Here is a 144179-nt window from a genome sequence, read left to right on the forward strand (position 1 = left end):
TATGGTCTTGAATGTTGTCTTCCATTCATCTCCCTCCTTAATCCCAATTTGGTGGTATCCACTCTTCAAGTCCAATTTGGTGAAGTACATTGCTCCTCCAAGACAATCCATGAGATCTGCAATTTGTATGGAAAACCTATACCTGATTATGACTCTATTTATGGCTCTTGAGTGTGTAAATAATCTCCATTTTCCTTCTTTCTTGGATGCTAGCACAATAGGGACTACACATGGGCTTATGCTCTTTTGAATTATACCTTGGTCATTCAACTCTTGCACTTGTCTTGCCACCTCCAAGTTTTGATCTGGAGTGAGCTTGTATGTTGCTTTGTTAGGTAGGGATGCACCTGGAACAAAGTCTATTTGGTAGCTTATGACTCTTCTAGGAGGTAAGGTAGCAGGAGTTCCATCACTTACTATGTCCTTGTATTTCTCAAGAAATGCCTACACCTCCTTTGGTAATGGCTCTTTGATTGTATTCTCCTCTCCTTTGGACTTCAGTACTACTTCATAACCTTGGCTCTCCTCATCCTTGAGCTCCTTGAAAAATTCATTCCCAATACACAACAAGACACTTGGCACTTTGGACTGTAATGCATCTTCTTCCAATAGGGATTGGATCTTAAAGGTTCTGCCATCCTTCTTAAATGAGATGGAATTTTCCTTTCCATCATATACTACTTCTCTATCAAATTGCTCAAGTCTGCCTAATAGCACATGGCAAGCATCTATGGGCAAGATGTCACACAATAATCTATCCTTATACCCTGCTATAGAAAAATCCACCCAAGTCTATTCATTGACCAGTATACTCTGTCCTTTATTGAGCAAAGTCACTTTATAGGGATTCACATATGGCACCTTAGGTAGTTTGATTTTTTCCAGTGCCTCTTCTAATATTATATTATCAGTAGATCTAGAGTCTATACCACTTTGCATACCTTCCCTAGGATCTTACATCTGATCCTAAATAGTGCCTTCCTATTCTTAGGTTAATCAGGAGTTGGTTGCTTATTCAGTACCCTCCTAAACATAAGGTTTTCAGCCTTCTCTGACTCTATGTGGTCCATTTTAGAGTCCTTGTTGTATTTTTCTTCTTGGACATATGCTATCCTCTTTTCATGGTTAGAAGAAGAGGGTTTATTAGGGCATTTATATGTAGGGTGGTCTAATTGACCACAGTTGTAACACTTCATAGTAGCAAAGTATGAGTTACTTCTACCTGATCCTCTACCCCTATTAGAGCCTCCTTGGTTACCTCTCCCTCTTCCATAACCTCCTCTAGGAGTTCCTTTATTGGTTTTCTCAGTGAGTTTAGTCTCACCTTGGTTTCTATGCTCATTGCCTCTACTTTGGTATCCTCCTCCTTTTCCTCTCTGATTTCTACCTTTTCCTCTATCTTTGAAGTTGGAGTCTCCTTTCTTCTTGTTATTTTCCTCCACCTTTAGAGCTGGCTGATGGCACCTTTGAACAGTGGTAGGTTCCCACAAACTAAGTTCGTTTTGGATATTCCACATCAAACCACCCAAATACCTACCACCTTTGTTGGCTCCTTTTCTTGCTTCTTGGATCTAAGGCATAACCTCTAAAACTCCTCTGTATAAGAGGTCACATCTAAATCTTTTTGTTTTAGTCCTTGTCTTCTTTTATGAAGTTAATTTTCAAAATCTTTTTCTAGGAAGTTCTCCTTCAACTTGGTAACCATGGAATTCTAGTTGGCTATAGGATTCTTGCCCGTATTGATCCTCCAATTATGTACATACTTTCACCATGTTAAGGTTGAGCCTCTGAGTCTTGACTTAGCCACTTTGACTTTTTGTGCCTCTAATACCCTTTCACACTCAAAATGGTTCTCCATGCCATCCAACCAATCCATAACTTCATCTATATCTATATTTCCATTGAATAGTGGAACACCTTCCAAAGATTGCCCTCTCAGGGATTTAATGTCTTTCAAGAAAGGTTCCTCATTCAAGATAGGTTCTAGTTCAAGTACAACATCCTCTTTTGCTACCTCCTTACCCTTATTATTCTCTTATTGTTCCTTCTTTTTAGCTACATTAGCAACTTCATCCAACTTTTTCTTTACCTCTTCCAAGGATACTTCAAGGAGTTTATTTTTCTCCTTCTACTCATCAACTTCCTTAGCTACCTCTACATTACTCACCATTCTTGACTCACCCACTAAATCTCTAGTAGTTGTAGACATACACCACTTCCCAGGTCCTCAACTTGCTCTAATACCACTCTGATGTGAAACCCAATTGTTCTCCTTCCCTAACTTCCTCTATGGTTTCCTTAGGTCTCTCACTTGACCTAATAGTTGTTGAGATAATGGGTGTTGCACACATTGCATAATATTGTTATTTTATTATTTTATTATGTAATGTTGTGCCTAGATGGATGTGCAACATGTAAAGATTCCCATGGAATATTCTTGATGAGTTGTATTGTAACATTGTGAAAATATTTCATGTAATTATTTAATATTGGGAAAAAGAATTAAATGCCCAATATTAAATGTGGGGTCAGCGGGTTAGGTAGCACATGGTTTATGTAATACCACTTAGTGGTTTTGTGGGACTTGCTACTATGTAAGCAGCCACAAGGGTAGTTGTTGGAGTAAGATAGAGAGTGACAAGAAGAAGACAAAAGGCAAGAGTTGAGCGGGACAAGGCTTGACAGGTTAGCCAAGGGAGCATTTGTGAAGGTTGAAAGCATGGCATGGGATGTGTGCATTCATGCTTGTTCACATAGTTTGCTCGGTTGTGGCTATGGCCATGAAGGCTTCCATGGTTGTATGGCAATGGTTATTTTGCTGAATAATACATGGTGATGGATGCTTTTGGAGGCTGGTTTTTTCCCTCAATGAGGGTTTCCCAGGGTATATCTTGTAACACATTTTATGGATATGTTGTCTATTCTCTTGCATGTGGATTTTAATTCCGTATTTATTTCAGATCTATTATGGGTTATGTGGAAACGTTTATATTCTTTATTGCCAAGTTTCCTTACAATAGCATCGCTAACTTCCCTTAGTTTCCTTAGGAACCTAACAATGTGGTCCTAGGCAATTCAACTAGGTGCACATCAATGTAAGATCAATTACTTTCCTCATTTCAACTAAATCCAAATCCTCAAAAGAAACCACAAAGGGATGGATGGCTCCTAAAAAGGCATTTGGATTATCCACATAGTCCACAAGCACTAACAATCTTGAAATCCTACTCGAGTTCCAAAGTTCATGCAAGATTTTCTCAAATTGCATTTAAAAGGGCTATAAGTAATTAGCCCTCCATATGAAGTAAAACTCAATTAACTTGAAAAAGTTATTAATAAGAGGTCAAAAAATCACTAATCTGACACCCTTTTCAGAGAACTTAAGGATTTTGGGGGTCTAGGATTCCCAACTTGTATGTATAGTACGACCATAATTTTATCCTAAAACTAAGGGTTTTAAGGGTTTTACTGATTGTCTACAAACAAGAAGGCTTTTACCTCCATAGAATTCTTTCCAAAGGCTCCCATTGAAGTTAGGTCTTCACCACTCCTTCCTTCAACACTTTCTATGCTTTGGTTGAAGTATTACACACATTCAACCACTCCTATCACTTATGCAACAGACTGTGATCCCTAGCCATGCAACTCTGGCTTGCCTAGGGCATCACCATAAAAACCATTTCGTTTATTCCTAAGGGACCTCCTTTTCTATAAAATATGTACAAGGAGTCACCTTCCATATCCCAAGCGTATAGATCCTATAGTGGGAGAGGGATTTATGACCCCATCTTGCTCCAAGACTAGATTTAGAACAACAAATGCACAAAAACCAAAACAATTTCTACAATCAACTAGAACTTCACAAGACCACAAACTAGAAATGAATAGAATCTCACATTTATCTCTACTAACACTTTAAGAAACTATAGTTCTTAATCTAATCTGTTAAAGTGCCAAAAAGCTTAAAAGCATAAAACTATAACTATTAACTTGTTGATAGTCCGTACACACCAGAATTCCTCCAAACTTCCAACCCAGAAAAAAGGTCAAGGATGGTCTTATAAACACATCCAAAATCCTATCCCAAATTATTTAGATAGTTACAATACTCCAACTAAAAAATTTCTCAATTATAAGAACAGTTGTCAATGTTGTCAATGACAACATTGACAATTTTTGAGCAATTTTTGCAATTCTGAGCATTTGAGTCTCAAACTTGCTCCAAATGATATCAAACCTTTCCAAAGGCCTTATATGGTTAGAAAACATGTAATCATTACCTTCAAACCCTATTTGATATTTTTTCCCTTCATAACACAAAAAAGCCTGAAAAGCCTAATTGAGCAATTAAGAGCAACTTAGACCTTTTGACACTTACCCATCTTAGCTAACCTCAACCTATGACTAGGTTAGGTCTCTTATTCACCTAGTGGTGTGGCTAACACCACTACAAGACAAAATCAAAAAGGGATCCCTAGGTCTTCCTTATCCCACCTAGGTGCCCCTAAACCACTTGCCCAAGATAATCAAGCCTACTAATGTTATTTGCAAAGAATATATTTTGGATAAGCAGAAGAAGATATCTTTTCCTAGCAAGAAGTTCACAACTACAGAGAAGCTAGAGATTGTTCACATAGATTTAAGTAGCCCCTCTAGAACAAGAGGATTCTATGGTGAAAGGTATTTCATGATTTTTTTTGATGATTTCACTAGAATGATATGGGTAGAATTTATTAAAGAGAAGTATGATGCATTTGAGAAGTTGAAGATATTTAAGAATAGAGTTGAGAATGAATCTGGTGTTAAGATAAAATGTTTGAGATCAGATAGAGGAGGAGAATTCACCTCTAGAGAGTTCAACATGTTTTGTGAAGAGAATGGAATAAAGAGATAGTTATCTTCACCTAGGACACTTTAACGGAATGGGATTGTAGAAAGAAGAAATAGACCAGTAGAAGAGGCAGCAAGAGCAATATTGTTTGAGAATGATGTTTCCAAGACATTTTGGAGAGAAGCAGTCAATACAATAGTATACACTATGAACAAAGTATAGATCAAAAAAGGTATGAATAAGACACCTTATGAATTATGATTTGGTCATTCACCATCAGTTAAGTATTTTAGAATATTTAGGAGCAATGTTACATTAAGAGAGATGATGATATTGGTAAGTTTGATCCAAGAAGTGATGAAGGTATGTTTCTTGGCTATTCATTGAAAAAAAAGGCATTAAAATGTTTTAATCATAGAACTAAGACAATATTTGAAAGCACAAATTTAAAGATTGATGAAAAGTTTGGAACTAAGGAAAAAATGTTAGATTACAACTCAGATGAAGAAGAAGATATTATTGGAATTGGTAGACAGAATGTAGAAATTTTCTTTCAAACTAATAATGATATATAGAATGATGTACACACTATTGAGCAAAGAGGAGAGTAGAGATCTAAACCAAGAGACAAGATAAGCGTTGGGTTACCAACTCCTACCTCTAATAGAAACATGACAAAGAATCACCCTCCAGAGCAGATAATTGGAAGTAAAGAAAAAGGTGTGATAACAAGAAACAGAGTTATTGAGAAATTATGTCTAATTTCTCAAATTGAACCTAAGAGTGCAAATAAAGCATGTAAACATGATCATTGGATTCAAGAAATGAAGGAAGAACTAGATCAAATTGTGAAGAATGAAACGTGGGAATTAGTTCCTAGACCTAAAGACAAGAATGTTATAGGAACCAAATGGGTATTCAGAAACAAGATTTATGAGCAAGGTGAAATTATAAGAAACAAGGATAGACTTGTGTGAAAAGGAAATTAATAGCAATAAATAATAGACTATGAGGATACATATGCTCTTGTAGCTAGAATGGAAGTAGTAAGAACGTTCTTGGCTTATGCAGCAAATAAGAAGTTCAAAGTATATCAGATGGATGTTAAACTAGCTATCTTGAATGGAGAACTTGAAGAAGAGGTATACATTGAGAAGCCTGATAGTTTCCCTCTGACATAAGAAAAAGATATGGTATTTAGATTGAATAAAGCTCTATATGGACTAAGGCAAGCACCTAGAACCTGTTATGCAAGGTTGGACAACTATTTGGGAAAACTTGGATTTGCTAAAAGTACGATAGATAGTAACTTGTACTTGAAATAAATTGAGAATGGTTTGTTGATAATAGTAATATTTTTTGATGACATAATATTTGGAGGTAATGATGAGGCAAGTGATAAGTTTGTTGAAGAAATGAAGAATGAGTTTGAGATGAGCATTATAGGAGAAATGAGTTTCCCTCTGACATAAGAAAAAGACATGGTTTTTAAATTGAATAAAGCTCTATATGGACTAATGCAAGCACCTAGAACCTGTTATGCAAGGTTGGACAACTATTTGGCAAAACTTGGATTTACTAAAGGTACGATAGATAGTAACTTGTACTTGAAATAAATTGAGAATGGTTTGTTAATAATAGTAATATTTTTTGATGACATAATATTTAGAGGTGATGATGAGGCAAGTGATAAGTGTGTTGAAGAAATGAAGAATGAGTTTGAGATGAGCATGATAGGAGAAATGAACTTTTTCCTAGGGTTGAAGATTGTGCAGAATAGTGATAGCATTTTTATTTCACAAGCTAAGTACTCGAAAGATTTGTTGAAGAGATTTGGATTGGAGAGTTGTAAACCTATTGATACACCTATGATAATAGGTCACAAGTTATCTAGCAAGGATGAGACACCTGTAGTTGAGAAAAAGAAGCATAGATCCATGATTGGAGGTTTGTAGTATCTGACTCACACCAGACCAGATATAGCAAACATAGTTGGGATTGTAGCTAGATTTCAAGATGATCCTAAGGAGTATCATTATGCAGAAGTAAAGAGGATATTCAAATATTTGAAAGGAACATCTGATTATGGAATATGGTATGATAGATTGAGTGATTTTACTCTATGTGCATATACTGATGAGGATTGGGAAGGCAATATGGATGAAAGAAAGAGCACTAGTGGTGGAGCATTTTTTCTTGGAGGAAGATTCATTTCTTGGCTGAGAAAGAAACAAGATTGTATTTCATAGAGTATAGATGAGGTAGAGTATGTAGCAGTAGCTAATAATTGTAATCAAATTATGTGGATGAAACAGATGCTAAAGGATATTGGGATTGAGTTTACAAAACATGTTATCATATACTGTGATAACACAAGTATAGTAAGTATGTCTAAGAATCTTGTGTTGCATTCTAAGACTAAGCATATATCTATTAAGTATCATGCCTTGAGAGAGAAGGCAATAGAAACAGAGATTAGATTGGAATATGTGAGTACCAAAGATCAGATTGCAGATATCTTTATGAAGCCCTTACCTAAAGATACATTTGAGTACTTGAGAGGTATGCTTGGAGTTATGCCCTTGCCTACTTCAGAATAGATGATGCAAAGATTGCATCATTCCACTCGTATAGAACACTATTGTTAGACTGGACTAAATGTTGATGCTTCCTATATGGGGGAGTATTTGTTATGAGCTAATTCATTGAGGACTCTTGTTATTTGGTCTTGAACAGTGTCTTTGGACACTTGAGCTGGTTGAAGACTTGGAGTAGTAGATTTACACAATGAAGCCTTTGCCATTGATATAAATGGGGGAGAAAAGTGCATGAAAAACATAACATCTTCTAAGTGTGTATGGGGGAGAAGAGTGCATGGAAATATCTACTTTATTAGGGAGATTTAGAAAGTTTCATGTAAGAAAGAAGGAGGAATATATCTATGGGGGAGATATGAAGCATGAGGAATTATGATGAATGGTGAGTTTTTTAATGTGAACAATTTTTGCTGATCCTAAAGAAGATATAGAACATAGCAATGTTCCAAAGAATTCAAATTTGATTGATGAAGAGGATTTGAAAAGATGATCAGTTCAAAAGCAACAACGGTAGAGTATTGTTTGGTGTTCTTAGAACTTAGATGTTTTTCATCTATGTTTCCACCAATACCAAAGGGGGAGATTGTTAGCATGAATGCTAATGGTATTCATTTAGGGGAGCATCCTAAGCATTGGAGAGTATTGATATGTTGCATTTATGGTTGTGTTTGTCATTGATGACAACAGAGCGGTAAGTCTGCAAAGACTAATAGAGTAGCAGATAGAGAACTTAGTTATACGGATGATATTTTGATTGTCTAGTAATGTGCATTCATGGACATGTTTGATACAATGTCCTGATGTTAAGGTTCAATAGGCAATACTTGATTCAAAGATGTATGGAAGATATGCCCGATCTACAAAGAGCAGTATAAAGACATAGTGCCCTAAGAAGTGACTTTTGATGTTTGTATTATATCTTCTAATAGAGATATAATCTAGAGATGTGCAATCAACCAGTGACATCAGATACTCTGATGATGACATAAGAAAATGCCAAAGCCCTAATATCGCACGTGTGAGAAGTTGTATAGACTATGAGCCAACAGTGTTATTGTAATTATGAATTAATTAATTATCTTATTCTAACTAATTGGGAAAGCCTCAAGGCTGACTCAAGGAATTGTTTTGAAGAAATGGTATAAAGGAAAGATGTTTTCCTTGTTTGTATGGAGGAGAAATCATTATATTGAATGCAAAGTAAGAAAAGGAGTAGAGTGTTTGGTAAATGTGTGTAAGTGATCTAAGGGATTATTGGATGTGATTTTTGTGATCTGGTTATAAGATCAAAAGGAGTAGAAGTTCGGTTGACAAGACAGAGAAAGAGGAAGGAAGTAATATTAGTTTCTATTATTCTGCAAGGAATAATACAGAGATCATTTGGACAGTGGGTTCATTAGTCTTGCCCTAAAGCTATTTCAATAGTGTGTCCATCTGTCTTCTACAACTCCTAATAGGGTTGGCACAACTCCTAACAGGGTTGGAATATCCTAACAAGGATTCAAAGTCTCCTAACAGGGATTAATATGTACTGAATGTTGTTATAGACTTCTAACAAGGTCTATCCTCTAACAAGGAATAGTTATATTAGTACATCATCTTGTGGGAATCATCCCCACAAGGATTTTCCCTTTGATCAAGGGTTTCCCTAGTTAACATATCTAGTGTTATTGTGCATGAGTATCTTGCAGTGGTTTCTAATTATATTTTTCATATGGTTAACATTTAATAAGGTTGATATTTGTGTTATTAGTTGGATAACTGATTCACCCCACACCACCCCCCCCCCCCCCCACTGTCAGTTATATTGGTGGACTAAATATTCTAATAGAAGGGAGGGCCCAAGGGACACTTATAAATGCACAATCCATGCAAGTTTACTCAAATCATTTTTGGCTAAAATTTCAAAAGAAACTTTCATCCTTCCCAAAGTGGTTGGAATTGAGACACGTGGCAAACTCTATATTATATCATTAAAAAAAAAATGCAAATGAATAATATCGCCACATAATCCAATAAGGAAAAATTTAAATTTAGAACATGTGTCGAGACTCAAACAATGAATTGAAGACATGTCAAATTAGTCTAATCAAAGTAATACTGTGAAACTATGAAATGTTAATGCTTGTCAAATAAAAAATCCTTTAAATTGTATTGATTACAAAACTACTAAATGAGGACTTGCGGAAATTAAATAAACCATTTTCAGCAAATAATTGTAGAGGAAATTTCTCTCCTCTCAAAGTGGTCGAAATGGAGACATGTGGTAGCCTCTTTTTTTTTTTATGTTGTTTTTCAGAAAAAAAGTAAATGACTAGTACTACCTAGCGATGTTGCATGCAAGTTGCAAATGGTGAAATTGCGAATTGAGAACACATATCAGAACTCAAATTTGTCAAAATTAAATAAATGACATGTACTAGCATGATACAAAAAATTGATTTCATATGAATTAATAATAGTACTACGAAACTACAAAATGGTACATTTATCAATTAAAATTTCCTTTAACTCCAAATATTGGGAAACCACCAAATGTGAATTCATGACTAGAGTCACATCAAATGAATTAATAGTACTATGAAACTATGAAATGGTAGATTTATTAATTAAAATTTTGTTTAACTCCAAATATGAGGAAAATGCCAAATGTGAATGCATGAATGGAGTCACATCAAAGTACCATATCATCATGTAAACTTATTTGTTTAAAATTTGATATGTATTAACATCATTGACCTGGGTTAAGGTCAGATCATTTGAATTAAATTTGATTTGTATTAACATCATTGGACTAGCATAAGGTATGATCAAATGGAATCAACACTATTAATTATTTATTTATAGTGCAATGCTTGAGTGTTTCATTAACACAAGGACATGGTGGTTTGGCTCTTAAAGAGAGTAACAAAGCCCTCTTTCTCCTTAACATGCATAAATCAACAAAATCCATTTTCATGTACATGCAAAAAAATAAAGATGGGATCAACTATTCAATTTCCAGCATGAACATCTTTGAGAAGTAATTGAATTGTTGCTAGGAAAGATGTCTTTAAAGTGAAAAATCAACACATGACAAACACATATATCTATTCAATGATTATGGTGTGGGGTTTACATTTGAGAGATTTCAAGCCCAGAGTAAGATTAATCATGGAAAGGTTGGTTCCAATACAATCAAGGATGGCCATGGAGAAAATACTCATTTTTTCCACTCCAAAGTTGGGTGTGTGACTTTGAGATGAGGATACATGCATTGAAATAGTAGCACTGACTATGCTAACACCTATTGTATGGAGGTTACCTAAGTACCAACACCATGAGAGGTTTAAACAAGCTTGACTTGGCTGATATCTACTTAAATTACTTTTTATGGTGCATGTTTATGAAATGGACATCAACAAAATGAATGCTTTAGCAAATTGGGGCCCAACTGATGAAGCGAATTTGATACTTTGCATGCTTAACAGGGTTCAAAACCCTCGAACCTATAGGCAGGAGGATGAGTGACAGAATGAAGGATCAATACATTTATGGATGAGAATATTTATGACATCACGTCGAGGTCCCTTAAAGAAGAAATGTAATTGTGGAAGCTTTCCCAGTTCTTTGGTTTGCTGAAGTTGATTAACATCTCGTTACTATGAAATGACAACATCAAAGAGTGCAACATTGGGCAATTTTTTTTGGGTTTTTCTTTCTACTCTACATTTTTTTGAAAGTGGGGAAAGAGATTTTTAGATGTAAAATCTGTAGTTTAAGGAAGAAACAACCTTGTGTCTAGAGTAAGAGAAAGTTCAAGTTGGTTTGTGGGATTTGTTTCCAAGTTGCTCTATAAGTGGGATTGTCTAGCTCTAAGTTGTGTCTCCTATAATTGTGCTCTCAAGCTTTTTGGGTGGTGTTTTGTAAAATTTTCTTTGGTTCGGGTTGATTTCGCCACAAGTTAGGTAACTGATGTAAGCAAGATCATAGACTCTAAGTTTTGTGGAGAGACTTTAGAAAGTTGTTGTTTGTAAAAGGAAAAATGAACATCAGCTAATTATTATAAGGTGATGTAATGTAATCTCATTTAAAAAAAAAACTTAATAAAATAGAAAGTTATTACAAAAAAATTTATTTGTAAACTAAATTTAATAGATTAAATATTCAATACAATTCACCATTTTTTTGCATATTCTTGTGCAAACCAAGGGAAAATCCCCAATACTTTTCCATATTTTTGTGTGAACCAAGGAAAAATCACCCATTTTTTTATTTTCATTTTGTGCATTGGAAAAAATCGTCCAAAAATACTAGCAAAGGGGACCAACAATTAAAACATTGTGGCTGAAATCAGTATTTTTTTCTCATTTTTATTTGAATTTTTGGCAACATTGCCAATTATTTTGCATTAATTTTGGCTGATTGCTAATGATTCGTCTGCCAAAATATTTTTTCCTTTGCATGGAAATAATATTTTTTGCCACTATAACTGCATACAATTTTTATAGGTATCAAAAAATTCACCAAGGCGATGCGATTATTTCTGAGAAGGGCTCGTCTTACAGTTATCACTGGTACCATCACAAATGTGAGATTTTAGTTGGAGGAGTTTGAAATTTAGCTTAATTATTTGAAGGAGATCAATCAAGGTATGGTCTTTGAATTGATTGGGGTGTTCTAGAAAGTTTAGGATGAAATCAAGTAGTGAGATTCCTCTTCCTATCACCCAAGCCATAGTGTAGCAGCCTCGAGGTAATTGGTAAATCCATAACTTTGAGCCTAAGGATAAAGTATAATTCTATTCTTTTTTTATCTATGATGATACATTGGGAACTTTTGCTATGACCAACCATTTGTTACCATATGGCACTGTCAAAAGTATATATAGCTACCTACCTTAATGAAAATATTGACAAACTTTTCCATGCTCTCACCTTTCTCAAAATACTCACATAGAATTTAATGTTTCTAGTTCTTAAGGGATAGAGTGTGGTAGAGGTAATGGCCAAGTGGGTTAAAAGGTGGATGGAGAAAGACCTGCTAAAGGGACACGTAGATGTCACCTTGAGATCAAAAAGATATATCTAATTTTGTTACCCTTTTCTTCTCCACTACGTCTTTCCTACTTTGTAATAGGGTTAAGTGTAGTAGGGAGGTTAGGGTTTTTCTTTTTAAGAAACAATTGTAGATCTTTTGTAGATATTTGTGAATACTATAAATATTTTTGTATAAATATGTAGTTTAAGGACTCTTGAAATGGTTAGTTGAATCATAGATTTTTCCTTCCAATGTTTATTGCTACATCTTTTCACTAGCCATACACATTGTAATACCGTTTGAGAATCAATACAATCTATCTTCCTAGAAGCATTCTCTAGTCTCACCTAATGTTAGTTGGTATTTTAAATATCTGTTTTGATTAAATGGATATTGGAATGCTTTCTATGAGATTCATTTATCTTCAAAAATAATGAGATCTTTATGTTTTGTTACTATTATCTTCCTTGACATGGATAAAACTAAATTCTTTTGTTTACTTTGGTATTACTTTCGTTTGCAACACTTATTGCATAAGATTGATTGATTGAACATAAGTTTAAGTACTCCCACCATCCAAGTATGTATTGCTGATAATAATGGTAGAAAAAGTATATTAAATCTCTAACTTTATAAGCTCTTTGAATTTATGTTCTTTGTTTTCCTTATTTTCCTTGGTTCTCTCCTAAGATACTCACCTAACCATGTTCAGTGACCCAATGCTTAACCAAACACAAAGGGAAATTATTTATCGACAACACACCTTATTATAAATAAGTCACCTCCTCATCAAACTTTGCCCATTCTTACACAAATGAGACCTAGTCTACAAGGAGCTTAGGAGTGGAAATTTTTTGCTTACTATTCTTTCAAGTGATATTGGTCAAACATTCTAGTGTAGTGGCAACTATTACTCTGTTGGTTGGACAAGAAACAAAGTCTCATCAACTAATTGAAGTATTGAAATAATTGAAGTATCTGTTAGAGTAAAAGGTTAATTTAATTTAATTTATTAAATTACCTTTACTCCCTTCTTAAGATTTCCCTTTATGCACTTGCATTTCCATTTAATAATTAATTAGTAATTATTAAATGTCATTTACCTCTTAGGGTTTACCTTTTAGTTTCTTGATCTCTTTCTATAAGGATTGATCAATTATAAATTTCATTTTATCTTTTCAATCTGATAATATAGTTTTTATATTCTCAGAGCCAAACCTTGCCTCTTATTTGTCTTTTCTTCTTTGTGACAGGTTCTTAGATGCAAGTGTTCTTTGGGTTTTGTGGATTTGTATTGCTCAAATCCTTCATGGTATTAGAGCCTGACCTATTGTTGCTTGTTCTTATTTGGAGAAAAAGAGAAACGAGGGTTTGAAAAAATAGATCTAGCTTTTTCTACTATTTTTTTTTGTGAAAATAGGGAAGTCTCTAAATGTTGGATCACTTTGAGGCCAAATAGACCTCACGGTTGGATTTAAAAGATGTCAAAATCCCTATTTTCATATAAAATTTGTCAATTTTGGACAATGTTGATTGGGGAGGCAAATTTTGTTTGCATATTAGAATCATACAACCTCTGGCACACATCCTGAGGCAGAACAAATCCAAAAATCACAAAAAAAAATAAAAAAGTAATTTTTTTATAAAAATCGCGTGGTGTTTGCCAACCATGAAGGTTTAACTTGCACTTGCAGTCTCCTCCCGTGCTTGTCATTGTGTCACCCACCTGCCCTAGTTGTGCCACTTAGCCACCACCCACTGGCCTTCAACCTACCGCTTGTGTTAGTTGTGCACCACTTGTGTCAGTTGTGCACCACCTACATGTTGCCTAGCCTCCACTACTAGCCTTTGGTCATATGGATAGGCTAGGGGCCCAAAATTTAGCCCCTTTTCAATTTGTGTGGGGGTTTATTTTTTTAAAAAAATTTCTATGGAGGCCCTGCCAATCTTTTGGTGATATCTTGAGTATCGAGAGGCATTTTTTTGGATCTGGAAGAAGCACCAGAAAGTTGATTTAGAGACATATATGATGGTGAAGGTATTTTTTGGATTTTTTTCCAGTTTTGTACCTATTATTTCGTTCGAAGTCAGATGATAATATCTATCTTTCGAGGGGCATAAATTGCTTGTTTTAGCTTTGTTTTCCAATCTAAAAGAAGCGCAAGAAATATCTTCTCAAGCACTATCTAGATTCTTTGTATCTTCATCAATATTTCTTAAAGGTACATGTGATTCTCAAACTGAAACTTTTTTACTCCTTTCTTGTTTACACATTCCTTCTAGCAGACAAGGTTCAATTTTTTGTATAATGGGGGGTGCTTTGTATTATTATTCCTATTACTTACATTAGTAAACTAGAAATTTTTCAAAAAATAATCCAACACCTTCTAAAACAATGGCCGAGACCCCTTCTTGTCTAAAACTTTTGATCCCTTATAATTATCACACATGGAAGTCCCTGATGACATGACTTCTCCAGTCAAAAGGGTTGTGGTCTTGTTTAGACGCAGTGCAACCAATTTTACAAAGGTCTTTTGAGGTCATGCAACATAGGAACAAGATGGATGAGGCAATGGGCTTGATTGTATTACTGGTATTTGACAGCCTATAGATTCATCTTGATGGGTACAATACCCCTCTAGCTATGTGGACCAATCTTGATGACTTGATTGGTATTGTGAATGAGTTCAAGGCACTTCAGATTAAGGAAAAGCTTACCTCTCTTGTACTAGATTATTTTCATTCCATTGAGAACTTCTTGATGAAGTTCAAACAACATAGATCTTTATTGCAAGGTTATGGGAAAACCAAGACTGACACTAAGCGCATTTACCTAATTCTTTCTAAGCTTCATGGAAACTTTTAGATTTGTGTTTCTACCTTCTATTCCACCAAGGATGCTTTGGGTACTAGATTTACCATGCCATCCTTTGAGGTTTTTTGTGATCATTTGACTCGAGATAAAGCTAAGCTCTCTCAATTGGATTCTCTCATAGGCTCACAAACTTATGCATTGGTAGCTCAGCCATCTTTTGTTATAAGCTAGAGTTTTCATTCCACCAAAAGATCGACGTGTCAATGCCCGATACAACCACTAGACTTATAGAACACAAGAGGTGATTAAGCCATGTCACAAATCCTGAAGGGGAACATTGGCGGTTAGTCCAACAATCCCCCCCTCAGTGTTACCCAAGAAGATTTGAACCTGTGACCAAGATTTGATACAACTTGTTACAAGCTAAAGTTGTCATTGCACCAAAAGATTGACCTGTCAATGATTGATACAATCACTAGACTTATAGAACATAGGAGGAAGTTAAGCCATGTCACAAATTCTAAAGGGGAACGTTGGTAGTTAGTCCAACATCTTTTGGGATGAAGGAGAAGAAACATAAATCACATCCTACAGAGTCTCAAATTGATTCTACCCTCACATCACATCAAGCCCACCTCCTCCTAAGGGAGGCAAACCAAAGCCAAAATGGCTGAAATGTTCTTATTGTAATAATCCCAATCATGATGAGTTATGTTGCTATGAGAAGAAGTTAGATGATTATGCCAGATAGGTTTCAAATTTGACGGCTCTCCTTCAGAAGAGCAAAATTGATATTCCTTCTATTTCTCACAGATCTTCATCATCATCATCATTTTAGTCAGATGGTAAAGATATAGGGAAAGGTCATGCACTATGTGCAACTACTACTCCACATTCTTCTAGATGGTTACTAGATTTAGGTGCTTCACACGATATGGCATCTTCTCAAGATTTGTTCTCTTCTTTTAAGGCTTCTCCTACTCCACACATTTTGGTGGGGAACAACATTGTTATGACTCTATGTGGAAAATATTCTATTAACATTGATGATGGTACATTTCATGATGTACTATGTGTTCCATCTTTATCCTCTAACCTTCTCTCTATTTACCAGATTACACAAAGTGGGACAGGGAAGATAGTTGAGTTTGCACAAGATTTAGTGCACATCAAAGATAGTGTGACATGCAATATTGTTTCTATAGGGATTGTTGATCATTCTTCCTACTTATACTCTTTCTCTCATTTTGGTCCACCATCTCCACTATCAGAGACTCACTCTCCTTCATGAGAGACTACTAAGGTGAAGTTAGGTCACTTGAACCTATGTGTTGTTCCTGAGACTGGTGTTGTGACTTCTACACCTCCACTTCTTGTTTAGATTCCAAATATTGTACATGATTACTCTTCAACATTTCCTACCATTGTAGCTCCAGTCATTGAACCACCTACTATAGTTTTTGAGGATATATCAGAGGACACACATCTCCTCTTAGATGACAGATTCACCACACTTGTTATCCCAGCTCTACTAGAGATTCCATTTTAGGATTTTCATGCATTCTCCGTTGAGCATCAACTAGGACTTTTAGCTTCACCTTACATTTAGGGGTTTCATCCTCCTTGTGCACTATCTTTGTTTCTTTTAGATTGGAGCCACATTGGTACATGAGAGTTCTGCCATTTTTTTTTTTTGGGGGGGGGGGGGGGGGGTTATGGAGTCTCAAACCTTTATCATGGACATTTTCATTGTACTTGTGATCTTGAGAGAGTCTCTCTCGATATTTCATTTGTGCATTGTTTTCTATCTCTTTTTGGAGTAGGGTTTTTTTCCACTGGGTTTTCTCTATTTCTCTATTGCATAGAGATTTGATTGTGATTGGGTACCTCATCAAACCTTGTTGCTAGGACCCAAGTTTTTCTTTTAGCATTTTAGTTTCCTTTCTTCTTTCATGCATTGTTGTGTTGCTCATCTCAAGGGAGTGTTAGAGTAAAGGGTTGATTTAATTTCATTTATTAAATTACCTTTACTCCCTTCTTAAGATTTCCCTTTATGCACTTGCATTTCTATTTAATAACTAATTAGTAATTATTAAATGTCATTTACCTCTTAGGGTTTCCTTTTTAGGTTTTCAATCTCTTTCTATACGGATTGATCAATTGTAAATTTCATTTTATCTTTTCAGTTTGATAATAATATTTTCATATTCTCAGAGCCAAACCCTTGCCTCTTCTTTTTCTTTTCTTCTTTGTGACAGGTTCTTGCATGAATACATTCTTTGGATTTTGTGGATTTGTATCGTTCAAATCCTTTAGTATCAACCAATACAAGAAACAAAACTAGTGAGACAAGGAAAGACATAGTGCATCCTAGTCATAGGACTAGGGTATGGTGAAAATAGATAGGTGAAGATAAATGATCTTCACAACATACTTAGAAAATATGGGTTATGTACAAGTTGAAAATGAGAAAAAGTTTGGATAGATGGATAGGTAACAAAGCCTGGTTGTCGAACAAACAATATGAAAAGGAAATGACCAATATGATCAACACAACATCAAGCTAGACTAACATGATGAAAGATGAGAGAATTCACAAAAAATAGAAGTCACAAAAAACCCATGACTTTCCATTTTGGGATAGTTTGTCTGGCACATGGTGCCTACAAAAATGATGCATGATAGAGACATGAGAATTCAAAATTTGAATTATTAGATTAGGGTTTGAAGGTGATCGAGTAATAATCATATAAAGCCATTCATTTTTGTATGAACAAATGGATTGCACATTTGAGAAGATGGAATGCCAAAGTGCTAGGTTGTTGCAACCACAAAAGAAACAAAGAGAAATGTGAAGGTGTCAGGAGTTGAAGTGAAGTGTGTTGAATGAAGCCAAGGGAGCCTAACACACAATGAGAAGAAGTGTTGAGCATAGGAGTAGTAAATTCTAAGTTGCAGAGTCAAGGAGAGCCAAGTAAGTCACAGTCCAATGTATGAGCATCGAAGAGATCAAAGTCAAGCTAAGTAACTAGCTTTCATAGGCCAATCTTCCTATTATTCTCTTGCATTACAACAACAAATCCCATTGTAGACACTCTAGCAAGTCCTTTGTATTAAATCCTTGAACTAGATAACACATTCACTTGTGTTCTAAGTCCTCTAACCAGACTACCTTTAACTAGGTAAAGACTTTAATAAGTCTCTCTCAAATCCCTTAATCAGTGACACTTGGAAGTTTCATTGTAATCTTCTAACAAGAATACGTTCTTGACTAAGCACACTCTAGAAGGGTGCAAATTTTGTGAGCATAATCTCACACTATGGTCTTCGCCCAAATTAGGTTTCGACGAGATATATTGGTTTTAAGTGTGAATGCCTTTTTGCCTTGCATGATTACATTGTTTATTTGAATAATTGGTAAGAATATCACAAATTGGTGAAAGATAGAAGTGTGAATTGATCGATATTATATCGATTCACCCCCCTCTTAGTATAATCAACACTGTGTGGACCAACAAGGTGAAACTTCAAAACAAACACAATTTCAAAAGTTGTTAAAGAATATTTGAGAAGTCGAACCAAGGCATGAAGATTGGGAAGTCTTGATGACATACACATACACACAAATGACATCAAATGAAAAGAAGGATTTGATAGGTAAATGCACCCATTTTCTACCAATGATTTGGTCAAACTACATAATATGAAAATATTGAAATTGTTAAATTGTCTAGTTGCAATAAGTTTTGCAACACGCATCAAAAGCATAAAGAAAATGTCACCACTGATGAATAGTTTGAGAAGCAAATCCTACTTTGCGAAGGCCAATACATCATGCTGACAATGAACACATGGACACATGTAGGGCTAGTAAATGGACCTCTTGGTGAAATAGTTCATATTATTTACAACTCTGGATCTAACCCACCAAATGTTCTAGCATACACTGCAATGAGGATTTTTAATTATTGTGGTCCACCATAGAATGATGATGACCACAAAATTGTATTGATTATTCTCATGCCACTAGGAAATCAAAGACATACCACTTGCCATGGCACGAGCTATAACAATCTATAAATCTCAAGGTCTATCATTATAGAAAACACCAATTGACATTAGTAGAATCGAGATACAAGATTTGACATTTAGAACTCAAAAATGTAAGAGAAGAATATTGATTGAAGTATCTTTCTTTGAAATAAAACAAAGATTGAAAATTCAAATCAAACACCTCACCAAATAATTGGATTCACCCATTGTTCAACATGTCCATCAAATGAGTTGTGTAAGTTGCAAATAGATTGTGGATGCAACTCCTAGTATAAACTACTATGAATAAACTATAAACAATCTTCATAGTAGAAAGCAAAAATGGGATAAGCTAATCTCTAGACAAAATGCACTAAAAACAAAACAAAGTCAAATCTTTTTTTTTTTAAATTTTAAAAATGTAGGAATTTTCTTCCAATTTTTTTGTTGTTTTCGATAACAAACTATGCAGATCATGAAGATCAAATGCTGAAATTTTTAAAAAAATCCATAATGTTTTCAATTTTTTGAAAATTGGTCATCTGTATCGTATCCAACAAAAATTGGCCTTAACTAAAAATAAACCATTGAGGAATAATAATAATAAATATAAATAAAGATACCATTCATTCTCTTCTTTTTTAATCCTGTTTCGTCCCGTCGCAAACAGCTATATATAGGGATAATACAGGTGTACGCTTTGAACGAACGTGGTCCTTACCTTGTCTGTGTCTGTGTTCACAGGTTTTCAAGTTGCCGATAGTTCTTGTTAATGTTTTTCCTAAATTCGTGTTCATTTCTGTTGAAATAGTTTTTCCCGGTATTGATTGATAGAATTATTAGAATTCTGTCTAGATTTTAAGGGCATCCTCATCAAGAATTTAATGTTTTGGAGTGCAATTCAGAGATGATATTTACAGCTCTTTAAGTAAACATTCAATGAGCAATTTCGCATACTATTGCCATAAACTTAGTTTAGCATGATTTGTTATAACAAGCATGTTATAATTAGCTATGTCCTAAACAAGCTGATTGTATTTTGTCGACGGAGTTCACATGCATTGAAGTTTTGAAAGGTTAGAAACTTGTTTTTCTTTCATTAAGGGAGCCAATTTTTTGTTGTTGGCTATGGTTCTTTTAAATTCTTTTCTACTCCCTATTCCTTGCTTTTGAGTTCATGCTGGCTGTGGTTACTGTAAAATGCTTTTCTTCTCGTGGAATTAAAATGGCTATTGCTTAAAATTGGACCGGTGATTGTGTGGATGTGGGCTTCCATCCCATCACACTTGTCAATCTTTGACGTGTAGATTATTCCTCTTCAGGTAAGGAGCCACTGATCTCTGTCATACCGGTTTCAAGTCGAGGATCTGTTGACAGCCTACACCTCTGCCATATCGCCAAGTAGCATTAATATGCGAATTGAGACTTAGCCATCATTGCCCTAGTTGTCCAATTTGCCACCAAACTACAATCTTTCTGTTTCGAGTGGTTGATTTGTCGACTTTAGTTATTATTTATTCAGAGTTCACAGTGTTTTAGGCTCTGGCCTTGGTGGTATGCTATCTCAAACTGATGCAATTGCCAAACCTAGCCCAGGTTGTGTCTATCTGGTTTCCAGTTGAGTCGGTACATTTAATTGTCAATTAATTCAGTACATTTAGTTTACAAGAGCCATCATAAATGAATCACACTTGCTTAATCACTCTGTGAGTTGATCTGAATGTTATCTTCAAAATTAGAACGTTGCTCATTTCTGTTCTAGTGCTGCACCTTGCTCTGGTTTCCTAGTATTCGTATTCTATATGTGATGATCTTTTCAAATGCCTATTTTTGGCTAGAATTAAATAATGTGATTGATACTGTTTTCAGTGTTTTGATGTGAATGTGTAGTTGGAGCACGTGATGGCGTCTTTATTGAAACTGTGCAGGAAAAGCTTACATTAAATGCATTCATGTCGTCTAAGAAGATGGAACTTTTTCATGAGGATTCACCCTTGGAGAATGGGAATGATTTACTTCGGCAAATAGGTGCAGATAACGCAAGAAATGTGCTCCGATATTTGGAGACACCTGCTGATCTTGCTCGCATTGCTGCCGTCTCACGGGTTTGGAGGCACTTTGGTATGTTGCATCTCCTTAAGCGTGATAGCATTTGTGAAGCATCTGTTCTGAAAAAATCCACACAGAAAGGATAGCAGTTTCCTTGTTTTTTTTGGTTTTTATACAAATTAACTTGGTACAGAAAACTATTCGGAGCCTGATTACTTTGACCAAGTGACATACCTCAACTCTTGAGCAGCTACGATTGAGTATCACTGCAGGTAAGAGCAAAAGGGAGAGCAATTAGTATACAATCAGAGAGATCATACAGATTTGTTTAGACCTTTTTATATGTTCCACTAGTTTTATGCAATCCTTATCTCCAGTATATCAGAGACTAAAATAAAAGAATGCTTTACAGCTCTCGCAAGTCAGAAACAAAATGATTTGCAGACTCGACCCAACACGACCAAGTTATATGCAGAAAGCAGGTTAACATAATGCAGATTAAAGATTTCCTTTCACAGAAAGATAAATCAATGAGAACATAGTCCTGCTCTATAAAGCCTTGGGCTGATCATTACAGAGGTCTAATACATACTCTTACAATATACTGCCCAAAGTTCTAATGCCCCACCAAGGAATCCTTGGGAACAAGAGGAAAACATAGCAAAGTTCACACGTAACAGCTTTTTATTTTGAAACAGGACATGGGAGCATAATGACCTCAAGCTTCAAGCTAGATCATCAGTCGCACTAGTGGAAGTCGAATGTCCTCGAGATATGATCAACGAGGAAAGATTCTATAATCCGAGGACAAGGTACATGGGGTACATAGCTTCACTCAAAGGTTTCTCTGGAGGTGTGATGCAGAGCATATACATAAACCAACCAATAAGTAGGATCCATGCTGATCCCTGCAACATCCATTCAACAATTTCATTATTTAGAGGCATCCCATGAGACAAACAAAAGATGTTTCAATACAAATTCATCAATATTTTTCCATTCACACAGTCTGATTTCTAGTTCCGATTCCATTGTTCATAACTTTTGTTCCTGTCATCTTCTTTTAAAGCCTTTGGTGAAATTGTTTCAAACTAGGTGTATTAAAACATTTCCAAAGCTGAGCCCAATCCATCAATTCATTTTCAAGTTATGGTCTTTGCACTAAGAGCCATTTTTACTGTCATAAACAAACAAGGATACATGTAACCCTGCCGAGGGCATCGAATATCTTTCTCAAAACAAATGATCCCAAACCAATTTCATATTAAACCTTTTTGAGTCTAGTTTCCAAATATGTAAGCCATTCAGTTTTACAATCTATAAATCATTATATGAGCACAAATATTTGCCTGCAACTCCATTGAAAATATTGAAAAACCAGTTTTCACTACAAGATCCATAACTTTCACTCATCTGTGTAAAAATGACTCAAACCAAAAGGAAATGAAATATTATTCACATATCTTTCCAGTGAGTCTATTTAGAGGTCATAAATCTTTCACATGTGTCTGTACCAAGCACTGAAACATGACTATTGTCAGGGAATCTCAAATCTGCAAACAACAGCTTTCACCAAAATGCTCATAACTCCCTCAAAACTGAATGAATTTACTCCAAACCAAAGAGAGAAGGAAGATAATTTGTTAAGATATCAAAATATATAAATTATATAGGGTTTCCAGGCCGTACAAGGCTTGGAAACAACATAAAAACAGTTAACAGCAATTAAAATAGCAAGAAATGAATGCACAAACTTGTACCAAAATGTTCTCCTTTTCTCATCCTGATTTGGAACAACCATACATTGGTTTTTATAACCTTTAAACCTCTATGTGGGAGTTGCAACTTCTCAACTTCCTCTTATGATCATACAACTTCCCATTTTATGTTCTTACAACTTCTGAAAAGTTGCATTTTACAACTTTTACAATATTTGACTCAAATGACTTTAAAACTTCACAAGAACCTTCCAAACATATTACAATCGAATCATAATGTCTTTTATCAACATTTTACCCCTTCATGGGTATTTTATACAAACTTTACCAAATGACTAATTCTAGACCATATTAAGACAACTTGGACAATTCATTACAATAGGCTCTTTTAGCCTTACATATTGATTCATTTTGACTGAAAATGAAATCACAAATGCAAATGTAATTCAATTTACATATGAATTGAGTTTTATTCTCCTATGGACTCCTTTTATGCCTTTGATAGGTGCTCCCGCACCAAGGTGCCGTACTACAAGTCAACTCAAGCACCTCTAGATTCATTTAGAAGCCACCAAGGGAAGGGTTTTCGATGAAGCACTGAGATACCAACCTTAAGAGCTTAATAGGCTAGCAAAATTGGAGAACAAGCACATGTACAGGTATAAAAACCCTGCAACCTTAAATATGTCAAATTCCAAGGCATTTGGACTAAACTAGGCACAGACGCTAAAGGACAGCTACATGCATCAAAGTATGATGCAGATTCCTAAAATCCTATGCTGTGATTCACAGGCATAGAGGTTGATCTGCAGGAAATGCGAACAATTCTAAGTCCAAAAACTTGCATGTGCCAATTAGTAGGCAAAGATGCTAATCAATGTAGACACTAATGGATAGCCTCAGAGGCCAGTTCACAAAACTTGTCTAGAATGCTAAGTTAAGGCCCACGACAAGAATGCCAACTAAAACATAAGTGAAGCAAGGATTTCTTTCCTACCTAGGGTCACTTTACAAGGTATACCAAGCTTCCTAAATAAGCTCACGATGGGCATATGCTTAGAAATCCATTTTGGATTCACTTGCATTCCTTTAAATTAACAAGGCAACACTGAGAGGGGTAAGAGGCACCCTCTCAAGCCACTAGATGACTCAAACGACAACTATGTTCATTTTAAGCACCAAATCGTTCTTCTAAAAGGAAACACGATACAACCATAAGCACAATACCAACACTGACACATGCAACTCAATATGAATACAAATTTCCTCCTCAAGGAACATCCATTAATGCCACTCAATGATACATAGCTTTAATATACAATACATTGTTTATTTCATAATATCAAAAAAGAGAACATGAAGTAAAAGATGAGAGGATAGAAGCACTCTTGGAACCAATCCACGCATCCAAGTCCACAGGTCTCAAATGGTGGTTTGCAACACTACTTGACCATGTGGATGTTGAAGGTCCACCCCTTTGTGGTTGTGGATATAGTATCATGACCCAAACAAAGGAGGCTTACACATACGCCATACAAGTCCATTCACAACTAGAAATAAAATATCATAGTGTATTACAACACCAATGTAATATTAATGCGGAAGGATGACACCAAGTCATAAAACTACAAAGGCCATTGCTCAATAATACACAAGCATTCTCTCATACAGAGGAGAATGACAAGCATGCAAGAATTGGTGCCACATGTATGGGGGGAGATATTAGAAAGTAAAGTCCACCAAGATAACTGAGAGGGGGGGAGGGAGGAGTGGGGGGTGGTGAATCAGTTATGCAATTAGAACATCTCCCAATACCTTTAAAATCTGAAACATGTAAATAGTAAATGCAACAACCATAGAAAGATAACCTTGCACAATAACACTAGATATGTCAACTAGGGAAAGCCTTGATTAGAGGGAGAACCCCGGTGGAAATGATGCCCACAAGATGATGTACTAATATAAAAGTTCCTTTTAAAAGGATAGGCCCTGTTTGGAGTCAATGAAATACAATCAATGCATAGAGTCCTTGTTAGGAGCCTTTGAATCCCTGTTAGGAGATTCTAACTCTGTTAGGAGTTGTGCTAACCCTGTTAGGAGTTGGAAGGAGGACAACTGAACTCACTATCCAAATAACCTCAAAACTGTCTTCACTACACAATATTCTGGATAAGCATATCAAAGATCTTTGAACTGACTAAACAACAACTCCTTTGCCAATATAGCTTCTTTGAAGCTCACACTACATCCTCAACATCAATCTCTGCTTTGATCATAGCCAAATTTTCATTCAAGTTCGCATACACAATAACCATCCACACTAGATACTAATCGACAAGGAAATGGCTTTTTCTTTATACCAAGTCCTAATACAAGTATTGACTCGGCCTTGAGAAGCTTTTCCAATTTACAATAATAATATAGGACATCATTAAGATATTACATTACATGTTACATTACAATTACACATTTTCTTGAAAAATATTATCCATAGTCGGCTCACAATAAACATCTTTTGAACAGTCTTCACCAAACCTCAAAGAATGAACATCTATTTTCGCCATCAGGAACATAGCATCTTGAACATGTCTCTGACTATCCTCTAATATCGCTTAACCAAATTTCATCTTTGGTGAAAGATATAATCAATTTACCACTACCCGCTTTTCCAAAAACTCTCTCTAAAAGCTATCTCCAAAAAACATCGCATAACTCTATCATATCTTCATATTTCTTTCTACTCTCATAACTGTAGCATTTGTATACATCACTGAATATTCTCTTGACCGTGCATAACCAAATTCGTTGACCGTTGACTGCGCCAAATGAATCTTCCTCTGCAACTCTGACAATCTTCACAAAATAACACATGTTGACATCAATGAAAAACGCTGTCATGAATGCAACACATAAGTGCTAAATCATGTCTCTAGCAATGCTAACATACTCCCCCATAGGAATATCATCAGCATTCATGCTAACAACAAACTTCTCTGAGTAAGAATCAACACCTACATATGCAGTTATGCAAGAAATAAATCCAAATAGGGTCTCTACTCAAGTATACAAGGCACTCAATGCTAGAGTGCATGGCAGTGTCATCATATGTGCTCATACCATAGTTGCATCAATGTCAGGGATGGGGGGACAAAGGGGCCTCATTTTTTGAATGATGGGGGAATGATGGTATGAAGGGGTGTGTGTGTATATTCTATATACTATACATACGGTACTCAAAATGCTAGTTATGAAAAGATGTATAAGACATAAAGATGTTAAATAGTAAATTACTAAATACTTTAACATTGCATTCAACAATAAACATTAAACATTAAACATTGAAGTTTCAATATTGAATTACTAATTAGAAATTAGAATACTCAATACAACATAATGATAAACTTTTAAATTGTCAAATCAACAAATGGAAGAGTTCTATTGTATTATATAATACTAGAAGTATCTAATAATAAAGATGATTGCAATAGATGGGCCCCATTTACCCCTAGGGTTTGAATAGAACCAAAGAATGCATTAAAAAATGTATTTTTTCAATATCATTGTATATTGTTGTCGTAACATTGGACTGTAGGGCATCCTCAAAATAATCGACAAACGCAATTGCATCCCTCTTAGTGTTTTGAAAATGCAGGAATGTCCCCATGTTTTCAACAACAGGTTGAGATTGCAATGACACTCCTGGGGATGCCAAAACACTGTTCTCACATCTTCAGTGCGTTCTCATTCAAGGAGTGTTGAGGAATTTTAGGTCAGAAGCGTCCCTGAGGTTCATGGGCTCATACATATGCACCATATGAAATTGAGCATTGTCTTATACAAATGAGAATGACAATCAAGCAAGACCTATTGCTACATGGGTGGGCATGTCGCTAAACAAATCCTATCACTCCATGGTGGTACGCATTCCCAAGTCACCCATAGCCTCATGATAGTGCTTCTGGGGTGCTCGAGGAATACCATGATTATGAAATTCAAATTGCTAGATGTGTGGGCATTTCCCCCAGACAAGTCCCATTGCTCCATGGCGAACATGCCACCCGGACAAGTCCTATTGCTCCATGGCAGGCATGCAATACTTTATTATCTTATTATTATTATGTTTTTCCCATTATTTTATTTATGTTATTGCTTACATTTGTCAATTCTCCAATGTATTACCTTGGTGGCCTCTTTCGGCATCGACCCCCATTGAGAGCCACTCCCTAATTCTGACTAGGACTTCACCCTAGGCTCAATGATTCCAAAACATGAAACCAATAACCAAGGTATCAACTTTCAACATAAGTTTAATTATCAATTTGAGCCCAAAACATCAAATAAGCACAATTGCTTAAATGATGAGAATGCCATAAAATGGATCCAGTACGATCCTTGACGAAAATCTCATATATAAACATATTATTTCACATTATGATATCAATTTATGATAAAACATCCAAATTTTATGAAATGTCTAATTTGACCAAAACCAGTCATGGAGCCCATCCTCCATTAATAGACCTCCTAAATATTAAAAAATTCAAACTCGACTAAATGAAAATTTCGGAAGACGCATTGGTTCCATATACAAAGCAACTCATAAATGCAAGAAAATTGACTTTTTGTCCATCCATAAACAAATGGGCAGCATAACCTCAAATACCCTCACATTTTCCCAAGTTTCGATGTAAAACTCCAATAACACATTAATTCCAATTCTACAAGTAGGGAATATTGTTAAATCCACCCCACCATCCATTTGCAACTTTCACAACTCATTATAATTGAGAAACAAAAGAGAAATCACTATTCCTTACCTCAAATTTAAAGAAAATCATAAACTGGAAAAGAAATGCAAACTTATAATGAGAAGATGCAAAATCGGAGAAACTAGTAGTGAATGGCAACACAAATTGTCTGAACAAATACCCACATAAATCTTTCCACAAAATCTCCCAATCCAAGCAATTTATTTTTCCCACGAGGTTTTGAAGAGCAAAGTGAAGTGCAAAATTACCCAGTGTTCAAAATGAACTCAAATTCCCAATCAAAAAGCACTTTTCCAAAGCCAATTAAATAATATAAAAATCCACTTGAACCAAATAAAAATTTAAACTTTCAAAAGCTCCCAAATGATAAAATTATCTAAAATCTGTCAAATCAAATTCTCATAAGGCATATTTGCCAGTAAATATTAAATTGCTAGTAATAATAAAATATCACTGAATTTAGTTAATTCAACAAGGACAAATTATAGACAACCTGTTGTGCACATACACTTGTCATTGGTCTTTCACAATAATGCAAGAGGGTAACTAAACATTACCTGAATGGTATCCGAAGGTATAAACATATGCAATAAAAGATTATTATCCATATTAGGAATGATAACTAGTCTATGCAAAAGAGAATGGCCAATGTGACTATCTTGTGTAACCATTGTTAGGGATATGAGCATGCTCAAAGTGAAGTGGAGTCTATGCTCAGTACTTGTCATCACTAAAACAATTCACACATCAATTGTACCTGCTCATATGTGTATAAATAGTCGGAGTGCATATATTATTAATCGAAGTAATGAAATGTTAACATTGTATGCATTCTCATGTATTTGTATGATACAATATCATCCCTTTAAATTTTAATTATCATTCAAAGCATATTAATAATAATCTCATCTAATTTCCATATTAAATATTATTTCAATGCAACAATGAGCATACAAATATTCCCCGAACGAGGTCAACATCTAAACATGATTAGTGTTTTGTTCCACCACAATGTCTAGAGTCAAAAACTTAGTTTTCCAAGATGAATCACCAAATCTTGAACTCTCTCTTGAATAAGAATGCTCATATGCTAAATAAAATAGATAGATTGTGTGATCAAATGAGACAACCTCAAGGTTCCTTCCTACATGGACTTCACTCAGTTTTATGATGTGATATGTTGGTTATCAGAAAGGCAGTTACACTATTCATTCAATGGATATCAAGTCGACTTCAATTACTTCAGTCACTTCCAACCAACAAACTACAAAGATATGGGTTTAGACTCAAGAATGTAAGACAATGTTAATGACGAGGTGAGCCTATAACCAATGCTTGCTTTTCCGTATCAACCAGTGTTAAGATTATAGCTTTAGTTGGATTGAATTGACACGAAGATAATTCTTTTATGGTTATTGGGAGATCTTCAGTTAGACAAATATATCTACTTATATATATATATTATTGTTAATATATTATCCAAAGATGATTAACCATAGAGATATGTCTCTTCATGAGACATGTCTCCTCTCATAGTTATAAGTCAAATCTGCAATTTGGAATACACCCAATAATAATGGCGTGTTATTACATTTGCAGAAAATGATCCATGTTACTCAACATGGTATCAGAGCAAGGTTCCTTCTATAAAGCCTAACAGCTTGAAGGTAGAACTTCAAATTATAAGAAGAGATGAATCTCATATAAAGGAACAATATCTGTAATTATCACTTGTCACCATCAACATATATTGAAAGATGTGGATTTTGGTTGAATTTTCAGTCTGTGGTTTTATTTTTAAGTGTCAATATGGATCAGATACCCAGTGGAATGATCACAGAGCCTGTAGCGGCTCGAAATGGATACTGCAACATAACCCCTCATGCTGAAGAATGGCTTGAGTTATGCTTAAAGGAAGTAAATTGTTGATTGGAATGTACGCTTAATTTTAATTGTGTATGACCTCTGAATGCCTATGAATACGACCTCCATATATACCAATCTATAAGTATGATACACAAAGAAAATATGTGCTCTTTGATATGTGATGTGCTCTGCATAACTGGCTGTGTATGATGATCCAATGTTGTGTGTTTGCAAAAGATGTTCGTTGTCAAGGAACAAAGGTTACAATGGTAATGGAAATACATATTATATATTTGGTTGGCCCATGGTATGTGGTGTAGTGTTGAGCTCCGTGGAATATCCTCATGGTGGAGGAAACCACCAACATATAGGACCTTCCTGCAGCAACTTGTATCAGGAAGGATGGTAACTTGCATTTGCTCGCAAATAATGAGAGTTAAACAAGATATTAAGCAATGCACACATGTACATTGGCTGTCAGAATCAGTAATTAGAAAATGAAGAACAAATGGTGATTTTTTCAGCAATATTAATTCTTACTATATATTTCAAAAGTAAAATAACACAAAGATGGAAGTGACAGACTCAACCTAGTTGGTGATTGAAGAGGCGGTTTGTGATCAGAAGTTTCATATTAATAGGAAGTTGGCGGATTTTATTAAGTTGAGCAATTTTGATTAAGAGAGAAACAAATAGAAAACCAATAGGAGTCCATAAGACACAAGCAATGATTAGTAATAAACAATTTATGGAAGAGATAACTAGTTATCGGTGATGATTGTCAAGCATCTCACTTTGACTAATCAATGATTAGTAACAATAAAACTAATTGCTGTTGTGCGCAGCATATATGATGAAGAGGCATGATTAGCCAATCTGGCTATTAGCGATTAGGAATTATTATGAAGGATGATTTTAAAGAGACTGAAGATGTGTCCTTTTTTAATGTGACTCCTTATTTTCAATTTGTCAAAGAGGACATTGGATTATTGTGTCAATTTTGCCATACCGTGGGCTTTACAAAGCTCTCTCAAGACAAACCAACGAGATGAGAATTTTGCATGCTTGGGATCTTATATACTATTTTATCTCTTGATATACCAGAGTTATCTGTGGCAGAAGGTTAATGGCATCGAAAGACAAACTTGTCACCAATGAAAAATAAATTCAAGACACTCGGCCAGTGTTTCAATTAACCTGCACAAATACTTAAATGGAACTACAGAAGCAATAGTGGCAGCATCGTTTGGTTATACATCGACAATACACTTCCTGATCAAGCTAACATAATTCAGATGCCCAATGTCCTTAGTAGGGTTGAAAGTTGGAATACGGGAGTGCGTATATGAACTTAATCAAGATTATTCTATCCTGGTCAGCATAGCGAAAGGATATTGAAGAAGCTTTGACCAAACTCAGTGATCAACATAGATTATATTGGAGCCGCCGAAGGAAGGAATAAATGAATAGTAAGAAAGGGCTTGGTGACTATAGGAGTGGTCAAAGCCATATTCGATGAATATGTATGGAGACAAGATGAACTACGTAAACACGTATGTTAATTATCACTGTTAGCAGAATATCAAACAATGATGGGAACATTAAGATGTGTAAAGACAAGGCTTATTGATAAATATGTTGATGCAATAGCTATGTATTTGCATGCGATTTAATTATTCATAATGATTGTGGATGAAGATATAATCATTACTGAGGTCAAGTCAGATCCCTTAATGCAGTAAAGCTGACGATGCTAAGTCTGACAAGCAAGGTCATGCAAACACAAAAGGAACGTCTCAAAAGGCCATGTTTTTTTGAGCCTATCAGAGGAAACACGGAATTTTATTGAGAGTAAAATATACTTTAGAAAGGGAAATGGATAGTACTTCTTGTGATAAGAAAAAGGTCCCTCACAATGCTGATTTGCTTCAGAATAATCAGGAATTTATTGAGATGATCACAAACTATCATATTATCATGGTAATAGTGGAAGTTCTCTATGACCTTCAATATATTGAGGTTGTAATCCTGGTATTTCTATTGGACCATCACCCACTGTTGCTCAAACTAATGAGAGTAGTTCTGATGGCTACCCCTCAACATTTGGTTACAGTAATATAAATTGGGTAGGATCATCATTTTATGAATCAACATAAATTAATTATGAAGGAAATCAGCTGAAAAATAAATGTGGGAGGTGCCCTAAATCTAACATCTTAACTCTTGATAGTGACTCAAAACTCAAAACTATAAGAATGAGTGGGAATTTTACATTGTGGGGGAATAATAGTCAATGTTCAACTCCCACTTGAATCTTCTTTAGAGGGAGATGTTACATTACCAAATAATCTAAGACGGAATATCACTAATTTGATGTCTATGGAATCTCAAGAGCAGATAAGTATTCTTATTCTTAAGTATTACATTTTTCTACTCATTATAGTCTCTCTTATTTGTAATTTTATACATACTATAAAAGTTATTCGAAGATTTTCTTGCTGGAAAAGAAGGTTGGTCCTTTACCAAATATTGTGTAGACTCAATCTTATGGCAGCAGCTCTAAAGAAGTTGTGATATAGAATTCATTAGTCTTCTAGAAGTGAATAATCTTGATGATTGAGATTATGAGTATCCTTCTATTAAGAGGGAGTTTGACACTTCTTCAAAGGAAATGTAGGAGTTCAAAAGATTGATATTCAGAGGGAGCCTAAAAATACATGTGCGTGACTGTATGATTTTGATGGGCCTACCTTTGTGTACATCATGAGAAAATAACGACTTATCACTAGAAAGTTGGAAGATTTATATTAGATTCAGAGGGAATTCGATAGGCATCCTTGGGCGAAGAGAGCTTTTAATGGAGTAACTAGAGGACCTGACTTCCCAGGATCATTGTTAAGAGGGAGAATTTTGAGGTGCGATCCCTTGTTAATGATATTTTCTCTATAAGGGAGGAGTTCGAAGTGAAATTCTTTGTAATGTACTCTACCCTGTGAGAGAGAAGTCTGAGCTGAAAACCCTTGTTCCACCCTCTAGGAGCAGCTATGGTGGGTCCACCCTTTGACTTGGTTCATGGTGGAAATCATGTGAGTTACTACTTGATGTTGTGATTTATGTCATGAAAGGTGATGATCTTTCATTTGATATATGTGTCAGGTCGTTATTGTAAGGTGACAATCTTAGCAATAGCTTGACCATGTTATCATGATAGACTTCATTAAGTTGTTGTCTTGGAATGTACCAGTAATCATGTTTACAAAATGTATCATGATCGACTACATTAAATTGTTGTCTCGGAATGAGCTGGAAATCATGATATTGTGGTTGCTATGTTGTATTCTTGATCCATTGTCATGATAGACTACATTAAATTGTTGTCCCGGACTGTGCCAGAAGTCATGACAATAAGTAAATCATGATAGTCCTGAATTGAGCTGGAAATCATCAGATCAAGACTTTGATCAAATATGTTCATGTCCCGGAATGTGCCGAAAATAAGATAGTATATGTTCTCTAAGTGATATAATTGTGTATAAGCGTTTTTTTGATGCAAACTCGAATATGAGATTATTGAGATTAAGAAATTGATCATATCCTCCCTCACTAAGAGGGACTGTTAAAGTAATAGCTTCGGTTGGATCTGATATCAGTATATGGAATATACATATATGTATGTATATGTATATACATGCATATGTAAATACATATACATACATATATGTATATGTTTGACTTACTTCAGATATTGATATCTCATGCTATTCGATACTTTATGATCATGCCCTAATCAGGCTGTATATATTAATATATATACTATAATAGTTCATCTCATGCATCAAGCATCGATTCATGACATTAATAATACTGTATTTGTTGTTCTTGTTCTGCTATCTGATAGACTACATTCAGTTGGAGTGCCGGAGATCAGGTAACACACATCTTTCTAAGATATAACATATTCTTTTAGTAGGCATCAAGGATTTGATGCCAGTGCACATACCAAAAGAATATAAGTATGATGAATATCATATGATTGATAATTCTTGTTGAATCATGCTTTGGATTATAGTGAAAGATAACATCTAAGTTGATGGATATATGAGTTGATATGCCATTCTCGAAATATCATATTGAGATGATATCTCTCCATATGCTTGAAGAGTGTAATGTGTTCTATAACAATCTTCCCTAGCTAAGAGGGAGAGTTAAGATTGTAGCTTCAGTCAGATTGAATTGACTTGGAGATAATTCTTTTATGGTTACTGGGAAATCATCAGTTAGACAAATATATCTACTTATATCTATCTATCTATCTATCTATCTATATAGATATGGTTATATATATATTATTGTTAATATATTATCTAATGATGATTAACCATAGAGACATGTCTCCTCTCATATTTATAAGTCAATTCCGCAATTTGGAACACACCCAATAATAATGGCAGTATTATTACATTTGCAGAAAACGATCCATGTTACTCAACAACCAAGTGTAGGAGGGTGCTAGCTTCTACAGATGCGAGAATGATTTTCACATTGTCAATATTTGTCCAAATACCCTATGAAGGTGCAATCTAAATGAACATCTCCAATAGAAGTTAAACACTTGCAATTTAGGCCCAGGTCTAAAAATTGTTACTTACATCAAGTACCAAAAGGTATGGACACTAGCTCTACCATTAATTACCATTCAACAATATCTTTTGTTCATCTACTTCTACTTCCTCTTAACATGAAACAAAATCTAATCTAATTTGAAGAATTGAAGAAGCCATGCAATACTCTAAAGTAACATTAAGTAATCTACCATGGAGACCAACAATGAATCATCAATTACATTGATAGCATTATGACAACAATTTAATCAAGTTGTCTCCTACTCTACTTCTACTCTTAATCTGATTGCGTCTCTAATAAATCTAAAATCTAACACCCTTACAAATGAGAAGGCCTTGGCGTTTTATAGTTGTTCAATTACAATGAAGGTCCAAGATCAATTCAAGATCAAGGGCCAATAGTTACCCATTACAAACCTTAATTAGGGTTTCCGCTCTATCAACCAATTACATGAAGGCACCACCTTGTGGGCCAATGAGAAATTTACAATGTTTTTGAGAGCCAATGAGAAAATTATACTCTTCGCATAATATGATTAAATGTGCTTTGACATGTGCAACTGGAAACTTTTGATTGGTAGAAGACAAGAAGGTGCCACCTCAACATCCTTATCTTGTAGACTTGATCAATTCCTTGATGATGAGAAAATATCTACTCAGCATTATCAAGCCTTCACTTGTGATTAAATGTGCTTTGACATGTGCAACTGGAAACTTCTGATTGGTAGAAGACAAGAAGGTGCCACCTCAACATCCTTATCTTGTAGACTTGATCAATTCCTTGATGAGAAAATATCTACTCAGCATTATCAAGCCTTCACTTGTGATGGCATATTCCCAAATTGCTTCGTCTTCTCAAATTTTCTCCATTTCTGTCCTTGGAAACTTTCTTATTGGCATGATTCGAACTTGATTGTACTTGCAAACTTTATCAAATCTTGAACTTCTTGAAGTGGTGAAGTCCTTCATGCAGCTTGGATCCTTCAAAATGAACTCGAATTTCCTCCTAATTTCTGGAGGAAATTCAAGTTGATGAAAATTTTGTCTAATTTTTCTTTCTCCTTGTTCTTTACTTTCTTGATCTTGTCTTGAATTTACACTTTGATTATCTGATTTTGAATTTTCTTCTCATTTGAAGTCCTCAAGTTTGAGATTTGCCTCCATCTTCTTGCTTGAACTTTTGAGCTTAACCTACCCTCATTTCCTTGCACTCCTAGCTTCTCCTTTTTTGTGTTGCAAGCAAAAGAGAAAATGCATTAAATTCATGAAATTGATTAGTGTAAACTAAACGAAGGAAAATCTTAAAGCTTGTATGATATTAAAATGCATTAAGATTCAGCCTTTTTCTCTCTATCAAAGCAATTTGATCAAGAATTCAACTTTCCTAAGGTCTGATTTTCTTGTTGCAACCAGATTTCTCCTTTCAGCACACTTCACATTCTGATCTTTCCTGATTTCCTAGCCTAGTTTGCTTTTTTCTAGCACTTTACTCTTCTGATTTTGAAGAAAACCATGGTGTTCTCACCTCCATGTCTTTCTCTACGTCTTGAAATTTCTGTTAAAGATGAAATCGCTGCCAATAAGGAAATGGCTGCCTTGAGAGAGAAGGATAGATGCTCTTCACAAGAGTTAATGCTTTTTTAGGAGAAGATTGCTGTCTTAAGCAGAGCTGAAGTTGATTGGAATGATATGAAACGAATTGCCATTTTCTCCTTTATATAGACAACTCAAAACTTGAAAGGGTATGTCTACATTAGGCTGACTTGGTCTTTTTTAGGTCAATCAAAACTTTTAAATCAATCCTTACTTTTCATCATGTTGGCTGACTTTTGATCATTGAGGTAATTATATCCAATGTTGTTCTTTGTAGGTACATAAATCGCCCATTTTGCTTCAGCTCTTTGCTAGATTGAATTGATTGATTTTTCTCCTTGTTTGGGATTGATTTCTCATTGATTGGAATTGTTAGTTTTTTACATTGAAAACTTGAGATCAAAATCTCGAATTCTGGGTGCTTGCTGCTGAATTTTTAAGGCAGAGATTTTTAGTTTTTAGGATAAGTCTTGGGTGGAATTCCTAGGATTAGAGGAAGTCTTCCAAGACATACCTTGGATTCACATTGTCTCTTGCATTTGAACTCCATTGGTGATTGGAAGAGGGGAGAAAAATAATTTCGTCATCTTTTGGAATTGCTCAACTTTGGCGATTTGACTCTTCATTTCCAGCCATTGCAGAGATTTAGGGAGTTAAGGAATGAAATTCCTTTCCCATGAAAAACTCCACTGTTATATGCCAAAATGGAAGTGGTGTTATGCCAGATATGGAAGTGATGCTATGCCAGATATGCAAGTATTCTTAACATCGTGACTATGTATAAATAGAAGAACAACATAAATAATAATGTCCTAGAAAACACGTGACAATAACAGAATATTACTTTATTTATTATACCAAAGTATTACATTACCACCCATACCAACATATCTTACATTATTCTAAACAATCCCTACATATAGCACTCTAGTTGATTAAGAATACCAACTATCGTAACTCTTCGGTTCATCTTTTTTCATAACAAGTCCACTATTATTCACTTATTACTTCTTAGTAGCCTACATTATCCCCCTGCTGGTTTTGGAGGATCCGTGCAAACGTAATAGCACTGCCATATTTTTTTGGTATGTGTTTTCCAAATGGCAGTGACCTTTTGTATTTGTATGTCTATTCATTAATATAATTAATATAATGATAATCTTAATTATACATATGTATATATATATGTATATCTCTCTCTCTCTTTGTATATATATATATATATATGACTTATTATATTAATTATTCTCACAGGTTTATCCTACTAAAGATACCAAACATCAACACTCCCTCTTAATTAGGGAGGATAAACACAAGAAAGATATTACACCATTGGTAATATTAGGAATGACAAATTTTAAGGATATCTTTGATCAGAAGATATCGACCATTTTGATATCACATTTGATATCAAGAGTTTTGGTGTTCCAGAATATCAACACATGATATTCACCAAATACTCTAAGTAACATTAGATATCGCATTTGATATCATGAGTATCGGTCTTCCAGAATATCAACACATGATATTCACCAAGTACTCAAATATGGTTTGATATCACATCTGATATCATGAGTATTGGTCTCCCAGAATACATGATATTCACCAAGTACTCAATAAGGTTTGATATCACATTTGATATCATGAATATTGGTCTCCCAAAATACATGATATGCACCAAGTATTCTTTGAGTAATGGCCTTCCAGAATGTTGAGATGCAAGATATTCATCAAGTACTATGAGCAATGGTCTTTCAGAACATCAAGTCATGTGATATTCACCAAGCACACTGTGTAATGGCCCTCTAGAACATCAATTTGTGTAACATTCACCATGTACTCAAAAAATGTTTATGGTATGTGCACACACATTCTCATAATGCTTTATATATAAACGTCCAACATGAAAAGTATAATCTATCATGATATGCATAGATATCGTAAGATATCCATCATAATAGAAAAATTAAGTTATTGTAAGATCATCACCTTTCAACAACTTCTACAACTACAAGTGACATCATTTTGAATTCGTCACTTCCTCATGATGTACATAGGGGGTAGGCCCATTAAAATCACAGTCACAAGGTATATTCATGAATCAAGGTCCTCTTGATTGCTACAATTTATTGATACTGGAGAATCCATCTCAACTTTGTTCACTCCCTTTGAATCAATATGATCGATATCACCGAAGGTTGACTGAATCATATCTGCTATCTTCTCCCTCTCTTTCAAGGTTGCCTGAAATGTCAATCTCCCTCTTTTTCCTACAAGAACATTCCCAGAGGTAAAGATCAAGGCAAATAGCTCTTATAGCAAAAATCACCTTTAATAGTTATGCATGAATATTTATATCTCTATATATATATGAACATAAATTCATAGAAAAATGAAATAAATTCATAAACCTACCTCTTATGTCCTTCCATGCGAACTTTACCTCTCTTCCTTTCAAAATGTAAATTGCATATATTCTCTTCTTTTAATGTAAGGGATCTTCTTACTATTCTTTTAACCCTTTCACCTTTTATTCTTTGTTGGCTACAAAAGACTAGTCTTGCACTCAAATAATCTATGTGCTTCTATTGAACAAGGGAAGAATACTTTATCGATCATGAAGAGTTGATTACACCCGTTTCAATGAATATTATGATTCTTTTCTGATGTTCCAAGTTACTAGTGGGTCACCTTCCCATGTGGCTTGAATCATTTATTATGACTTTTGCAAACCTTAAGAATTTTGTTGCTCCTTGCATATGTTTGCCTTTTAATATCTATATTTCAGTTATTATAGCTTGTCATCACCTTCAAATTTACATTCGACCATGTCCATTTGAGCTATCATGCTTGGTCCACACTATTTTTGATAGGTTTTGACCACCGTGACTTTCCTTTATTTCCCAAGACTCTGTGCTGGCCCACCTTATTCATTCTCTCTTGTCAGTTTTGACCTCTTCAAATTTATTTTCACTTTCATTGTGATCATCCCAATGAGGGTTGCCTTCTCCTTCGTCTTCCATATTCTGAAGAGTGGTGTGCACCTGGGCAGGGTTGAAGAGGAGGAGTGACAATGTTTTATATCTACACAGATCTGAAATGGGGTCGAGAATTATGCTATTGGATTGAATGCCTGACATCTTTCACCCTCATGTAAAGGTGGCAATTTTTATTTTCTTGCAGTCAATAGCACTGGAAGAGGAGATATATCGAGCGTTTGAATTTCTGATACTGAGATAGTTGTTGTCCAAACAATTCCAGTGCCATGTATGCGTGCTCCACGATACAAGTCTTTTCGAATTCTCACTAGTCAGTCTTCTCAATAATTACCCTCAGATTTGGATGATGAGATATGCATTAATCTTCCAACATGCCATTGCTTATTCCTGTCTTGGTGATGGTCATTCCTCCTCCATACTATATCCTGACTGGAATTTGTATGCATGTCTTGCAGGATATTTTCCTGTAATCTATTTATCCCTATTCTCTAGGTGTTCTCATGATGTTGGGTTCGGTAGTCCTCACATGCGGAGGTGATACGCTTCTCTTGACAGAGTCTTATTTCATCGACCATTACTTTTTATCACAAAAACTTTTGGAGCTTTCACAGTTTTGTCATATAATGTACTGTCAATTTTATATGCAACCAGTGACATGAATAACTATTTCCCTCCCTGGGTTCTTTGTGGCCATATCAATATCAGAATTTATTTGCATAAAATTTTGGACTATCCTCCTGATATTCATTGTTTTCAGAGGTACGTAGCGATCTCTTTGAAGAGTTCTTTGCACCACTGACTTTCGTGATATATATCTATTGTTTCATGACCGTTATTGCAAATTCAAAATGAGCAGTAGTCTGATAGGAACAACAATCCATAAACTGTCGATAGTATCCCACATGAACCAAAAAAGACTTGACCCCTTTTACATCCTCTGGGTCCTCCATTGCAATAATTACTTTGATTTTGTCTAGGTCGGTCTTCAACCCCTCCTTACAGACAGTGTGACCAAGCAGTTTACCCTGAGGTACCATGAAACTGACATTTCTTCAGGATTAGTGCAAGGCGTGCCCTCCGGCATTGCTCCATGCACTCTCGTAAGGCTGTGAGGTGTGTTTCCTTCCTGCTGAATATTTACCAAACATCCAAAAATGCCTTAAATTTCCAATAGACATTCTGTCAAAAATGTGGAGAATAATTCTCTGGAAGGTGTCTGGAGCATTGCATAAGCTGAATGGCATCTGGTTATAGTGTTGTTGAATTCTTACAAACTTCAAAGACATTCAAACATCTCATTAGCTGAATTCAACTTGGATACAGTAGGTATCGGATGATCCTTAGTAGAATCAATTAGAATCTTCCTTGCCATGATATTGTTCTTTCTCCATTGTGCTTTCTCAGTATCATCAGAAGGTTCAGCTACATCAGACTTCACGTAGTTAAGAAGATCATTCTTTTCAAACACAATTAGGACGCTGAATTTTCATGAGGTGAAATTAGATTCTTCATCCAACCCTTCTTTGACTTTCAGTCCATTCACCATTGTCGGAAGCTGAAACAAGCAAATTGAAAGTAGAGAAATGAGTAATTCAAAACTTAAAAATTCTGGTTCTAGATCATTTCCTTAGACCCGTTCAAATACTATGTTGAATTTTTCAAACCATAATACAATAAAGCAATATACAAATTAACACAAAAACAAACTTGGGAAAACTCTCCACTTGAGGTTGAAAACCCCAGCCCCACTAAAATATAGATCCTTTATTGTATTCACAACACAATTACAATATTGTCATGCTTATGATTGATAACTCTTATCAGTCAGTCAATAAGCCTTTTTTAGTTTGATCACTTTAGCTGTTTAAATATAAAATATCAAAAGCTGTAAGTATCCCACAAATACCTTTAACAACAAGAGTCTTTTCACATTCACTGATGATACACAATCATATACAGAAGAATTCTTTTTGCACATATTATGCACACTACAGAAATATATCACCATAATTCTGGACACAAGCAACACCAGGAAGAATTCACAGTCTGCCATCTTTTCCAATTCTGAAGCATTAAACCAATATATTGTAGAACTCACGTGCAGGCTCATAAAATAGTCAGAAAAATCACCCACGATAATCTCTGTGTCTTCAACAGATGCATATTCAGAATTAAATAGTCTATTTGATGGAATGCAGAATGATATCAGTTACTAAGCAAAGAGCCATCTACCATCCAGATGCCAGTTGTGACACGACACTTAATAACCACCCTCTACACTAGACTTCGAGCCACCAAAATAATCCACATCATGGTATAAAGAAAAACGTCTGAAGCCATGTCATCCAATGATGGAGCTAAGGAAGGGAATACATAAAATGTTGACAATAAATGAATACTGCTGTCAAAGAACCAACGATCATACACAGCCCAATAATATTAGCATACTGTTACCATAAAGCTGGGTGGTGATAAAATATGAAATCCACTACTTCATTTATAGAATACATAGCACCTGGAATAAAGAATGCTGCAGCTCCCGAAGATACATAGCAGAGAACCAAAAAATATAGATAAACATCCATACAAGTGACTGAACGAAGGAGTGAAGACCACAGTCCAGCATAGAAAACATACTTTGAGAAAACTGATTGCAGGTATGGGATGATTTCTCGTGCAGCTACCAGAACATTAACAACCATATCATCCTCACAATCATTGTTCTACCAGTCTGCTGTGCTACTCTGATAAAAACATCTTTCCACCAATGATCTTATCACTCTTGGGGCAGGGGTATTTGAAATTTTCTTGGTCCACCTCCATGTAATCATTGTGTAGAATCATATGGGGTTTTAAAATAAATTGCAACTCTCTTCAAAAAAACTGATCTTCACAACATAACAACTAACACTTTACAGCGTTGCATGGACCAAAAATCCTAACATGCTGCAAATCATAATTACAAAAGGCAATTATGTTCATACCTAAGATTTGGATCAGTGTTGCCTGAACATTACTGTCCTATGGTTGAGTCAATGAGTAGTCTTCTTGTATGACATCTCGAGACTGATTTCTGCTCTTCTATGACCACATTCTTCTCATCTTCTTGTGTTTCTGTATTTGTCACTAGCTTAGGTTCCACCTATGCTTCTTTTTGCCATTTGTCCTCCTCTTGACTAGTGGATTGAGTCATGGTCTTTTGCAGTGGAGCACAATAGTCTTCTTTTGTTCCCATCAAATTCACAAGAAGTGGAAAATATATTTTCTCCTGCATATCTTCTATCTGTACAATAAGATCACTGTATATCTCATAACAAGAAATCACATGATCTATTATGTCAAAATCTTTATCACTCCTGATTTGCCATTTCCTTTGTGAAATCTTTCTTGGCAGTTCATATTTTGGAAAGGAGAGAGTTGGCTTCAAGTTTTCCAACTGATGCATATATTTATCATACATTTCAGCAGTTTCTACAACCCAAAATTTATAGTAAATTACCATTGTAATCTCTTCTCCACCCTCGCCATAAAGATCCAGTCCAAGATATCCCTTAAGGGATGATTCTAGCTCTGATACCACTGAAATGTTCCACTAGTTTTATGCAATCCTTAACCCCAATAAATCAGAGAGAACAAAAGAATGCTTCACAGATCTGGAAAGTCAGAAACAAAATGATTTGCAGATTTGAACCTTTATGTAAATGTTTGATTATAAACACTTGACCCAACTACTAACAACTTGTTTGCAGGAAAGTAGGCTAACATAATACAGATAAAATATTTGCCTTCACCTGAAGGAAAATCAATGAGAACATAACCCTGCTATTATAGAGGTCTGATACATAGAACTTTTACAGTATACTGCCCAGAGTCCACTCAAAGATTGCCCTTCCAGATATGGCTACCTAGTTCAGTTTGGTGGCTGAAGAATATGGGTGATAGGCATCTTGGAAGTGGGGCTGATTAGTTATGTGATCCCTGTGTAGCTGGTGATTCATTGATTATTGGGGAATGTAGGTGCTGTTAGCAGATACGTTTCATTGTAGGGAATAGTTGCAATCTCTTGGTCATGAATCTTAATACAAGGATTAGAAGTACATTATAAAACACAATATAATTAATAGTAATGCTAATGCGTAGCACCTTGTTATTTTTTCTTACATTGGACCATTATAAATCCTTTTGAATATACCACCATAACCATACTGCTCATCACATATTGGTGCTAGAGTACATACCATATCTATTTGATTAATTTTATGCAAGGAACTGCATGCATAAAAGAAAAGATATAATATTTGTACATCCAACAGCCATCAATGCTTACTACCATAGACATGAGACTTGTCAATTGCTATTCAACTGGCTATTAAATATACATTTTATGCTTTCTGTCTTTATACCTTTTATATAAAGTACACCCCTGCTACAATTTTGTGGGGTTCTTAGAAGTGTTTCTTCAACCTATGTTTTAATACTCATTGCACTGTAATACAACTCAGCACTTCCTATACTGATGTTCCTGTAAACTTTTGCATGGATTTGGGTTAAGCGCAAGTGCAAAATTACTTATAGTTACTGTTTTCTTAGTGATTGACTAAATGTGGTATGTGAGTGCTGTTTTAGCTAGTTTTTCCAGACCGCGTTTACCAAGTTAAGTTCTCTTATTATATTGTGTGTCTATTTTTCTTTTTTCTCCGTTACCATTGCTTCTGTGACACAGGTTTATTGGTTTTATTTCTCTTCAATTAGTGCTAAAACTAGGATTTGACTCATTCTTTGAACTCTAATGTTGATTGAAACAAAAGCAGTGAAGCCTATTAGTGTACATCAACATTTTGAAGAGCAAAAATAATAAAAGTACAAAAATTAATGTCCTAGATATTTTCACTTTTTATATTGAATCTTCCTATTAAATACCTTGATTAGTAAGTATTGCTAAATGAAATCCCAACATGTGAATATGCGAGGTTATTAGTACATAACATCTAACAATTGGTAAACAATCTCACAATCTTGTGCAAATATGAACAATTCTAAACAAGAGTCCTGGGCAAGACTTCTATCTAAAGGCCCAACTTAAAAACAAATTCTTAACTTTTTTTTAAATCAACAGTTGTCATTGCATCTTACATTTTTGTACTTAAAAAATTTCTAATTAATTTAGAAGATTGAGTCATGTTACCCACATGATGAACTAGATATAACTCAAAAAGTATTTGTGGTGAACTTCATCTAACTACAGAAGTCTAAATGATAAAATCCTTGTAATTATATGGTCAAAAGGGGCTGGAGATATGACGATATGTTGCTTCTCTTGTGTATTTTTTTAATGATTGATTTCCCTTAGTGGCTGTACAATATATTGAATTTGAAACTGACAAATACCAATTTTGGAAAAATGATGTATCTTTGTACCAAGCTATTGGATTTTTTTTTCTATTTGTCTTTTTGAAAAGCTTTTGACCAATGCTGCAACCTTCCTTTAATGCTTAGTTATAGGTTCCCAACTGATTCATTGAAAAGCGTCTGGTAACCCATTTGACCACTAATCATTTCACAGTTTCCAGCAACTGATAGCAGTGCTTTGGTAAATCACTTGTCGAATATAAGTCAGTATTGTTGGAAATCCAAGGAGATAATTTTTTGAAGTTGAAAAATGAAATGTAAAATAGTAAATCCACTATCAGAGACTAATGAAATTATTTCCAGTTTTTTGTAAGCACCAAACTTATAAGTAATGTGGATTTGTGGCTGATAAGTACTGTAAATGTTGGGGTCAGAGAAGTGCCAGTGCTGTGAATAAAAAAAGCTAGGTTTGATAATGTGCTTGATAGTTCAAATATTGTACCTTCTAGCCTATGTTTTGTTTTGTTAAAATCTATATTTTTGATGTTTATAGAGAATAATTGTTTTCTTCATCCTTGTCATATGGAATCTCATCATGATATCTGGATAAACAAAGTAGCACACTCTGCAGAATTTGGAGATGAGACCTCTTCTCTACTTACATGTTTTTAGATCACAGGTAATGCTGACAATAAGTTTGTGATGGTAACATATCTTATCATTCTTTGTTGTCAATTGTAAGTGCCACATATGCTATCAGCGAATGAGAATGGGCTTGTATGTTTGGCCATGGGCATCATAATTTAATTGCACAGGGGTCCTGTATCAGGCCCACGGGTAGTAGTAGTTCAGCCAGAAGTAACAGCATTTGTGTTATATGGCCAAAGATGGATCATGATGGATTGAGTGATGGTCTCCCTAAGAGTTGTTTTAAAAGATGTAGTAGCTCATGTCTGTTATATTCCATTCGCTTTCTATATCTAGGTCTAATTTGGTCACAAAGTTGAGTAATTCAAAGAAATTCAGAATGAATTGACTATATAACCTAAATATTGCGTATCTTCACTATGTTTTTCTGCTTTCATGCATGTTTGTCTTAAATGCATTCGATAAGCTGCCACAGTATCAAAACAGTCTTATAAATGGAGCTTATTATTAGCTTCTTCCAGATTCACAACTATTTGTAATATAGATAACTGGTAATAATTATAAGGACATTTTTTTACCCTGTTTCTAGTGGGGTAACTGTGCAATTCTGTTCAACTTGTTTTTGGGTCATGAAATGGAGTTAAACAAATTTCATATGCTTAAGCATTGCAATTGATTTTGCTAGGAAATGTACCTTTGTTTTGGAATGTTTAAGTTTTGCATCCTGATCCCTGAGAAGAATAATGCATTCATACTGACTTATTTTGTCTTGTCAGATTGCCTGATCCTAGACACAATTAACAGAGTTTATTGTCAGTCTCTGAAAATTTGAAATGTTATTGAACCATAGTGGTTCCTTACAGTTGAGATATAATGTCATTGATAGAACTTGGCTTCATTAATGGGAACTGCCTCACAAACAAAGAAATTCAGTTAGACATTTAGAATCAACAAGATGTAAAACATTTATATTCTCATTAACAAGTAAATTGAGAGGATGGAATAAAGTCCTAAGTTTGACAGAAGTTAGAACCGTTATTAAAAGGCTTTGAACCTCTGCTGTCAATGCTTGTTGAAAAGAGAAGTTTCAGGAGTGAGAACTGCCTGAAAGTACTTTCTAAAAAAGCATCATCATTAATAGAAGTGTGTTTATAGTTGCGTGTGTTTGAATAATGCTCTCCAATCTACGAAGATCAAAATGTGTTTCAAGATTAAACCCACATTTCACATGGGTATACATGTGCACCTAGTATGGATGATGAAGGTAGTCATATTCTAGCCTTGTAAATTAAATCATGCTCATTGATATGGGAACTTGACTTTCTTTATGTAACCAGTAATCATATATATTGTGATGAGTACTAGTGCCATATTCTAGCCTCGTAAATTAAATCATGCTCATTGATTTGGGAAATTGACTTGCTCTGGTTCAACCTGTAATTATGTATATTGTGAGGAGTAGTGGCTTCAGTTTTTATTGCACTCTAAGTAATTATCTGAGAGCTACTTGTTGCAGTTGCTGAAAGCCAATGTTCTAGAGAGCTTTGCATCAAATTATTTCCAGAAGTGTCTAGGTTTGTATGCACCCTTGAAATTGATCAGCAAGTCAATCCTGAACGAGATGGTTTGAGAAGGGTCCAAGAATGGAAGAATCCAGAGAGGGAGCACAGGGTCTACACACAATTAGCACGAGATCTTATGGAACCTGCAACTGAAAATAATTGTATTCAGCACCCTATCAGTGCATCCAGTACGGACATCTTTCCAGATGAGAGCATTATGTATACTTTACATCCATCAGATACAGAGGACGACGGACCATCCTATTGGTCAAGTCAAGGGGAGAGTAACTCCGATGTTCCTGAAACATTGACTTACAGGTTGAGCTCTAGATTATGTGTAGTCCATGAAGTCAAAATACACCCATTTCTAGGTATGCATAGACCAAATCATGTTCTATATGTTAATCTTGAGCCACAGTTTGATTTACAAGCGTCAGAGCTGCTAATACATTTTTGTGATATGCCCAATCAGCCTTCTTTCAGATGGGGTTACCTATATATTCAGCAAAGGCAGTTCGTGTACGGTTGGGGCGTACTATATCACCAACAGTGCTTAATTCTGGAATGCTTGATGGGATGATATCAGGTGATAGGTCTACAAGTGAGGACTATGTTTGGACGTATATATCACCTGAGTTCCCAATGCTGCAGGTAATACATGACTATCTGGATCAAAAATGAATAACGTGGCTTCCTAAATAAGTTTTTTGTTGATGCTTATAGATTTGGATTATTATATCTTGTTTTCCTTTGTTATTTGTTTCTTTTTGGCAAGTTTCAAAGAACTTATCTTGTTTAAGCATCTTGTGATTTATTATTTAATGAGCACACACTTAACCTTGAGGGCGGGGGCAGGGGGGGTTATTGAATAAGCATAAGACAAACTTTTACTTTATCTAAAACACAATAACCATAGCAATATAAAAAATACAAGATCTAACAGGTTTGTAACATAAGAAGAATACAAGCCAATAGTGGCATGTTGTGATGGTTAAGTTGTTGTGTTGTTATCCTTGCCATCAAGGTTCAAATCTCATGGGGATGAGGTCCCCAGTTTGTGGCCTCACTGGTTCATAGCTCCAGGTCAAAGCGTTTACCCCTCTTTTAAAAAAAAAAAAAACATAAGAAGAATACAAGGTTTACTTGGAAATTCTTATGGGAGTAAACCAAGGCAAAATATTGCTTATATACAACTTTCTTATGAATTTTGTACGCATCAATATACTGTAGACATCAGTCTCCATAACTTGTAGCACCAACCTACTGGAGGTAGCACCAACTTAGCAAGAGGCACCAATCTCTTCTTTAGGAAGCACCAATTGTTAAATATTAACATGTTAATCCTACTGGTCTGAGAAGTGTAGACCGCACTTCAGTCTTCTTCCATTAATATCATATGCTAGCCTTTTATATGCATTAGACTTGAAATAAGATAGGCGGCAATCCTTGGAAGAAACTACATTTTGTACTAACCATAACAAATTTGTTATGTTAGTTAAGCAATTAATTATTTCTTGAGGCACTGATTATCTCAAGTGGTGTTTGGGCCAACCTAGGGAAGGTCATGTTCCTTTAAGGGACATGCCCTTTGGTCTTGATATATATGGTAGGCATTATTGTAGTTTGAGGACACACAATAATAAGAAGTCTACTCTCTCAAGCAATAATACCTATACAAATACATTGCAGATATAAATCAAGTTCAGATCAGAGTTAAAGAATTTTGACAAACTTTACATCGTATTAGAGCGGGTTCTTTCGTTGGAAGCTTAACTGCTTGAAGGTAGATCCATTTAGATTCATGGGCAAAATCGAACAGGCTTGACTAAGGATGGTGTATTAAAATTTTCGAGAAGTTTTATTTCTCTAGAAGCACAACAAGCAAGAAGTTTGAACCAATCTGATAATGGAAATCCAGATTATCTTTTTGCCCCACTTTTCTTCCTCTAACCGATTAGTAAAGTGGAAAATTGTGTTTTAGTAAAGTTATAGGTGTTCAAGTCTAGATCTAAGCCTCCTAGGTCGAATGAGTTTCTCATCGGATTTTCCATTCTCCCCTTCTCCACATTTCATGACCGGGTGGTTCTCCTTTTCGAAGTCGGGATTTTGTGGGTAGCTTAGTACCTAATCCGATGGAAATTCACATTGCTTGTGCAAAGATCATTTTCAAAGTTATTCTTCTTATGATTCGCTGTTTACTCAATGAAAACAGAAGCTTGCGAAAATTCAGACTTTGTCTTCTCCTCAGTGGTTTTCAACCCACGAAGACGATTTTCCACAAAGAGTTGCAAATGATGCATATGGGTCAAAATAAGACCATAGTGAAGTGGCTTATGATTTTTTTCCCTTCCCCTTAATGATTATCTACCTCAGGGAGTATCCAGGATTCATCACAACTCTAATAATCATTCTAGGTGGAAAACTCAAAATCAACTTCTTCGCAGCGAGTTTTCTACCCATGAAATTGGATTTTTGCGAAAGGCAATTCTGAAACAAGAGGTGGGCCCCTAATGGATTTTCGCACTCACTTTAGACTTTCCTGAACTCAAGGGTAACCGTAGGCAAAAGGTGAAGTAAGATGGAAGCCTGGGCGGAGAAATGGAAATTGTCTTCTCCTCGACGAGTTTTCAACCCATGAGGACAGTTTTTCGGATTTTAAAGAAAATTAGACCTAGAAGTGGATTGGACCCATGAAATGTGCGAAAACTCCCAAGGATGACGCGGGGAGTATCTTAATTGTTGTGGGAAAAAGTTACTAAAGCAGAATTTGACTCATCGGGTTTTCTCTTACGGAGTATTCTATTTGTGACTTTCTGAACTTAATGGGAAAAGGGAAAGTAAGTGTGAGAGGATATAAAATTACCGTTGGGCCAACGGAAAAGTGAAAAGACACCGAGATATCCGTTAAAACCATACATTTACTGCTCTAACAGACCTCTCCTTCAATTCATTCATGTAGCGCAAATTCTGAAAATCAACAGATGGATTGGGGCTCCTATATAGATGGAGACATGAATAGTTGCAAAATTACCACTCTTGCTTGAACTATTATTCTGTTAATTTGCACAACCTTTTTCAAAAAACTAGTACCTGTGCATTTGTTATCCTTTTCTTTTTTGGTTTTTGAAATTCATTCTCAAATAGAATGGCAACTAGATTTGCGGGTTTCGATGGCTTCAATGGAATTAAGTCTTCACTGTAGAATTTCACGGACACTTCTCTTCGCTTCTTCGACACTCAAGATTTTCAGAGGAGAGTGAGATCGGAGCCAATCCATCCCATTATTGAGAAGCTCTGAGGATGCGGGCTAGTTGAGGTAGCTGGTTTTCCAGTTGCAATCTAGGCTCTTGAACTGATTTATGAATGCATACATCATTATAATCCAGACACCAAGCAGATCGTATTGCCGGATAACACAGTATTGATTTCTATTGATAGGCAAACTGTGGTAAATTGCCTTCAAGTTCCAGAGCGGGAAGAATTTTCGGATTTAACATTTGGAGGTGCCATTTTTGAATTCTCCATGAAGAAGATGATTTGGAGAAAGGAGATCATGCAATCATGGTTCCAAAAGCCACGGAGTGCCAAGAGTAAGGTTCCTAAAACTCTGTTTGGAACTAATCTCAAACCTGAGATTGTCGACATCATGGTCCTCTTGCACAGATTGAAAGGTGAGGTAGAAGCTTTGAATTTTGTTGAGCAATATTTCTTCTTGGTGCAAGTTATTTGCTCTGACACCCAATATATTGATTGGGCTTACGAGGTAAGCGAGAATCCATCCAATGCTCTTCGTGCTGCAAAATTCTACAACACATTCTATATGTCTTCTTTCCTAATTTACATGTTAGCTTCTTTGCACTTATGGCCAGGCCTCCCAAGGGTGGAAAATCTTCCTGATGATGTGAAGCCTTATGAGTTCTACCCATGTTTACAGTTGGAAAATAGTTATGCGGAGTATATAAGAGTTAATGACGCATTTACCATGAGAATTTGTAGGGAGCTCCAAGGATGCCCAGAGAGGAGATTCAACCCTGAAGCTATGGCGGTCATTAGTTAGTTCAGGAGCTATTTCATCTAGTTCTCATCCTTTTCGTATTTGGATCTTGTAGCTTTTGACGGATTCCCCTTGAAGCTGCCGAGATACCCAAGTGATATGATCGTGAGACAAGCAATTCAAGTGAATGTGTTGAGCAGAAGCTTAAAGAAGAAAGGTTACTAGTTCCCTATGAAGGTGGGAGCTTTCAGTTGTGAGTCCTGTTTTGATGCAAAGAACATGCTTAAGGTGTTCAAGACGAAGTACAAGTTGGAGATGTATGAGGTTTTGAGACCTATGTTTGATCCAAACGAGTATGCAAGAGATATTCTCCAGATTGGAAGTGTGATTAAACATATCACCACCATATAAGACTATTGGGCCGATTGTAGAAATGAGTTTGAGAGCTGTGATCGTGTTTTTGCCAGGCTTACATTGGATCAAGTAAAGATGTATGAAATTAATCTTGATGTTGAAGGAGTTGAAGACGATGGGCAAAATATGTACAACAACACTTATCTAACCAAGTTAAGAGGCACCCCTATTAGTTCTGAACCTTACAAAGATGCAGGAGAAGACTTAGATGTTATGATGGCCTGGATTATCAAGAGGACCGGAAAATGGATCCAGTGGACCACAACAAGGAAAAGCGGAAGCAAAAGTGCCACAACTCAAGCCTCTCTAGCAGCTGCGGTAGCTCCCTCCTCTCAAGGTGGCACATCAGGTGTAACGTTGGCTATCACCCAAGGACTAGCCCAACCATCAGGTAGAGGGGATTAACCTCCCGACAAGAACATTCCCTTGGCTCCGACTTACCATGATGGCTCCCTCCCAGTAATCGGATCCCCATCAAAAGTAGATAAGAAGAAGGCGAAAGAAGCAAAAGATAGTGCGGCCACTCCTCCCCCTTCGCCTCATAGCAGTCTAGTCCCGTCTATGAGTCCTACACTTCTCTTGCCAAGTAGCCCTCATGTACAAGTGGTGGATTTGGGAGACAGTGGAAGCAGTGAGAGCGAATCCACTGAATTTGACAAAGCAACAACAAAGTCTACAGGAGAAGAGAAGGGCCAAGGTTCTTCGCAACTTGTTCCACAAACTTTGAAGAATCCTTTTTCTTTGACTGCGAAAGCAATCACCCCAGCCAAAAGAAAGATATCTAGCATAGACTCTCTTGGGACTGCCTCCAAGGTAATAAGTACAGATTCATGGCTATAGGACACCTTAGATAGAAAAAGAAAGAGGAAGGATGAAGGAGCCCCAAACAAAGATACTCTGTCTCTTGCTATTCGCTCTGGATCAGCATTGAGCAAGGTCAAGAAGCAGAAGACCTTGTCCATCCTCGGACAAGACCCTGAAACAAGGCATCTAACCATGGAAATTGCGAAGCCTACCAAGGAAGGAAGACTTGAAGATATGTCTACAGATGATTTTGCCTTGCATTCCGTCGATCTTGGAGAAGCCAGACATGACACCAAGGTTGGCTTGTGGAAGTCAACAAACGAAGTGATTGAAGGACAACTGGAAAGCCTCAAGTGGTCAAAGGTTAGAATGAAGGCGGAAATACAAGAATTGAATGGCTTCATCAAACAATTGGTCACCTCATTGGCAAGTATCTCGGGATGCCTATGACTAGTGATCCCATTGCTGTAGATGTTCAAGCACTCATCTCCTAGCGCCAAGAAGATAAGCACTTTGGGCAAATTGGTAGGGAGTGGAACGAGAAAATCAAGATTGAAGGACTGTCCATTATAGAGCAGATTGGTAATGTTATATTGAGGTTGGAAATAGAGAAGGATAACATATCATCAAATAGAGCCACCTTGGCCGCAAAAAAAACCAAGAGTGATGATTGTGTTTCCTTTAAAAGATGATCATCCAAATGAAGGCAAAGGAGGTTGTTGAAGCGAAGATTCTACCTAAAAGAGATGAGCCCTTAGTCGAATGGTTTCAAAGCACGCAGTTCAAGTCCAAAATGATCATGGCGGCAGAGGAGGGACTGAAGGAAACTGAAGCCAAAGCAAAGGAGCAAGACAAAGAGTATGAGCTATTAAGAGGTTTGCACATAGATTCATAGTCTAGTGGGCAAGGGAAGGCGATCATTGGAGTAGCTTTCATGCAGAAAAATTTCTCCAATTTCATAGATGATTTGACAGGAATAGCTTTTGGTCATCAGAACAGAGTCTCTGAACTTCAAAAGCTTGGTGGATGCGTGCATGTGGCCATGGAAGAATTACAAGATTGGTTGGGCACTGTCAAAGATCTAGCCCGAAAACATGCTAAATGGCTCTTGAGACACACCAATGTACACGTCCATAGGCACAAAGAGCTAATTCCAATTATTGTTGCCGCCAAGGCCTATAGGACAAAAGCAGAAAAGGGAAAGAAGGCGAAGTGATTCATATTCTGCCCCTTTCCATATTTTGATGTAATCATTGTAATTGACAAACTGGCTCCTTGCCATTTGCCATTTTTGAAGGAGATGAACGATTGAACTTCCTTTGTAACGGTCATCTCAAAATCCTATATGTATGAGATTGAAAGATTAATGAAGGGTCGACTAATTTTTGGTGTGAAGTACTTGATGTTGTAGAGTCAATTGAATGGTATTTTGTATCAATTATTTTCTGTTCCAATCTGTCAATGGTTAATGGTTTATTTTCTCTTTATTTCTGAATAAAGAACAAGGAAAGAATAGAGCTTCATTCCCTTTTTTTGAAGCAGTGAACCGAACATGATAAGTATTGTCATCATAGGTTCGAAAGAGATCTTTTAAGTGTTTTCCTGCAAGTTAGTTTTCCTTTCTCTGCAACTCAATTTCTAGTAAATTCGACTTAGTAACAGTTAGTACACAATTTAAAATTATTCAGTCTTATGAGTTCATAGGATGTGTGAATTCATAAACTTAGTTAATATTCTGAAATAATTCCTTGCCTGAGTTAAATCTTGTACAGTTTTGGCTCGGTTTACCTCTCTTGTTCTCGGGTTAAGAACATACTCTGTTAGATTTAGGAACAAACAAAATTCATTGCAAATTTGTAATAGGGAGCTGTACCTAGTAATTCAGAGGGAAGTTAGCCTACTTAGAAGCAAGTTTCCAACTGTTGTAATCAGATATTGTTCACAAAGTAGGGCATATGAGAGTCAAAATCGGAAAGAACAAATCTGTTTACCAACATATCTGAAATTCATTTTTCCTCCATTGTCTGCTATTCTGATCCTCAGTTTGACACAGGGACTTTCTGTGATTGAAGTTATTGTAAAGGTGAGACTGCATAGAAAGAATGATTGAAAGCTTAGTGAGTCGGATTGTCTTTGAAGGTTATAAATATCTAACTTTCAAAGCATTAAAGTCATAAACTAGCCGGGAAAATAAATAAGCTCTTATCAGATGTGTGATATAGTATCGTATGGTCACTAAGAATTAATATTTGTTGAAATGATAGTGGAGCTTATAAATAAACCTGGATAAAGCATCGACAATAATCTTTGACGACTTCAGTAGTATTGGGCGCGATGTTCATATGGAGCGTACAAATCGTTCCTGCTTGTCATGAGATGAGTTCAGTGTTGGGAATGGAATTGAATTGGAGTTACACGAAAAATATCATTGACGGTGTATATGTAAAAGTAATAAATAAATGAGAGCCAACCTTATTGATTGAATGTGTTTGGAGTATCGAAAAAAAAAACCAAAAAAAACCACCAACTCAAAAATATTCCTTGCTCCTAACAAGAGTCTTGGTGGAGATTGGTATTACTGCCATTACAAAGAATTTCCTTGTGTCATGGTTTGGCAAAATATTGCTATTACAAGAATCTCCAGTTTAACGTTGACCTGCATACAATAAGTTAGTACATATATCCACTCATATGAGCACAATGTCTCAACCTTAGCTTGTCTATAGCTGACTTGTTGAAGATTGTCATTCATAGCAGACTGCATGCACTGGGAGTTGTGGTAGAAGCAATTGGAGGCGGTTGAATGATTTAGAGATGAAGTAATTGTATTTAGGTTGTGATAGATTCCATTTGATAAATTGAATAGTGTGAAAATTCTGATATGCTAGAGACTAGATTTGAGTATATCTGGGGAATTAACTAAGGGCATGGAGCAGTTTAGATTCATACATCAAGATTCAACACTACTGTAGTTCATCACCAATTTCAACATTCCTTGAGAATCACAGTGATTCAAGGGGTTGGAAAAATTGGAATAGAGATTCCACCAGAAGTGAAATTTTTGCGTGGAAGCTAAATTTGGTATGCTCTCTAAATGCCTTTTTCACTATTGAGAATGGAGGAGTATAATCACATTATTACATGAAGCGGGACTCTATTAATAGGAAAGCATTGGGGCAGACGTGAAGGCAGATGCAAATTTATACATAATATATAATTACTAGAGTGTTATGCACCAGTTTGGATAATGGAAATGATAATTGAAAGAAAAGAATGCAACAAATTATGAGACGGGGATGTTGATTTGATGTTACATTTTTGGAGGGAGATGTTCAGCCTCAAAGGGAGGTTAAATCAACTATCTTATTGTGTAGACCAAAGCCATCTTTGTTGAGGGGGAGTATCTCAATATTTTTACGCTTGTTGATAAGTTTCTTTTCTGTGATATGACCTTTTTTAGAAATGAGTCTTAGGTGTGATTGCATTTCTTTTTGAGTATGAGAAAGAATTAAAATTGGTTAAATCATTAATTTTGAGATAAATCTGGACTAAGTGACATAAACAAAAATTCTCATGGTTTGATAATGACATGTAACCCCTTGAGTAGCAATCCGTAAACTTTGGCTAGATAACGGGAGGGGATCTTACAGTGTACATAGTGAGAGGGAGTCCTACCAAAAGTAGTTAAACCTAAACTTCAGAGGAAGCAGATAGGAAACTTGTAAACTCTTCACTCAGAGAGTAGATCACATTAAGTGTCATGGACTTCAATTACTTCAATTTGGTTTAGATACAGTCATGGATAAATTGAGAACTTGCTTACGTGGATTGAATCCACCTTAGAGATGCTCGAACTTAAGAGGGAGTTCACATATGGGCCTATTTTCACCTAGTTTTGCATTATAAACTCTTCCTTTGGGGATTCATATGTATTAGCATTTCTTTTCAAGACTATATTTAGCCTAGGCTACATTATTGGTTGTGTTTGTTATAATCATTGGCTATGTTATAGCAAAGACTAAACCTCTTTTATAGTTGAGTCTATAATTGGATATTTTGCATGATCATGTATTTGATATGTGAATATAGCATAGACCATATTTGTTGCATATCTCGCTAAATTTATCTATGTGATTATATTTTTTTGATGTGTGGATAGTAGCAATCCATGGTTTGAGTCTTCTCGACTTAAGGATTGAGTACTTGGTGGGCTTAATGTTTGGATACTAGTACTCAAAGCACTTGGTGAATATCATGTATTTGATATTCGGATACCAGTGCAGGTGACATCGTGGATTCGGTATCTGATTTAGTATGTCGTGGACTTAATGTCTTGATAGCGGTACAAGTGACATCATGGATTAGATGTCAGATTTATTACTATCTAACCAGAACCAAAATAAGTGATTTATCTAAATCAAAACCACCAATGTTTCAAATGCTTTTAAACTTATAGCTTGGAAGGTTGCTATGACAGAAGGATACCATTCCATGTTTGAGAAATTGTTCCAAGGCCAGAAAGGAAATCTGTTGTTTCTTCTAAATGGATATTTAAAATTAAGCATGCCACTGATGGTAGCATTAAATCAGATTCATAGCTAGAGGATTCTCTCAGAAGAAGGGAATTGTTTATGAAAAAACCTCTACTCCAAGTTGCTAGATACACCTCTGTAAGAATAGTCCTAGCTATTGCAACATCGAAGGGATGGAAAGTACATCAGATGGAAAGATTACAGAAGAGGTATATTTGGAACAACTTGAAGGATTTGAAACTCACAACCCTAAAATCTTTGTTTGTAGGCTCAAGTATGAGAGAATTGACTTGGACCTTCATGGGTACACAGACTCAGATTGGGCTGGAAGCGTTACTGATAACACTTTAGGATGCCATTTCAACAATGATATCTTCGATATGTAGAAAGCAGGCATCAGTATTACAGAGTTCCACATAAGCTGAATACATTGCTGCAGCAATGGCCTCTTGGGAGGTAGTTTGGCTTAGAAAGTTCTTGTGGGATTATTTGGTCAAGCCATCAATCCTACTACTATTTATTGTGATAATTAGAGTTCCTTTAAGCTTTCTGTGAATCCAGTTTTCATGACAGGTCCAAGCATATTGAAATTCCTTACCATCATGTAAGAGATATGGTAGACAGGAATTCTGTAAAATTAGAATACATTTCCACTGTAGATCAGACAACAGATATTCTTACCAAACCTCGCTCTAGAGTGAAGATAGATCACTTCAGGAAAAGACTTGGTATGGTTGAATTATTATACATTTGTATTCTTTAATTCTTAATGTTATAATTTTTTAAAATTATTAGTGTCAGGCTATTGACTGTTATAGGCTTCACCATTTGTGTTCATTATCTAAGAGGTGACGATCTTTGAGATAATGAACACTTGTATAAAAGGCATTATGAGAAATGAGGATCTCTTAGATAATGTGCTAAACAATAGAGATCTACTGTCAGATCTAGATGAGTTCAAGATCACATTGTGATGTAGACATTGTTATGCCTATGTATCACAATTTGGATAAAGGAAGAATTTTATTATTCTCCAGAGTTTATCCTGTGTTCTGGTAGATCTTAACTCAGGATCATGTTGTGATATAGGAATGCCAATTCCTATGAATCACGACTTGGATAAATGAAGAACTTAATTGCTCTTCAGATTTTATCTTGTGTACATGCAATACTAAAGTGATAAGTCATAATATGATATGACTTAGTAACATATGTTACATGATACCACTCTTCTCAGAAGATTCAGATAGATATAGAGTATCAATCTATGCTTATTCATCATAATTGATGATGCTAGATATGTTATCTCTCAGTATGATTATTAAGTTAAGAGGGAGTGTTAAATATTAATATGATAATCCTAATGGTCTGAGAAGTGCAGACCGCACTTCAGTCTTCTTCCATTAATATCATATGTTAGCCTTTTATATGCACTATACTTGACATAAGATAGGCGGCGATCCTTGGAAGAAACTACATTTTGTACTAACCATAACAAATTTGTTATGTTAGTTAAGCAATTAATTATTTCTTGAGGCACCGATTATCTCAAGTGGTGTTTGGGCCGACCTAGGGAAGGTCATGTTCCTTTAAGGGACATGCCCTTTGGTCTTGATATATATGGTAGGCATTATTGTAGTTTGAGGACACACAATAATAAGAAGTCTGCTCTCTCAAGCAATAATACCTATATGAACACATTGCAGATATAAATCAAGTTCAGATCAGAGTTAAAGAATTTCCACAAACTTTACACCAATTTTCAAACAAAATTCCACCTTATGAATGTTGCCTTCTATAATGGATGATGAACAATTCAGTCTCCTTTAACCTTGGACGCCTTCTTGAATCTTGCACCTTTAATGAGTGTTAGTTGCAATTTTTTTCATAAATCCGCCTTATATCCGCTGTTAAATCTATTTTTATATCAGCTCCTAAGTGTGCTTCCAAATCTTCAACTTTTGATTTAGAACTCCACAAATCTTCTATCAATGTTTTTTAATAAATATGCGCTTATTCTTCTTTAAATTCTGCTTTAAAATCTGAATGATATCCTTATATTTCTTATTCACTTCATCTCTTTTGTGTAATTCTTTTTTAAATCTGGTCGTACGCTTTTCTGATTCATTACTATGGTAGTACATTGAAGAGCTTGCTGTGATAACACTCCATTCATCTTCTATTTATATCTGTTTATGTCCTTTCATCAAAAGAGGCAACTATATCATTTTAAGTCGGCCTTGATTGCAATTTATTTTTAGCTTCTATTTCCTCAAGAGTGGTGGCAAGAGAAGGGGTGGTGGCCTTTACTTTTAAATCCCTTTTATTGTCTAGAATTTTTAAATTCACTATTCCATTTGAAATCCCTGCCGCCATTAAATATAAGCTTGATTGCTGCTTTTGTCAAGGAAATGTTGGCCCATTAATATCATTTACATTTCTCAACATATAATTGTATTGTCAACTCTAATTACCATGTCCTTTATGATCTTAGTAGCAGACCATAATTGCTCACAATCATCTCTATTTCTTGGGCTATAACATGTCTTTGTCTTGATAAATGATAGTGAAGTCAGACTCTTTGTAAAACATGTTTCGCCACTTTAAGAGCCAGTCAGCATAAGCAACATAGCATTATATTACAAAGATATCTTTGGAAGAAAGTGCCACTTTGAAGGTGAGTTGATCGTCATCATAGACTTTACCTTGCATAAATCAACTGTTAATATGATACAACTGAACTTTGTCTTGAGTGAGGAGATCTAAAACTGATTTGGATTAGTCTTTCGACTGTGATTAGTGGCCATTATTGATTGCGTTCTTACACCTTTTGTAGAATTTGATGATGAACAAATTCATTGATCCCTAGATATCCTGCATGCAAATAACTTGTTACAAGGAAGAAAGAAAGGCAAAGAGAGAGAAGGGTTTGCTCAATAAACAAGAAGATTGAATTTACTTGTGTAAAACAGAATGAATGAATTTACAACCGATCAATCCTTATGAAGGAGATCAAAACCCTAAAAGGGAAACCCTAAGAGGTAAATGACATTTAATAATTACTAATTAATTATTAATTGTAAATGCAAGGTGCATAAAGTGAAATCTTAAGAAGGGAGTAAAGGTAATTTAATAGATGAAATTAAATTAACCTTCTACTCTAACACCCCCCCTTAAGATGAGCAACAATGCATCTACAAACAATGCAAGGAAACTACAATGCTGAAAGCAAACTTGGGTCCTAGCAACAAGGCCCAATGAGGTACCCAATCACAATCAAATCTCTATGAAACGGAGAAATAGAGAAAACCTAGTGGGACAAACCCTATTCCAAAAAGAGATAGAAAAGGATGCACAAATGAAACATCTTAAGAGAATCTCTCAAGACCATAAGTATAATGAAAGCCCCCATGATAGAAGCTTGAGAATCCATAGCCCCCCCCCAGAATGGCAGAACTCCTGTGTCGATGAACATACCAATGTGGCTCCAATCTGAAGGAAACAAAGGCAGTGGACAAGGCTGATAAAACCCATGTATGTAAGGTGCAGCTGGAAGTCCTAGCTGATGCTCAAAGGAGAAAGCATGAGAATCCTGAAATGGAATCTATAATGAAGGTGGGATAACAGGTGTGCTGAAACTGTCATCTTAGAGGAGATGTGTGTCCTCTGATATATCCTCAACAACTGCAGTTTGGCTCGATGACTGGAGCTGCAATAGTAGGCAATGCTGAAGAGTAATCCTGTGCGAGAGATGAAATTTGAATAGGAGGTGGAGGTGTAGAAGTCACAACATTGGTCTCAGGAACAACACTTAAGTTCAAGCGACCTAACTTCACCTCAGTAGTCTCTCGTGAAGGAGAGTGAGTCTTCAATAGTGGAGATGGTGGACCAAAATGTGAGAAGGAATATAGGCGGGAAGAGTGATCAACAATCCCTGTAGCAACAATATTGCCTTTCTCACTATCTCTGACGTGCATTGAATCTTGTGCAAACTCAACTGTCTTCCCTGTCCCAATGTGTGTAATCTGATAGATAGAGAGAAGGTTAGAGGACAAAGATGGAACACAAAGTACATCATGAAATGTACCATCATCAATGTCAATAGAACCTTTCCCACATATAGTCATAACAGTGTTGTTTCCCATCAAAATGTGTGGAGTAGGAGAAGCCTCAAAAGAAGAGAACAAATCTTGAGAAGATGCCATATGGTGTGAAGCACCTGAATCCAGTAACCATCTAGAAGAGGGTGGAGCAACAGTTGCACACAGTGCATGACCCTTTCCTATATCTTTACCATTTGACTGAAATGATCATGATGAAGACGATCTGTAAGAAGTAGAAGGAATATCAATGTTGCTCTTCTGAAGGAGAGCAGTCAACTTTGAAACCTGTTTGGCATAGCCGTCTAACTTCTTCTCATAGCAATGTGACTCATCATGATTAGGCTCATTACAATAAGCACACTTTGGTCTTTCTGGCTTTGATTTACCCCCCTTAGGAGGAGGTGGCCTTGATGAACTGTGAGTGCTAGAATCAATCTTAGACTCTGTAGAATGAGATTTTTGTGTCTTCTTCTTCATCCCTGAAGATGGCCGAGCTACCAATGCATAGGTTTGAGTTTGTGAGAGAATCCAACTGAGAGAGCTTAGCCCGCTCTTGAGTCAATCGATCACAAAAACCTCAAAGGATGGCATGGTAAATCTATTACCCTAAGCAACTTTGGTGGAATAGAAGGTAGAAGCAAAAATCTGAAAGTTTCCATAAAGCTTAGAAAGAATTAGATAGATGCACTCAGTGTCAGTCTTGGTTTCCCCACAACCCTGCAATAAAGATCTTTGTTGATTGAACTTCATTAAGAAGTCCTCAATGGAAGGAAAAGAATCCGGTACGAGAGAGGTAAGCTCTGCCTCAATCTGAAGTGTCCTGAACTCATTCACTGTACCGAACAAGCCTTCAAGCTTGGTCCACATAGCTAGAGGGGTATTGCACCCATCAAGATAAAACTGTAGACTATTGGATACCTGTAAAGAAATCAACTCCATTGCCTCATCCATCTTGTTCCTGTGCTACAAAGTCTGATATTGACTATTAAATACTGGCTGCACTGTATCTAAACAAGACCACAACCCTTTTGACCGGAGAAGCCGCCGTGTTATCAAGGTCTTCAATGTGTGATGGTTATGAGGGATTAGAAGTTCTAGACAAGAGGTTTCGGCCATTGTTTTAGAAGGTGCTGGATTGTTTTTTGAAAATGATCTGGTTTACTGATGTAAATAACAGAAACAATAATGCAAAACACCCCCCACAATACAAAAAATTGAACCCCAGCTGCTAGAAGGAATGCGTAAACAAGAGAGCAAAAAAGATTCAATTTGAGTATCAAATGTACCTTTGAGAAATAATTATGAAAATAGTAGAGAAGCTGGATAGGGCTTGAGAAGATCTTTGCTGTGCTTTTTCTAGATCGAAAAACGGAGCTATAACAAACAAGTTACGGCCCCCGGAAGATTGAAGACATCATCGAACTTCAAGTGCAAAAACAGGTACAAAAGTGGAAAAATTTTCAAAAAATACGTGCACCAATGTCTCCGTCTCTGAACCAGCTTTCCGGTGCTTCTTTCAGATCAAAAAAAGATCCTCGTATGCTCAAGATATCGCCAAAAAAATCTATAGGGCCTCCGTAAAGCAAAAAGTTTTTGCAAAAAACCAAAAAAACTTGACAAGGGCGAAAGATCTGGCCCTCGAGCCCCCCACGTGACCGCGGGTTGGGCGGGAGGTGCAGTGGTGGCCCGACGGCGGTGCTTGGGTGGTAGCACGGTGGCTGAGCGGCGACAGCGGGTGGGTGGAGTTGCAGTAGAGCCGGAGCAGCCGGCGGGTGGAGGGCAGCAACGGTCAGGTTGACCGTTTGTGGTCACTGTGGCGGTTTGCTGGGACCACTAGCGGTTTCAGTAACCGCTGCGGTGTTTTTAAACCACCAGCGGCCAAAAAAAGATTTTTTTTTTTTTGGCAATTTTTTCGTCTCGAAGTGCGTGTAGAGGTCGTACGACCCTGTTATGCAACTTTTTTGCCTCCCAAGTCAACGTCCAAAATTGACAAACTTTATATGAAAATCAGGGTTTTGATGCCTTCTGAATCCAATCGTGAGGTTTGTTTGGCCTCAAAGTGCTTCAAAAATCAGAGACCCCCCTATTTTTACAAAAACAATCCGAAAAACGCCAGATTTGTTCTGTCAAACTCTTGTTCTTGTTTTTCTTGAAACAAGAATAGGCAGCCACAGGTAAGGCTCTGATACTATGTAGAATTTGATGATGAACAAATTCATTGATCCTTGGCTATCCTACATGCAAATAACTTGTTACAAGGAAGAAAGAAAGGCAAAGAGAGAGAAGGGTTTGCTTGATAAACAAGAAGATTGAATTTACTTGTGCAAAACAAAATGAATAAATTTACAACCGAGCAATCCTTATGAAGGAGATCGAAACCCTAAAAGGTAAATGACATTTAATAATTACTAATTAATTATTAAATGGAAATGCAAGGTGCATAAAGTGAAATCTTAAGAAGGGAGTAAAGGTAATTTAATAAATGAAATTAAATTAACATTTTACTTAACACCTTTGACATCAAGACAATTATTGCCAACAATCTCAGACAACAAATTCCTCTTGACATTAATGAGAACAAATTTTCCAACATGATTCACATACTCAGTAAAACTGCAAACATGGTTGAGCTTGGTGAGATTAGCAAGAAGATTGTGATATGCAATTTGTGCAAGAAATAGAGATGCCATGTTTTTTATTTAAGTCCTATGTAAATAGATGTGCTGTGTGCACAATGATGTTGTGACTACAGTAATAAAAATTTCAAAAAAAATATTACATCGACATGTTAGAGAGAGTTCCCAGGGCTATTATGCTAAACCCAGACATCTAGAGCATTGTGGGGATGGAGGACAGGGCATCACCTTCAATTCCCCATTTTTATTAGCAAAAGTGAACATACCTAGAAAAGGACATCCTCTTCTTTTTTGCTAAAATTGGCGATACCCCATGTATCCTCACACTCACAGATTCACAAGTCAACTTTTAAACAAGAAAAAAAAAAAAGATAATAAAATTAAATGTGGAAGGCTTCTGAAGTTTGCTATGTCTGATATCAAGCCTTCTCAGAGACAAGAGGGAAGAATCTAGGCAGCCTTCCAGATCTAGCAAAGCTAAATTGGGAGTGCTCACCCGCTAGAATTTGTCTCATGTGGTTCCAGTCCATATGCATTGGGAAGGCTTGCTCTATTATGCTAGGAAAGTTTGAGATTCTTTGCCAACTTTATTCTTGAACAACAACAATCTTTTTCCTTCCTTAGATGAAACCCACTTGAACAAAATGCTTACACAAACTAAATGATAAAAATCAACTTTATGGCATTCATTTTGCTTTACAAAATCAATAACTTAGACACAATGAATTTGCTGGTTAGAAACAAGGATTAAAAGTAAAACACAAATTCATTAATGAAAGTTGGGGACCTGTTGAATTGAAAGAAAACTCTTGATTTCATCTAATTGGTTGTGGTCAATGGTGTTTATTTGTTTCAGACTGACTTTGGCTTGCACAACTACGTAGTTGCTCCCTATCATTGTAGAAGAGTTTTCAAGAGTTATATGTTAGGTATGGGCTCATCCTTGTTTGTTATTTAAATGCTTAATTTTTTTATAGTTTGGCTTCTTTTTGTTAGGTGTTTTAAAATTCTTTTTTCACATAGAAAATCTAAATATTAAATTTTATTTGTGAACCTCCTTCTGTAAGTTTGTTATCCTCCCAAGTCCACCCTTGAATCTTGGAGAAATATTGCTTGTTAATAAGGTAATTGTTTTGGTGCCTTAAAGTTTAAATGAATGTTTTAAAGTTTAAATTAATCAAAGAGAGAAATCACTAGAGAACCGGAAGTGAAGAACAACCAACGAAGAGCTTCTTGCCATTGAGAAGTATTCCAAGGGTAAGCACCAGGGCTAGATAAGATAAATTATTATTGTCCAACAAGAGACCACAATCGAGCCTAAGGGACTGAAAGTACAAATAGATGCCAATAGGTAGCAAGACCACGAAACAGTGTCAGCAAAAAAACCCAACACGACAAGAAGCAAAGAAAAAGAAACAACACCACAAAAGAGACCACGAAACCACAAAACAACTAGTGGATCACAGTCGTCAAAAAGTAGCTCAAACAGAAGGATAACTGTCCATGTGTGAAGAAGTCCAAACCTGTCTCAAGAGAGGACCACCACCGCTGATGGGGCATGTGCATGTGATCTCTGTTGTCCTGTATTTTGTCACCACAAAATGCAGGTAATAGTATGAAACCTTTTCAAACTAGTTTCACATCTCTCTAAGTTGAATTGATATTCAATTGCTTAATGTTGATCGATCAATCAACTCCAATTTGTATATCAAATCATTTTACTGAAGGCTTTCGTCAAGTCTTTTTCGTTTTTCTTTCTGTCAAGCCTATGCTTGATTTTTGAGGCCTTCACCATCCTTTTCTTTGCTTTTGAGTGTGTTTGTTGGTTTTTAGTCCTTTAGTCTTGCTCAAGTCATGGCTTTCGGTTTCCCCTTCGATTTGATCTAACCTAGAGCTCAATCAGAGTTGTCAGTCAAGAGATATGGTCGTTTTAGTGCCCAAAAAGTGGACCTTTTTGATGTAACAGCACGAATTAAAAATATCATGTTACATTTTTAATTTGACATTCACTTTTTGAAAAATATAACTTAGAAAAAATTGAACTTTTTGGGAAATGTGCTCTGCTAGGGTTTGTACGGCTTCCGCCTGAGCCCTCACTGGTTTGCCACCTATTATACCGCATTTACTATGGGAATAGTTTCCATTTATAATGGCCTTGGCCTTCTCTGGCTCAACAATTGATGTTGGAGTTGGAGTTGCTGTTGTTGGAGAGAATGGTGCCGTCGAACAAATGACCGCACAAATTCGTCCCCAAGGTGTTTCACGAGGTAATTCCTCTCTAGATATTGTTTTGAATGTCAAGGAGTTTGATAGTGCATGCACTTGGTAAGAACAACAAACCCTCATTGGGAATTTTGTGGGTCGCACTCCTGAAAACATGCTGCGGGAATGGGTTTCCAAGGTTTGGAAACCTCAGGGTGTTTGCCTTGGAGGCATTCAAAGCCTTACCAAAAGCTTTTTCCTTTTTTGCTTTGGCAACTCGAGCCAATCTGAACATGTGCTTGATCGAGGTCCTTGGACTGTTAGGTCCTCCCTCTTGGTTTTTCAACGCTAGTCGTGTGATTTTGCTGTTTCTGATGATAGCAAGCTTAAGGTTCTTGTTTGTGTGGAGTTCCTTTGACTGCCTATCCCATGCTGGTCATGTTTGTCAGCCATTGTGCAAACTGTTGACAAGGTTGTTTTCCTTGAACTAGACAAGTTTTTCAACGCTCGGCCACAATGTAGGGTTTATGTTGAGGTCAACCTATCTAGGGACCTCAAAGACTCCGTGGATATCCAAATTGGTGGTACCACCTTCACTCAGAAGGTGCTTTACCTAAACCTTTCGAATACTTGTTATCGGTGCCAGTCTGCTGAACACAAGATTAGGGATTGTCCTTTGTTGGACCACAACCATCCACTCGTTTCGGAAGCCAAGCCAACTACGACCACTAAGAAAGATGAATGGACTACAATGGTGAAAAAAGCTAAGGGTTCAGCTGTGGCTAAGGCGAGCTCTTTGCCTGTGGATAATGGTAGACCTAGCTCAAGCCTGGTTCAACCAAAGCATTTTGTCCCTTTGCTTCCTCCACCTCCTGTTTCAAACCTTGGAGTGCAAGGGACAATGGATGTTCATACTCCTGATCCTCATCCTTTATGGAGTCGAGCGCCACAAGTAGTGTTGATGATTGCTTAGCAAACCCTACATTAGTCTCGTAGCCTAGATGGCCATGATGAGTATCTTGATATTGGGGAGAAGATTCGGAGGGTCATCTCTCTTGATGACTCCTCGTTTGATGCTCCCACATTTTTGCATAACAGTTTCTCCTCTCTTGGAGATGAGGATGACATGCAAGCTGGTTTACCATGAATTGCATCTCATGGAATGTGCGGGGGCTGAAAGACCTCCCTATAAAATATTTTGTTCGTGACATTAAGCATTGGCTTGGTAATCTTGATGTGCTTTGTCTTCAATAAGTTAAAGTTGCTGGATTTCTCCTTACCTCAGCTTGTAAGGTTATTTGGCTGGATAGTGTCGCATTTGCTTCTCAACATGAGGCTGGTCGAGGTGGAGTTGTTACTCTTCTTTCCCCTCGTTTACTTTCTTTTGTTATTTCGCATGGATCTGTCCCTCTGCACAGGGTGGTTTGGATTTTACTATCTTTTCAGAATCATTCTTTTGGTATTGTTAACATTTATGCCCCTAATGATGTTGTTGAGCATTCACACTTGTGGTGCTGGTTGGCAGATCATTTGCTACCTGCGACCTGGGTTTTTTGTGGGGACTTCAACATGGTTGAGCTGGCCACTGACAAGGAAGGGCTTTTGCCTTTTTGATGGGCAGCTGGCGAAGGAGAGGCCTGGTTTTACATGCGGAACAAGCTAGGTCTTTTTGATCCCAATGCTAGCCACTACCGCCCAGAAGGGGTTTGGCATACATGGTCCAATTTTTGAGCTGGGTCTGGCGGAGTCTTAAAGAGACTTGATAGGGCTATGATTTCTGCGCAGTCCTTTTTTTTCATTTTCTCACAAGTATGCCCTACCTGTCACACCTCTACTAGATGTGACGTCGTCAAATCATTCCCCCATTATCTTTTCTATTACTTGACAAACAACTCAACTTTGTCCTTGTAAAACCTAGTTTTATCTCAATACTTCTTTGCTGTCCCATCCATCGACTATTGCCCACATTCTTTGAGTTTGGAACCTTGAGCCTCGGCCCCAAACTGAGGTTGGGTGGATTCAATGGTGGAATGACGCCATCCTCTGTACTGTGAGGTTTCTTCACATTTATGGTAGACAGTTGGCTAAGTACGACAAAAGATCTTATGAAACCACAACTAAAGATCTGCGTACGGCCTCAGAAGTCCTCGCCATGAATCCATTTGATATGGATCTCTAGGTTCGGCTTGCCAATCTTTGGTACCAGAAGCAAGTTGTAGACAGTTATGCTACTCGAGGAGCTTAGATCAAAGTCCGTCTCCATTGGTTGGAGGTTGGCGATTAGGCTTCTAAAGAATTTTTTAATGCTATGCGGGCTCGTCATTCTACAGTTGACATCAAACGCATCCGAGAAGACCAATAGGTTCTTACTGACCTGCGAAACATTCTCCAGGCTTTTGCGCACCACTATGAGTAGGTTTTTACGGCCCAGGGGCCATCCAAGGCGCTTCACCAAGCTTTACAAGCATGCCTTGCTATCATTCCTAATAGGCTTGCTCTTGAGCAATATGCCTTTTGTGAGCAAAAGTTAATGCTTGCAGACTTGAAGGAAGCTGTCATTTCAATGGCTGATGACAAGGCCCTTGGCTGTGATGGTTTTCCTTGTGAGTTTTACAAAATCCTATGGGATGATATTGGCCCTGACTTGCTTCAGGTGTATTGCGAATCTTACAATTCTAATTCCCTAGGCAACATTATAAACAAGGGTAATATTAAGTTCATACCTAAAGCTGGTGATCCCGAGGAAATTTGCAATTGGAGGCCCATCACTTTGTTGAATGTCTCCTACAAGATCATTGCCAAAGCCCTCTCTCTTAAAATTCGACACTTGCTCCCTCAGATTGTTCGCCCTGAACAAATTGGTTTCATCAAGTCTCGATATATTTTGGATAACATCATTGCTGTTTGGGAAGGTATGGAATGGGCCCGACAATCCAAGCTGCAAGCTTTATTTCCCAAGATTGACTTTGCCAAACCTTATGAGCGATTGAGTGGCCTTTCATCCTGGCCATGCTTCAAGCTCTGGGATTTGGTCTAGTCTTTCTACAGTCTGTGCAGATGCTTTTTGGTGATGCCTCTGCCAGCATCACCATTAATGAGAGTCAATCTGAAGCTGTTGGGCTCTTCAGATCTATTCATCAAGGTTGCCCTCTTGCACCTTTGCTCTATGTGTTGGTGGCTGAGGGCTTTGGCTATCTTCTTGCCAATGTCATTGCTCGGGGTCTGGTGCGTGGCATCTCTCTTCTAGAGTCCTCCACACAACTTGTTAATGGCCATTTTGCAGACGATTCCTCCCTTACTTTGGTGGAAGATGAAGACAATATTGCCAATGCCTTGCAATGCTTGGATACTTTTTGTCTTGCCTCTGGGTTTGCTATTCAATGGCGTAAAACCCTCTGTTACAGACAATCTTTCTTGGCATGCCCTCCATGGTTGCAATAGTACGGGTGGAAATGGGTTCAACATGGAGAAATTTTTAAGTTTTTGGGCATGCCCTTTGCTTTTCAAGCCTCCCCTGTGGAGTTGTGGAATGCTATTCTTGCATGGATTGAGAAGAAGCTAGAATATTGGATCACTAAGCTACTCTCCCTTGTGGGCAAGTTTCAAATCTGTTCTAAAGTGCTTGCTGCTATGCATGTCTACTATTCCTGTTGGGCCCCTTCCAAAGCTTCATACCTCAAGCTTGGGCGTCTCCTCTGGGACTTTATCTACGCCTTTGATGTTGTGCATCACGACTTTCATAGAGTAGCCTGGAATTAATGTTGTTTGCCAAAAGATTCTGGTGGGCATGGGCTGCTTTCCACTTGCAAGTAGGGGATTTCCCTTTGTGCTAAGTGGGTCATTTGGGCCCTCACTGGAGATGAAGCCTGGAAAATTTTACTACGGCACTGCATTTCTTCAAGCTTTTCGGTTAATCGGCCTGTTTGGAAGGGGATTGACTTTCAGACCCTTCTTGTGACTCTTGAACCTATTCAGATTCAAGACACTTTTGTTGTTAGGAGTATTTAGAAAGCCTGGGAACCTCTCAAACCCTAGCTTCGTTAGGCAGGTAATGGGTTCAAATATGACCTCTCGATGGACCAACAAAACCTTTGGTGATCTCCCCTGTTTGTTGGTCAAGGTGTTCCTTTAGCTAAGATACAAGGAGCCAACGCTTTGTGCTTGTTTCGAAGGGGTATCAAAACTCCCAAGGACTTATTTTTCCAGGTTACTATGAGCCTTCGCTCATGGGAGGACCTGTAGGTGCAATTCAAGCTTATCTGTGCAAATCGAAAGACAATTGATATTCTAGTTTTTGCGGTGCCTCCCAATTTGTTACACAAGCTTGGTATTTACTCATCTCGCCTCTGGTGGAAAGATTGGAAGTGGTATCCTTCCACTCCTATGACTAGTTTCAAGCCCAAGCTGGGATATCAGTGGCTGGTGCCTCATCGTCTGATGGTTGATACTCTCAATCAATGCCGACATTCGCATTCTTCTTATAAAACTTGGAGTAATAGATTTACCACTATTTGGCATTCCATTACGGAGCCAAAGATTGCTCACTTTGCCTGGTGCCTCCTCTTCTAGGGCTTGCCTTTGGGCCCTCGGCTCCGGCATCTGGGAGTCCCAGATCCTAGATGCCCTTTTTGTGGCCAGCTCGAGAGCTTCCTACACATTTTCTAGTTTTGCAGAAGAGCCAGAAGTATTGGCTCTGGATTCATGACTTTTTCAAGCCTTTTAATCCAGAGGATTTCACTTGGCATATTGTTGTTTTGGGAGATTTTCCTAGGCTTCCTTTTAGATATGCCTAGATTTGGCATGCTTTCAGGATGGAGATTTTGTTTACTAGTTGGAAGGACCGCAATGCTGTTTTATTCTCTGACAGCTTTCTTGATATTCATGTTTCTATGTACTCTAAAGCACGTTTATGTAATAATGTTGGGATGCAGATTCAAGTACAACCTGACAAAGTTGCATTGGAGGTGGCTTACCTGCAGGAGTTATTAGCTCATTGGGGAAATGTGCCCTATATGGTCGCTTGCGTGCCTCCAAATGCTTTATCTAGTGATTGCACTCCTCGTGGTCACCGACGAGGCCGGAGAAAATCTACATGCTGCTCGCATACTCCTCGGTCTCAACCTCATCATCGCTCTCCTAGTGGTTTTGGTGGCTGTCGTCGCTCGGCCTCACCTCCACGGAGGTTGGGCTCGGGTTGGTCCTCGGTGGCTCCTTTTGCTTCCCTTGATGCTGGTTAGCCGTTTGCGCAACGTGACCCCAAATGGGCTTTCCCTCGGTTGGACTTAGCCATTTCTCCACCCAGATAGGAGGGTGATATAGATGTTGATGCTGCTGTTGATGACGGTTGGGCTCCCCTTGAGCCAACCACCAACCCCAAGGACTTTTGGGGTTCTGATAATAAAGACCCACCCTCGGTTAACATTGCTCTTGCAGGCTGAGGGCTTTTTGCTATTTGCTTATATATGTTTTTTTTTTAATGAATAGTTGTTAATATGGCCTTGTGCCATTTGAACTCATGGGGTGATCTTGTATCCCTCGGCCCCTTTTTTGTGAATATGTATCTTTAAATTATAATTAATGGAAAAGGTCTATTCATTAAAAAAAATATAACTTAAATTCATTTAAAGTAACTATAGTGCACTTTATGTTATAATTTCAAGTTGAGTTACTTTTTGATTTTTCACTTAAAGTGACTATATTAACTATATAGTTCAATTTAATTTTTGACATTTAAATCAAATGCTCATTTAAATGTTACTTTTTAATTGATATTTATATGTTATAGTTTTAATATGATATGTAAATATGGCTTATGTCCCATTTAAGTAACATTTTAATGAAATTAAATTGACATATGTTTATTTAATCACTTTAAGTTATCAAAAGTGGACATTTTACATGTCATTACATATAAAGTTCAACTTGGAAGCATAAGGTCATCAAAAGTGGACCTCTTTGGTGCCATTGCACCAAAAAGGTGAGTTTTATGACTTAAATGTGCTATTGCATCCAAAACATGAGCTTTCACTTAAACTATGCAATCCATCCCAAAAGGTGCAATTTTCATCAAATGCATATTTTAAAACATGCCGTGCCTCCCAAAAGGTGCGATTTACATCTTATGCATATTTTAAAACATGCATTGCCTCCTAAAAGGTCCGATTTGTACTAAAGTTCATGTATTTGCTCCCAAGAAACCCATTTTTGGAAGAACACATGCAAAGAGCCTCCAAGAACCCGATTTTGAAGATTGTGGGAGATTTAGTTCATGGTTTTTCACGAAATCTTCTCTACTAGGGTCGTTTTTGCTTAGCCATGGATTTTCATGCGATGGAAATCAATTTATCTTGCTAAAAAACGTTTTTCCAAACTCTCTCCAAGGGCATATTTTGGAAAAAATTTCAAAATGTATCATTTTTAGCTCACGTTTTTGCTCTAAGAGGAATCGTTTTGGTTGTTTTGGTCTTTTTTGATCTCACATCTTGAGAAAAATGTTTTTTCCAAAAACGTCCCATAGCATGTGCATATCAAAAAGGTTGGGTTTTTGAGCAAGAATAGGGCATGTTTTGGCATCTTCCATCTAAAATGCCTCTTTTGCTGCCTTCTACCAGTCAAATTTGTGAAGTTTGAAATATTCAAAGTGTTTTTTGAGGAAATTTTCAACATTGGAGCATTTCCCTCCACCATTTTTGGCACTGATTTTCATGTAAGTGGACAATTTCTTTCTTGCTATTTAATTTGTGCATATCTTGCTGATTTTATGCACATTATTGCTTGATGATTGCCACTTGTTGAAATTGATATCATGGAAAGTGCATGTTTCTTTGAAAAATGAAGAAATTGTTCATTTTCATGTTTTTGGTTTTTCTCCAATCTCCAAATTCAAAATTGTCTGAAGTGCTTTGCATATTGACATGTTTGAGTCATTTTCCAAAGGTATGTTTTTCTTTTGAAGTTTTTGTATTTTGCGTGCTTGCTTTTCGGTTTTCTCCACTTTGGAGAAGTTACAAGTTCTTTCCCAAGAACTTGTTCTTGTTTCACTTCATGTGAAAGCATCATCACGTTCCACTTCGATCTTCCATGTCACAACACTTTGCATTTTATCCAACAAATGCGATTACATGTTTTCCATCTCATTCACCATCCGCACATGCATGTAATATCATTTTTCGCTTCTATTTCACTCATCTCACTTTCCGTAACCACTCGCACGACACGATTACACGAAAAGCCTTACATGTAAACCATCTGAAAACCCCGTTTTTGACTTAGTCACTTTTTGAAAAGTCAAAAAGATGTCATTTTCATCTTCCATGTACTTTGACTTCACCTTTTCACCAAAGATGACTATAAAGTTCATTATCCCTCTTCCATCTCTCCATATGCATTTACACTTTCATGAGCAAATACATGTTTCCGCATCTTTCCATGCTTCGCATCTCATCCTCCAATCTACACTTGCATGTAAAAGCTCATTCTCCACTCGCCTTCACATCACATCTCATCCTTCATCCCTTGTTACATGTTACACTTACATACACTCATTTTTCATGCAATAACGTCTTGAAGACCCTAAGTCACGTTTGAAAATCAGCAATCTTCATTCGCACGCATTCCCATGTGTTCCACCTTCACACATTTTCATTTCATTTCATTTTCTATTTTCTACCTTCATAACGTTTCATTTCGCATTCCATTTCCATCCCGTATTTCATCTCCTCTTTTTGAGATCATTTCATTGGATCTGCAAAGTCTCCAATCCGTTTCCTAATCTTTGTTGCTAATTGAGAATCAACTTGTATGGCAATTCCTTCTGATGATGTGTTTATGTTTTGGAATTTTTGTGTTGCAGCACAAGCGCAAGAGATGCCCTCACCATCAAAATCAAAATCCAAAGGCAAGATGAAATATCAATTCGATAAAGAGTTGGCTCATGCAACTCCATCATCAATTGCATTTGTTCTTGATATCGTGATGGACACAATGATTGGTCATGTGGACGTGGCTGATTTTTTGTGGAGAGTTGAAACTCCTGTTGACCACGAGATGAAGTGTATCAAAAGAAGTCACATTCACTTGGTGTCTGCATTTCCTATGGCTGCCATGGAACCTAATTTCGTTCTTGGGTGTGCAAGACGTTTCAGTCCAAAATCAAAGACAATCAAGGACACTGACAACAAGGTTGTCATTAGCTTTGATCCAGAGGTCATTGAGCAAATCTTCAAGGTACCACATAATGCAAAGTGTGTAGATCTAACCAAAGAATCATCTTTGGCAAGCTGGAATGAGAAGAAAGGTGATTATCAGAAGTATGTTAACCAGTACTAGTTAGACAATAAAATGAATAACTTCTCAAGATGGCCAAAGACCGTTCATTGGTCTAATTTCAAACAAGAATATAAAGATCTCATCATTTTATTCAACAGAGTTTGTGGTCTCAAAGATTCTACTGATTTCAAGCCATGGATGTACAAGTTCATCTTCCAAATCATGGAAAACAAAGAACACATCTTTTGGGGAGAGCTGATTAGCACTGCACTTTTCCAGCAGTTGCTCAACGTAGGAACTTCAGCGCCCTTTTACATGAACTCCTACCTTGTCTACATTGCTTCTGCTATGGGATCTTTCTCTGGTCGTTTGGGATTACTATGACTAGATCACTCTGGCTAATAGTAAGTTTCATTATAGAAGAGTCCAAGATGTTTTCTTTGGGTATTTTCAGTGCTTATTTGATAAATAGTTATCCATCAAGAGGGTATCTGATGCAGCATGGGAAAAGGTGAATCAATACGGTTGTATTTTCATTTAGTTTCCAACTCTTACATGAGAGTTGGATATTTTAAGGGAGAACTATAAACCTTACCTAGGTATGCTACAGATCGAATTATCCTAATGGAGCTAGCTAGACGGATCATGAAAGTGCAGAGTGATCAGCAAACTATGCATAGACTTGGTTTCGGTATTACTTCAGCCAAACCCTTAGCGATCGGCAACTACTCAATCAACTCTGTGCACAAGCGAAGAATATAGAAGCAGAATTGCAGTTGATTACTTTGAAGAAGTTCAAAGCCTGATTCGATTTTGATTATCGAGAAATCAATTCTCAAATGAAGAGGGCATTCACACATGTTCATTGCATTGAGGATATTTGGATTGATATGAGAATGGAGTTGGATATAATGAAGATGGAGTACTGCAAATTGAATTTGTAGTAGATAATCGATCTTAACATGCTGGAGATTCGTTCAGATTTCCAAGTTGAAGATAACGGCAACATTCTTGATCCAGAATTTCATCAAGTCGACTTTGATAAAAGGTGCCCTTTTCCTATTCAGTGGCAGTAGAAAGAAGGTACAACTATCTTGGATAGATTTCAATCCATCTTGGTAAACACCAACAAGTGGTTAAAGATTAAAGGCCTAAAAAGAGTAAATCCTAAGATGGGTTTGGATTGTGGAAGCTTTGGTCCTCCTGGAAGGAAGTCACAACTGGAAATTATAGGGAAAGATGGTGTTTCCTCTTTTGATGCTAAGGATTCCTTCAAATTCAAGATAAAGGGCAGAAAGGGATCTAAGTCATCTCAGATCTCTGAACCAGTTCAAGAATCAGACGAAGAATTGGAGACAAAATCAGACGAAGAGGATGAGGCAAAGAAGGGGAAGTCATGATTATATCTCCCCCAAGGCCTGCACAAACTCATGTGCCATCCATGCATGAAGCACCTTTTTTGGATGAAGTAGATGATGATGTGGATTCATTCTCCACTGTTTTCATGCGTTCTGTTCCAGTCTCGAAAGTCAATACAATGACTCTTCCTATTTCTTCTGCTGCTCCTCTCATCTTAGCAAATGAACAATATGAACATTTGGCAAATGTGTTTGAGGATTTTCCAACTCTTACAAGTGGTCAAGTTTCCTAACTTGATACATCTTTGACGGGTTTTGAGATTTTCATGATGGAGTCCTCTCATCATGCTCCAATGCCTTCAACTATGCAGACTGAATCTTGTTTAGTCATGACAGAGATACAATCTGGATTAATGCTGATGGTCTCCACTGTACTTGCTTCCGCAGATGAAAGTTTCAACTTGCCTGTATGGTTGAGTAGAATAACAACAAAGAGAAGAAAAGTGGTTGTACCTTCGGATAATCTCCTTGTCAAGAAGACCAAATCCAAATCTTTGAAAGATAAGATTGTTTCAAGGATTTTGGTTGATTAAGATAAAAAACCAAATTTGTTGAAGTTGTTGAGCCCTTGGTGGACAAACTTGTTGAAGAACTTACTCGTTTTGATTACAAGTTCACTAAGGTTGAAATCGGGAAATAGTCACATCTAAGTTGTTTACAAGATGCTCAAGATGCATTAGTTAATGTATCAAAAAGCAATCATGAATTATGGGAGAAGAAAAATCAACTCAAATAGGAGGTTTCTCGCCTGAACAAGGTCATTCGATCTTCGCAAAGTGCTGTTGTTATGTCTTAGACATCCAAGGAAAGGAAGCTGATTGAAGCCACCAAGTCTTGGTTAGGAGCAATCATCTCTGAAGGAGTTCAAGCCATAACTGAGACATTTGCAATTCTTAGGCGTGTCAAAGAGACGAATGAAATGGAACGAAACTTGATCTCTTTTTTGACTCGAGAAGCAGATGACTTGAAGGAAATCCTCAATGATTAGGATGAAATTGCAAAATTTGATCTAGATGCCTTGGTCTTATGCGACATTCTTCCGTCACGTGAAATGTTCTTTAGATTTCAAGGACTTATTGGCTACAAAGAAGAAACATTGAGGAAGCTGATTACAAAGTTGCAAGCAGCCCTTCGAGATTGTCAAGCAATTGAAACAAGTGTTACTTGTGACATGGAACAAATGGGATGCCAAGTTTTTGATGAACAAGGTAATCTCATTGCAGTTGAAAGGGTAAGTTCAGAATATACAATCAGGATCAATTCTGATGTGGATTCTGAAAACTTTGGTTCGCACACAATGAACAAGTTTGTCTTGTATAAATCCTCGACAAAGCACTTGTTAGATTCTCTGGCAACAAATTCCAAGGTTTTACAATCAGCATATGCAGATGCAGTGATGATTGTAGCTATATCAAAGACAATGGAGATTGTTGATCTTCCTATAGTGCATGATATCATCATCAAGTTCAAGGCATTGAGAAACAATCTTTAAGATTGTTTTATTTTATTTTATTTTTGTTTATAGATCTAAGAGGATGCATTGCACAAAAGGATGTAATTACATGTAATGCGAGTTGCATGTAACCCTATAATTTCTCGTTTAGTTAGACTAGGTCAAAGTTGGTTGAGTTGCTCCCACTTTTTCCTCCATATTTTTTTCAACTCCTGTGCCTATATAAAGGAGTGCCCCCTCATTGTAAAAATCATCTTTTATTGTATGCAAGAGAGCTCTGAAAAAATTGTGCTAGCATAACTTTGTTTGTGTAGCACTATTTTGAGAGAAAAGTTAATATAAAGGAGCATTTGAGACTTAACTTTGATTAAGTGAGATTGTTACTTGTGTGAATTATAAGCTTTGTCTATAATTTATCTAAGTTCTCTTTGATTCATGTTATCTTGCGTTCTTCATAATTGAATATAAAAGAGTTAAGAAGCCATTGGAGTCGAAGCTTTGACTAAGAGCGATTGTGGAAATATATAGCTAGAAGCTTTGTCTATAGCTTATATTTCTTTCTTAATTCGCAAAATAGTTAAGTTATTTTTACTTTTGGAAGTCTTTGTGCCCCATTAGTGAAGTTTTTTCATATAGAAGTATGATCGGACTTAGAGCCAAACTGGTACACTTTCAACTAACTTTTGAGTTAGTGTTAGTTTATTGGTATCATTGTTTCCATCTTTAGATAGAAGTGTAGTTAGAGATTCACTCTACCCATTATTCGCTCCACAAGTAAGTGGATTCTTTCTTGAAAGATAAGAAGAAAGGATATTGGTAACACCTATTATACAAAATCTCTCGACTTCTTGCTTGCCTTGAGTTGATCCAAGGAACGGTGAGAAGGGGGAGCCTTCCCTTTAAGGTAGGAGAGACTCTGTCTCACACGCTGTGGCTGGTCATTCTAGTTTGCGACCAGATTTTTACCCAAAACTGTCGGTTGCAAAATATCCACCCAACAATCTCTGCATGGTCTCACCGATTAGGTGCGAGTTACGGTGGACGGGCTCCTAGAGGGGATCCTAGTCTGTCTCTATGAACCACATGGAGTGGAAGGCTATCGCTAGGGTGCGCGATCTCTGTGAGGTCTCATAGATTTGGTATGAACCCTCCTGCCCGCCCCTGAGCCAAGTGTTGAATTGTAGAGTAAACTTGCAAGTGTATGCTCAAACCTGATTGAGTTATGCATGCTTGGACTCGACAAGTTGGGCGAGTCATGCCCCAAAACTCAGTGAATTGAGTTGTCAAGTTGGCATAACATGGCTGGGTTGAGCCATCTCGTGAACTTGCTAGACTTGCCCAACTTGTGGCGAGTTTGGGGACTTTGGTTTATCTTTAGATTGAAATTGGAGTATTTATAACCACATTTATTTGGTCCAGGCTGCAAAGAAGTTGCATACATGTAACATGCTAAAATTTACCACTTCAAAATAATCATTTAATTATAAATGAAATAATAATAATATCTTTCTTATTCACATGAAATAGTTATAATAACTACTATATGCATTCAAATGAAAGGGATCAACAACTATAACTGAATAATTGAATCCTAGTACATGGAAGGAGAATGATTGATCTAACAATATTAACCTTCTAGCTTATCTTCAACCAAAAAAGAAACAATACATAAAAGTAAAGTACTTGATTAAAAGAAGATAACTTGAATGCGAAACATATCCTTGTCTTGTGCAAGTCTTGGCATTTGGTGGAGAAGAGAAGCATTGTTAGGGGTTTAACCTCCCAACCACGGACCCTTAAGTATCCCTACACAATCCTCCCTCCCTAGGATTAGGCACGAAGCATACCTATCCTACCACTGAGCATTTTGGTGTTAGAGTGTCGGCTAGGCAGCTAGCTAGGTTATGGAGTCCTTCCCATCAACTCGTCTATCCAACTACTAGCAACCTTGACCTCTAGTGATAACAACAAGCGTGCTGCTAAACCTACCCTGATCAGGGATTTAAATGGACACTATGTGCCCAATCACCCACTACTCGACTCGACAACTAGATTAGTACCCTTTGATCACCATGAGCTGACTCAATCTACAATACTTGTTAAGTTTATTAACTGCCTATTTTAAATTCTGATTTCTTCCTTTTATCTTGCAGGTATAACTCATTCATAAACTATCAGCCCATACTCTTCATCTCAACTTTTTTGGTCATCCTTGATGAATCTCAATATGGTTGTCTATATCCTTGAACAATCACGGTCTATCTCAGTCAATCACTTTCTACCCATCTTGGGCTTATGATAGATATTTACATAATGATTGCATGTTACTTATTATCAATTTCCTTAACTTAGTGAGAGTGCTTCTTCTTATCTTAGAGGCATATTGAGGATGCCCTTGTATAAGTATTGCATGAGGTTAGAGATCCTTCCAATTCTAATTTAAGTTCTAAAAGAACAATCATAACAATATGCATTAATCAACTGTTATCCTTATGCAGCCTTTATGCTATAAACTTATGCAAACAAGGCATTCATTTCAGAGCTAATTTGTCTTGCTATATCTAATACATAACAATATTTCTTTCTGAATTCCAAACTAGAACTTTCAAAGCCTTTTAATATAACAAAATCGTAAAGAAACTTAGAAAGAATGCATGATGTGGTAGAGGTATTATCACCCTCAAGTGTAAATAAAAATTGGATTGCCGAATATGGCTCCTTTCTTGTAGCTTCTAGCAACATGGGTACAAATGATTCGTTGTCGAGGAGCACGCTAAATATGTAAGAAATCAGAAGTGCAATCCCATGACATTGTAGGTGCAATCTCAGAAAAGCCAATTAGGTATGAATGCTACTAACAATGAGAGTAGGACACAAAATGTGCAATTTGTAGCAAGTTTATGAAGTATGAAATGCTATTGCATTTATATGCTCAACACTGTATGAACAAAACCACAACAGAGTACTATGAATGCTATCACGGATATGGAGCACGTATGAAGTCTTCAGAGATAAAGAACTCGCCAAAGGTAGCAAATGCAAATGCCCCTGCTGATATATATATTATATATATATTGCATAAGAGAGAGATCGTTTTCTTTCTCTCACGAGCATACTTGGTTACGAGAAAGATAAGGAAGGTGGCAATGCTAACAGTTACATTCAAGAGCTTCTAAAGAGGCCGATAGCATGTGGCTATTTTCAAAAGAAGAAAATATTAAATAGGCCACTTGTAAAACAAAAAAAAAAAAGAGGGCTGATGACATGAAATATAATTAAAACATAGCCAAAGGTTGAAAAATAATAATTCCACTACAAGGTGTTAATACAAGGATACCACCCTATATCTATCTATGCTCGTATATGCATGTGCATAGGTATATCTATATATAATTGATATTATAAGCATACATATCTCAAGTATACATCTTATTTTAAGTGGGTGTATATGCTCATGTATGTCTCATTTGAATTACTCGCACACACACACACACACACACATACATGTACAAGTATATATAGGTACCATGGTATCGTTATATTAAGACATGTTAGTTATCATAGGAAGCTTTGAAGTTCATATCAATGTATAAAGGTAACAATTTTGTTCCATTTAATTATTTTACCATCTTATTAAATACGTAGATCAATTTACTCATGGTGTTCACTTGGTATCCCCTTGTTACCTAGTCCGTTTTTTCCCTTGACAAAGGTGGTTTAGGACCCATACTCGTTAGCTCAATGGTAGGCGGTGCCCTCATGCACTTTCCTTTTCTGGCAATGCTTCCCTCCTTCCTCACGTTCTTGCAAAAGAAATTTTATCATAGTAATAAACATATTTCTCATCATTTAATCAAATCAAAATTACTATAACAAGTATTCATATTAACTATCCTTTTCCATTTCATATGATATCATAATGATTAACCATTATTCCAAATCCCATAACAAATTGCCAACTCTTCCATTTTACATGAACCATAATGATCAACTAACTTAACCAAATCAACTTACTTCACATGTAGTTCACAACGGCTATAAAGAGCATTTTATTTTTAAGCAAAAATAGGGATGTAACAATACATCTCAGATTGAAGTCATTGTGTAGAAAAATAATTGCAACTAGTTTACAGTATCAGGATTCAGATAATTTTAATTTTTAAGAAATATCTCAGAACTGTAATTGGTTCAATATGACTTCAGATTTGAAATGAGATGTAATTTGAGCTTTAGTCATTTATTAGCTTAGTTAGTAGGTGCACTTGAAATGGCCAAGAATCCAGGTGTGGATACATTTGGATTAAGATCCTGGTCCTGATAAGTTGTGGGGCACACATGGAGCATAAAATTTCCTTTCTTATACTTTAAGTTATATTTGTATAAATACTGTCAAGATGTTTGAGATAGGTTTCAGCTTCAAAGGAGTTAAGATGCAAAATCTAGATTTTGGGTTTTTCCAAAAATTTTCAGACATAACCAAATTCCAAGAATTGGCATGCCTTCAGCACTCTAACCCTCCATAACATATCCTGGCTTTCTAAGGTCAAACTGAAGCTAGAACAAGGATTGTCTAAAAGTTTATTTTTAATTTTTAACACATTTCATCCAAAATCACTTTGGTTTCAATTCCATATTCCTCAGAGACTTAGCTACAATTTACATTTTAGTATTTATGTATATGATGGAATTATTATTTATGTTCCTTGTTTATGTATGTGATGACAAATTAGCTTCTATTGCTGATGTTATAGTTGTCTTTAAGTTCTATTCAACAAAGGGTGCATGAAACAAGTTTTAAATCATTGAATATCTCTAAAATTCAAGGATTTTTTCATTTTTCCGAGTCGTAGCTGAGTATAGCCTAGTCATGAGCTGAGTCGGCCTTGCCAAGTCTGAGCCGAGTCTGAGTTTGGGAACTATAAGAGAAACATATCTGCATTCTGTATAAATAAGGAACAATGTAGTTGCTACCCAAATCACTTTGAGTAGTTTTCAGCTACTTGAAAAAACTCAAAAGAAAACTTATCCAGAATTCTGACAGTAAAAAATTGATTCGACCTAGGCAATCACAAACATAATCCAAAGAGTCCATAATTAGGCCATGGCATCTTCAGAAATCATTTGCACAAATATTGCTTTCTTTGTGCTCTATGATTCTCATATCTTATTGTGAATGTTGTCTTGTCAAAGATATCTAGAGTCACTTCTTTCAGACAATATTATTTCTTATTTCTGTTGTGTCCTTGAATGCCCGTTTGTGAGATACACGGAGTTGTAGACTGCTCTTATACGAGACTTTAATAATCACTCATCATAGTGCCTCGTGTCAATTTCCACTGGAAAATAATGATCAACGAATGTTTTAGTAAAGACCAGGAAAGGGCACAATCACAGTCATTTTCGAAAACTCTTCAAGCATGCACAAATATAGAAGAAACCTGATAAAACCAGCATTGTCCATCTGTTCAACTTCATTCATCATGTATTGTGTTTGTATGTAATTCTGACCATTTCTTTTATTCCTCTCAATAGATGGTTACTGCACAACATAATCACTGAGAGAATGATCGCCATCACAAGGCCACTACACGTGCACACAGCATGTAAATGCTTTAACATTACATAACCATATATAATAAGTGCCCAGATATTATATGCAATGAAATTATCTTCTCAGAAATATAGTATAGATTCAGTAAAATAAATCTGTGTAGTCTGAGTTAGATTTGCTTCACTTATGTTCATATTAGACAGCAAAAACTGCAGATATTCTTTTTGACATCAATGACAAATCTTTTAACAGGGGCTAACAATTAGAATATTGTAATTAGTCAGTCTTTAATTTAATAGTTGGTTTCTATTTTCAGTATTAGTTACTGATTGTTTTCGTTTAGAAACTTTGTCTTTGTAAATTAATATAAGGAGACTTTGTCTCCATTGTTAAATATTAAACTTAAATTTTGTAAGTCAGACATTGTTATTTATGTCTATATGGGATAACATTGTATATGCAAATTATATTGTCTCTAGAATTTAATCGTTATATTAATTCCACTGCTTATACTTAAGTAACTATAGGAGAAAAATAAGATTACACTTGGCATTGAAGCCAACCATATTAGAACTAATGTGCCACAAGGTTAGATTGATTAAATGTAACAAGCAAATTATGGTTTGAAAGAGACAAAGATCCACACATAAGACATTTACATATTATTTTTAACTTTTATTCTTTCTCTTAATACATTACATGTATATTAAATAATATATCTCATGTACATGAACATAGACTTGATATTTCTCATAAAAATCAAATTTTTATTGTACTTTTCTCTTACCATATCCTATCAACTCTTTGAAAACCATATATTTTTTGTAACATCTTGCATATTCCATATTTTTAGAGAGTGATATTTGTTTTTCCTTAATAATGTAACACCTCAAAGACATATCTCTAAGATGTGCCAATTTCTAATGCTATGCCTCCTTGTTGAAAATTCACTATCATAACTATCTCATGTTACATCAAGTCCGTGTATTTTGTATCTTCCATCGTTTGCTCCTCTTTTCTTCAATCCAAGAGGTTCAGAGCATATTTGTCACTCTAGGAGATATTTATACTGCAACAACACCAATTTAGTTTTAAATTGAAAACTCAGACTTAGTTGTAAATTGCATAAACACCAATTTAGAGGGGATAATTTGGGGAAAAAGGGAGAATGTGTGAGAGAGAGATGGAGGATGGGAAGGGGAGAGGGAGAGAATAGGAAAATGGACCTGATTGTAAATTTAGGAGCCTAAATTGACAGTTTTGTCATGGTGAATTATAAGGATGCAATGCTCTAGAAGGTGACAACACTTGGATTTAACAAATTTGATTGGTAAGAACAGAATTAAGTATTGTTTTAACAATTATGGTTCTACAAATTTCTAGGCACGTGCCTATACATGCACATTATTTGAAAATCTATCCATTTTTTAGTGTATGCAGACTTCTATTGTTTCCAAGTAGTTTCCACTAATAACCACAACCTTTTCACATAAGAAAATGCATCTCTACTGTTGTATCTTTTGAAATATGAGTGACTCTTTAAAGACATAGTGCGCTATCTACTTTTAAGCTTTCACTCACAATTTCTCACCGATCATGAGAAAAATCACCCGACAAGCCTGATTCCTTCATTTGAGTTTGATCAAAGGTATCCTTCAAGAAGACTCTCCACTCATACTTGAAGCCCCTTCGTGGACTCATTGGAATCTCTCATAAAATCACTTAACATGATAGAAGGTTCAACTGACCAGTAGATATACCAAAAACACCAATGGAGACTAGAAATTTAGAAGCATCATTGGAGACTAGTGATTTAGAAGCTTCAAAGAACATAACAATAGCTGGAAATTTTATACAAAATTAATGAAGTGTAGATCAATGTCAAACCATTGCCAATAAATCGTCCATGAAACTGTGGTCACTGGAGAATATCAACTCATTAGATAAGTTACAAGTAAAGCTAGAAAATTCCTTGTTAATTTATCACACATGCATATTGACCCTCATTCTTGTTGATCATCTTTATCACAAACATTTCCCAATAAGCAATTTCTTGTCACTGTGCAAACCGAATGAACTTCATCTTTAAGCTTATCCACAAGCTCTTACTAGTTCCTAGTAGAAGCATTATTAGAACAGATCTTGAGTTGATTGAAGCCATAGAGGAAGAATAAATTTAGCAAACACCAGCTCTAATATGCTTAAAAACCTACCAAATGACCTCACAATATCATTTAAGACTAACATTTCATAGATGTTACCTTTTTCATTTTATGTATAGTTGCAGTCTTTTTGTATGCAATAATCATCATAGTATACATATTTCAGTCACAGTTTGTTCTGGTGCGTGCTTCCTGCCTAGTACACAGTGCCTAGTGCCACATGAGTCACTCCTCTCCATTAAATAATTCAACTAGCATTAACTAAAATCTGACACTAACATTCCACACCTCCACTGGCCAGCATAGTGTTGAGATTGTCAGAGATATTATAGTAATATATGTTGGAAATTGTTCATCAAGTAGTCGCTACCTCCACTATAGTTGCACTGAAGAATATTTATGTTTTCAACCCCAACTTATGATTTTCAAGAAAAAAGAAATGTGGGTGATGTAAGCATTGAGAAAGTTTAGATGTGGTGAGTTGTGGGTACTGAGGCATTGAATGTATAATGTTGAACTCCATGCCAATTGTCCATGTCATATGCAGTGTAGTACAATGACCTTGAGTCTGCTGGGGTCTGCACCATCAGGGGAGGGGTGAAGCAAGTTGAAAAATGCTCCTCATGAAACCTAGTTTTCTCACTAGTCATGCAAGTAAGATTCTTGAATAGTATTGATGGAATAATTGATCCTTTTTCATAGATAACTTATCAATGCAGCTAGAAAATTCCTGCAGTTTTAAAGAATCACAAACAACACCTCTAATTTTAAGTATAATAACCCTGATCTGTCTTGTCCTTATTAAACCCTGGCCAGCTGAATAGATAGAGCCGACTGGGATAAAAGTCATGAGGAATAAATAATAATAAATAAATAAATAATCAAACCTGGGCAGTTAATAAATGCAAGGCCGAGCTCTAAACTAAGTAATAAATATTGGCCTAGTGGATTTTTTTTAATGCAAGCCGACCCAACATATATAATAAAACATAATTGACAAAAATTATTAAAGAGGGTCAACCTGAAATCCAATATTTTGGCACTTTTCTATTTATTATGTAGCAAGGGGCATTATATTATGACCATTGAATTCCTGGGACCACTTCATTTTATATTCTTTAATCATCAACTCCATTTGGGGATCCTTCTTAGTGCAAGGGAGAATTGTTCCACTAGCAACTTTTACATCAAACCGCCCAGTATCCTTTGTCTTCAATCCCAGTCTACTCGCTACTTCTTCATCAATGTAATTATAAGTAGCCACATCATCAATAAGGACTGTTACCTTTTGTCCCTTCAAGATCCATCTAAAACCAAAAGCATTATATTATAGTGCCCTTGAAAGTGCTGCAAGTGTACCTCCTGAATACTTTTCTCCTTGCTGTACATGCTCCACCTCTTTTTCGGGTTCAACGTCATCACTTTCTGCATCTTCATTGGAGACAATCTCTATGTAATGTATATACCCTGTATCCAAACACGTTAGCCCTAGTTGCCAAGGCTCTTGACATGTAAAACATAGCTTCCTCCTTTGCAGCTCATTTTTGGACATCTCTTCTTGATTTAGTTTAGAGGTTAAAGCCTTCAAAGGTGGCACATTCCTTTGAAAGGGTCTTTTGGGCAGAATAGGAGGTGTTTTTTATTGGAATAAAATCTATCCCTAGTCATCAAATCCTCTAGATTAAGGGTTCTCATGATGGATTCTTCTAGTGAATCTTGGTCAAATGCCCTTACTAAACCTTTTGAGACATTCTGCCTAGCCTTCTACAAGTAGTACTACAAGTATTCTTTAAGTTACATCAAGAACACTTGCTACAATATTTTTGGACTTTGCTACGAAGTCCTCTCCACTTTACCATCTTGCTTCATCTGAACTAGTTCTCTGCAGTGAATTTTGAGATCCCTTCTATAAAATCAATCAGTCAACCTTTGGCTGAAGTCTTCCAATGAAGTTATCAAATAACACCCTTGAGTTATCATGCCATGATACCACCATTCATGAGCTATCCCTTAAAGATGCAAGGTGGCAAATTTGATCACCTCTCCTTCAAACATTAGATGTAATGAGAAGTATGTGTCTAATGTTTGCAGTCAGGCTCTTTTCGGTGACCTTTCAAATCCATCAAAGGTTGGGATGGTGACTTTTCCCAACTGGTGTTGAATGTCCCTCCTTATACACTTTCCTCCCATGCCTTATTGCTTTTTTTCATTTCTCAATAATCCTTGAAGGCTAGAAACTTATCGAACACTTAATTCTTGTGACTAAGAAAGTAGACTGATGTGTAGTGTGAAAAGTCATTAATGAAAGTGAGGACACAATGACCCTTGCTGATTGATGTCATTGGAAAGGGGCCTACTAGAACACTATGAACCAACTCAATAACAATTGATGCTCTCCAAGACTACCCTTTTTCAAACTTATCTTCTAGATGGATATCCTTTAAACAAGTTGAACATTCATTCTTACAAAAGTTGATTGTAGGTAGACCTTTGACCATATGTTTTGAGCTAAGTTGTTGAAGATAGCAAAAAGCAAGATGTCCATACCACTCATGCCATAATTTACTTTGTGATTGTGTATGTGTCAATAAGGCATGTGAAGGAGACTTAGGCACAAAGTGGGAACAAGAATAAAGCCTTCCGTCATGATTAGCTTTACACAGTGCAACCAATGAATCATCCTTAAGATTGCACAACATTATTGAATTAGGAAGGAACTCAACTTTATTTCCACCTCCATAGTGAGTGATTTGGTAATCTGATAGGAGATTGGTGCTAAGGCTATGAACATAGAGAACATCTTTGGGCTCTCCATTTTCCATCTCAACTTGTCCTTTCCCTTCAACTTTCACTTGTGTATCATTCCCTACAAAGATGTGAGGTACCTCACACTGCTCAAATGAAGAAAATTGCACATTTGAAGCACCCATACGATGTGTGGCACCCAAGTCAAGAATCCATTCGTCTGAAGAACTTGAACTTGGCTCAAGAGCTTGCCCTTTTCCGTTTGTAGGGCTATGTAAGTTTTCCAATTCAGCAATTCTCTCAGTCTTGCAATGATGCTCATCATGATTTGGTTTCTTACAATAGGCACAAAAGAGGTTATCCTTCTTGTTGTTGTTTCCCTTCATGTTGGAAAAAGAATTGCCTTGTTGTGAGGAGGAAGATTGTTGTGTCTCTAATTGTGATTTTGGCTTCCACTACTTTTTCTTTTTGTTGAAACTTTTGTCACCTTGATTTCTTTTGTTCTCACTATTAGCCACCAATGCCCTAGACTTTGAAGATTTGAGAATTCCCATATCCATCAACTTTGAGTGTTCCAACATCAACATTTCTGCAAATGCATCAAATGAAGGCTTAGTAAAGGCACTTCCCATGCTCAACTTGTGCGTATTGAATCTTGAAACAAAAGCTGCATACTTTGAAGGTAGCCTCTTCAAGATGTAATGGACCAATCTATCATCCTTCATGGGATTACCCCAATCCTTAAGTAGCGCTCTCAATTCATTTGCTTTGTTGACAGTCTTGAAATGTGTCAAAATTCCTAGGATCCAAGAGAAGTAGATCATTCTCAATTTGGAGTCCCTATTCCTCATCCACCTTACCATACAAATCTTCAAGTTTTTCCCAAGCACCCTTTGGATCCTTAAGCTTGAAAGGTGGAAGAAGAGATCTTTATGAATACAATTCTTCATAATTCCTAAAGCCGTGTTGTCTTTAATTTTCCAATCTTTAAATGCATCAAAATTAATGGACTCTACAATTGTACCATCTACATAGAGATTTGAACCTTTTTCCATTAATCTACTCCATACAATATCATTCCATGCAGCAAAATTGTGTGAAGTTAACAGTGGATTTTTCGGTGAACCCATGATGCACAACTGAAAGGGCACAAGAGAAAAAGGGCTACAAGAACACAAGACCCCCCCCCCCCTTCCCCCCAAAAAAATTACTGATGTGGTTGAAGCATTGCACGTGGGTGGATCTTTTTTATCGCAACTTGGGGGTTTGATTTGTTTGTCACTAAGAATCTTGCGTATGCCGAGGATGTCGAGGGTTGCTACACAATGACAACTCCAATGTGGCAAGCTAGTGAACTGAGATCAACGACAATGAGACCCGTTAGAGATTGGATTGTTGAATGGGAGTTCTATCGCATAGACAAGGGGGTCGGGCTCGTGCAGAGGTTAGGCGAGTGCCTGATCAAATCATGTCACTTGATCTCACTTCTCAGAGTGTTGTCGTTGCTCAAAATCTAAATGACACTGCATTGTAGGTGTCGGCTCAGTTGCTTTTTCTTGAAACGGATCTTGTGCTCGGATCATGTGTATGAAACCACATGGATCATTGTGTTGGGATGACGCTAGACCATAAGACCACTTGTGCGCCACATTACAGTGGCTCAGGCCTGTGGATTGATCTGCAGTGGAGTGGGTCGGTGGTAGAGTGGGCCGAGTTGGTGGAACCTATGTGTAAAGGGCAATGAATGTGGGAATTATCCCACTTCACTATGGTAAAGCTTGTGAAGTTTTTAAAACTCAAAGCTTCTGGCAATCTTGTCAGTGAGTAATCTATTCGCTGCAAATGTACTAAGCACTGCCATGTTTGTGTTATGTGTTTTCCAAATGCATCGATCTCTTTGAATTGTACGAGGAATAAACCGAGAAGAGATGTGTCCCTTCATGGGACATGTCTATGTCTATTCATTAATATAATTGATATAATAGAGAACTTAATTAGAGTTGTGTGTGTGTGTGTGTATCATTGTAATTATATTAACTTCTGTTTGATCTCACAGGTTTATCCTACTAAAGCTACCTAAACATCAACACTCCCTCTTAGCTAGGGAGGATAAACATATGATGATATATTAACTCAATGTAATACACAATATCTTTGATCAAAACATGTTCAACATTTTGATATCACATTTGATATCATGAGTCTTGGTCTCCTAGAATATCGACATTTGATATCCACCAAGTACTCAAAAAGTTTTGATATCATGAGTGTTGGCCTCTCAGAATATCAATGATAATCACCAAATACTCTTTGAGTAATGGCCTTCTAGAATACAAGTTATTCACCAAATACTACGAGTAATGGCCTCCCAAAACATCAGGACACATGATATTCACCAAGTACTCTGTGAGTAATGGCCTTCTAGAGCATCAAGACGCATGATATTCACCAAGTACTCTGTGTAATGACCTTCCAGAATATTAATAACATTCACCATGTACTAAAAAATGTTTATAAGGTATGTTCACACACATTCTCATAATGTTTACAATATAAACATCTACTAAGGAAATATAATCTATCATGATCTGCATAGACATCGTAAGATATTCATCATGATAGAAAATTAAGTTATTGTAAGATCGTCACCTTTCAATAACTTCTGCAATTTCAAGTGATGATAATTTGGAAGTCGTCACTTCCTCATGATTTATACAGGAGGTAGGCCCATCACATAGTCACAAGATATATTCTTGAATTATGGTCCTTTTGATTGCTACAATTTATTGATTACTAAAGAATCCATCTCAACATGGTTTACTCCCTCTGGATCAATATGACCAAGATCACGTAAGGTTGATTGAATCATATCCTCTATTTGCTCCCTCTCTTTCAAGGTTACCTGAAATGTCACCCTCCCTCTGAATCTCAATCTCCCTTTTTTTCTTGCAAGAACGTTCTTAGAGAACAAAGATCAAGGCACATAGCTCTTATAGTGCGTATTAAAAAGAGAGAGAGACTACAATAATACTCGAGGATAATTAATAGTTCTACATAATAAGACCATTCCCAAAAATATAGATAAAGTATATTTTGAACATATATGCATATATTCAAACTTCTATATACATATACTTTAATTTATATTTTAACATTTTATTTCCTTATTAAGACGACATATAATAATCTAAGGTGATCACAAAAATAAATGAGAGTAATACTGAAAATAAAAAATACTTATCTCATTTTTTTTTTTCTCTTTTCCACATCTTTATCCACAACCATTCAACTATATATGTTTGCCGCTAGATTTGTGGTAGGTCCCTTTCCTTTATTTAATCATATCTTTTCTTCCTTATATGTTGGAAACTCTCTTCATTTCCAAATGCCCCATTGGCATTTCTTCGGTCCAAGAAAAAAAACAATACACTTTCAACTATTAGGGGCCAGATGCACCTCTTCATGAAGAATAGCCAACTCTAAGATAATACCCTTCATCGTTCGCAATTGCTCAAGAAGGTTTTACTCATGAAGTGCTTGTTTTCCATAATATTGAATATGTGCAAAAATTTTGGGTTCGTATTAACATTTCTCGTGATGTTTGCAGACATATTTATAAGGTCAGTTTGTAGATCTAAGAGCTGGGAATGATTGCCATCAGAACGAACAGGAACAATAGCTTGTCGTGGTCTTATCCCCAAATTCTGTGTACCTATATACATTTGCCTCAAGAAAATTGCTCGCAAGCAATTTCTTCAGAATTTAAGCTAACACGGTCTAAACTAGACCCCAACGCTATCTAAAAAATATGTTTGGCACGTGAATCATTCATTGTTACCCATCTTGCTTTAAAGATTTGCCTCTGCGTACTTGTTCGTGTAGATCGTCTACCGCTCTCCAAGCATAAACTCCCTTTTAATTTTGAAATAGATATTATGATCGAATAACACTCCGACTTTTCAATCGATGCAACATATTGACAACGACCAAAGGGGAGAAGAAATGAAGGGCTCGAATTCACGCCAAATTTTCACATGGTTGCAATATTTAATCTCTCTGCAAGGAAAATTATTGAATCTTATAATTAATCATCCCACATCTGCAATGAATCTTATTGCCCCTAGTCAAATAGTTTATGTGCCTTCCCTAATCTTGCATATGGTGATCGTGTTCTGAATAACTAAGATCGTTTGACATTTAATCAAGCAATTTAGAGGCCGTGGAACCCATAGTCACTCTATCAAATGCTTGATTTTTTATTTGAAATAGTGGAGGAGTTTGAAATTGAATGTTCTATTATTCACTTATACATTTGCAGTTTGGCTTTGATACAATGTTGGTTTTCCAAGATCGCTGCAAATGTACTATGCACTGCCATTTTGTGGTATGTTTTCCAAATGCATCGATCTCTTTGAATTTGTATGAGGAATAAACCGAGAAGAGATGTGTTCCTTCATGGGACATGTCTATTTATAAATATAATTAATATAATAAAAAGCTTAATTAGAGTTTTGTGTGTGTGTGTGTGTGTATCATTTTAATAATATTAACTTCTCTCTGATCTCATAGGTTTATCCTACTAAAGCTACCAAAACATCAACATAATCACCAGTAATCCAAATCACCACTAGATGAGTCAATCACTAACATTTCTGCTCAGTGAAGTCTGCGAGGTTTAGAGCTAACAGACTGTCAACGCATGGAGATTATTCTGTTGTCTGTCAATCCTGCCTACACCCGAATCTAACAAGTACACATGGAAAGAGGCTGCCAACCCCATTTTTTACAATAATAATGTCCAAATCCGAAAATCAAAAATAAAAAATCCAAAAATTAATTAAAAATTCTGAAAAAACATTACCCAATTTGCAGATCAGTTTCCCAAGCTCGACATGTGATTTTTTTTGCCTAATATTTGACTTTTGGCTAATATAGGCAAATTTATAGTCTAAATTCATCGGAACGACCACCCAGACCCAATGGTGAGGTCAGATCTTGCTCTAGACGCTCCCACAAGTTGCTGCACCTCCAGATCTTAATCGTGACCCTCCACAAAATGAAGTAAAAAGCTCTCCAATGGCTGTGCAAGGATCTCTCCTTTGGCTCTGATACCATGTAAGAATTTGCCGGAGGCAAATAATGAAAACACCAAGCTCAATAGATAGCACAACAAGAGAGATAAAATGATATGATCCTCAAATGACTAGATTTACCGGTGATCAAAATGATAATGGATAATGGACAATTACATCATAGATGTGCCTCAATATATAGGCTATACATGAAAACTAGGAGTGATGATAGAGATGAGCTATCAACCACACAAGGTGTAATCACATGTCCGCTAAAGGTGGATCATCCTCCACTATGTAACAAAGTAATGTGCAACAATGAGAGGATGACAATGTGATAAGAACACAAATGTGGATCTCACAAAAACAGGTGTGAGACAACATATGCTCAAATAGAATGCAAACTCCTAGGTGTCTACATACATGACAACTAATATGCAAATGCATTATCCTAAGTAAACTTAAGCAAGGTGTAATTAGTAAATACTTAATTACACCAACAATTCCTCCTTTGAATCATGTTGTTCTTCCTCTACGTTGATTGTTGCATCTTTGTTCAGAAATTTAGCCTCAAAGGTCCTTGTGTTGGCTGAGGCTGAAACTTTGTCCATTCCCAAAGCTTTCTCACCACTTGAACTGGACCCATCTTCTTATTATGTATAGGCCTATCATTGCTCAACTGCGCCTAAACCTTTCAATAGACAGACAATTTCTTCAATGGTATCTCTTATGCGAGACACCACTTCTTTGGCGTCTTTCATGAATTCCTGAGGGTGCTCTTTTTCACTATCTCCCATGGTGGATCCCTTCCTCTTCTCACACAACTACTAGTGGTATTTCCTGTCACTCATTAGAAACCCATAGGCTGGCAGGTTGAAGGGCTTTGGTACCATTCAAAGATGCCAATTCAGATTAAAGTTATACTCAAATCTGAATATATATGAACTCAGAAAACTCTCAAATATTTAAAAAGTAATTGAATGAAAACAGTCTAGAGATATACCAGACAAATTCAACATAGAACAATGGTCATGATTACAATCTTTATCTGAATAAGAACAGTAATAAACTCATGTATAACTGGACATATGACCCATCCCAGAAAAAAACGTAAGATATACAGCTTATCAGTGTTCAAGTCTTCAAAGGAACTTGTTTAATCACACCCTGGGGACTCACAGTTACATACTGATTGAGATTTGATCCAAATGCCAATTTCAAAAATGTCTTGAGAATGGCTTATTGCTCTCAGCTATCCTGCTCTTCTCCACACACAGTCTGATCTGACTTCTAGAATGGTATTGGTAACTTCACTTGCCCTGAACTGGAACAACAATTGCTACTAATACTATTGCAACAATTGAGATTGATCAAAATACCAATTTCAAAAATGTCTGAGAATGGCAATTTGCTCTCAGATACCCTGCTCTTCTTCACACACAGTTTGATCCGACTCCTACAATGGTATTGGTAACTTCACTTGCCCTGAACTGGAACAATAATTGCCCCCAATACTTTTGCTTTGCTGTTTCTATAGAGTCTAGACTACAGCAAAGTAGAAGGCCAATATCACAGTGCAGGCATAATGCATTCCTTTTCTTGCGTCAGATACTCTCTTCCAGGCCTGTTGTGAATACTTCAGTTATAGTTTGATGCGATCCTCCTTCAGCTCCTGTGCGATGCATTTCCATGAAAACACCTGCTTTGCATTCCTTCCTATGTAATAATAGTATGGCTTCCAGTCAGGATCTGATGACCAGCTATAATAATGTCTAAGCATCCCATTAATTGAAAAGAAAGACTAAATGTACTGCTGGTACGAGCTATGTCCTACCAGGAACAAACACTCAGGTTTGTCTGAGTTTCTGTTTGCATTCGTTCAATGCAGGAGTTGCTAGAACCTACAATGCTAGGAAAAAACAAATCATGCATTAATATAGCTGCCTCAACTAAGTCAGCCACAAAAGGAAAAGCTGACCAAACTATAAGCCAAACTAAAAGCCACCAAAACACATCAGGTCGGCCCTACAAAATCAACTTAAAAAAACTAATGAAAAGACCACAGATTGGCCTATAGAGGCAAGTTTATTAAACTTAATAATATTTAGCTATTAATTCCACTTTTATATGCTTATTTATGTCTCAACAAGATGTCTTTAAGACCAAGAGAATCCTTTTGTAGTGGCTTCAATCAGTTTGTGCCCATAAATTTGGAGGTTGGGTGCTTTAGCAAGCCCAACATTTTCCTTATCAAAATTGAGCCGATCAACAGTTACAATAATGGGAGGGGTTTTCTTACAACTGTGTGAACCCATGAATGTTGTTCATATACCTGTAACTTGCTAGATTATCGATGCACTGTTGTTTCTTCCTTTAGGTTTCAATGTTGAAGAAATAATTCCAATTGTTTGTTTTGAATCAAGGAAGCGATCTCTGGAGATTGCTGAAAATATGGAGTGATACGCAGAGAGATATGTGCATATAAATTATTAACGACACTGTCCTCTATTATTAGTAGTTGGTGAAGTGAATCCTGTTGCGGTTTTTTCAATAAGTTTGGGCCCATGAATTTGGAGGTTGAGTGCTTTGGTAAGCCTAGCATCTTAGTGATCTCCCTCATCAAATTGCTCTGAGAAGCATGAAGTTGCTCAAGCATAGAGATACGTGCATATAAATTATTAACGACACTGCCCTCTGTTAGTAGTAGTTGGTGAAGTGAATCCTGTTGCTGTGGCTTAATATGTCTGGGCCCATGAATTTGGAGGTTGAGTGCTTTGGCAAGCCTAGCATATTCCTCATCAAATTTGAGGTGAACAACAATCGCAACAGCAGGAGGGGTTTCCTTGCCACTCTTACCATATGTAGCCAATTCTGTAACTTTTTGGACTCCTGGCACACGGTTGTTTCTTCCTTAAGATGTTCTGGTTTGTGCTGAAGGAGCAATTCCAATTGTTTGATTTGAATTAAGGAAACTGTCTCTTGAAGTTGATGAAAATGTGGAGAGATGGCATGCATCCACAACGGCTATAGGGTTATTGAAAGGCCATAGCCTCTTCCAATGTTTGCCATTTTGATTACTACGTCTTAAAATATGTATTAGTGAAATCTTCATCGCGCTGACTTGACTTTCTCTCATTACCTTTCATCAATGTTACCTCTAAACTAGTACAAATCATATTAGCGGACAGATACCCTAAAAACATATGATAATGTTATATAATAACATCATTAATACAAACAAGTAAAGTATGCATTTTGAATTCTGAAAGACAAATTTTAATTTAGGTGGATAAACATTTTTCTTAATACTAAATCAAAATGAGAATATAATGATGCATCCATCATTCATGATGTAAGATTTGAGAAAATAACTATTATCCATTCATGAACGTTTTCTGTGGTCTGAACTTGAAGGTTAATTGGCCACTTTTTTCCCAGGAGGATAAACTTCAAACGTTCAGATTACCAAAGCCAGTCTTATGCATTGGGGGTATCTTGCAGATTGAATTAATGGGAAGAGTACAGAAACAAGAAATGGATGGGTTATACTATATATGGTATGTAGTCTATTTCAGACATTTACTTCTCTTTGAATTTTATAATTGATAGGAATCAGTAATTACAGTGCATCAGAATTCTTTAGGATTTTCCTTAGATTCTGGAGCTAATATCTAAAGCTCTATTTGAAAGTAGTATTTTTAGACTGAGCTTTTGATAAGCACCAACTCAGAATGCATTATTTGTATCTTTCTTCACTTAAAAACATGGGTTTTTATTAAAGATATCCAGGAATTTGGCATTTTTTGACAATATGAGTTGTTTATTGAGTATCTTTACAGTGTCCGTCATGCAAGAGTTGTAGGAAGACCTCTTCCTGCTGCATATGATTTTGAGGCTTTAGATCAGGAAGAGCAATACATTCTAAAATACTCAGACAGACTTGAGCATTGTGGTTCATTCTCAGAGGATTCGTCCAGAGGATCTTCTGAGGAACATGAAGCTGGTGGTTCATCTGGTTGGCATTCTTTTGCAGAAAGGATAAGGCGAATCAGAGCTGGGAGGGTCATTCTGTGGAACCAGTCAATTCTCAAGGCATTGTTAGGCAATATAGTAGCAGCAATTTTGATGCTTCCTGATGATGAGGATTCCGATGGAGATGATGATGTATTGAATGACTGATTTATATTGCACACAAGCTCATTCTGAAATAAATGTATGTTGTCTAAAAGGAAATGAATTACTTTTTGCTTTGTAATTAAATTTCTTCTGTTAGTTCTTTTTGAATATATGTTTTCAGATATGCAAGTGCGTAAGGATGAGCATTATCATGGACTTCAGTCTCCAAGTGAGGCAAAACACATTTTCTTTGCAATATAACCAAATATGAAAAATAACTGGTACGCTTCATGTCTAATGCTTGTTGTTGGGACTGTTGATGGATTTTTTTATGTTTCAATTTTGATGCTTTTCTTTTCATTGAATATCTCTGCATGATTGGAAGCAATTGAGAGCTTATCCAGAGGCTGAAATAGGAATTGATATACCTCAGGTTTGTTCTTATTGTTCTTATTTAGATAAATGATTGTCAAATGATCTGTTCAGATGGTGTTTCTTATGTCTCTAAAATGTTTAATTGAAAAATCAACTGATACTTTTGCTTATGATTTTAGGTAGTTCACAGAAGTAGCATAAATGTCAGTAGGAAACATTGATCTATGAAAACCAAACAAGAAAGTTGGCAGAATATTGTTAAATGTCTGCAAGTTCTTTGTTTTTCAGGATTTTATTTTCTATCTGGTAAGGTTTTAGTGATTTTCGAAGCCAAAATTAATGGTTTCCGTGATGGAATGACTATTGATTTTGGGTTTTGCAACAAGCAGATACATTTTGTGGTAGCAGCAAATTTGAAATTTTCACATTTGTCAAATTTAGAAGACTTAAATATAATTAAATGGATAGTTCTGTTGAAGTACTGATTTATGCTTTTATTCTTCCATTTGTAATTGTTAATGTTGTAGCTTTTGTTGGATTGATTTGATCAAGAGATAGACTGTTTTAAACATTCACTATGCTTACTAGATAAACATCATTATCTCTGATTAATCGTCATTAGATAGTTCTCTCTCTCTCTCACACACATTCTTATTTTGTTAATATTATCTAATATTGATCATTAATCGGTACATATTGATCAATACTTCAATTCTGATTGGATCAGTATTCTGTACTATAAAAACATCGATTGATATATTGATTCTGATTGTCATTATCGATTGATATATTTATATCAAACAGACCGCATGCTTGACAACAACGATCATGATTATAATACAGATCATATTAATATGAAACGACACGATTGATATTGTTATGAACCGATGCCAATAAATCATTGGACATGCCCCATGTAGGGTCATGTCCATATGCGGCTTAGGCCACGTAGAGACATGTCCCTACACGGGACATGATTACTTGCCTCATATATATGATAATATAGATTGCTGCACATCGGAACGCACAAAAAACAAAGACAATGCTATTAATTTGCAACGATATCTTACAAATACGCTTGCAGCTATATTAGAAGTAAATTTAAAGATATACTTGCAGGTTGGCAGCCATATATATACAAACTTGCAAGCAGGATATTGGTCATAATTCATCAACAAGGAAATTCAAATTAAGAGTACATCACATTAAAGACAGATATATTAAATAAACAGGTATTAAACCTGTTCCTATTTTCTTGGAGCCAAGTTAAATAATACCAAGAGTAAATATAATCACAAAAGATCTAAAACACCAAAAGGAGATTAACAATGATGGTGAACAGAATTAGAGTTGAAGATAGACTTGAAGGTGTCACAAACTTCGTTTCGTGGAAACTCAAATTAATGACACAGAGAACAAGAATTAGACTCATTTGGAGAAATTACTTTACCTATACTAGATGATGAGAATGAGAAAACCCATATAGAAAAATAATAACAACAAAACTATGAAAATCCTAATGGACACACTGAAGGATCATATAGTTTTTGTTATATCAAAATTGGACACTGCACATATCATGTTTACCTTCTTATAAAACATGTATGAGGTAAACAATATTAGTCGAGCTCTTGCACTAAAGCAACAATTGGACCATATAAACATGAATAAGGGTGAAACTATTACATCTTATTTTGTTAGAATAATTGAATAAGGGACTAATTATCTATAATTGGACATATACGTGACAACAAAGATTTAGCAATGTTGGCTCTCATCAAACTTCCCACATCTTGGAAGTTGTTCATACAAGGGATGTGTCACATTCAAACTTTCAAAATTTGATCGATTAAAAATTGATTGTATTTGAGAAGAGCCAAGATTGATCACCAAAGGGATCAAAATAAGAAAATCTAGCGAAGAGATTCAAATATTGAATATAACCTCACACAAGAAAGGGAAGAAATGAAGCTTTAAACGGAAAAGGGGAAAAGACACCAATAAACATTCATTCAAAAGAAAGAAGGATATGCCTAAGGTACAATGCTATAGGTGGCAAGTATGGACATTTTACCCTAAAATGCTAGAAAAGACTCAAGAATCAAGCCTCACTAGCAGAAGTCAAGGATACAAAAAGAATGATATTCTTTTCAATGTTATCAAGCAAACTAATGACCAACGAAAATACTTGGGTAATTGATATTGCAACATCCCATCATAGAAACAAATTTAAAGAACTAGATAGCCTTGAAAAAAGTTTAAATGAAGAAGTCACTATAGGAGATAACTCCACTCAACCTTGTGAAAGGAATAAGGACATTCACAATCCAATTAAAATCTAGAGTTTCCTTGCAACTAATTGGAGTGCTATTTGTACCAAAAATCAAAATAAATCTAGTATCCATCTCAACCCTAGAAGACAAAGGGTCTCATATCACGTTGGACAGGAAAGTACTTACTTGGCCTAAGAACTCTAACATTGAGAATACATATACAATAAGAGTTCACGACGAATGTTTGTATAAACTATGCAATGTTCAAAATTAGGCCTTGACCCATGATGATATTTTTACTACAAATGAAATATGACATAGAAGGTTAGGACATCTTTGCTTATGTACCCCACATTCCATAGAAAAACTTGTTACAGGACTACCTAGATTAAACGATGGACATGATGGAATATGTAATGGTTGTGCATTAGGTAAGAATTCTAAAGGGACTTTTCATTGCAGTAACACAAATCTAAAAATGTGCTTGAATTTATTCACATTGATTTAAGTGGACCAATGATGGTACCCTCCATAGGAGGATTTTGGTACTATGTTATTTTTGTTGACGACTACTCTAGGAAAACTTGGATTTATTTTCTAAAACTTGAATCAAATGAAGTATTAGGAAAATTCAAAGAATTTAAAACCTTAGTTGAAAACATGATTGAGAAAACAATCAAAACTCTAAGGTCACATAATGAGGGAGAGTATATCTCAGAAAAATTTAAAGAATTTTGTAGTAATACTAGGTTTAAGAGGGAGTACAGTGTTCCATATAACCCTCAACAAAGTGGGGTAGTAGAAAGGAATAATAGGACCATAGTAGAAGTTGTTAAATCTATGATGCATGATCAAAACCTTCATACTTCATTTTGGGCAGAAGTCTCTAATACTGCAGTTTACATACAAAATAGATGTCCTCATTCTAGTCTTCACAATATAATTCCTGAAGAAGCTTTTATTTGAAATGAACCCTACTTAAGCTACTTAAGAATAGTTGGGAATCCAATTTATATTCACATTCCTAAAGAGAAGATCCAAATTAGATCATGAAGGAAAGGGATATTTTTGGATATAATTAGTCATCCAAAGCCTACAGTGTATAGGTTCTTGGTCAGAAAATAATTTTACTTAGCATAGGTGTAACTTTTGAAGAAGAAAACACCTAAAAAATATCTAAAAACATTACCGAGACAGATGATAAGTCTCCTCAAGACTTGGAAGAAGATCTTGACCTTGATCTTCAAAGCTAGACACTTGTAGAAATTAATGAACCTAGGAATTCTACTCCTAGACCTCCTAAACCTACTAATAATAGAAAAAGACTACTTTGGGTAAGGAAACTAATTGAAGAAACATAAGAATGTTGCACTTAAGGGCACATTTAGAGAAAGCAAGAAACCAAGAGGTTACTCAAATTATATCACTCCTGTGAATGAACTTATTAAGTTCGAACCTTCAAATGTTGAGTTAGCACTAAAACATCAAGTTTGGAAGGATACCATGATCAAAGAGTATCAGTCCATTCTGAAAAATGATGTATGCGACATTGTGCCTAGGCCTAAAGGAAAACCAGTTGTATCATCCATATGGCTATTTATAATCAAACATGCAACGGAAGTATTGAAAAACACAAAACATATTTGTTGCCAGAGGTTTCTCACAAAAGACACGAATTGATTATGAAGAAACATTTTCCCTAGCTTCTAGGTACACTTTGGTAAGAACCATAATTGCTATCATCATTTCAAAGGGTGGAAGATATCGTTGGATGGATGTAAAGACTGCATTTATGAATGGTATTATAGAAGAGGAAGTATACCTACAACAACCTAAAGGGTTTATTATTCAGTACGACACTTCTCATGTTTTTCGATTGAAGAAGGCTCTTTATGGCCTCAAACAAGCCCCTGGAGCCTGGTATGAAAGGATAGATAATTACATTACAAAGTTGGGATTTTCCAAGAATGAAATAGACCATAATATCTATTTCAATATAAAAAACAATTATATGTTAATCCTAGTTCTTTAAGTTGATGATTTACTGATCACAGATGGAGATCATCTCGTCATGAAATGCAAACAAGATCTTGCTTTTGAATTTGATATTAAGGACCTAGGCCTCTTGTATCACTTCCTGTAAGTATGACAAGAAGAAAATTGTATCATTATAAATCAAGGTAAATACAGTATAGATATTATAAATAGATTTGGAATGATGGATAACAAATCTATGTTTACGCCTATGGAAATAAATCTACATAAACTATAAGACATAGCCTCTAATTTAGAACTAGTCGATCCTATTCTCTATCAATAGATAATTGGATCTTTGGTGTATTTGGTAAATATCGGGCCAGACATCTATTATGATACAAACACTCTTAGTTAGTTTAAGTGTGTTCTTGGAAAAATCCATCTTGTAGCAACAAAACATATCATGAGGTATCTATGTGGAACTATTGGACTAAGATTAAAATATGAAAATGTAGATATAAGTTTTCATGGAAATTTCAACTTAGATTGGGCCGGCAATGTTGTTGATTGAAAAAGTACCTTAGGGTATTGTTTTAGCTTAGGATTTGCCATAATATCCTAGCTCAACAAAAAGCAAGCTTTAGTTGCACAAAGTTCTATGGAAGCCAAGTACATTACAAAATCCATGGAAGCTCAAGAAGTCACATGGTTGAGGAAACTACTGGATTGTTTGGATAATCCATGAACCCCACTATTATACACTGTGATAATCAAAGTTGTATAAAACTATTAGTTAATCCAGTATTTCATAATAGATCAAAACACATCAAGATCCCTTATCAATTTTTTCAGGGATATGGTGGAAATAAATGTTATACAAATGAGATATATTAGCACGAATGAGAAAATTGATAACATTCTAACCAAATCCCTCTCAAAATTAATAGTGGAACATTTCAGAGATAAACTTGGTATGATAAAAATATAATTTTGAGGTTGAGTTTTAGTTAAATTTTAAAAATTAAAAGATAACTGTGCATACTATTTTCTTGTCATGTGAGTTACTACATGATTGTAGAAACATCATGAAAGGTGACGATCTTAACAATAGTTTAACCTGCTATCATGATGGATGTCATTTGGTTAATGTCTATGGTGATCATTATAGTACACATCTCTTATGTAAATAACTAGGTTACATTATTGATATATGATGAGTTGGATACTATGAGATGTAGTATCATTGGAGACACCATGTGCATAGATTTTTTTCAGTTTGCAACATGATACTTGATGAAGTGCACATACCATGAAAAATATAAGTACGATGAATATCTTATGAATGATATTCTTGGATATACCATAATTTGATTATATCATAGGGTACCACATAATATTGGATCTATATTATTATCCTCAATCACACTATTCTCTAGAATATCACATTGATATGATATTTCTCTCTCATTGCTTGAGAGTATAGCATGTTGACCTAACAAACAACTGTCCCTAGCTAAGAGGGAGTGTTAATTTCGTAGCTTTAGTCAAATTGATTTGATCAAGAGATAAATTGTTTTAAACAATCATTATGGTTACTAGATAAGCATCACCATCTCTAATTAATCATCATTAGATAATTCACACACACACAAACACATGTATATATATGTATATTCATATTTTGTTAATATTATCTAATGATCACTAATCAATAAGAACATATTGATCAATACTTTAATTCTTTTTGGATCAGTGTTCCGTGTGAATCACTTACTATACAAACAAAAATTGATATTATAATTTCTGATTATCATCACTGATTGATATATTTATATCAAACAAATCATATGCTTGACAACAATGATCATGATTATAATGCAAATCATATTAATATGAAACAACACCCTTGATATTGTTATCAATTGATGCCAATAAATCATCAGACATGCCCTATATTGGGTCATGTCCCTACATGGCTTAGGCCATATAGAGACATGTCCCTATACGGGACATGATTACTTGCCTCATATCTATAATAATAGATCAATGCACGTTGAAACAAACAAAACACAAAGACAATGTTACTATGTTTGCAACAATATCTCACAAATACACTTGCAGCTATATTGAAATTAAATATAAAGATATACTTACATGTTGGTAGCTATATATATGTATATATATATATCAAACTTGAAAATAAATTTGAATCAGAGTACATACATTACATTAAAGAGGGAGACATGTAGGCATATTAAATAAACATGTATTAAATCTGATCTCATTTTCTTAATAGTGTTAACCCTATTGTTATACTATTTTTTCAAGAACTCTATCTATTTCTACATTTTCTCATAATCCTCTTGGTGTGTTGGGGACAACTCCAAGATTCTTGAAGGTTCTAGGTTCATTTTTTATTGGCATTTGCTTATGATATTGAGTTCAAATGGTGTTATAGATTCTAGTGACACTTTCAGAAGCAATTTAGTCTCCCAAGGTGCTCTCCAACTTATAATAAGAGAGCTTACCTATTTTTAGCAAGTCACCAAGTTGGATTTGATCATCTTTCATATTTAGTTTCTTCAAAGTCTGATTAGAATTTGATTGCAATTTAGTTTTATTTCTTTTCCCAACTTGGACGTGTTAGTAACTAACTAATTAATATTCCACTAATGTTATCTAATGTTTAGAATAATAAAACTACAACTTCGTGTTATAGCTCATTGGAATTGTAAGGAAGTGTGTTAATAGGTCAATGATTAGTGAATAGGGTGTTTGCACATGAAATGTTTCAATATTTCAAAAAGGCCATTTTCGAGAGAAATTGAATTTTCTTAAATATTAAATTGTTCTATTCCCTCTATAGGGCTTTAGAAGTTTTTTGGTTGTTGGAAATTATTGACATATGAAAATGTGAGAGATAAGTTTTTTCATTGATGTCAAATAGAAAAGTAAAGAATTCTATAGGTAAAGAGTTCTATACTATAGCATATAGAGCACACTATCGGATAATAAGATGGTTATTAGAATAAGGAGGTCAGCTATTGGAAGCCAACATATATTAGTCAAATGGAAAATCATATTGTAGTCGTCGGGAATGAAAAGGCAAATAGTTCATACAAATATTGATACTAAGGAATCCTAAGATCTAAGGTTAGGAGTGAAAGAATCAATAAGAATAAAAGGTAAGGACAGAATAGAAAAAAGTAGATGATAGAGAAAGATATTTTTTTTACAAGCACTAATCAAGTAGATAAGTGAATTGAGAAGGATAGAAGTATTGAAGATAAAGATTGAGAGCATAAGGGATCTAAAAAGCTTTGGAAGGAAGCACATATAGGTCAAATTACTATCTTGTAAGGAATCCTAACAATTGCCACAAGGTATTGAAAAATCCCTTAACAAAATAGTCTCTAACCAAACTGATAAGTCCATTGAATGAGCTTTTTGTAAATCCTTTAACATGGTGAAAGCGATATAGTTGAGATTATATCTCTTGGCGGAGTAGTCCTAACAAGAGTTTAGATACATTTCAGTCACTCCTAATTGGGCAAGTCGCTCACAAAGTGACATGTTATAACCTTAACCTACAACCTCTTTCTATTGCAGTGAAGAGTTGTGGGTACCATCCCCACCACAATTTTTTTTCCTTCTAAACATGGGTTTTTGCTAGGCCAAGAGTCTATGTGTTATAAATGTATGAATTTTGTTATGTGTTATTGTTATTCACTTTATTATTTTCAATTACAACATATCGATAATACAATGAATATTATTGGTTATTCAAAAATAAAGTTGTATATTTATGGATAACAGTGTAATTATTGAAAATCTATTAATACTAGTTCACCCCCCACCCTCTCTCTCAATACCTGAACTTTCCAATCAACAATTGGTATCAAATCTTAGTTCTCTAAAGGGAAAACCTAACAACTTGAGGGTAGATCTTGGAATACGAAGAGGTATAGGAGAGAAAACAAAATGGAAGAAGCCCTTTAAAAAATTAAGGATTTGAAGAAGTTAAAAAGTATCATTTGCAAAAGGAAGGAATTGTCAAAACGCTTGCACATAAGCATGGATAACCTTGAAGAACTATCAGAAAAGAGTTCAAATTCTGAAGAAGTTGATGTAGCAGTTGTGAATCTGATGTAAAAGAACACAAATTTGGAAGAAAACTTAACTTAAACTCAAAAGGAACTTGAGATTCAAGCCTCAAGGATGACAACGATACTCAAAAGAATGAAGATTGCCAAAGAAGCCAAGGAAAGCCTTGAAATGGATAAGAGACATATGGGGAAAATAATTAAAGACAAAGATGATATCATTCTTAGGCTACAAAAAGAAAACAACACATTGAATGAAACAATTGAAGAAAATAGGTTGATACTTACTAAAAATATAAATCTAAGAAAGGAAGTTGAAAATTTGAAGAATAATCTAAAAGTTGAAAAGGAAGTTAATGAGAGAGTTACAAAGTTTGATCTAAGCATGTAGGAGATTGGTGAATAACAAAAAAGTCAAAGCAAATATGGAGATACTACTAGTCTTGGTTATACTTGTAATAACAAATTCAAAATCAACGAATCATCTAAATCGGTAGTAGAGGATCCATTATTGAAATCTAAGGAATCTATCAATATACAAGGTAAGAAACCTACAAAACCTACTTGTTACAACTGTGGAAAGATTGAGCATACATCAAATATTTGTAGAAGAAAATCGGTTAACATGCCAAGAGGTACACTTTTTAATGGACATTGTTATAGTTTCAATGAGTTTAGACATCAGACAAAAGAGTGAAGATCAAGGTCTAACAACATATTATCAAGAGGAAGCTTTGCAGGTTACTATTACACATGCAATTATTATGGATATATAGTTGAACATTGTAGAGAAAGAGTTATTTTGACAAAAATACCAAGCCAACTAATAAGAACATTAAGAAGAGAAGGAAATATTTCATTTTTGTACAATATTTGTGGATACTGTGGACACATGACAATGAACTGCAGATTAAGAAATCCAAGAGGAAACTCTGGACCATGAAGATCAATAAGAATAGTATGCTATTTCTCCCTCTTTATTTATACTTATGGCAGAATCCTTGAATAGAATCATAAGTTATTGACATTCTTTGGGCTTGTGGAAAGGAATTCATGTTGGAGGTACTTCCATTTGGGTTACTCATTCTTTATTTGCTAATGATACTCTTTTATTTGAGAGGGAAAACATTAATGAACCCAAGAAAATCAAAAACATTTTGGAGTTATATATAATCTCTTTAGGTAAAATAGTTAATGTGCAAAAATCCAAAAATATATATATTTAATATGAATCCAATTATCTCCAAGAAAATCGTTCAAATTTTGAGTTTTCCACAAGAATTCTTACCTTCATCTTATCCTGGTGTTCCATTTTTCATGGGTTGTAATTAAGCTAAATACTAGAAGAACACTATTGATAGAATTAAAGCACATATTGTTGCATGGAAAGTGAGGTGGTTATCTTTATATGGAAGAGTTTGATTGGTTAAATCACTACTCTTAGCAATTCCTAATTATTATTTCTCAGCTCTCCAAGCATCCAGTGGGGTTATTAAGCAACTTGAGAAAATTAATTGTAATTTTTTGTGGACAAGCAATTTGGCAGGTGAGTCCAAAATTCCTTTGGTTTCATTAACTGATATGCCATCTGGAAATGAAGTGGGAGGTATTCGATCTTCTAGATTTATCAAAGAAAAACAAGGCATTTGGGGCTAATTCAGTTTGGAAAATGTATAAATACCCATAGAAGAAATGGTGTCATCTTGTAATGCCCCACCTAGAGATCCTTGGAACAAGATGAATATAAGCCAATATATTCTTTTAAAGTAACAAGCATGGATTCAAACAACATCAACATGTAACCGATCAAAAAACCACAATGGAAGACTTAACCAAACAATCCAAGCAACCAACGATCTCCAAGTGTCACTACTTTCCAATGCATTCAATAACTGACTAAGAAAGTCAAACAACACGAACCACTTAAATCTTTGAACTGGGAAGACCTAGGAAGGTGCACAGCCCAATAGGGTATCCAAAACACCCTTTGAAATGCAATCGACAAGTCCAAAAATACCTACTATTATCCCAAGAAGGGTTTCACATAGAACCTGTGCGACACTTTTTTGGTATTGTGTGATACTTTCCACTATCGTACAATATTGTTCACTACTGCTAGACAATACTTCTTACAACCACCATGTGATACTTTCCAGTATTGCACAATATACTTTGCTATTACCATGCGATATTTTAACAATATCGCACAATAGTTCTTGCTACTGTCGTGTGATAGTTTCTAGTATCACACAATATTTCTCTCTATAGCCATGCAATACTTCCATAGTTCACCCAATGTTGAACCAATGTCACCCAAGTTTGCAAGAAAAGGCTCGACGATCAATTTAGAAGGAAAATAGAGTTAGAACCTCCACACTCTGGAGTACTGGAACCACAATAGTAAAGGAGTAAACATTTGAAATCATAAGGAAGATCAATAACTTGAACATCTAAATTGTAACATCTAATGTAATCATGTGGAAAGCAACATCGCAGTGAACATACATGTACATAAATCAACAATCTCAATAAATGGAAATAAAAAAATCACAACTGAACATATGCCAGAATATTACGTAGAACCATATGAACATTCAGCTCTGGAATTGAACATGGAGGAAGGCCAACTTTGTAAGTCAGTCCCCAATAGTGGTATAGGTAGCTACGCATCCCAACCACATGGAACCCATAGGCCCACTCTCACTATGCTAATGGAGATAGTGATTTGACCACAAACATACGCAATACAATCATCTATGCCTAACAATCACACCAAACGATATTGTGGATTGAAACCAAGATCCTAAGAGAATGCAATACAATAGGTCCTGGTCAGATGAATTATGGGTCTACTACATAAGGACTCTCGTGGAGAGTAGATTGCTTGGCATCACAGAGCCCAAGCTAAACATCATGCAGAAACTCCCCCTCGGGAGGCCATCACACTATGTCCTCGAATGAACTGTATAGACACCTACCCTTAGATGAACCATACATGCACATATTATTAGATGAATCATACAGGTATGTCACATTTTATTATCTTAGTTTTGTTACCCATTAATTCATTTAGTTATCACTTATTAGAAACTTCTTCATGTCAACAGGTTATTGGGAACATGACCTGGGGTTATGAGAGAAGCCCCTCCACTGGTCTACTCTATGTACCCATGTACATCACATGATGAGTGCCCATAGGTAATGCAATTTCCCAACCCAACCCCAATGAACATAACTCAACTAAAAGCAATCAGGAGTTTGGGTCTTGCAAGAACGTAACAAGTGCACTCTCATGTACTCATGTGTGGGAACACCAACTATACAAAGTTCATAAACAACAAGGGCTAGATGAGAAACAATAAAATAACCAAGTATAAAATTACTCCATCGAGCACATAATTGGGTGTATGTATTTGACAAAAATCCCAATGTAGGAACAAGACATCTATGTTTAGATTGGGTTCCTTATGGATAATTTGATTCTATGACCCACTTGAGTGCTAAGAAACACACAAGAAAATTGGGTGGAACACAAATCGAGGCGAAGCAAAAAAAGCCCAAAAACCAATATTGACAAAAATCAACAAAATTGAAACCCTAGTTCCAATCGGGTATAAAAACCCCAAATATCAAATAAAATTTGGGTTTGGAGTCCATATGCAAAAATGCCTAGCATAATGGTCCAAAACCCCCAAAGCCCACACTAAAAAGCAACAAATGCTCATACTCACCCAACCGGGTAGAGCCAATATACAGGAATGAAGGGGAACACTATTTCTTTGCCTCCTAACATATTAGTACCAGAAATAGACTTAGAAATAGATCTACAACACAAAAATTCAAGAACCCTACCTCACAACTGAAAGAGCAAAAATAAGAATACTTGCAATAAAATAGTCGCTTCATGAGAACTGCCAAAAGTATCAACAAACCAAGGTATCCCCAAGTCGGATCCAACGAGATCAATCTCATTATGATCCCACAACCGTAGCTTTCCCCAACTAGTAAAACAAAAACACCTCCTTAAGAGGATTTGGGATTTTTTCTCTCCAATTTCCAATTCGAAAGAGAGAAATGAGGAATAATTCACTTTTTGGGATATATATTTGCTTTAAAAGTGAAATATTAAAACATGAAAATAACCAACTCACTAAAATAAATCCCTTTTCAACCTAGGCAAAATTGGGTAATTCTAATTAAATGGAATTCAATTACGGAAAAGCTACCAGTAATTAAAATAACAAGATCAAATACCAAAATAACCTTAAAACATTAATTCACGATATTCCTTAATAATTTCCATGACCAATGTGGATATCTAAATGCATAGACATAATATTGGTCTCATCACAAATGCGATGAATATGGATTTATTAAATCACTAGAGCATTTAATTAACAATTAAACAAAATAGGCCACCCGTATAGGGACAACATTTGCTAGGTATAAACAACTGAATCACTAACTTCATGTGCCACTATTAGGGATATAAATCCTGCACACTAAACAACATGATCAAGTGCAATTGCATATAATAATACAATCGAAGTGATAAGTGCATTAAATCGCGTAACTAACAATTTATTTAATTACATTAAAATAATCTATTTACATCACTCACTACATCACATAGTAATTGGAAGCAAGAATGAAGTAAATATACATAGCATAAATTCATAGTATCCATAATCAAATAAGTCCACCATATAATTTTTGGAATTACAATAGGAAAGGTGAATCTTTTGGGGGGTGGTGGGGTGAATCAATGCTTTAAATTTTGACCCATAAAATATTCACCACACAACCATCTTAGATATTCAATAAGTAAACTGAAATACCATGCAAAACATATACATCTAAAGTATGTAAACAAGTAAGCATTCCCACATATGACATAAGATATGATTACCCAGAAACCCTCCAATGAGAAGGTAAAAATGGGGTGGGGATGACACCCAAAAATCCTCACTACTATAGTAATAGAGTGTATCCAATGAAGGTTACAATGTTTGATCATGAAACATGATCTACCTTGTGAAAGGTCTGCCCTATTAAAGGCTTACAAAGATTGTTAGATCTTACCTGTTAAAGGATTTCAACACCTTGTTAAAAGTGTGTCTAATTAAAGGACTTCAACTCATAATTAAGCAAGCACCTTGTTAGAGGATTTCAATACAGCTTGTTAGGACTACTCTATTAAGAGATTTAACTGATTCACTTGTTAGAATGTCTTGACATTGATCCTATGATTAGCACTCTTATGCTTGATGACATATCACCTCTATCCTATTGTGTACTTGATCCTTCTTGATCAAATATCTCTCTATTGTTCACTATTTCCTTCCTCTATTCTCCTTTAACTAATTTTGCAATACAATTCAAATCATAATGCCTTGGTCACCATGAATGTCCTAGTTTGCACATGCAAAACTCTCCTTGATCATTCATTCATTACCTTTCTCGCTCGTAGAAATTTTAGGGTTTTTCTTCCTTAAGAAGACCTAGGTGACTTAGGGTTAGGTATGAATCAACAACTGTGATTCATCCATATTGTTGCTTAAACCTTCCCTTTACTTGATTGGGTGCATGTAATACATAGGGATTCCAACTTAAGATTTGTCCTTATCACCAAAATATCACAATTCAATCTTTAAGTCAGCTAAAAAATGGTTTACATAGTAGTTTGTGCCAATACAAACAACTATGACAAAACTGTGTTACTCGGCAACTGAAGTCCCTAGTGCTCAGCACATACTGACTTCAATACTGTCACTCAACATTTAAATGATTCAACATGCATTGCTTGCTCAGCTCCTAAATCATTCGGCATATGCTATCTGCTTGGCACTTGAGTGACTCGTCATATGAGTGACTTGACACTCACTATTTACTCAACATGCTCTAACTTATATGTTGTGTTGGACATATGTTACTTGTTTGGCATGAATTAAGTAAATGACTTAAGTGTATAAACACTCAATTGTCAAAACCATTCTGAGATAAAAAATCTCCCCCTTTGACATGAGTGTCAAAAAAACTTGGTCATGTATTAATACTTTTATTCTTATGAGCATAACATAACTGACTATTCAGATTCTATACAAAATTTCAAAATATCAAAATTTGCAATAGTTTATACCTCAAAAAATCTCATAACTCCCCCTGAGTTGTTTGATCTGTTCTATTCTGTAATTTCTATCAAAATCTCTCCTGCTGAGGAGATTTGCCTCAATGCTGATACTCTTTCTCTATTTTCTACTTTCTACTCTTTCTCTCCCTTTACTCTTATCCTCCCATTCTTTCTCCCCCTTACTCACTCTCCTATAACTCTTATCACCCATAATTCTTACTCCCCCCTTTTGACACTGATGTCAATGGGTTATACACAAATAGTGTGTTTGTCCAAAAAGGATTTATGGACCTCAAGAGTAATCTTAAGAGCAACATCCCAATTGTCACAAGCTACCTCCAAAGACTTAATTTGGATGGCTAGCTCAGTAGCAAGGTGTACTAGGCCATCTAATATAGAAATATTGGGGTCTTTCTTCATAAGATCATTTCTACATAGCCTAACTCCTCATGTAGAGTCTCCATGCGAGGAGTCAACATAGTCTGGATGGTTATCAATTTAGCCCTTATGTTGGCTTCATTTGTAGATAGTGTAGCTAACTGACTTTGGGTTTGCAAGAGTGTTCTGAAATGTTTCTCACTTTGAGCTAGAGTCATGGGCAATTTAGCTCTGGATGACTGCATTTGACTTTCCAAGCTCAGGATGTGATTCCTTATTTCCTGTGTGAAGAGTGTAGGATTACATAGTTTGGTGTATAAAGAGAAAATGTTCTCTAGTACCTTCTTCACACTTTCTATCTTAGTTGCCAATACAACTTGTGTAACTATTATTTAACTAGATATCTTCTCATTTACTTTACTTTGAAACTTCTTCTCAGACCATTCTAATAATTTGGCATTAGTATCAAGGTTTGTATCACTTACTCTTTCCACTATGTTGGTCAATTATTCAATGATTGGATTTGTTTCATCTGGAGTAGATAGACTTAATGCATCTAAGAAAATTTCTTTGATCTTAATCAAAGATTGCTTCTGCCTATGCTCCCTTCTGAGCAGTTCTTGATGTTTCTTAATTGCTAGGGCTTCTTGAAGTACACCCATCTGATCAATTATTATTGCTATAAGATCAAACTTGGCGAATATAATTTCTTCATCTAGGTTAACATCTCCATAGGTAATTACCTCGTCTACCTTTGATGAAATAGGACTCGACACAAAGAATTGCAAAGGTGTTGCATCTATGCTTGGCCTCTAAAGAGTTTGATTGGAAGGAGTGCCAAATTCTGATAAAGTTACTAGTGCTCGAATTGCTGCTAGCCCCTTCGGTTTGGGTGTCAAATCAGTCTCTTCAAGCTTTTCCTTTTCTGCCTCATTAATTTGAATTGCACCTTGTTCTTGTGCTAGAGGTGCAAGTGAATCTACCTAACCTATTTGACTCTGTGTCTCATTAGTGACTTGTGTTTCCACCTTATCCTCTCCAATTGTCTCAACCTTATTTGTTGCAAATTTTGGTACATTTTCTGAGACTAGAGTATCATCTATGTGTGTATTGACAGTGCATTATATTGTCTCCTTCCTCTGATATACAACCAAGGGTTGTGAAGGTTGTACTCTAGTGACTTGAGGAGTGATTCTAGGTAGTTCTTGTGTTTTCAACTCCTCCCTTATAGTTATAGTCATTGATTTATGAATTTCATCTACACTTACCAATATAGGGTTGTCACATAATTTGGTCTATAGTGTGGATTGATCAAGTATCTTTTTCAGATCTTCCTCTACTAAGGGATTGATGTTTTGAGTAGTAGGATCAGAAACATCCTTTACTGTAACAGTTTCAATACTTACACTTATTATTTGCACACTCAGCATTTGTGTATCTTGTACACTATGTTCTTATTGCTACTCTTCCTTAGCTATTGTCTGATCATCTATATTCATATCAGTTCCTTCCTCAACTTTACCTTCTTCATTGTCATCATCTTTGACCTTAATAAGTTCTTGCTCACCTTCTTTGACTGTGGCTAGTCCATATGTGATCTACGATAATTTATTTGGAATTCTTAACAACATCCTCTATGTTATTCTATAGTATGCTAAATGGCCTATATTTAGGAACAAATCTAACAACATATTTCTTTATGGCTTTGGATATTTGTTCCTTACTAAGTTTTGGCATAACTTGGGCAAGGGATTTCTCCCCAATTTTCCTTTCTAAGTTCAAACAGTAATGCCATTTTTGCTCAACTCTTTCATATAGACTTTTAGGTATGGAGTTGGCAATTTCTAGAGGAGTCTTCTTAAAACTAGCCATCATGGTATATATTGCCTCCTCCACTTGATTCTCCTTGACTTTTCCAAGATTTTCAAAATCTATGTGAGAGACACCTGATAAGTCAACATTGTTTCTAACATTCTCACATAAGTAATCCAGATCTAAAGATGGGTTATGACTCACCACTTGGAATTAGTTGATGTCATCAAATTTAGTCCTTTCTTCATCAAATTCAACCTGAGCAACATATATTTTTCTAGTTCTTTTTTGTGCTCCACCTTCCTGGCTTTCTCTTTAGCCTTTTGTTTAATGACTCATGTAATGGCCCTTGTGGTAGGTGTGGTTTGGGCTGGCTTGGTTTAGCAACATTTTTAGGTCTTGTTACTGCTTGTGCCTTGGCCTTTCTCTTCTTCTGATCAGTAGAAATAGGTGCTTCCTTGGCTTATTCTTCCTCAGAACCTTCAACAGTCTCTATTTCTTTCTCTTGCTGATCCTCACTTTGACCTTGTGTTAATGCAAGTGGTGCTTGAATCTGAGTGTCTTCTTCCTCTTCATCCTCTTCCTCTTCTTTGTCCTCCTCGACACCTTCACCAAAATTTTCTTTTAGTTTCTTCACTAGTTTATCCTTCTTCCTAATTTTTGAAGCAATCTTCAACTCCATAGCAATCTTTGATTTGGCCAACTCATAGTTACCAAAAGATTTGACATCTTTTTCCACTTCTTCTACAAGTAATGTTGGGAATGCTGCAGAGGCTTCATCAACATTAATCTCATAACCTAATGGCCTTATCCATCTCACTCTGGGAATTTCTGCTTGAACAAATGTGTGATCAACATCAACTAGGAAAAAATCATCATCATCATAATATTTTTCCACTAATGGCACTAGAGTTCTTACTCTTCTTCATGGATTGTTTGAAATCCTCAAAATAACTAGTCATTATTGACTCAAAGTTATCACTTAACTATTCAATGAACTCTCCTACTTGAACTGCAATAGACCTATTTATTTTCCATGCAACAGTACCAAATCTAAGAAATGTGTTCTGTACATAAAAGAAGATACATACCAAAATAGATCTGAATTTACTCTAAGCACTCTTTGTTTTCCTTATTGCTCCTAGGTTTTCAATAAATTTTTGTAGTTGTAGCTTAGCAAGATCATATGTATGATCCTTCTTCAGAATATTGTAGCTCATATCCACTACAGTGTAGGGTACACTATTCAATCGACTTGATTGATAAAACTTATGTGTAACTACCCTCACTACAAAAGCTATCAGGGGATCTGTGATTGTATCTATGGTTATTCCTCTCTTGTTCCACATAGCCCCTGTGTTCTTTTCAATAACTTCTTTGGACTCACTTCTCATAGTCTTTGGTTGATTGAGGTTTGGATACCTATTACCCTATGAATTATCCTATTTGTGATTTTGATTGGTCCATTATCTAACCACACTGAGCTATCATGAATTTTGCTCAAAATAATCTCAATCCACTTAGTTGAAAACGTTCAAGAAATCTAGGGCACAAGTTAACCCTTGCCTTTCTACAATCTTGAATTCTTCCCTCAGCACACCATTTTCACATAGTTTTCCATATGCTTCTTTGATTTCCATGTCACCAATACTCCCAATCTTACAATTATAACACTTTCTGACATCTTGAATCATTAAAACTTGTGGTGGTATCATAGACAATGCACCAAAGGGATCTTGTTTGTATGCTATGTTTGGAATGGCCTTGAAAATAGGTGGTATTATCTCATTTCTAACTAACTGAACATTTAAAACCTTTTTCCCCTCTACACCTTTCACTTTCAAAGAACTAGATGCCATTATATAAATCTAGGGTTTACGAGATTCGAAATAGCATAGCTTGACACACAATAAATACCTTGTAAATCCTGATGAAATGATGTCAAACAGTTGCTCAAATCTCCTACAAACACTTTAGATGAAATTTCTAGATTGCCTTCAACTCTTCTTGCTCTCTCTCAAATCTGAATGATGTTAAATGAGTAGAAATTAATCAAATAGCCCTTTAAAATACTACAATTAATGCTAAGTGCTTACACAGCTGTAAGCTCAACATCAACTAATTTTTGGCTTAGTTGGCATCCACTTGTCTTTCCATTTTCTTGACAACCATTGAGAGCTTAACATCAACTAGCCAATCTGCTAGCTTGGCATCTACTAGCATTTCACTTGGCAATCATAGGATACATTTCATGCTAAACAATAACATGAAAAAGTTGACAAAACTTGAAGATTTTCCCTAATTTCTAATAACACTTTGAATCTTTATTCATGCTTATGTAATCTTTTCAGAACTAAATCCTTTGGAACTGATGTATGGTATAAATTTTAAATATCAGTCCCATATATTTCTTGATTGCTTAGTTTGATGAGGTGTGATGACCTGACCCATTGGGTGAAGTGATCCCATCTGCACTTGATGTGCTGCAATCCTCCTTTCTCTTCCATGTCTTGTTCATCTCATTTTTGACATTTTCAACATCTTCCTTTCCTTTGCCTTTGTTGAACTCACAACTTGGTGCCTTTTACCTTGTTGGACAATATCAGCTAGTGTGACCAGTCTTCAAACAACTAAAACATGTGGTTTGACTAAACTACCTTTTGTAGCCATTCCTAAAGTGTGTTCTAATACAGTTCTCAAGAATATGTCCATACTCTTGACAGTAGTGACAACTATACCTTGTATTATAATCCCAATTATATGAGTTTCCATTGTTCTTTACCTTTGTTTGCTTGTTTGATGACCACATTGGGTTGGATCTACACTCAAAAGATCTATGTCCATACATGTGATAGTTATAACAATATCCTTCAAATCTTTGAGTGTGCATGGTCTTGGTTCTACATTCATGTACTTGATGGCCTTGTTTGTTGCACTTATGGTAGTGGCCCATGCTCTTTTGCTTAACATTCTAATTTACAGTCTTGTTCTTGCACACGTTAGCAGTATGTCCTTTCTTACCAAAATTATGACAAGTAGGTTTAGAATTCTTACCTTTGTTACTCCTTTCTTTAGCATTTTTGGATGATTCTCCTTCTTCAATACTTGTGTATCCTAGTCCAGATGTGTCATTGTTAGATCTAGGAGATCTCATCAATTGTTCAAAGTACTTGATGACTTCACTAGGTTTTGTTGAAACTTTCAGTAAACACCTTATCCCTTTTTAGATCATTGCTCAATTGTTCATTCTGCAACTTCAGTTTTGTTATCTCAATGTCCTTGGCATTCAACTCATGGTTGGCATTCATCAGTTGACCCAAAGTTTCTAAGTGCATGTTAGCAATCCTAGTTACCTCTAATGATCACCCTTCCAATTTGCTAGTCAAAACTCTTCTGTCATCTTCAATCATGGCTTTGTCTTCCACTTCTTTCATTTTATGTTTAGTCACCTCACATAGTAATATGGCTTGAGATTCTTATTCTAACTTAAGATTTCTAATTTTTTTAGCTTGGTTTCTGTTCTTTTCCATTAGATCTGCAATTGCTGCATCAAATTCATTGGAGTCTCCATTAGCAAATAGGTTAGTAGTGTCCATCTCTTTGTATTATGTGTCATTTTCCTCAACGATGATTTCTTTCCTTTTCTTCAATGATTTCTTTAGATAATCTCTTTCTTTATTCAATTGATGTAGAATGAGTTGTATTTCAATTCCCTAATTCTCAATGATCTTTCCCAACTTCTAGACTTCCATTTCCAAGATCTTAACTCAAAGATGAAAAGATTCTCTTTCAAAGGACCTAGCTTTGATATTAATTGTTGGAATTACAATAGGAAAGGTGAATCTTGTTGGGCCGGGGGGGGGAGTGAATCAGTGCTTTAAACTTTGACCCATAAAATATTAACCACACAACCATCTTAGATATTCAACAAGTAAACTAAAATACCATGAGAAACATATACATCTAAAGTATGTAAACAAGTAAGCATTCACACATATGACACAAGATATGATTACCTAGAAACCCTCCAATGAGAAGGTAAAACTGGGGTGGGGATGACACCCACAAATTTCTAGTACTATAGTAATAAAGTGTATCCAATGAAGGTTACAATGTTTGATCATGAAACATGATCTACCTTGTGAAAGTTCTACCCTATTAAGGACTTACAAAGACTGTTATCTCTTACCTTGTTAAAGGATTTCAACACCCTGTTAAAAGTGTGTCTAATTAAAGGACTTCAACTCAAAATTAAGTAAGCACCTTGTTAGAGTATTTCAATATAGCCTGTTAGGACTACTCTATTAAGAGATTTAACTGATTCACCTATTAGAATGTCTCAACATTGATCCTGTAATTAGTACTCTTATGCTTGATGACATATCACCTCTATCCTGCTATATACTTGATCCTTCTTGATCAGATATCTCTCTGTTGTTCATTGTTTCCTTCTTCTGTTCTCCTTTATCTAATTCTGCAATACAATTAAATGATAATGCCTTGGTCACCATGAATGTCTTGGTTTGCACATGCAAAACTCTCCTTAATCATTCATTCATTCCCATTCTCACTCATAGAAAGTTTAGGGTTTGTCTTCCTTAAGAAGACCTAGGTGACTTAGGGTTAGGTATGAATCTACGGCTACAATTCATCCATATTGCCATTTAAACCTTCCCTTTACCTGATTGGGTGCATGTAATACGTAAGAATTCCAACTTAAGATTCATCCTTATCACTAAAATATCATAATTCAATCTTTAAGTCAGCTCAAAAATGGTTTATATGGTAATTTGTGCCAATACAAACAACTATGACAAAACTATGTTACTCAAAAACTAAAGTGCTTGGCACATACTAACTTCAATACTATCACTCGACATCTGAGTGACTTGGCATGCACTACTTGCTTGGCTCCTAAATGACTTGGTATATGTTGTCTGCTCAGCACTTGAGTGACTCAACATATGAGTGACCAACACTCACTGTTTACTCGACATGCTCTAACTTATATTTTGTGCTCAACATATGTTACTTGTTTAGCATGAACTAAGTAAATTACTTAAGTGTATAGACATTCACTTGTCAAAACCATTCTAAGATCAACAATAATCATAAATAGTGTATACATCTAAATACAAAATAACCAAATATCATCATAAAGCATCATGTCACATCAATAAGCATCATCATGCATATATGATCAAACTAAACAACATAATATCTATCATCTATGATACTGGAAATCAAAATGTAGTAAATGACCATTATGTCATTTTGAATGTCATCCAACATGGGTATCAAAGTACCTCTCGAATAAAAAATAAAACAAGGTATTGAATGAAAACACAAGAGGCACTACATCATCCCCCACTAGGCATGAGCTTACTCATTGAATCCTTTAAAAAGATAATGGTGCAAATCTCTCAACCATGTAGCATCCTCCCTATAGAGCACAATATTGTTATTGTCAATGGAATACCAAGATTCAAACAAAGCACTCAACAAGAAAAATAAGGTTAATAGCTATGAGAAGACCTTTAACAAAAAAATAAAATAACAAAAGAAATGCAAAACCTAACTCCTTCAAGTAGCTCCTAGTTGAAGAGGATTTGTCCAAGTGATGGATATGTATGTTCAAGTTTTCCTCAAGGCTTCAATGGATGGTGAATGAAAGTGTAATTATGGATGTATTTTTCCATTATAAGAGTATTCTGGTAGTTTTTAGGCTCTCAAAATAGCATTATAACATTAGTATAAAAGTGTGTTATTTTGTGAGAGGGGAAGGGTCCAATTTATAGGCTAAGGGGTGGTGAGATGGATGGCTAGGATGCAAGGATGGAAAAATGACGAGGGAGGGCCAGGCTGCAAGGAAGGGAAAGCACATAGATTGTGCTTCAAATACATAGCCTTATGAAAATTGTCACAAGGGGATTGGATGGGGGAAGAGGGTCAAAATGGAGGGTCAAAGGGAGTTACAAGGGAGAAGGAGTGTGGAAGAGGGATGTAAGAGGCCTTAAAGGGTCATTAATGCTTTGTAAGAGCTTTAAAGTCTCTTGGATAAGAATGTAAGAAGGATGAGATAAAACTTTGACTTTGGCTTGGGTTAGGAAATCTTAACCCTTGGTTAAGGTTGTGCACATTTAGGAGGTGGATTAGGCTTAGCTTAGGAGGGGATTAGGATGCAAGTGACTTAGCATTAATTACAAAGGTTAATTAGTTGGCTAAGTGAGGTTAACATGGGTGAATGGGTTGGATTTGGATAATGATAGGGTTTTAGAGATAGTATGAATTGATTTATTAAATGATTTATTTAATAAAAGGGAATGTGAGATTAAATTAAATAGGTATAGTGCAATTATTTAATATAAAAGAGGAATAGGGATTTAATTGATAATTTGACTTTACATTGTCATTTGATTTTATCAATTAGACTATAGTTAATTAAATAAATAAATAAACTAGGGGACAAAAATTAATTAATTAAATATTAAATATTTAATCAATAATGTCTTAGAAGATTACTAAATAATATTACTTAGTGATGTAACTAGATTTAGGTGTCTACATTTTGTCTCTCTTTGACATAGTGTTGGGACAACACTATTTCAAAGAAATTTGGACCTAAATGACACGAAGAATATTTTTAAGGCAATAGAGTTCCCCAGCCTTGAATAGAAAGATGAAGGATTGGACTGTGTGATGCCCCCTCAACAAGGCAATGGGGAGAGAAGATGAGGCTCAACAACTTCTTGAAAAGGTACACAAGCTAAGTTGAGTAGGAGGATGTAGAGGGACTAAAAGAGTGTTAAAATGGTAATTAAATTACAAAAAATCTAGGGCCGGAGGAAAAAAGGGGTCCTAGAGGGGTCAAAGAGGGAAGTAGGCAACCACAAGGGGGCTATAAGAGGGTTTGTGAGGGCCAGAAAGGAGTAATTGCTCTCATATTTACAGTAAGATATTGTCATTTGGGAGCTCTACATTAGACAACACAATGGTTGTGCAGGAATGACTAGAGCATTAGGTGGACATGGTATGACACATGCACATCATACACTGAATCATTTAGTAGGCACTAAAAATTAGCTCTTTTAATTTTGTTGTTTCATTGTTTAGCATTCCTAAAAAATCTAATGTGCATTCCCGCAAGCATGGATCTTGAGAGATTAGCTAGATTGTGATCCCTCAAGAGGGCCAAGTGTAAAAGGTTAAATGGAGGGGTTTTAAGTTATTTTTATGTGAAACTAAATCTAGTTTGTAGTTAATGCAGGATATCAGGTTTGGATGTGGGGAAGCATTCCCATTAGCAAGAATGCAGTCCACTAGTTAAGGGCAGGATAGGTTAAATTTAATGGGGGAATGAGAGTAAGGGTTGACTAGGGGGAAAAAATTAGAGATGCGTTTCCACTATGATCTACAACTATGAAATCATAGGGATAGGAATTGGTTGTGGGAACATAAACCCACTTGTGGGAATGTTGATGGGTAAAAGGGGAGTTATGAAACATGAGAACAAGGGGTTAGTGGAAAGCATAGCTAACATGGGTTTGGTTTCCTAGATGTAGTGACCACTGGATATATTGGTGTTATGAGAATGATGTACTATAGTACTATGTGCTAGAGAGAAGTTCACACCAACTAACTGGGTAAGTATAGACACTATTAGGCTAGGGTATTTGGTGAGGCTCCCACATAATTGTGCATACATGGTGATGGTGACAATATTGTGTGAGTGTTGGAACAACAAGATAAGGATGTTTTTATCTGTTGATAGGTGAGATGACCATCACCTTGGAGGACATCTATAGGATCTTTCATCTACGAGTGTGGGGCATGTCGGTGATGGCTACGAGAGGAGTCTTAGTAGAGAGGGTGATGCAGTGACTAGTGGGACCTAGGGTCCATTTTCAGATCTAGAGGGGGCAGTTTGCACTACATGAGAACTTAGATTGAGTTGCTATAGATCGACGAATATATTTCTATGTGTGTGTGGTAGTGTTGAGGTACATTTCCCCAGATACTAGCGGTATAAGAGTTACACTGGCATTGATTCCTATGATCATTCAAATCGTAGATGAGGGAGTCCCAGCTGCATGAGGCTCACTAAGGCTCGTAGAGTTATATAGAGATTTGCATCAAATAGTATATCAAAGCATAGGGCACCACTAGGGAGGAGCGTGAGCTTTCTAACCCTACTATAGGTTTGGGCCTATGAGCATATTGCGACATTCAGACCAATTAGATAGAGGGACAAAAAACTAGAGGATCCTATGGTATATAGCTAGGGAGATCCTCTGACCTACCAACACATAGAGGAGAGGTCTATTATTGGAGAGTACAAATAGATGAGATTCAGGTAGTTACATGGAGGCCATATATAGGTCTTGGGAAATGGGCGAAGGAGAGGTAACAACTTCCTTACACTATATCACCATATTTTGTTTTTAGGCGATGGGAATATATAGCCGAGCAATATCAACTAGATAGGGTGCTACGGCCATTTGTATGGTTGCATGACATGCTAGGAGATACAATGTGATATTAGAGAGTTACTAGGGAGTTAGTTACACTATTCAGGCCACCTCTACAAAAAGGGATTATTTCAAACATGGTGAGACATGATGCCCTAGATTGGGACTAGTTCTATGGGCCAACAAATGTTGGGTCCACATAGGGCTATAGGGATCATTTTTAGTGCCTGAGGCTAGTGGGAAGAGCACAGGTTACCAAGGAGGTGGTGCAAACAAGAGAGATCACCTGAGCAATGAGGAGGGGGAGGTATGAGGTGAGGGACTTGAGATAGTGGGCATAGGCTATGGTGTAGGGGGAGGTGCCACAAAGGAGGAGACAAAGGGAGGGAGAGGAGGAGGAGAGGGGCAAGGAGGAGGCATGGTAGGATGAGGTGAGCCCACAACAGGGATAGGGGAGGCAAGATAGAATAAGGCAAGGCCATAGTAGGAGGTAGTACAGAGGGGCCTAGGGGCTAGTTGGGGGAGGAGGAGGAGGATCTTTGGATGGAATAAAGGATGGTGGATTGATGGGGAGATATGCCTCCCTCCAATAGACACACGATGCAATGAGATAGCTATTGTAGGACACATAGCAGGAGAGGGACCAGCTAATAGATGAGTGAGACCAGTTTTGGAGGGAGTGAGACATTACCTAGGGACAACTGGATAGAGTAGAGATTGAGCTAGGGGGACTATAGCTAGAGTTAGGGTAGTTGGTGGGGAGGTTGGAGGTGATGGAGTTAGAGAAAGATAGACTCTAGGGGAGGGTGGATACTTTGCAATAAGAGAGAGATAGGATGGTGTTGGAGGTGGGGACTCTTAAGGCACAAATGGTGGTGGGGGGAGGTGGAGGATCTGCGAGAAATGGCAAGTTTCTATAGAGGAGATACCATGCAACTATGCTAGTGGATTAGATCAAGCATTATAGGTGGTTGACATGGTTAGGTACAACTGATATGCACATAGGTATGTAGGGTGGTGGGGAGAGTGGGTAGAGCACTAGGAGATGTAATGCCCCACTCAGAGATCCTTGGAACACAATGATAAAACTTGCACTGAATAATTTTTTAAAAAGATAATTTATTTAACAACATAAAGTAACCAAGTGCAAGAGCGAAGCATCAAAAAAAGTTGATAAGAATAGGGAACATGATAAGCCCCACATGTTCATCTACACTAGTGGAAGTCTTACAACTACTTCCAAAGATCTCCAAGCTCTAAACCACAACTTAGAAACCAATGATCACACAACTCATGAGAATATACCAAGGGGATATTCTCTTTCAAATCCAAAGTACAAGCTCCTAACATGGTTTGACATACAAGTCCATATCCACTAAACATACCATAATCAAGAATCACAAGCAAAGACCAAAAAAGGTCATACAAAAGATGAGGGCTCAAAGTTACAACCGCTCCTCTATTAAACACCATGCTGAAAGATAAGTGTTGACTCCTAAAATTTTGCTAAGTCTAAATTTTTGAAGCCCTAAAATTTCCTAGAATCTTTATCTTAACTCAAAGAGGTCCAGAACCTATCACAAATGAATTGTCATATATAATAAAATATTTCTTAAGTATAAGAAATATATTTTGAACCCCATAGAATGTATATTTTGAACTAGTAAGGTGTGATACCCAATAGGGTGTCCAAATCCAACTTCTAAACTTACCTCTGCCAAACCTAAATGCCCATTATTTCTCATGCAAGGAGGTGCACTAGTCTCTAGTCTCATGTGAGGCTTTGCATCACTATGCACAAGAAAGTGCATTACTCCGTGTGAAGAAGTGTATTTCTCTGCGCTAGGATTCAAATCATGCCATGTGAGGAAGCAAACAGTCTATGTGAGGAAGCACTAACTCACATAAGGAAGTACATGCTTGCATGAGGGAGAATGTATGTCTACATGAGACAATATGTTCTCATGCAAGGAACTACCCTTCCCATGCAAGGAATGCCAACAATGCAAAAATAAGGCAAGACAAATGCATAAAAACATGAAACCTCCACATCGAGGAGTATTGGATCCATGTAAATCAAGGAATGATCACTCAAGAGCATAAGAGACAAGCCAACATGCAATAGGAAGGAGAAAACATCTATCCAATATAATCAATAACAGTATATGAAAGAACTGTAGAAAGCAACATTGCAATGTACATACATGGTTCATAAACAAACATCATATGAAGGAAAGTGTAACATCCAATCACCAAAACAACTAAGACACATGCTTGGTTCCTCTCAACGATAATAGCATCATGAGACCTCAAGGGCCCTAGCCATCCCCCAAGCATAACATCCAAAACTACCAACTAGATAGCCAGAGCTATTTTATGAGGGTGTCACTACTACAATGTAAGTAACATCATAATAACAAAAGATATAACATGCTAATCCATCAAAGTATAGATACTACAACTAGTAGTGAATCACATCATCTAACAATATGCTATAACATCATAATAAAGGAATGAGTCAAATGAAAACTAACATCATCTAAACATGATATCCAAGAATTCTAATTAAAGCATAAATCACAAGGAACATACTCCCCAAACCCAAAATACCAAGTGAAACATCAAGTATCAGTCTCAACTGGGAATAAACCATCTTTGTACACTGGTCCCCCATAGTGGTATAGGTAAGTATTCCTCCCAACCATGTGGAACCCATAGGCCCACTCCCACTGTGATGATGGAGATAATGATCCAACCACAAACACACATAAAATAAATGTCCATGGCTATCACTCTTGCTAGATAGTAAAGAGGACTGAAAGCAAGATCATGAGATAGTGCAAATACAACAAGTCCTAGTCAGACACTCTATGGGTCAACTATATAGAGACTATAATGGAGAGTAATATGCTTGGTACTCCCAAACCAATCTTATTGCAAAACCACTCTCAAGGTACTCCCTTGGAGGCCATCACACTAGTGTGGAATCACCCTCAAGGTACTTCCTTGGAGGCTATCACATTGGTAAGGAATTAGTTTTTAATTATCTTAATTTTACTACCTAGTTTATTTCTTTAGTTATCACTTGCTTAGAAACTTCTTCATGCCAACCAATTGGGAAATGGACACCAAGGTTATGAGAGAAGCCCCTACATACCCATGCTCATCACACGATGAGTGCCCATACGCAATGCATATTCCCAATCCAAACCCAATGAACATAACTCCACAAGAACCAAAAAATACATGTATACATGCTTGTGTGTGGGCACACCAACTCCACAAAGATCATAAATAACAAGGGTAGGATGAGAACACAAGAAAAATACCAAGTATAACAAAATCGCTCAACCAACCTATATCTAGGAGCATGGATTCTAGATGAATCCCTATGAACAAAAAAAACAAACATCATGACACAATCCACCATCCTTTGGGAGTATGGATTCTACATGAATCCCAATGATGCAACCAAACCAAACTTCATGAACTCACTCAATAGGCCTAAATCTGGGAGTACAGATTCTACACAAATCCTAGTGTCCATGAAATAACAACAAGGGTTTGATAAGAAACAATAACACTAAGTACAAATCACTCAACTACACACATAGTTGAAAGTAAAAATTTGAGAAAAATCCCAATGCAAACATAAAGATGCAATAGTGGTTAGATTGAAATCCTATGAATAATCTCAATCCATGACCAACACCATGCCAAGAAAACCCAAGAAAATTGGGCCACACAAAAATCGAGGCAAAAACCTCAAAAACCCAACATTGACAAAAATCAATGAAAATAAAACCCATTCTACTCTTGGCTAAATGAGCCACAAAAATCTAATAAAAATTAGGTTTGAACCCCGTATGCAAAAATGACTAGCATAATAGTGCAAAGCTCCAAACCTCCATCCCAAAAAATAGGGAAATGCTCATACCCACCTAACTGGGTAGAGCTAGTAATAAAAAATGGAGGGAAACACTAGTTCTCAACCTCCTAACAAACAACTACCAAAATCAAAAGAAAAAATAGAGCTCAAATCGTAAAATAGGAGAGCTCTTCTTGATAGCGAAAAGGGTAAATACAAAAAAGAATAAAAACTCCATAGGAACTGCTAAAAATCATAGCAATCCAAGGTCTCCCCAAGCTAGATCCAATGAGATAAACCTCATGACGATCCCATGCCCGTAGCTCTCATAGTGAACAAAACAATATTTCCTCTTGAAGAGGATTTGGAATTTTCTCTCAATTTTCTATTTCAAAAAGTGAGAAGTGAGGAATAAATTCCTTTTTGGATAAATATTCACTTTTTGAGTGAATAATGGATTAGGGTTATTAACCAGATCACCTTGTTAAACCCTAAACCATCCAAATGAAAATAGACTATTCCAAGTAATTGGAATTCAACTACAACAAAGCTACCAGGAATTAAATTAAATGAGATAATGCCCAAAATTCCTTAACAACTTTTGGGATAATTATGAACCTCTAAATGCACAAACACACTCATGGGTCTAATCACATAATGCAAATGAGTTTGAATTTATTAAATCACTAGAGGGTTTAATTTAAACAATTAAATAGGATACATCGATCATACATGGACAACATTGGCTAGATATGAATAGCTGAATCACTAACTCCATGTGCCACTGGTAGGGACATAAGGCCTACACACTGAACGACATGATCAATTGCAATTGCATATAATAATATAGCCAAAATGATAAATGCATTAAATCATATTAAATAACCATTTATTTAATCACATTAAAATCATCTATTTAAATAGCCCATTCTACATAAATTACCGAAATGAACAAGGTAAATATCCATAGCACATGACTACTGAATCCAACATGGACAATTCATTTCTAATTATTTAAGCATTTAACAATGGTTGTTGTAAATAACATAAAAAAGACACCTAACATACATAAGTGAACATGGTCAAATACATGACTAACCACTACTACATGAACTTAGTCCAGTGTACCAAGATAATAATACACAATGCAATCTCTACACACATCTTAGGGTAATCACAAAACAACATCATGATACCACACCAATCCTGGTAACCATTGGCACAACCCTTAGTGAAACTACCTAACACATCATAATCTCATAAATTAGTGATAAGCATAATCAAAGCAATTGATATAGTAACATAAATCTAATTAGCTCAAGGGTGTAGACCACTCATAGTCCCAATCACGATCACTTCACAAAGAAAGATCAACAAGGTTGCATCCATCAGGATGACTTACAAAAATCAAATGGGAGAGGCAATACAAGGGATCTCAAAGGACTGGTGGGTCTTAGTAGATAGGGTAGAGCCATAGATTAGGGAAGAGCCAGAGACAGGAGAGGGGAACAACTGGGAGGAGGGATGAGGGGGAGAGCTCAAGGACATGAGGAGAAGGAGAGAGGATGAGGCCACCACCATCACCAATATTTTAGGGTGTAGAGAGGGACCCCTATGAGTCTCACAGAGTGGAGGTGATGGACAAGGATGTGGGTGAGCAATGATATGCAACAATGTTTTTGTTTTTTAGGATATCTGTTGGGATAGAGATGTATTTTTTTGGGCATAGACCTTGATGTATTTGTATTGATATATGTACTATATGGACACTATATTGGATTATGATGGACATTTTTGTATTCTATGAGGAGTAGGTGATGTATTCTTTATTCTTGGGAGGATATGATATAGATATGATGAGCATTCTTTGGGGTGGGATATGTGTGTAATGAGTATTGTGCCTATGAGATTTTATTGTATAGTATGTTTTTTATGAGATGCATGTGGATATATGTATGAGGTGGATTGACATGTGTTATGTAGGATGTGATGTTTTATATAAGATGGATGATATGCATGATGTTATTGACATGTGTGATGTAGGATGTGATGCGTTATATGAGATATATGAGATGTATGATGTTATTGATGCTTATGATGTAGGATGTGATGCATTATATGAGATATATGAGATGCATGAAGTTATTGATGTTTGTGATGTATGATGTGATGCTTGATATGAGATATATGAGATGTATGATGGTAGCGATGTGTTTTGATGTAGGATGTGATATTGTTTATGAGGTATAAAATGAAAAGAATGATAATAATAAATGGATCCAAAAATAATGCAAAGGATATCTAAAATGTACTATAAATAACAGAGGCTACAAATAATTAAAAATGAATCAAACCAGACTATGATGATGCAAATGATAATTGAAAGGAATCTAAAGACTACGAGGATGCAAGATAGGAATTGAAATGAACCCAAGAAGACTATGATAATGCTAATGAACCAAAAAAAAATCTAAAAACTATGATGATGCAAATGATAAAGGGGATGTATCTAGAAAGACTGTGATGATGCAAATGAAACTAAAAGGAAACAAAAATTTATGATGATGCAAATGATAATGAAAAATGAATCTAAAAAAGACTATGATAATGCTAAATGATAACTAAAAGGAATCTAAAAACTATGATGATGCATGATGATAACTGAAATGAACCTAAAAACTACGATGATGCAAGGTGATAATTGAAATTAATCTAAGAAGACTATGATAATGCAAGATGATAACTGAAATAAACCTAAAAAGACTATGATAATTCAAGATGATAACTAAAATGAATCTAAAAACTATGATGATGCAAGACAATAATGAAAATGAACCTAAAAACCATGATGATGCAAGATGATAACTACAATGAACCTAAGATAACTATGATTATGGAATATGATAACTGAAATGAACCTAAAAAGACTATAATAATGCAAGATAATGACTAAAATGAACCTAAGAAAACTATGTTAATGCTAATGATAATTAAATGATTGGGGATAACATAAATGCAAGCATAATGATAGGGAAGGAAATGTGGGAATAGGGGGATGGGTAAGATGGACATGTAGCATATCACTAATAAATCATAGCCTTAGATGGTGAGGCAAGATAATATGCACAATGTTGAACATAGTTATTTGTGGGAGAGGAGATCTAGGGAGATTTGATGGGTTAGGGGTTAGGGAGGAAGGAAAAGGTGGTAGTTGTTAGATTGGACCCTTGTGGTGCGGTAGAATGAGGATAAGAAAATAGGAGAATGGGGACATATTTTATATGGAAATTGGGGTTTTCAAGTGCTCTGAGCTCAACGGTGATGTTCGTTTGGGCTCAAAGTGCCTTAGAAATCAGTGACCCCCTAGATCTAATAAGAAACTATTGAAAGCTTTAATCTGAAAACTAATGTCAAATCTCTCAAGAACAGAATAGGTGCATGAAGATCTCGAGCTCGAATACCATGTTGAAGTTGATGAATGATCAACCCAACAACTCCCAAGAATCACCTACATGAAAACACCTATTATAGAAGAGAGGAAAAAAGCTATAGGGGTAGGAATTGCCAGATCCATAGATGAGACATTCTTGATGAGCGAAAAAGAGATTTCTATAATCAACATTGAATTAATCTCGGTTCTTAATTCTACAATGAGAGATCATCCTTATAAAGGAGATCAAAACCCTAAAAATGTCTAACCTAGGTTACATCATAATAATTAATAAAAGAAATTAATTATTAGATGCCTAAAATTTAGCTTAAGTAGACTAGAGTTAATTAGAAAATATTTAATTACTCTAACATATTATATAGATCCTCTAGTATTTTATTGTGTATATTCTTAAATCTTTTATTCCTCAAAATTATGTTTCTTATAATGGCATTTTTTAGCTGCCTTCTATCCAAATTATTATAAAAATCATAATATTTATTCAACTATACAAAATTTTCATCATTAATAATTTGCGTGTTAAGGTTTTCTACCTTTGGCTTCCATGCTTTCTTTCCAGCTGCTTTTCTTCCTTATTGTGCATTCTAGACCACTTGGTCTATCTTCAGCTTCATCCTTTGATTCCTCAGAATCACTAACTTGTGTTGTTCTTCTTTTATTTCTAGGCTCGCTAGTGTTTTTCTTGACCCTTTGCTTGGTTGTTGGTGTAGGTTCCTTCTTTACCTTCACCAATCTCTCTAATTTCCTTTGCACAATAGATGATTCAACCTCTGGCTAACTTCTAGGTTGATCACTCCTTGATCTAACTAGTTGTACTGGTGAAAGTGCTGCATATGGTGCAATTGGGGCTTGTGCATAAGGTTGTGCTACTATTACACCCTCAGAAGGTCCTAAAACTATAATGGGAGTTGCTACCAATACTTTAATTTTCCCACTGGCTTTCATCTCCAATGCAATACCTTTAATCTCATTAAATTCTTCCCTTTTCATGCTTAATTCCTTAAGAATGGAATCTATCTCTTTCTCAACCTTTTTCTTACTCTCTTTGCTATATAGTTTTGAACGAACTATTCTTATCTTTTCCTCATAAGTACCCCATATAGGGCACTTAGTATCCTTCTCATATTCAAGAATAATCTATGCATACCCTTCTATGAGCTCTACACTCATCTCATATCCCATAGACTCTATAAATTTAACTCTGAGAATTACTACTTCCATACAGGTGTTGCCAATTTCCACCATGAAGCATATCTCTTCCTTGTACTTCTCTACCATAGAGGGAGGTATCCTATACCTTTGTTTCATCTCAAACTAGAAGTTCTTCATAATTCTATCGATGTCATCATCTCTAACATTTTCAAGTTTGGACTTGTAGCATTTAGTAACCAATTTCATTGCACACTCATTGCTATCCCAACTTATCAATCTAGGAAAATTCCTTGTAGCATAAAATAATATATGAGTCAATAAGGAATCAAATCTAAAAATTACATTCTTTGTCTTCTTGATCTTTGCAATGTTTTCCAATAGTTGCAATCTAATAATCTCACACAAATTTAGCTTTCTTTCTTGCATAGCCATTATATAAGTTGTATGAAAAAATCCAACTAGTACTGAGTTAACCATTGATCCATGGTTCAAATCGTACCCCTAATATCTTGGTTAACAAATTTACTCCTCTATCCTGAATGGGGTCAACCTTCATGTTTCTTTTGTCAAACTTTTTATTTAGGTTTCTCTCAACCATCTTCTTGACATCCTTCTCATCAACTATGACCTTGTGAATTAGGTCATTGTCAATAATAACCTTCTCATCTCCTAGCCAAAACATATCATCATGTACCCTAGTCAAAATGATTTGGGTCTACTCATGATTGTAAAACTCCATATAAAACATATACTTCACTAGATTCAAATTCTCTAGGTATGCATACTCAAACTTCAAGGATAAGTCATTGTGACACATCTTTTCCAAGTCCTCATGAATCTCTTCATCACCTATGCTCTCAATTTCAAAGAAAATGTAGCTTATGATATCCTCAACATGCAACACATTTTCTGGAACTTGTGAAAATGCACCCAACAGATGATCCAATAAAGAAATAAACAAATGTTTCTTAAACTTAGAGCATGGTCTTTCACTTACATCATACACATTCTGACTCACCATTTGAACTATAACTAGAAATACTTAAACAAATTGGATTCAAACTTCACAAAATACCTTAAAAACATGATTTAGGGCTTCTACAACTTTCCACTTCTTAGACTTCACTTCTCACTTCAATTCACTGTCAAATCACTCTTCAATTTGCTCAAGAACCTTCGCATAAACAATTGCTACATACAATCTTTCTTGTGATCCTTAAATCATTTCAAATCACACTATGCACTAAATGTGTATCTACCATAGATTCAAATACTATCTTGGTATACTAGCAAGCTTGATTTTTCAATTCTTGCTCACTCAAATCATATCAAGACTTGTGTATTTGACCATAGCCTTCTCTCTATGTCCTTAATCTCCTGTTAACTACAAAATTTTCAATTCTCTCTCTAACATCAATTCTGGTCAACTGATGCCCTACCATAACTAAAACTTCTTAATTTAGGTAGGATGAGTCACAAACAATTTGTGACATCAATGACTTATCATGTGCATTGAAGAATTGTTCCTCCAAAACTGTATAAGAGCTTTCTAGATCTTTAGCTATCATAAATGCTTCCTTAAGTTCATCAACATGTTCCTTAATTGCTTCCTTCTAACTTTTGTCATTGCCATTAACATTCCTTCTTTCTATTATGTTATTTTTCCTTCTGTTATTCAGATTTTTGTTAATATCTATTATGTCCATTCTACAATATACAAGTGCATTTCTCCTCTGATTAGTTCTATTTTGATTCTCAAGTGCTCTGCAATTCCTTGCAATGTGTCTAGGATTGTTACACTTGTAACACATGAAGTGTTTGTTCTCTCTATTAAATGTCTCTCCATCATTGGATCTAGTCTATGATCTTCCTCTTTCATTTCCTATAGGATTAGTATTCCTAGACATTCTACTATTTGCATTATGACCATCATACTTAGGTTTTTTACATTCTATTTCCTTATGTCTATAACCATGACAATTATAATGATAGAAATTAGTAATGGATTTAAAAATCTTACCTTTACAATCTCTTTTCATGTGTCCAACCCCATTACATATGAATCATCTACCTTTGAACATGAGTCTTACTTCATTGGTTGGTTCATCTTGCTTAGGCTTATCAACTTGCTCTATTTTCTTAGGTTCATCAGGTTTAGCTAACAAATCAATTAACTCAACTTCCTTTGATACTTCACTAGATGTACTTGATTCTACTTTACTCATATCAAATTCCTTAGTGGATTCACTAACTGGATTTGGTTCTTTTCTGATTTCAACTTTCTTGGTTGTTTTCTCTCCAATTAGATATCCAAGTCCTGTCTTGTCATAAGAAGGTCTCTGATGAAATATCCATTGATCTATCTTTTCACTATTGGAATAAAGTTTCTCCAAATATTCCTTAGCTTGTGTCTATTCTCCTTTCACAATAATGTTGTATTTCTCTAACTTAGCATGTTCAATCTTGATAGTATCTAATTTAGGTGTAACTTGACTTAATTGGGATCTTAGATCTACATTCTCAATTTTTAGTTTTGGTTCATTCTTACTACCATCTCTCTTAAGACTTAACTTAAGCTCAAAAATTTTTATTTTATGTTTCAAGATCTCATTTTCCTCCTGAAGATCTCCTACTTTATCATTATCACTAGTCTACATAATTGATTCCTTGCTAGATTCTAAATCTTCAATCTTGTCTTCTAACTTGCCAATAAAAACTTTCACATCTTCGTATCTATCTTTTAGGTTATCTCTTTCTTTAGTAAGAAGGTCTATATGCTCAAGAGCTTCTTCTAGGTTTTTCTTCAACTATTCCATACCTTCAAGGATCTTATTTAAGCTATTAGTCTCTGAAAAAAATATTTAGATGTAGATAATACTGAGAGGGGAGGAGGATGAATCAATATTCTACAAACTTTTTTCGAGAACTGAATATTGTTAATTACTTTATAACTTGCATATGAAAGTAAACCAAAAATTTTGAATAGTAATATAACCATACACATAGATAAATCATAACACCATTATTTGTTAACTAGGGAAACCCTGACCAAGGGAAAACTCCAGTGGGGATGACACCCACTAGATGATTCACTAAACAATACAATCATGTTAAGGATATTGACCCTATTAGGAGTCTATGAAGTACATATGGCATCTCAAGTCCCTGTTAGGAGAATAGGTCTTGTTAGAAGCCTCAACCTTGTTAGGAGTTTCTTTAGCCCTATTATGATTTGGTAGAACAAATACAATGTATGCAAGAAGAGCCTATTGCCCTAACTTGCAATTATACAATTCAGTTCTTCACAAGAATATATATACATATAATACTTGTTGTCTATTGTACTTTGCATTTTTTCTAATATTACATCAAAATTCACATTAGATAAGGCTCTTAATTCTTTCAATCTCTTTATATAATAGTTCACATCACATAACACTTGCTTGTCTATCATAGATAGCACACTTATCTTTGCAAGATAAAATCTTTACTTATACCTTACAGAATTAAAAAATTATGCTCAATCAGCCTTCATGTGTTCACACACTTGACATAATATAAATTAAATTATGGAATAATATAAAAAAATTTGGCTCATCATAACTTAGTTATTATTTTGTAACCAAAATATTTCGTAAGGTCGTACAATCCAATTCTCTAGTATGCTCTGTTCTGCATTGTCAAATACTCGCACTAGTATTTTAACCATATCTCACATCATACCATTTGTACACACTTGTAGAATGATACATGTCACCATGATACTATCATGAAGTTTCCCTCAATTGTGCATGAGCTAACTCTCAATGAGTTGTCAATACACTTAACATCTATATATTGTGTTGCTGCAAATTGTCTAACACTTAGACAATTTTCTAACTCAAAATGCATAAATGAAATGTTGAATGTATGTTTCCATAAATGAAAACCATAAAGACATCTATTTGAAAATATTACCAACATATTAGTAACTAAGTTGAGAAGATGTAGTTGGTGCCGAGAAGCTCAATGTTAGCAAGGCATCAAAAGACTATTATTGCCGACTGAATAGTGTAGATGCTGTCACAACAAAAAGTGTTAAATCCAAGATTTGATGAATCTGAGATGACTAATTGAATTTATTAAATTATGTGAAGCATTTGGAAGATAATTCTAATGAGATGGTGGCACAAAATTCAAGACAAACCATTTTGAGGTGATTTCAAGGAAGATTGTAGAAGAAGTTTCTAGAGGAACTAAATGGAAAAGTGGGTAGATTCATTTAATCTTATCTAACTCTAAAATGGATGATTGTGGTTAAATGACAAAAGATCTAAATTCTCTATTTATAGAGATAGCAAGCTAAAAGAAATTTTTTTCATGTGTGCGAACCTAAGGAAGAAAAGAAGTTTAGGGTGTTGCTTCATATGGTGGCCGAATAGTGTTAGCATGAATGCTAATGCTATCACTATGGGGGAGCATCACAGAACATTGATATGATGTTTTCATGACTATTTTTGTCATTGATGACAACATAGTAGTAAGTTTGTGAAGATTGATAGAGTAGCAGACTATTATCTTCATATTAAGAACAATACATTACTCATCTATTGATGTGTAGTGTCCAAAGTATACTACAGTATGTGTTTGTTACAAGGGTAAGCACGCAAAACTTGAATTGATAGTATATGGAAGATATTATTGATCTACAAAGAATTGTATGAAAATAGAGTATTAGGAAAGTAGTTCCTATTGTGTGATTGTTGCAATTCATCAAAAATGTAATGAAAGGTTGCACAGTTAATTGGAGATAGTATACTAGCCAGTGATGATGTTAGAGAATGTGCATGTACAAAAGTCACATGATTAAAAGTCTACTTATGACTATAAGATGACAACATTAATTAAATGTGTATTCATTTAATTGAGAAATTATAATTAAGTGAGAAGCTGACTCAAGGATTTATTATTGGGCATGGTATAAAGGAAAGATGTTTTCTGTGTTTAAGATATAAAGAGTATATGAGACTTGCAAATTATTGAGCAAGAAGAGTGCTAAAGAAGCAGAGTGATTTACCTATGCATGTAATTGACCTTAAGGGTTATTATTATTGAGAACTAAGTTCCTGATATATTTACATGGTCTAAAGGAGAAGAAGTTTGATGTACTAGATAGAAGAAGAAGTAGAAGCTTGCTTCACATCTATTATTCTAAAAGGAATAGTACCAAGGTCAATTGGATAGTGGGTTCATTAATTTGATTCTAAAGCTATTTGAATAGTGGGTTTAGCTATCTTCCACAACTCCTAATAGGGTTGGAATCTCCTAATAGGGATTCAAAGTCTCCTAATAGGGACTCTTTGTACCAAATGTTGTAATAAACTCCTAACAGGGTCCATCCTCTAACACATAATATTTATATTAGTACATCATCTTGTGGGCATCATTCCAACCAAGGTTTTCCCTCTGATCAAGGGTTTTCCTAGTCAAAATATCTAGTGTAATTGTTTATGTGCATCTTTGTATGGTTGTTGTTTACTTTGGTTGAATGGTTAAGTTTGTTTAAAGAGGATAAATGCTTTTAACTATCGGATAACTGATTCAGCCCCCGCTCTTAGTTATCTTGGTGGACTATTGTTTCTAATAATTGGTATTAGAGCATTAGGTCCTTGAAGGATAAGCTTAACAATTTTGGGAGATCAGTGGTAAGCAAAGATAGTCCTAAGTTAGATAGTGGAAATTTTGACATAGAAGCTCTTGGTAAGTTATCCAAAGAAGACATGAAGATCAAGGAAGGTATTGATTTGGTTATAAAAAGAGAGAAAGAAGGTATAGAAATTTTTTCTTATTGGATATGTAATGAGTTTGGTCATTATGCATCTACATGCCCTAAGAGAATAAGGAAATCTAGAAAGAGTTTAATTTTTGATGAAGATGAATAATTTAAAGAAAGTAATGGAAGATTCTTGAATGATTGTGATAAAGATAATAAGCTTGAATTGGTTAAGGAAAAGGAAGTAGTAGAAGAGATAACTTTGGTAACTATTGTTGACCCAAAGGCTAACCATGAAAATATGGAAGTTATCATTAATAATGATTTGCAGCATGGGAATTAGATTGAAGAGTAGAGGTCTGATCTTAGAGCAGAAGAAAAAGTTGAGTTCAAGACTCCTAAATAGAATGGCATTGCAAAGAGAAGGAACAAGTATGTAACAGAAGTAGCTAGAGCTATGTTAGAAAAGAATGATTTGTCCAAGGCATTTTGGAGAGAAGCAGTGAATACAACAGTCTACAATATGAATAGAGTTCAAGTCAAGATGGATACAAACAAGACACCTTATGAATTATGGTTTGGTCACTCATCTATAGTTAGGTACTTTAGAATATTTGGAAGTAAGTGTTACATTAAGAGAGATGATGAAATTGGTAAGTTTGATGCTAGAAGTGATGAAGGTATGTTTCTTGGTTATTCATTGAAAAGAAAGGCTTATAGATGTTATAATCAAAGAACTAAGACTATTATGGAAAGTGCTAATGTGAGAATTGATAAGAACTTTAGAGTATAAGAGAGAATAGTTGATTGCAATTCAGATGTTGTTGTCATTGTTACTAAGCCAAGGAATGATAAGGTATTTCTTGAGACTAACCATGATTTGTAGAATGAAAGAGAGCGAGGGCAGGAACAAAGCTTAGAACCTTTAGTAGGGTCAAGATTTGAGATAACAACTCCTACTTCAAGAAATAACATAATAAATAATCACCCATTTGAATAGATCATCAAAAGAAAAGACAAAGGTGTGATGATAAGAAGTAGAGTTAATGAAGAACTTGTTGAGATAATGGGTGTTGCACACATTGCATAATAATGTTATTTTATTATTTTATTTTTATTATGTAATGTTGTGCCTAGATGGATGTGCAACATGTAAAGATTCTCATGGAATATTCTTGATGAGTTGTATTGTAACATTGTGATAATATTTCATGTAATTATTTAATATTGGGGGAAAAGAATTAAATGCCCAATATTAAATGTGGGGTCAGTGGGTTAGGTAGCACATGGTTTATGTAATACCACTTAGTGGTTTTGTGGGACTTGCTACTATATAAGCAGCCACAAGGGTAGTTGTTGTATAGAGAAAGAGAGAGTGAGTGACAAGGAGAAGACAAAAGGCAAGAGTCAAGCGGGACAAGGCTTGACAGGTTAGCCAAGGGAGCATTTGTGAAGGTTGAAAGCATGGCATGGGATGTGTGGATTCATGCTTGTTCACATAGTTTGCTCGGTAGTGGCTATGGCCATGAAGGCTTCCATGGTTGTATGGCAATGGTATTTTTGCTGAATAATACATGGTGATGGATGCTTTTGGAGGCTGGGTTTTTCCCTCAATGAGGGTTTCCCAGGGTATATCTTGTGTCACATTTTATGGGTATGTTGTCTATTCTCTTGCATGTGGATTTTAATTCCGTGTTTATTTCAGATTTATTATGGGTTATGTGGAAATGGTTATATTCTTTGTTGCCAAGTTTCCTTACAAGTGGTATCAGAGCTATGGTTTTATTATTGTAACCCTAGATTGAATCCATGGGAATGCATGAGAGGATAAAAGAAAAGGGCAAGATATATGAATAATTATTGCAGATTTGAGGGTTTTGGATTTGCTATTATGATGGGATGTTAAAATATTTGGGCATGAGAAATTGTTGGACAAAAAGAGTTTTTCGGATGTTTCATTTAAATGAGGGTTTTGGGGGGTAGCTTGCAGAAATGACCTCCTGGGTAAAAATAGACCTCACCATTGGATCCGGGTCAACATTTCCGTAAATTTTGATATATAATATGCCCTAGTTTGGTCATATTCAGAGGAAATGAAAGAGTTTTTTGGTTTCAGCCCATGATGGCCGTCAAATTTAATCCCGTCGAAATTTTCGTCACTGAAAAAATAAAAAAATGAAAAATCGTACTGAAAATGGTAAAAAGACTATCTTAGTAAAACGGCCATAACTTTTTCTCAGAATATCGGATTTCAGAGTTCTTACAGGCGTTGGAAAGCTAATTCAGAGCACTACAACATGGTGTAGGTTTCGTTTTATGATTTTAAAATTTTGTCAGGTTTTAAGAGCCCTAAAGTCAGATTTTTTTATTTTGAGCACGGATTAAGGCATAACTTGGGCATACAGAGTCGGATTTTGGACTTCGAGTAGTCAACGGAAAGCTCTTGGAGAGCTCTACACATTGGTTCAGATTTGGTGTAGGTTTGGTATGATTTATTTGTTGATATATTGATCTGAACAGTTTATAGGTATATTTTGACTATGGTAACATTGTGAGTTTATGGCATTGGAGATTTAAGATTTGATGTCATTGTATACTCAGTTCATATATGTCTCATGATGATATGGTTATCAGTGTTTGGTTTGGATATGCATGATGACTTGTTGGGTCTACAAGTTGTGCAGTGTTGTAAGCGGTCTATACTTACATGTTGCATTTATAGCTTGGTTATGGGTTGTCTTTGCCCATTGATCTTTCATTATTAATGCATATTCAGATTGGTGGCTTGGATTTGGGTTGTCTATGCCCTAAGTCACATGATTTACTATTTTCTTCATGTAGAAGGGATGAGATGTTGTTACCAGGTACAGTCATGGTGGAGGATTGTGGTTGACTATGCTGACAGATTGGACACTTTGAGAGCCAAATGCTCAGTTCATGGATGTGATCATGGTGCCATGGATTTTGGCACGACATGATTGGTTATACAGGTACATCCTTGATGTTCTTTAGCTTGGATTTCTGATTTGGTTATGGTGGTATATCTTCTTGTTTGAGGATCATGGTTATTTGGTTTTCTTTTGAGGAGCTCATGATGTGCACTTTGAGTTCTTTGATGGTTTGATGCCTTGGTTGATTCTCATGGTTAGAGGATGGGATTTTCATCATGATGTCATGGATAGCTTGGATACACGGTTTAGTGGGAGCTTATGACAGTGATGGGGTGACAGTGCAGGATTAATTCCTGGTTTGGTTTATATCTTCTTGGTTTGGAGAGGATGGATTTTATGATGCCATAGGTAACTTGGTACCACGGTTGAGTGGGAGTTGTTGGCATTGATATATTTATTGAGTGTTTGCAGATGTTGGAGGTTTGTCTTAGATCCTGTTGCTGCAGAAGCATCTTTGACATTTGCATGGTGCACTTGTTATCTTCATGGTGTGTGAAGATGGTTAGATCTTGAGGACTCATGGAGTTCTTGATTATCTTCATGGTATGTGGAGATGGTTCTTCCTGGTATGTGGAGATGGTTTTCTTCATGGTGTGTGGAGATGGTTGCATCTTGAGGACTCACAGGGTTCTTGGCAAAGGTGTGGTTTATGCTTTTATTTGGCATGTTATCCTTGGTGTGAGGATGGTTTCATTATTATGTCATGGTATACTCTTGATACACGTTTAGAGTTGTGACATGTTATGGTGTGTTCATATGGAGCATGTTATCTCTTTAGTTGAGATGGTTAGATCATGTTGTCATGTTTATGTTCCTGAGGCCATGGTTGGAACTTTGACATTGATCTTGATTTAGTTTCTTGGTATTGAGTACACTAATCATAAGCTGGATACTTCATGATATTGCTATGTTGCATTTGGAGTTGGCATCGATTGATTGGTTACAGGTGCTCATGGATACTTAGAGACGGTGGTGATGCTGATTTCTCTTGGATTAGAGAAGTATTTATTGAGACGGTTGATGGTTTCAGCAGGAAGTCCGAGGGGCAGTCACCTGATATGGACTTGAGAGGAGATTGTTCTTAGATGAGTCTTGGTTGGAGACTTGGGTATCTTGATGAGCATTCTCATTCCCCACTCTTGGTCTACTCGGCGGTTTGCTACTTGAGAGGTATAGCCCATTGTTTTTCTCAAGTGCATTATATTTATGCTTGTCTTTCATGGATATGGATCTTGAGCTATGGTACATGAGTTAGTTCTGGAGGGTCCATTTGAGAGATGGTTTAGCATTGGTTATCTCCATGTGCATATGTTGTTATGTTGGTTGAGTTTGGGAGATGGTTTTATTGGGCATATTCCTTGGATTAGGAATGGTTATTCCTTGGTTTAGGAATTGTTTTATGAGTTTGATCTTCTTGTGAGAGGCTTACATCCATAATTAGTTATATGGTATGGTTTGGGTGTTTTTTTGAGGCTTCTTGTTGGGGTTTTATGGAGGAGATCATACTTGCACAGTTTACATCTAGATGTGTGTGTAGAAGGACATGATACAGGTTATGATTTGCATGGTTTCTCTAGTCTTGGTTATCTTCTTGGATGTTCAATTTTGCCTACATTGGATTTGAGATTGGTTAGAGATTGTGATCACTGGTTTGTGCTCATGTATGTCATGTGAGAGATGACATGGTTATTCCTTTATCTCTTTCCTCTGTTGGTTGTGGTGAACTTGGGAGACTATTGGAGACTTGTTATGAGAATTTTTTCTTGCAGGATATCAGTTTATGTATTGTGGATTTCCTTGATACTACATGGATTCACTTCTTTGAGATGTGTTGAGTGGATTGGTTATAGATTTGACATTATCCTTTGCAGTGGGAGCTTCTTGGAATATATGTGGCAGGTATTGCTCTTGAGGCTTGTGATTGCAGGTTATAGATTGGATATGTCAGTGATATGAGATTCACTTGTTATACCTTTAAGGTATGGATAGTTGGATGGGTTTGGCACTTGCTGTGGGTGCTATTTCAGCTATGGATATTTTGACAACTATGGATACATGTGATTACCTTTGGATCAGGTTATTTGTGCTTGGAATTTCAATTGGTACATGATTTTATGATCTTCTAATGCGACAGGTTGGGTGGTTTTCTCTTTGGATGGCTTCTATGTATGTCCAGTGGGAGTGGCATAATAGGAGGTGAGATCATTCATGTTTGAGATGCTGGATACTTTGATTTTGTTGTGGGTACCAGGATGGAGCACTTGATGTATTTTGATCCATGATGGTGGATGTGCTGGGAGGGATTGTTCCCTTGTTCATTTATGTGGCTACAGATTGACCCTATGCAATGTATACAACAAGTGGGAGATTGTTGAGATAATGGGTGTTGCACACATTGCATAATAATGTTATTTTATTATTTTATTTTTATTATGTAATGTTGTGCCTAGATGGATGTGCAACATGTAAAGATTCTCATGGAATATTCTTGATGAGTTGTATTGTAACATTGTGATAATATTTCATGTAATTATTTAATATTGGGGGAAAAGAATTAAATGCCCAATATTAAATGTGGGGTCAGTGGGTTAGGTAGCACATGGTTTATGTAATACCACTTAGTGGTTTTGTGGGACTTGCTACTATATAAGCAGCCACAAGGGTAGTTGTTGTATAGAGAAAGAGAGAGTGAGTGACAAGGAGAAGACAAAAGGCAAGAGTCAAGCGGGACAAGGCTTGACAGGTTAGCCAAGGGAGCATTTGTGAAGGTTGAAAGCATAGCATGGGATGTGTGGATTCATGCTTGTTCACATAGTTTGCTCGGTAGTGGCTATGGCCATGAAGGCTTCCATGGTTGTATGGCAATGGTATTTTTGCTGAATAATACATGGTGATGGATGCTTTTGGAGGCTGGGTTTTTCCCTCAATGAGGGTTTCCCAGGGTATATCTTGTGTCACATTTTATGGGTATGTTGTCTATTCTCTTGCATGTGGATTTTAATTCCGTGTTTATTTCAGATTTATTATGGGTTATGTGGAAACGGTTATATTCTTTGTTGCCAAGTTTCCTTACAGAACTATGCTTGATATCTCAAGTTGAATCAAAGAATGCAAATGAAGCATGTAAAGATGATTACTGGAAACAAGCTATGAAGGAGGAATTGGATCAGATAGAAAGAATGAGACATGGGAATTGGTCCCTTGACCAGCAGATAAGAATGTGATAGGAACCAAATGGGTATTCAAGAATAAGAGGAATGGGCAAGGAGAAATATTTATATTTGGAGGAAATGATGAAGAAAGTAAAAAGTTTGTAGAAGAAATGAAGAAAGAATTTGAGATGAGTATGATAGGAGAAATGAAATTTTTCTTAGGTTTGCAAATTGTTCAAAAAAAAGAAGGTATCTTTATTTCTCAGACTAAGTATTTGAAAGATTTTCTAAAAGGATTTGGACTAGAAAATTGTAAACCTATTGGAACTCCTATGGTAATTGGTCACAAGTTATCTAGCAAAGATGAGACACCTGTTGTTGAACAAAAGAAGTGTAGATCTATGATTGGAGGATTGTACTATCTAACTCATAGCAGACTAGATATAGCTAATGCAGTTGGAATTGTGGAAGGATTTCAGGCCGATCCTAAAGAATATCACTACACAGTAGTAAAAAGGATATTCAAATATCTGAAAGGGACATCTTATTATGGCATTTGGTATGACATAGGTAATGATTTTACTCTTTGCACTTATACTGATGTTGATTGGGTAAGAGATATGGATGGTAGAAAAAGCACTAGTGGAGGGGAATTCTTTCTTGGTGGAAGACTATTTTCTTGGCTCGGCAACAAACAAGATTGAACTTCACAAAGTACTACAAAGGTAGAATATGTTGCAGCAAGAAACAACTGTAATTAAGTTATATGGATGAAGCAGATGATAAAGGATATTGGAATTACATTCAAAGAACCTATTATCATTTACTATGATAACACAAGTATAGTAAGCATGTCTAAGAATCCTTTTTTGTATTCTAAGGCTAAGAACATCTCTATAATGTATCATGTGTTGAGAGGGAAAGTGTAGAGAAAGAAATCAGACTAGAGTATGTTAACACTAAGGAAAAAATTGTAGACATTTTCACAAAGGCCTTTCCAAAGGACACATTTGATTACCTAAGAGGTATGCTTTGGGTTATGCCCTTACCTACTTTAGAGTAGAAGATGCAAAAGTACATAGATCCAAAGTTCATAGCACCATTGTTAGAGTGGGCTATATGATGGTGCTTCCTCAATGGGGGTGTATCTATGATGAACAGAGTCAACAAAGGACTCTTAGTAATTGGTAATTGGTATGCAATAGTGTCTCTAGACACTTGAGCTATTTATGGATTTATATACAACAGTTGTAAAGCAATAGACAACTTATGGTCATGTTAACATATTATTATATCTTTGAGAAATTGAACTATTTATGTATTACACCTTAACCTTTGAAATTGATGTCAATGGGGGAGAGAGTGACATGAAAAACATTCTATGTACTATAATGGGGAAGAAATGAGAACATGATTTATGATGTTTTTTTGAGGAAAATGAAGCAAGATTTGATTGATCTGTATACTTGGTATTCTTGGAACTTAGATGTTTTTCATCTATGTCACCATCAATGCCAAAGGGGGATATTGTTAGCATGAATGCTGATGCTATCACTATGGGGGAGTGTATATGTGAATTGTGGGACTTGGATTCTCACACACACTTCAACACAGTCATTACTTGAGAGATCATCTTGGAATGAACATTAAATTGTTCATCCAAGTAATCTAACAGTGTGACCTGTTGCCTTCTAACTAGAAGGATTTCACCTTTTCCCTCAAAGTGAGAAGTGGGCAACTAGACCTTTTAATACGAAGGATTTGTGTAGCTATATGATAGTGCAATTAATCTAGATGAAATGCAATTCTAATCTAATAATAGGAAAATAAAATTAAGCTATATGAGTGCATTTTAATCTAGATGATATTTAATGCAAAGCAATTATGAAAGCCATGAAAGTATTAAGAAATTGAGTATCTATTTTGACAGTAATTCAGTGCAATTCAATTTCACCCCCTGTAATGAGGAATTGGAGGCCTCTTAGAATTCTCAAAATCAACCAATGGTCGAGATCAATTAGAATGGGTGGTCAAGATTGAAGTTGAGATTCAATCAAGATGGAAGATTCCCTATATAGGTAAGGTTAACTAACTTAGATCCTGAGTATAATGAAGAGTTAACTAAAAATCACCCAAGTGTGAAAATAAGTTGATTAATTCAATTCCAATTCAAGAGATAGGTCACTTAGAATTCCCATTCCTAAACTGAAGATAAAATTTGGAAGATCATTTAATTTAATAAAATGAGATATGACTTCATAAATGCATATTTCTAATTAATTGAGTAATTAAACCCAATAATTGAAATAAAGACATTATCTCATTAATTTCAATATGTTTAATTCCTTTGCACATTAGCTTAAAGAAGTAATTTAATTTAATTAAAGTATGAACACTT

The 144179-nt window shown here is 35.9% G+C and overlaps 1 protein-coding gene across 5 annotated transcripts; it reads left to right on the forward strand.

The window, feature by feature from the left end:
• The first annotated feature begins 19996 nt into the window (after positions 1 to 19996).
• LOC149540746 (F-box protein At4g00755-like) lies at positions 19997 to 96237 on the forward strand. Of its 5 annotated transcripts, none has more exons than XM_089801830.1 (6): positions 19997 to 20370; positions 21223 to 21415; positions 46424 to 46840; positions 46942 to 47120; positions 95238 to 95380; positions 95663 to 96237. In XM_089801830.1, the coding sequence occupies exons 2-6, from the start codon at positions 21247 to 21249 to the stop codon at positions 96000 to 96002; spliced, it is 1248 nt and encodes a 415-aa protein (XP_089657956.1). In that variant the 5' UTR covers positions 19997 to 20370; positions 21223 to 21246; the 3' UTR covers positions 96003 to 96237. The 5 variants fall into 5 exon arrangements, with proteins under 5 accessions (XP_089657956.1, XP_089657959.1, XP_089657958.1 ...); XM_089801833.1 differs by having other exon boundaries at positions 95262 to 95380; XM_089801832.1 differs by having other exon boundaries at positions 19997 to 20038; positions 21185 to 21415.
• The last annotated feature ends 47942 nt before the right edge of the window (positions 96238 to 144179 follow it).

Source organism: Cupressus sempervirens, chromosome 9, assembly GCF_028749045.1.
Source record: "Cupressus sempervirens isolate cs-2001-9-10 chromosome 9, ASM2874904v1, whole genome shotgun sequence".
Lineage (NCBI taxonomy): Eukaryota > Viridiplantae > Streptophyta > Pinopsida > Cupressales > Cupressaceae > Cupressus > Cupressus sempervirens.

Bases quoted from the DNA above. Each gene is read 5' to 3' on its own strand.
- LOC149540746 (XM_089801830.1), top strand. From the start codon at position 21,247: ATGTCGTCTAAGAAGATGGAACTTTTTCATGAGGATTCACCCTTGGAG. The intron at 46,841-46,941 runs GTATGCATAGAC...ATGCCCAATCAG, and splicing joins CAAAATACACCCATTTCTAG to CCTTCTTTCAGATGGGGTTA. The intron at 95,381-95,662 runs GTATGTAGTCTA...GTATCTTTACAG, and splicing joins GATGGGTTATACTATATATG to TGTCCGTCATGCAAGAGTTG.